This window comes from Microcebus murinus, chromosome 7, assembly GCF_040939455.1.
Source record: "Microcebus murinus isolate Inina chromosome 7, M.murinus_Inina_mat1.0, whole genome shotgun sequence".
In the NCBI taxonomy this organism is placed as follows: Eukaryota; Metazoa; Chordata; class Mammalia; order Primates; family Cheirogaleidae; genus Microcebus; species Microcebus murinus.
In genome coordinates, this window is record NC_134110.1 from 80,097,270 (window position 1) to 80,241,448 (window position 144,179).

General features: G+C 36.1%; 1 protein-coding gene across 2 annotated transcripts; it reads right to left on the minus strand.

Moving 5' to 3' along the window:
* Positions 1-3,964: 3,964 nt before the first annotated feature.
* Positions 3,965-90,133, minus strand: PKIA (cAMP-dependent protein kinase inhibitor alpha). 2 transcript variants are annotated; one of them, XM_076005205.1, is made up of 4 exons: positions 89,956-90,133; positions 35,054-35,181; positions 11,503-11,680; positions 3,965-7,528 (listed from the first exon to the last, which is right to left on the minus strand). In XM_076005205.1, exons 3-4 carry the CDS (start codon positions 11,651-11,653, stop codon positions 7,449-7,451), a joined length of 231 nt encoding a protein of 76 aa, XP_075861320.1. In that variant the 5' UTR covers positions 11,654-11,680; positions 35,054-35,181; positions 89,956-90,133; the 3' UTR covers positions 3,965-7,448. The 2 variants fall into 2 exon arrangements, with proteins under 2 accessions (XP_075861320.1, XP_012595481.1); XM_012740027.2 differs by lacking the exons at positions 35,054-35,181; positions 89,956-90,133 and adding an exon at positions 16,276-16,373.
* Between the last annotated feature and the right edge of the window lie 54,046 nt (positions 90,134-144,179).

Below are 144,179 nucleotides of genomic sequence, written 5' to 3' on the forward strand. Positions count from 1 at the left end.
GGTATAAAGAAATGTGCTTCTTAGTCCCTTTCTATTATTTTTTCTTTTTTTCCTATGAATTCCTTCCATTGAGGTTTATCCTATCTTATCAGAACTCCCATTCCTTTTAGGCTATTAGAGTATATGTCTATAAAGCATATTCTTAGAAACTCCAGTGAAACCTGTTCAAGACCTGCAAAAGCCTTCCTGGAGATCTTCCTCCTCTGACTGATGTGTTGCTAAGACCAAGAGAGTAAGATACAACCTCCTTCTTTTGCCTAATCTTAATTCCAGCAAACTAAAGAGAATTTGTGCTACATGTTGCCTTCACCAGGGTTATTATTTAGCTGGATGGTTAACCCTAATTTGCTCATTTATTTCTCTGTTTTATTGGACATCTCATCTCTGTAAATCATATCAAATGTCTCTGTGTGTGTATGTGCAGCATGCAGTTTGAAGCTTAAAAATCGTTACTCTTGTATAAACTAGAAAAAAAGGTGATGCAAATCAAGTTTTTATCTTCTACAATGTGGTGCAGTTTCAACCATCAACTTTTTATCTGAATTGCAGTTTTCCCTAATTGATCTATGTTTAAATTCTGTCTCTTAACTATATTGTGAACTTCAGGAGGGCAGACATCATTCTTTATAAAGATTTATGTTTATAATGTCTAATAAATAATGTCTAATTAACAATGAGGATACAAAGATGAATAAAAGAGGGCCAATGCCCTCAAAGAACTTACACTCTAATTGGAAAAATATGCATGTAAACAAATAGCTACAGATACAGTGAGATGCATTTGCAGATAAAGTATTAGGGAACAAAGAGCATGGAACAGCTAATTTCCTAGAGTAGGACTTGGAATGGGATGTAAATCAGAAAGGCTCTAAATAAAAGGATGCAATGGGGCACAGTCTGAAAGGATTAATGAGAATTTTCCAAAAAGCATAAAGAAGAACATTTTAGGAACAGGAAAAAAAGCTAACACAGAGCAAGGAGTTATACAAAAATAAAATGTGATACTTGTACAGAAAAGTTTTGTCTGGCTAAAGTCAAGCATTTTTTAAATCAGGGAGTGAAATGATCAGATTTATATATTAGAAAAATACATCTGATTGCAAGATGGTTAGGAAGAATGCTGGATGAGGCAGGTCCAAGTGAGCAGGCCAATGCATTACATTGGATCAGTGATGATTTAAAGGGTTGGAGTGCAGACAAAAAAAGTGGATAGTTTCAACAAGTAGTGAAGAATTAGAATTGATGGACTAAAAAATAAAAAAAAACAAACTAGAAGAACAGAAAAGAGTTAAAATAACTATTAGGATGTTGATTTAAGGTTGCTGGAAAACTGGTGCTACCATCGTATGAGACTTGTAGCACGTGAAGAAAAACAGGTTTGGGAATAAGATCATACACTGGATTTAGTGTTGCAATGTTGAATTTTAAGATGTTTTTGGGAAATCCTTCTTCGACCATACAATAGGTAATAAGAAATGACTTCTGGGGTAGAGATAAAGATATAAGATTCACCATGATAAATATGGTTTACTGTGTGGGAGTGGAAGAGGCCACCTGGAGAGAGATCAGAGAAGAAGAATAAGAATGGAATCCTGGGGAACCACAGTATTTAGTGGAGATGCAGAGAAAGAGAAACTAGTCAAGGAAAATGAGGTGTTAGTTGTCAGGGAGAAAAGAGTAATAAATAAAATAACTAAACAAAAACATCTAAAAAAAAGGAAGACGAATGAAACATTTCAAAAAATATTTAATGGTGTACCACATTAAATACTATCAGGTAAGCTAATAAAACACATCAACTATCTATAAAATGTGGCAAGTGGGGTAGATATATTTGTTTAGGACTAAGACAGAGAAGCACAGTGGGACTAGGGTTTTGCTTGTACATGGCCACTGTTAAGAGGAACTAGTGATACTCTCATCCCAGAATACAATGGAACAAAGAACTCTACAACAACACATGATAGTCTTGCCCATCTCTGAATATCCAGGCTTTGGGTTAGTGCCCAGATATGTGACAATTACCACTAAAAAGAAATGAGAACTGTAAGACGTGAGGATGTAGCAAGCAAACGTGACGGGGAGATTGTGGCCATAAAAGAATGCCATATACATACATTATGGAAGTGCTATCCTAGAGAGAAACTTGGCTTTCTCTTGGGACATGTGGATTCAGTCCTGAAGACTTTAGTATGCAGCTCTACTCTGTCTGCAATCAATAATATACCAATTAATACCAATTGACAATATAAAAACATATAATATAAAAAGATTAAATTTGATTTTAGGTGAATCTTGAGTCCTCTGAATCATCACCACCTTTGTAGTTTCCACATTGGCTGGGGATTCAGTGACAATTACTGAGAGTGCAAGAGTTACTAATGATGTCATTGATAATGAGAAATACTTAACTAGAAGTTGAATTGCAAGAGGATAAGAAATAAGGAGAAGCATTAAAACAGGCAGTATAGATTACTATTTAGAGAACATAAGTTGTGAAGGAAACAGGAACTTGAAAACTTGAGAACATTTGTGGAAAAGAGTAAAATTAATAAAGGAAAAAAAGAATAATTAATAGACCTTTTCTGTTAAGGTTAGGAGAAAATTATTTAGAAACATCGGAAGAAGAAATAAGTCTTAGCCAGGACGTGGGCAGCTTCTTCGGTCCCCAGGGACACGGAAAGAGAGCTGTGCAGCCTTTAATGTCTGCACTGAGTCTGCAGACAATGAGTAAGCATTGTTATACACTTTTTAGAGTCATCTAGAAAACAAGTAAAAAGAAGGGAGATGGTTTGATTGATTGATTTATTGGGCAGAGATGGCAGAAAGACAAGAAAGGAAGAAATTGAGAGCACCGTGGAGAAAGATGAACCATGGATTCCAGACTAGGAGGGAGGTTGCTGAGGAAACGACCATCTTGATATAACTGGAAAGGAGATGTAGACAGTTAGTGGGTTATAGTCAGATAGTTTTGTTAATTTTGACTTTACTATGAGAGATGGCAAGGATCCAAAATCCCAACAACCCAAACTAGGCAGATACAAGAAATATAAAAGAAGAGACATGAGAGGCTCTATGACTTGTTTCACTGGCCAACATTCTGTTTGTTCCAAGTGCTTATGTAGTGTTTTATCCTTGTGAACTGAATAACAGGAACTTAAAATTTATTTACATTCCCTCTTGCCTTTGACTGAACACCTTGCCTGGACTCAGGCTGAGTTTGATGCCTACTTTCCCCTAAGTCCCACCTTGGTCTCCGCATGGTCTTCACTGCTTGGATGTAATAAAAATAATAGGACAAAATGAGAGCAGTGCCAAGATTAAAAGTCAAGCTCTCTTTGCTCCTTTATCCCAAAATGTTATTCTTAACACAGTAAAATCATTGGTGTCTGTGAAGACTGCATTTTATCTCTGACTCATTTGAAAGTTTTGTAGTGGAGTGGGCAGGGTGGGTGCATCAGAAAGCCTTGAACTTCTAGATCAATGGTTCTCACATGGTGGGGGTGCGGGTGGGAAGGGAAAAGATAACAAAGCCCTGCAGGGAATTATTTCAAGGGAAAGAGAGTGTTTGTGAAAGTATTTACATGCATGTGGGTAGAGGGTGGGTGTTATAAAAACTTTTGGGGGATTCTGATACACATTTCTTTCTCCTGATTGAAAATCTCTTCCCTGCAGATGAGCAAGGGAAGAGATGAGATAGGCATGATGCTAAAATTTAAGATCTAGGCTGTGGGATGGTTTTGGTGGATGAAAACGTCAAAAAAGTAGCTACAATGAGAGGTAAAGTAGAGCAGAGTGGAGGTGAGTGTTACTGGAGTGAAGTCCAGGGCAAAGTGAAGCTGGAGTGCTGGGTGGGTCCACCGAAGGTTGGCTGAGGCTTTGGATTTCTGCTGTATCACCCACACCACTTTCTCCAGCACCAACTACACAGTGTATGTGCAATAAATACTCTTCATAGACTGTGTACATTTCAGAAAAATGTGTTACTTTTAATACCAATTATGTGAGCATGCAACATTGCTAAATACAAAAGTCATACAAGCTCACAAATGACTTCAGAGACTGCCACTCTTGCAATTAAAGCATAATTTAGGGACTAATAAGACATCATAAATCATAGATCCTTTCCTATTTTCACTTGATGACTATACATTTTTCTCTCTACTACTACAGAGTTCACTCAGAAGCTTTGCTGCCTGGCAGTTACATTTCTTCACCCATTATTGTTTCTCCAAAGAGAAACTGCAATATTGTTCATCTCCTAACATGGCGCGTTGCCACTGTGTCTGAGTGAGACTCAAGTATAGGGCATTTACAGCGGCCTGTTCTGGAAGTATCACCTAAGAATTGGATTGCAATGTCTGTTACCTACTGGAAAAATATTTCTGTGAATTTATGATAACAAAATGATGGCATAGGATGCTTACAATTGACAAAAGATAAACTTGACAATTTCACGCTTGTTGCAAATGAGTCAAGAAACTGAAATCTTAATGTTTCTATGCAATTAAACAAAATAAGTAGCATGAAACATAAAAAAAATATGAATCATGCTAAGTTTACAGACCATATGCCAGAAAAATATCTTCTGGGACAAATACTCCTCTCCTCCAGTAAGTTATAATTGAATTTCTTTTTTAAGAAAACTACTACATTTTTTTATGATCTAGTTTCATCTATGTTATTACCCATATAGGCAACCTTGAGAAAGGCAATTTCCTTTTCTGGGATTCAGTTTCTTTCTCTAAAATATTGAGGCTGAACAAATCCATTTCTAGAAGTTCCCTTACAGTTAGTTCTGCAATTGGCTTTAATTTTATGATATGCACAGTAGAAAGCTCCTTGGAGACAAACAAACATAAGTGCAAATCCTAAATTCATTACTTATTAGCTTTTTAATCTTGGAAAAGTTATGCCGTTTTGGGTGCTGATTTCATAATCTGTAAAATGGTATAAAGATACCACTCTAATTGAATTGTTTGAGGATTGAATGGTAGAATATGTGCTATGAGGTGATTAGCACAGGGGTAGTTGGTTAATAGGCATCCAGTGTCCATTATCAAACCAAGTCTTGGATTTCCTACCCTTTCCTTCTCTCCTTAAACATTCAGATCCATTCATATTATTGATTTACAAATAAAAGTTATTACAGTAAAATTTGAAAGAACTGTGACCTCTTGAAAAGCAAAATTTATAAGATGTGGACATTTTGGGAAGTCCACATCCTATATTCCACAAGCGATTCCCAGCTTGGGAATGCCTCTCGGTTTGAATATAGCAGACAAGGTAGCAGTAAGAGGCCAAACTAAACCAAAAGCTCCATATGACTTTGTAATTTAGCACTATTTACATATTCAAAGACAAGCATGGTACCACATGCATTAATAATAGTGTATCACATATGAATATAAACCCCCACATATACTCAGCACTGGTTCTAAACTTTACAAAATCACATAAAATCAGTTTAGAATTCCACAACTTTAGGAAAGAAGAGAGCTTTAGATTCACACGAAAGCTAAGAAGATAGTAAATGAGGATACTGAAAACTGATCACAGGGGTTGGATGTTTAAAAACAGACTACCAGGGATTCACCTAAAATAGCCCCAGGGACCTCTTTTATACTTGTGAATCTACTAATGGGTGATTTGTTTGAATTTTAACTGGAGATTTTGACCCCTGATGGCTCAGATAGAAAGAAGCACTCCAAAATCTAATATTTCCTCTTTCTGTTCTCGGAAAGACTCACATGGTTAACATTTTCTTCTAGTAATATCTCATTGAGGGCTAAATGAGACCCATGCCCTTATCCCGGTCAGTTGAAAAGTTTTGTAAAGGGAGATGTGAGCAGACTTACCTTTCATCCAATATGGAATTATTAATACAAAGAAGGGCTTACTTAGTTCCTGGTATAACCACATAGATTGCCTGTTGAAATTCTGGCTCTACTTATTTCACCCGGGACTCTATCAAAGCCCTCAAGGACAGCTAAGTGGGCTCTTTATTGTAGAGACTTCCTGTTGTCCGCTATTTGTCCAGTAATTCATGAACCACTGGCATATTACTGGTTCCTTATTTATTACCACTGACAAATGATTTCATAATACTGACCGGAGGGATTACACAACTCACAAAAACTTTCCATATAAAGAACCATGATGTCAAAACACAGCAGAGGCCATCAAACACCATATTAATGAGGATTTTGTGAGCTTCTAATGATGATAATTATTGTATCAGAATGCAATTCACACTAATTATTAGTAAAAGTTTACAAACATTAAAAAATGCATAATAACATTTAGATCTCATAGGGCTGAAAATAGACATGAAAAACACAACACAAGGGCTTTACTTTTGTGATTGGTGTCCACATGATTGCAAGGTGATCACTATCTCCATCTTTTCAGCCTGAAAAATACCTCCTGGGAAGGTATGCTGCCCTCCAAATTTAAATAGTAGCATATAGCATTGTGAGAAATTTGATTCCATAACACAAAATATTTCCAGTTCTTAGTATTATCTTGGCTTTTCTTTTTTACCTTCCTAATTCTCCAAAATTCTCATAATTAAAAACAAAAATATTAGTTGGGAGAAGTTGTCCACTTGGGAATAAAACAAAATTGACAGACTGAATTCTGGTCTGTGCAGACACCAAACAGACCGAATTCAGGTAATATTCACATTAATGGACATTTTCGAATGGCTGTATAATAAAGCAAAGAAGTCTTGATGAATTTGTTAGACTTCATTCGTCAACATATAGTGATCGATGGGAAAGATTATATTTAAGAAGTGTGTTCTATCTTGTGTACACCACACACTATGGAAAATTAAAAACAAGACAGCCCTTTTAAAAATGAGTGGTATAAAAATTCACAGTAATGTACATCATTTTTGTTTTTCGTAAGCAATCCGAGAAGGGGGGCAGTGCTGAGCATCTATATTGTACAATACAAAACAGTGTAAATAACACAGCAGCAACACACAGGTACACAAAGCTAAAAACAGTGCTTTCTGGATGGTTCTTTTACTGGGTGAATACTTGAGCCAGAGATATTTAAACTCTGGGGTTCAACCAACCCTCCGCAATTAGACACAATTAAATCCTCTGACATTGTGAGGGCCAGATGCTACAGGAAGAATCATCATCTAGGTCAGTGCTACTCTCTACAAGCATTTCATCATATGGTCATGTGAAAGGATCCAAACAAAAATGACATCCAAGCACAGGCCACATGATTTCAACCATTGCTAATGACAGAGGTAGAGAAAAGTCTGTCTGTAGCCACAGCCTCTGCCCCCATTTTTAACATAACGGGCAGGTTCCTGCGATGCAGCACAGCCATTTTCCTTTCCCCCTTTTCACTCATGGAAACAAAAGCATTCCAGCCACGCCTGGAGATTTGAGACATCATCAGGTGTTGTTGAAGGTCAAGGTGGGATGTTAGCTTTCAGATTTTGCTGCTTCTCCCTGGGCTTCCCCACTTTGTTCTGTCGAACTCCGCTGTGCATCTTCTTCACCTTCTTTGAAAGAAAATGGAAAAAAAGATAAAGGCAAAATAAAACTATTGCTTATATTTATCAACCCTCAGTATATTATATTGGAAACTTTAGAAATACTTAGGGAGCCTGAAATCTTCATAGAGACAAGAGTATTTTCTTGGTGGTCAGTTCAACATCAAGAAAATTGCTCAAGGTGGCTCATGCCTGTAATCCTAGCATTCTGGGAGGATGAGGCGGGTGGATTGGTCAAGGTCAGGAGTTCGAAACCAGCCTGAGCAAGAGCGAGATCCCGTCTCTACTAAAAATAGAAAGAAATTAATTGGCCAACTAAAAATACATAGAAAAAATTAGCCGGGCATGGTGGTGCATGCCTGTAGTCCCAGCTACTTGGGAGGCTGAGGCAGGAGGATCGCTCGAGCCCAGGAGTTTGAGGTTGCTGTGAGCTAGGCTGATGCCACGGCACTCTAGCTGGACAACAGAGTGAGGCTCTGCCGAAAAGAAAAAGAAAAAGAAAAAGAAAAGGAAAGGAAAGGAAAGGAAAGGAAAGGAAAGGAAAGGAAAGGAAAGGAAAGGAAAGGAAAGGAAAGGAAAAAGGAAAGGAAAGGAAAGGAAAAAGGAAAGGAAAGGAAAGGAAAGGAAAGGAAAGGAAAGGAAAGGAAAGGAAGGAAAGGAAAGGAAAGGAAAGGAAAGGAAAGGAAAGGAAAGGAAGAAAAGAAAGGAAAGGAAAGGAAAGAAAAGAAAAGGAAAGGAAAGAAAAGAAAAGAAAAGAAAAGAAAAGAAAAGAAAAGAAAAGAAAAGAAAAGAAAAGAAAAGAAAAGAGAAGAAAAGAAAAAATTGCTTAAGTTTCCAAGGGCTGGCTAATTCCATGAACTTGGGACAGCATGGCTCAAAACCAAAACAGTGTTAGAATTTTCAGAATGGTTAATTATCAGCTGTGTTTTCAATAAATAGCTAGGAAATCTCATGGCCAGGTCATGCCACTTATATTCAGTTTTCACAGGTTCCAGGAATCAGAAATGTCTTAAGAAATCACAAGTTGAAGCGTTTTTACCTTGTTATGCATATTTTATTTGAAGAAATATTTTAAAATTGCATTTTTCACTCAAGTACTTTTTAAAGCACTTGAGGATAACCCAGCTGATTTCTCAGAGATATAAAAGCAATAGTGGAAGATGAAAGGACATTATATCAGCTGGTTAGTCCCTTGGCAAGTAGTTATAATGGACTCTGGCTTGCTCTTACAGAACAAATGTATAATTTCAACAAAACTACCCTCACAACTGCACACTTAGCAGCAATCTTAGCCAGTGACATAACAGACACTGAAACTGAACAATGCTTTCACCTCATAATAGGTCACTTTATATGAGTACAAGCTGTAGCTACTCCTTGAGTCAAAGATCCTGAGATCTGCACATGTTATTTGGTTACTATGTAGCCCATTAGGATTGGTGGACAAAATATTTTGGGGTGTTGCAATAATATAAATCATATTAAAATTTTCTAAGAGGTTACTATAATTAAATGGAGGAAGGTAAGCGGGTTGGACCATTCTTTGGATCATAATGTTGAAAGACAGTTTATCTTTCACTCTGAAGTACATACAAAACATCTCAATATTCCAATGATATTCAGTCTTTAGAGAAAATAAAAGTAGTCCTTCCACATAAAAATCACATTCTGTTCTAAAGAGGTATGAAGTGTAAGACCAAGCATTATGTGTCATTTTCATACACTATTTTCATTATCAAAGTAATGAACTGGCTCCCATGATGTGTGGATGGCCTGAATCCGAGATGTGTAGATTAGCATGCAACAGGAACTTAAAAAATAGGAGAAGCTCTTGGTAACCAAATGAATGAAGTCAAACTAGGACAGATGTAAGACAGTAGAGTATTTAAGGATGAAAGTGACTGCATAAATACAAGATGAAGAACTTGACTCCCATGGGGCTTGGGACTTTCTAGGTGTCTTGGGGACACTTCTGAGGCCTTCGTATTATGCTGCAAACATAGACCTATGGCTAAATAGATGCATGGTGAACGTGGGGCAGAAATGTTGTTTAGTATAAATTAAAATCAAGCTGAACCACTCAGAAATTACAAATTCTCAGCTATGTTTAATTTGGCATTATACTTTTGTCATTTTTTATATTTTAGGCTTTTATATTATTGTACAGTTTTTATCTTTAGTTCTTTGTACTTAGAAAAATAAAATCACTGCTCTTTATATTTTACCGAGTTCTGGACTTTATGATTTCAAGAGAAACAGAAAATTTTGCAAGGGCTTACTGAATTGCAATTAACACACAGAAATGTTTTGAGAAGACATTTGAAAGTATAAAGATATTTGAATTATTTTAAATTATTTAATCATATACTAATATAAAATATATAATAATTTTATTTAATATAGTGATTCATATAAAATGTCAGCTTGCTATCTAAGTTATTTATAATAATTTAGTATGTTTTCTTGTATAAGAAAGGTCTTGGACCTAACAATTCTCAATTTCAGGGAAAACAGAAAAATTAAATTACACTAAGAATAAAAAATGTCCTATATAAAGGGTGGATAAAATTAATGCAGATTATTTAAAATACAATATTAATGCAAAAAATATAAAACTATAAATCTTATGAAAGAAATTAGCGAATTCTCAAATACTATAGAAAAAGTGTATTTACCCATCCCACGTTACCAAATTGGAATGATTCTCTATGTAGTCTTTCTTGGAGCTGCTTTGGGAAGTAACTACTGGTAGTAATAATACAAAAACATTAAAACCTAAAATATACATAGGTCTCTGTATTCCAAAGTAGTGATGTTGAAGTTTTATTATTATTCTGAACTTAAAAAGACCAATCTATGACCTATGGATCTTTAGACATTGAATCCAATGCTGTTCTTATGTATTTAGTTCCAGGTAACACTACTGAGCTGTTTCATTAGTATATACATACTCTGACTCAGTTTTCCAATAGTCTGAAAGCTTTGCCATAAAAATTCTAATAGTGAAGCCATTGAATGGTTGTAGGTCAGAAATTACATATATAGTATGATGGTTCCTTAATCATGAATTCTTTTTACCTTTAAAGGTTATTTTTGCCCAAGTCTTCTCAGGAAAATATATTCAACTTTGATATTTACAAAAGCTACAGGACTTGTTCTAACATTCAGAAGTAAGGCTGTCAAGTATTTTAATATGTAAACTTATTTTTCATTAGTAGTTGGACTCCTTAAGTAAAAATTCAAGGCCCAGCTAAAAGACAAATTTTTCATAAACTTATTCTATGATGAAAGGGAAAACTAGAGGAACCTTTTACCTAAAACTTACTTACATAACAGACTATTTTACTTCCATTCTCAAAAAAAATTCCATTCCATCCTGGAGACCCTTTTCTTCTGAAACAGTTCTTAGAATTGAGCTCCATTACACTCATCTGTGAATCTTGTTAAATATTTATCAAATGGTAGAGGTGGCCAATATTGTCAAGGGTAGGAGCTCCACCTTTGCTAAATATTCTACATAAGCAATTTCAGAGCTTTTATAGAGATTAGGATTTAAAAAACCCACCATTTGTATTATTGATTGCATTAATAAAATCAGATTAAGGACTCTGCATTCGAATGGGAAATCATGTAAAGAGAAGTCATTGAAAAGAGAGTAAGAGTGACTAAGAGATTAGCCCTACCTAGCGAAGGGTCCTCAAACTTTTTAAACAGGAGGCCAGTTGACTGTCCCTCAGACTGTTGGAGAGTGCGCATTGTGGGCCTGGGATGAGTTGGCTGCTAAGCAGGACAGGCAGTGGCGGCAAAAACACCTGGCGGGCCAGTTAAATGAGGACGCCTGGTCCTAGACTTTTGTCTTGCCCTAGACTGTTTATAACTCTATCTGTTTATTTTCAACGGTGGCTTTTCATGCCTTAATCCTACTTAGTGAAATGCTGCAAATCAGTCCATCTTCATAGGAAGATGTTTGCCAAATGACTCACCTGTCTTGTTGATATCAAGACCTGCTAATTTCAAGGCTAATTCATTGCTGTTGCCACTTGCAGAGGAAACCAGGATATCATGTATTGCATTTCTTCTACCGGTTCTTCCCGAAGCAATAAAATCTGCATATGTAGTTTCCACATCAGTCATTGCTAACAAATATCCACATAGCAGGGACTACAAAAGAGAGACAAATAAATAGGTAAATGTAACAGTAGTCAATGGTAAACATTTAACAGACTTGTTAAACTACTGGCCTACCACATGAATGTGAAACAATTGTCTTGTTCACATGCTCACAAAGCAAGTAGTGCTTTTTCTTGTGCTAAGTATTTAGATTAAAGGTCATGGAACCTTTTCTGTGCAGGGCCTGAGAGTAAATATTTAGGCTTTGTAGTCATATGATCTCTATTCCAACTACTCAATTTTGTCCTTATAGTATAAATGCAACAATACATCAAAAAAATGTAATAAAATTTATTTACAAAAATAGGCAGTGGGCTAGATTTGGCCTACATGCCATCATTTGTTGATACCTGGTTTAAATTATAAAATTCTCTTTCTCTACTACCATTTTAGTCAGTCTTCAACTCTGGAGAAAAGAACTTGAAATCAGGTTGAGGGGGATGTTGAATGAAAGTGGTCCATCCTAGGGGGTAAGCAGTGAGTGAGCAAATTGTCTGTAGAAGAGGTTAAGAATATTAATGAAATTGACCAAAATCCAGTTTGTTTTTTGTTATCACCACATACCAGCAATTCTAAACATTGTCAGTCATTAAATACTGTTTCCAGCCCAGGAGGACCTCTCCTTCTGGTCCTCTTGGTAAGTCATTGCTTGAGAAGAATAACGACCTCTCTTGATTGAATCTTTCAAATAAAATTTCAAAAGGTGTAAAAAAATAATGATCACTCAAAACCATCTTATTTCTAAAATCCTGAATTTGGAAATTCCCTCCTTTTTTTTTTCCTCTTGTACTCAGTGAATGAATTCTTCACGCTGATCCTATCTTTAATTCTTTTAACCACTTTTATTTTAGTTTCCTTTAAGTGTCGTCCTACAGGCAGTCCTACGTGAATCAGTTGCCTACCACTTTCTGTAGCTTTTTCTTAGCATCAAGGCATCCCTTGCATCTAACTGTGTCACCTCACTACTGGGAAAACACCACAGTATACTTTCTCTGATCTTACCACTGAGTGGCTGAACGTTACCAGAAAAAGTCACAAAATCATGCCAACTGGCTCAAGCAGAAATTTCTGGCTCTATTATTAGTATACACTTGGAGTTGCTCAGAGATTCTTTTGTTCACCTCTAGTTGGCTCTTCCTTATGTTTTTCTCTGTGGGAAGGATTCCAAACCCTTTTTGGTCTACACACCAAACACCACCTGCCTTAGGAGATGACTCTGCATTTTTCTTTTCCGAGAAGATATAAGACAAAAAAAATTCTTCCTTTCCTAAACACCATTTCTTTGTATAACCACTATGCCTTTTTTTTTTTTTTTTTTCTTCTGGATGAATTGGCCTCCTTCTTTTTAAGGCATTTATTGCTTAAAGTTTCTTCTATCTCTAATGCCATCATCCACTTTGCATTAACATGACATACCATGTTGGAGCACAGTTTTATTTCTCTCCCTCGATATTCATATTTAATCACTTGCCAGGTCATGTTGGGTTTTGTTTAATGTAACTCATATTTATTCCCTATAAAACAGGAAAAGCTCTTACGAGGACTATTGCTGAGTTCTTCTAGCCCCTAAATTTCTCCATGTCCTAATCTATCCAAAATGCTGCTATCACAGTCACCTTTTTACTTTTCTTAGAGGCCTTCAAAGCCGGTCTCACAGCCCATGAAACACATTATGAGTTATTTTTAGCATTTCTTTTAAAGCTTTTCATGCCCTGGAAAGGATTCCCTTTTTGCTGTTTCAATTGCAACCACTTGTTCTTATACTTGGTATGTTGTAGAATAATGCACAATATTTTTCCAGAGCTTCTATGCTGGTACATTTGCTCAAGCCTATTATTCCAGTTAGAATGCCTTTTCCCTGACAAACTTGCTTGTTAAAATGGATTTAGCCCTCAAAACTCAGCCAAACACCATCTTCTTTCTCACGTCTTTTCCCTATCTCATCAGCTAGCAATTCATGGGTTTGATCTGTGCTTGCACAGGGCACTTAAATTCTAAGTAGCATTATGGTTACCTCTGCTTCTAGACAGATTACAGGTTCCGACAGGACAAGAACTGAATTTTGTTAATATTTTAATCACAAACAATTCCAAGCAGAGTCCCTTACACACATGGTCAGTGTTATATAAAAGTATGTTGAATAGAACTGACTAATGAGGGAGAAATGTATTAATCACTTGTCGTAAATATCCAGAGAAAAACTTCCCTGTTTCCTGATTATACTAAATTACCAAATACTAAAAATGTGTCTACTTCAATCTACAAGTTTTTAACAGGTAAAGAACCTGAGGATCAGATAATTCAAGCGATCTGCTTATCTTCACATAGTTAATTAAGTGCCTAGAACTTAAGTATGCAAAGTTCCAACCCACTCTTTCTACTTTATCAAGCTGCCTGTCTGTAAGTTGGAGTTTAGATAAAGTTTTTGACCTTAGAGGAATTTAGTGCTATTAGTTGTAAGGATATTTTCATTATCTGCACCATCATTAAGCAACATAGTATCCAGTTTCTATGTTATTTTAAAGGTTTAGAATTATACATCTATATCAACCTAGCAAATATACCTTATACATGTTTAAGAGGAAGTGGAGTTATAGGAATAAGCTCTTTTCACTTAGTCTCTGTTTATGGCTTTTCAAAACATAGGCTTTTATAAAAGCACAACTGTTATTATTTCTCATTTGGTAATAATGCCATGAAGTAAGAAAAATATCCTCATTTTTCAAATGAAGAAAATAAGCCTTAGAGATTTTAAGTGACTACTAAATCATACGTAGAAACATGACTTATACCCACCTCTGTGGGTTTTGTGTAGAAGGCATTGCATTTTGCACTAGAGATCCTTGCTTTTTGCCATTATCATTTTTTGACACAGACTGTCATAATGATACATGTGCTTGTGGGAGTTTATATCTAATTCACTTTGTTGATAATAGTTTTAAGGAAATTTGAAATATCAAGAATAAAACAGAGAAAGGTGGTTGCATTTTCTGTGGAAGATATGAATTAAAGGAAGGTTGACTGTGTTCTGATTTATTTGGGAATGTTAAATGATTCTGGTGAAAATCCTACTTATATGAGGGGAGCTAACAGCTTATTGTGAATTTGCATTTAGTGCACTCCTAAGTAATGAGCACATAGAGAAAAAAAGCAGAGTTATGAAAGATATATGTTGCACTAATTTTTAAAATGTTCATGTATAACTTTCATTTGGTTTGCATGAAAGACAATACAGACAATGGTGACAATAGCTTATTCCTGTAAAGTTACCCTTCCCTTAAGCATTGTGAAATATATTTATTAGATTAATGCACATCCAGTTTAAATGAACATTGAAACTAAGTACTGGGAATCCAATTACAGTAGCCATTATAATTATTATTATTGCAAGTAGCATTTTGTTTTTTATTATGTTTTCTTTCTCCAGACAATAGATTGCTTTTCCAATAAAAGAACAATAGCTGACAAATAGCACACACTAAATATGTGAATGAAGGAATATAATTGCATTTTAAATAAAATATATAGATTCTGCATACTTTATATTTTTCTTTCTCCATAATTATACTTCTTTTAGTGAATTCTCACCGACTAAAAGTTATTTAGTTATTTTTACATACATGGTGGCTATGTACGTGTGTGTGTGTGTGTGTGTGTGTATGTTCCAATAAAACATTTAGACACAGGTCTTCTATTGAATGCTACAACTACAAGAGATCTGGAAACACCTTTTACATAAAATATACCTGTATCTTAGAGAATGCATAGTTCTGCTTTGAAATTCTAGAAAACAGTCACCAAAAAATTGTCTAACAGATATTCATGAAGAAAATAACAAAATTCCAAAAAAGTAAAATACATAGCAGTTAGAAGTTTAATAAAGTAGCTGTTGGCACATAGTCTGACCTTATAAAAATAAACTTATCAGAAAAAGAAATCTGGAAAATTTACCAAAAGTTGACTTTAATTCTTCACTAGTTTGTTGTTTATAGTGCTATACCTGGAATTTTCTAGACATGACAAAATGATAGTTTTGGTTACAGACAAGGTAATATAGTTTTTTAATACAAAAGATCCAATTATACTAATAGTCAAAGTCTGATGGGAGAAGGAAAGAAAAAAAAGACATTTTATTATTTAAATACTGAACTATTTAAACTTAGATTAAATTTTAAAGCATAAATCTCCAAAACTGACATCTAAAAATTCAGTGAAAAACCACTTGAAGCTCTGACTCGAGGGGGGAGGGGGACCATGGGCAATATCCATAACCTTAACATTTGTACCCCCATAATATGCTGAAATAAAAAAAAAAAGAAAAAAGCTTGCTCTTTCATTTCTTTATTAGAAGAGCCTAACTTTCTCACTCTTTGACACAGCTGCAGTATATTGCTGCTCTAAGAATTTTTCCTCTGTCTAATGGATTTCTAAACTGAGATTCATTGGCCTTTTCCTTGCTTATGTCCTTTACCTTTTTAAAATATCATATACACAAATTACTTGAGAGAATAAACCAGAAAGTTTTACTGTGGTAGTATTTACAGATTTAGATAGATTTCAAGAGGCTACGGAAAGTAAGTACTTACGTCTCCTTTATCAAACAAACTGAAGCGTTCCACATGGATGTATCCTAGAAGAAGTTGGGTCTATGAAGCTGCTAAAATGATTTTTATAGTGACATTGAGTCATGAGCCAAATGGTGACTGGATAACATGCTAATTTTACTCCTGTAAATGGGACACATGAAATGAGACTCACAGACTTGGAAGAAAGAATGGAGAGAATGCCATCAGCACGCACAGGAGACTTCTCTCTGACATGCATGGTATGATTTCTTTTAAGTTTAAAAAAGTAAGAAAGAAAGTGAAAAAAAATTCTTCCTGCCCCACTGTTATAGATACAATCATGTAACTTCTCAACTGTTACTTTATGAAATCATGGAATGTATGTTAAAAGTCCTTAAGTAGTTTACTATATGTTTAGTGCTGGGTCTATGTTAGTGTTTCTGAATTGTTTTGGTCTCAGGTGTCTATTACAGTCTCAAAAATTATGAAGAACCTCAGTGAGCTCTCATTCACATGGGATAAATCTACCAATATTTACCATATGAGAAATTAAAAAACTCAAAAAAATTAAATATTTATTAATTCATTTAAAATACTAATAATAAACCCATTACATACTTACATAAATGTTTTTAATGAAAATGAAATATATTTTCCAAAGCAAAAATAAAATATTGACAGGAATAGCATTGTTTTACATTTGCAACTCTCGCACTTAATTTTGCAAATGTCTGGCTTAATGAAAGACATCTGGTTCCTCATATTTGCTTCTGCATTCAATCTGTCTCAATATGTTGTTTTAGTTGAAGTGCATGAAGAAAATCTGGCCCTACACAGATTTTTTTTTAAGCTGGAAAAGTGAGGAGAATTTTAATTCTTTTTTCGGAGAATTGTGGATTTTTTTTTCAATGTGGAGCCTAAAACCTATCAATATGTTTTCTGTGTTCTTGTTTTATTAAAATCCCCATTGTCTTTCTTGCACTTTGAAAGGGGCTTTTGCTCATGCATATAGTTTTTGTTACTATCAGGCATTGGTCATTTGGAAAATATTTGTACACTGGGTTATGTACATTTTCCAAATGGTGGCATATTTTATTATACCATATCACATTTGTTAGCTACACTACCTCATCAGAAAAGTCTTTAAGACTTGGGAAGCTGACAAATTCACAGGGGCAGAATACGTTTTTGAAAATTACAATTTTTGTTTGAAAGCTTCAATTTTTATCATTGGCAAGAGAAACTGTGGGAATTTGCTTCCCTAGAAGTGACAAGCTCACTTTGTTCATTTTCAAGAAAATCTCTGCCAGATGTCCAAGTTTGAATAACCACAGTTTTCCCATTAATTTGTTCTTTCAAATAAAAATGGAGATCCATGAAAAAAGTGTCTGGTTCAGCTCTCGACCCAAACAGTTGTACAAGTGCCATACTTGAGACAATCATGTGTTTTGGTACACAGCAGAAGTGCTATGGAGACTTCCCATTTCATTACACAGAATATTAAAAAGACATTTACTCAAGGGTTGAGATTCAACAAAATTAGTATTTTTGTTACTGTTTAATCAAGTACATTTTTATGTAAATCTGGCATTTTAAAATAGTGAGTGTGTGGTGGTGAATGATATATGGATTTCTGGGAGAGTTCAGTGGCCCCGACTTGCTATGTGTAAAGGTGACAGTGATTTCCCCATCATGCTTTTGGACTGATTAGTGCAAATGTCAGAGTATTTTTTTTATATGGGCACATTTTCATACTGTTTTTGTAAATTCATAACTTGTTCAACTGTATCATTACTTAATTTCTTCTCTGAAACTTCCTTTAGTCCAGACTCAAATACTTCCCTCCCATATCATTTAATAAATTAAAACTTTAAAATGAGAAATATTAGCCTGCAGATATTAATAAAGCCATAGCACTATCTTTCTTTAAGAAATATTTTCCCTGTCTATTTGGGCAAAAAGTGACCTCAAAGCTACTCATAAATCCCTTTCCTCATTTCTGGTTTACCCCTTGACCATTGCTAACAACAGCAATTTCTTTCTTTCTTTCTTTTCTTTCTTTTTTCTTTCTTTCTTTCTTTCTTTCTTTCTTTCTTTCTTTCTTTCTTTCTTTCTTTCTTTCTTTCTTTCTTTCTTTCTTTCTTTCTTTCTTCTTCTTCTTCTTTCTTTCTTTCTTTCTTTCTTTCTTTCTTTCTTTCTTTCTTTCTTTCTTTCTTTCTTTCTCTCTCTCTCTTTCTTTCTCTTTCTTTCTTTCTTTTGTTCGTTCTTTCGTTCTCTTTCTTTCTTCTCTTTCTTTCTCTCTCGCTCTTCTTTCTTCTCTTTCTTTCTCTCTCGCTCTTCTTTCTTTCTTTCTTTCTTTCTTTCTTTCTTTCTTTCTTTCTTTCTTTCTTTCTTTCTTTCTTTCTTTCTTTCTTTCTTTCTTTCTTTCTTTCTTTCTTTCTTTCTTTCTTTCTTTCTTTCTCTATGCTCCTTAAATTTTCTTTACATCTTGTTTTCTCAATTCTCCATAGAAAATCTTGCCTAACAACTTTATAAAGATGATCAAGGTCATCTGACAGAAAATTCTTCAACTCCTCTTTCTTTATCCTCATATCAAAAGTTATCCATCTCTCTTTTCAAGAGTCCTTTTGCCCAACATTAATATCTGACTGGTGTTCTTGATTGTATCTTTTCTCCCATTATTATTCTTTCAATTCTGCTTGGTGCTGCTGGAGTCTTTTGTTCGCTCCAGCTACTTCTCCATTGCCTATAAAATTGCTTACATCTTCCCTGTTATGATATCTTTCCTCTTTTAACTTCATATGCTCTTTAAAACACTCATATCCTTTTCTTTCATTTACCCCCAAACTTATAGGGAAAAATGGTGAGTACTAATTTCTCCTGCTTCTTCTTTATTTTAAATCATTTTATTTTAAATTTTCTTTGTAATTTGACTTACAAATCTATCAGTTTACTAGGATTGTGTTCTTAACCAAAAATTACTACAGATTAATCACCAAGTTCACTAGCCTTTTCGCAATAGTCATCTATATCAAATTGCATACAGCATTGTGATTTTTTCTCCTTGAGATGTTCCTCTCCCTTGACTACCACAATCACTGTGCTATTTGGTTCCCACATACTCTTGTACTTCTTGCTCTTTCCCCTATTTACTTCTTATCTTTATTCTCTTTATTGTTCTTCATGCTGTGTTGGTAATTCCACTTACCCTAATAATGCCTAATATCACCTGTAAATTGATGACACTCAAGTCTATAATTTTGGGACCTGATATTTTTCTCAAGTATCACTAGAACATTTTTACTGCCTGTTGAGTATTCCACTATGGATGTATTTAAAATATTAAATTAGGCTTATTCAAAATGCAATTTCTTGCTCTCTGCATCTTCACCTCTGTTTCCAAATCTATTCATTCTCTCAATTATTTTGTTTATATTACCACTATTTTCTCAGGGACCTATGATAGAAGTCTCAGAATTTTCCTTAATTACTCTCTCTCACTAATTCCCACGTCCAATCATTTCTCAAATCTCAGTATTTAATTTCATATCTATCCAGTGTTTCTGAAATATTCTTCATTTCCATTCTTCTGGCCACTACCTTCATTATCTCTTTTTGAACTATTGCAATTGTAGGCTAACTACTCACACTTCTCTAAGCCTATTCTACTCCAATTCACCCTTTATACTGTCACCAGAATTAACTTTACAAAATATATATAGTATTCAAAAATCTTCAGTGGCTCCTGGGAAACTACAATATATAGTTCAATTTTTTTTTTTTTTGCATGGCTCTTAAGAGTTTGGGGCCAACCTACTTACTAGCCTCTTTTCTCACAACATCACTCCTATGCATACATACTAAGGTCTGATTACAGAGGCACATGTAATAGCCTTGATGTGTCCCTGTTGGTTTTCTCATGCTGTTTTCTCAACCTGGAATGCTCTTCTCTCTAATCAATACAACAAAAATCATTCTCATCTTTCAAGTCTACCTTATAAGTTATACTTCCTTTCAGATAGGATAAATAACTTTATTGTAGTGTTTATTTAATTCTATATTATGCAGGAATTAATTATTTTCATGTTGATCTCTCTCTCTTGAGATCTGGGTCTTTGATTTTTGAATCCCTCACAACGCTTGGCAAAGAATTTTGTATGTTATTCTTTGAACCAAAAGAAGTATTTTGTAGATTGTTCTTGATCATCTTACTCAAGATCCTTATTGGTTAAATAACTTTGTCATGGTTATGCAGTTATCCAAAGTAAAACTATGCTAAGAAAGTGGGTTTCCTTATTCTTACCTGTTCATTTTTCTGTCCAGTAAAAGACATTTTTATCAATTTAAGGAGACAAACTGTCATCATTTCCTCCAGAACATTTTCTCTTCTTTATATTTCCAATTATAACAGAGAATTAAAAAAAAAATAACAGCAGCAACAGAAAGCACTCTAGAATTTCTAGTAATCTATCCTATTTTCACATTATTGATGGCTTCCTCTTTTAAGTTTTTTTAAATCAAATATATATGACTAAAGTAGCAAATTAATGCATGGAATAATTTGTTCTGTCCTCTTGTTAAGGCTTTTTACATCATTTATTAAATATTTTAAAGAGTTTATAAATCCTTTATGAGCTAATCTTTGCAACACCCCTGCTGAGACAGTCAATTAGCTGAAGAAGTACTTCTGGTTGGCAAGTGACAAGTAATATTACTTGCACATTACAAATGAAGAAACTAAAGAAGAGAGAGGTTAATTGACTTGACCAATGTCTTACACAGTCAGTGGCAGTACTGATATCAAAATGGCGATCAGGGTTTATTCACATCAAAATCACAGAAGCATTACGAGCCTGGGGCTGGTAGCATTCTTTGTTACATAATACTTTCCCCATTCTTTGTCTTATCTATCTTCTCCTTTGCTGGCTCTGTATGAGTCTGAGGTGGAAAAATATTTTAAAAAGCTATACCCTCTCATTAAACTATGATTTTTCCCTATGTTAAATACTTAGATTTTCAAAGGATGTTAGAACATTTCTTCTCAAAATAATAATAATAAACACACATGTCTTCTCAAAATAACTCACATTAACTTTTCCATCTTTAAAATCACAACAATGGGTCCAGTCAAGTTCAGTAATATTTTCTGGTCTGTTCCAAGGCATAACAATGACCATAGGAATAACAAAACAGCTATAGTTTACCAGTGCTTGACAAATAATAACAATAACAAAAATATCAAGTATGTCCAGATACGATCCTAACTGTATGTGGATTATATAACTTAAATTTCTTAACTCTATCAAAATGATATTCTCATTATTTCAGTTTTAAAGATGAAATAATAAAGGTTTAGAAACCTTATATCATGAAACTAGTAGGTGATTTAACTATTTAAACAAGTAACCATGTCTCAGGATTTGTTTTTTCACCATACTAAACTCAATTTCACATTCTGTTAACAGTTTGCCATCAATATTTCTTTTTAAATATGTAAGCAGTTCACCTTCTGTTTTGAGACATTACTTTGTAGGGTGATATTCTATTGACATATCTGGCTTTTTAATATTATCATCTGATACACAGAATATTAAGTAACACCACCGTCTCTCTCTTGATTTCTATATTTGTTCTACAAACATTTCCTATTTCAACTCCCACATATCTGGTTATTATCTAATTACCCAGGTGATGGTGCCTTACTGTCAGGGCAGCTTAGCTTTGTGATAGCAAAAGCACATTCCCCAGGGACTATGAGTTTGAGAAGGACCTACAAAAATATTCGACACCTAAAAAAAGATTCCAAAATATTTAAAAAATGCAAAATTGAGATTAAAGGCATGTTTAATAAATATTATTAAAACTAATATTATAATTCCTCAAATACAATTTCACTCAGCTCTCATATAGTTAATTACATATAAATTATATGGAATATGTGATTTGGGTACATTTTAATATATTTGATAAAATGTAGTGTGGAACTTCCAAAATTACAATTGTCCAGGACTAAGGAAGGCTTAAAAAATACCCTGTCCGCAGTGAACTAGAAGTGACTTTGAGGTTGAGGCAGAGGTGCTAGGTCCTGAAAATAAAAGAGCAGGGGTACAGTGGAGAGGGCTGTCTGGCAGAATCATAGAGCAAAGAATTAGTGATTTCTTGAATGGGAAGCATGAAGGTAGAAGACCCTAGGATGAGAATCTTGGAAATGCTTCTAGATAAGACATTTAAATTAAATTCAGTGATCTTTTCCTTTCTGAATGAGTGAAAATGCATTAATTAAAAACACACATTTCATACACATGTTAATATCTTCTCTTCTGCAAGCAAGTATTTTCTGTACTGCATCTAAACAGCTATTCCCATTGAGATGGTGCTTAAACACTCCAATAAGCCTCTTTTCAGCCAAAAAGAAAAACAGTAGCTATGACTATGTTTCAACATATTTTAAATATATGCATAATCATTGCCAGTTTATCCTCTTTGCAGATGCTAGTTTCCTATTTAGCATTTATTATCTCCCTTAACTACTGATGTCATGGCTCAGTATTATAATCAATGCTTTTCACTTTTATTATGTGTCTCAATGTTAGAATTTTTGTGAATCTTTTCACTAATGGAATGCTCTTCAGTATAACATTCAATATTCATCTTTTCTGCCATTATTATATTTTATTTAAAGATTTTCCATATATTTCCTATAAATAGGATTTTCAAATCTTTCAGGCTTTTTTAAGTCAGTAGAACAGGTTCCAGAGAGAAAGGAGGATGCTGAAGAACAGAAATATGAATCAAATAAATTTAAATGTGAATAAGAAGGTATTGATTTGGCCATGAAGCAATATATTCATATATATAATATATAGTGGATATAAAAATCAATGAGATGAGATAATCCACGGAACAAAATATTGTAAAATATGAATCAAAAGGTCATAAAATCACTTTATTAATAAAATAGGAAAATCTTTATAATGTAAGAAGATAAATAATAAGTGCATTTATTTTGGCCAAGAGATAAATTGTTATCTGGAAAATCATGACATTTTGTATATTATCAAAATTACTATCAATATTGAGCAACTCTACTATTGACTCTATTATCAGTACTAGAAATTATCATTATGACTATCTCATTACCAGGAACATTCAAGAAACTATTTAAAATGCTAAATATTAGTTTTAACAAATACAACACAACCTATCTGATGAAGACACTGCAATAAGCTGAGAAATTAAAAGATCTCAAAATCTTTTATTTGACTACAATATAAACTACTTCAAATTTCTATTTCTCTGGTTTCCCTTCCAAAATTCAGAAAAGGGTTTTATGTGCAGTGTAGGCTACAAGGTAAATACTTAAAAAATAAAAAATTCTTGAATTCATTACCTCGTGGCACAAATTAGAATTTCTTTGGTACTTACATAACTAGAATATTTTTATTTAAGCATTAAGAATTAGAATTAGTAATGTCTTTATGTAATTACCAAAATATTTTGTGTTAACCAAACTCATTTGATTGATAATTAGAAGACCTGGTGCTTAAAGCATATCTTCTAGGCTTTCATTAATGCATGTCACTTCTTAATTCACTCCAACTTTTAATAATTTTTTCACGTAACCAAAGACTCTATAAACACATAGAATAATCACTGTCCAAATGACTCAGAATAAAACAGGTTTCAGATAAGAAATTGAGCCATGCTTGGTTATCCTTCCATCTAAGGGCTTCATCTGAAGATAGTTGTTCAACCTGGCTGTATGTACAAATCATCTAGGGTGACTTTAACTTACCAATGGCTGGTCCTGCTATCAAATTTGATTTTAGTCTACATGATAATTTTTGAATTGAGAGCTTTACTGCATTGGTTTCAAAGGCAACACATTAGTTAGCAATATTTGATAGCAAGTTACACATGTATGTGCATACATACACACAAAATTCCCAGTGCTTTTAAAAATTGTGGGACAAGGTTAATCATAATTACGGAGTTTAAGTGTCATTTATCAGTTTATTAAAGTGCAGATTAGCAAGGAAAAACTAAAGACAAATCTTTTTATTTGTTAAAATATACATATTATGGAAATCTTTAGGAAATTAATATGAAATGATAAAACACAAAAATCTTGCTGCTTTGTTTACTCTCTAGTCTGCAAGGATCCAAACAACAGAAGTTACCATGGAATTTAAACTAAGAAAAGTTATATTGTATGAGGTCTAGTCAAACATTGTCTAACCTGCCATTAATTTTCTTAAACAAATTCAATTTCTGTTTTCTCTCTCTCCATCTCCAGATTTAAGATATGCCAACTCTATTCTCCACCTCATCGTCTCCAGCTCTTATCTCCTAAATGTGTTTCTGTACTTATTGTTAGTCAGTAGTGCAACTATAAAAGACTATAAATGCAGGCAGAGTCATTTAAAGAAGGAAGGAAAATGCTCTTACAGATTTTTAACATAGAAATAGCATTTTAAAAGTGAGTTACAAAAAAGCAAAATTTAAAATATTTGTTACAGCTAAAGTTTGCAGGTAATTCCATCATTATCATCCCTCTTAAAGAAGCAAGACGGATGAACCATATAGAGGGAATGTGGTGTTGAGGGTAATGAAAATAAGCAGCTATTGCAATCTATTCTATACCACATTCAGTTAATTTCGAAGACAGGGATTTGAGTATCGTAATTATTACAGTACTAGTTTGCCATTTGACGCTGGAATTCAAATGCCTTCAAATATTTCCCTGGACTTCAAAAATCTCTCTGGACTTCAGTTTTCATGCCCCCAAAATGTGGGTTCCCAGACTAAAGAAATATTTCAAATCTTTTCTAGGTCTAAAAGTCACTGATCTTAGTTAAGTCTGTATGCCCTTTATAAAGGCCAAGTTTTCACCAAAGATAACATTCTTCTGAAAAGCCTTTGAAGTAAGGAAAAGCTATATTTAGAAAGTCCATTTCAGTGTCCCTGGGTGTTCTCAAGTCTTGCTGTTATTTATAACCAGGGGTAGGCCAATAGGACAACACATTTGCTTTAACTAATAAGTGCCCAGGTTTCTGAGAGTTAAGGAGAGTTTTTCATTATTCTAAATGTTGATTTAAGAAATTGTTGAAAACAAGAATTTTCTGAATTTATTAACTGAATCGCCCAGCTGTTACATGACCCTGACATGTAACATGATTTAAAGGTTGCATTTCTATTTGGGTATACAGTTGTCACACTGCTGTTTTATCATAGACCTCTTACAGAATAAACATATGCAACTGTTTTGAGTTCCTGAGTATGAATGTTCCTTGTGGTTTGTTTTTCTCATAAATTTCATGCCAATTTATCCCAAGTTGAATGCAGATAGAAATTTATAAAATCTCGAAGAACATCTTTTCATTCTTTCTTTCTTTGTTGATTTTAATACAGAGCATGTCATCAATTTCACAGACATTTGATGGAGTAAAAAAGCAAAAGAAAACAAAAACATCATTAAAAAAAAACCCAAAGCCTCAAATAGAAAATGAGGTATTGTCTGAATTATATGATGTTAGTAAGGGAGATCAGCACAAGCATACTACAAGCCGACGATCCTTGTAAACAGCTTTTATCTATACTAGCTACCTGAAGAAAGATGATCTGATTCAAGGATCTTTTGTCTTTTGTCCATAATTTTTAAACAATGTCCAACTTACATAATATTTTAAATTACTGTAAAAAGAACTTGTTTCTCAAGCCATTTGAGAGTAAGTTGCAAACACAATGCACTGTCAACTCCAAATACTTTAGGTTTTCCTAAAATTATCATCTAAATATAACCATGAAAATGAGAAACTTAATACTGACACATTGCTATAATACTATCTAATCTTCAAAATTTTTTGAGTTTTGTCAATTATCTCAATAGTGTCCTTCATAACAAAAGGATTATTCCAGAATCACATGCTATACTTTGTCCTGTCTTTTAGTTTCTTTTAACTGGAAATAACTGGAAATAAGTATTCCACTTATTTTTCTTACTCTTCTCTTGAATTTCATGGCCTTGAAATTTTAAAGATTATAGACCACCAGGTATTTTGTAGGATTTAGCTGTCTGTATTTGTCTAATGATTAAATTCAGAATATGTGTTCTTTGGCAGGAATATCACAGTAGGGAAGGTCTTTTCTTCTCACTGCATCCTATCAACAGACAATTTTGGCAAACTTTTCATTTGTGGGATACTAATTTTATTTATTTGATTAAGAGGTGCCACCCAGTCTTCTCCACTGTGTAGTTATTTTTTTCTTCTTCATCATTAATAAGTTTTATGGTGAGATAATTTGTCTTCATCAAACTTATAATTTATTCCACTTATTTATGTCAACATGAACTCATAGACTACTATTTTATTAACTAAAGTATAATCTGTTTTTATCATTATTTATTTTGAGGCTCAGATTGTTCAAAATTTGCACAGTAGAAACCCCTTCAATTTGGCTATTATGTCCTTTGACATTTCCCCATTATTCTTTGATATCTTTCTTACTTCCTGGATCAATAATATGCTCCAGGGTCATCTTATACTTTCTCTGCTTGAGCTCTAGAATCAGCCATTTCTCCAAAATTCTCTGGTTCCTCTAATTGGAGAATTATATTTAGAAATCTGTTGATTTCTAAGTGTGCTCATTGCTATCAGGGAGTAGCTGCCCCAGACCTTTTGCAATAGGCAGAACTATGGGATTTATGTTTATATACATAAACATTTTACACATATGTGTAAAATGTATGTTCATGCACATTTATACAGTGATATACACATATACATTACATCTATGTTTATTTCAATATCTGTCTCTATATATAGAAAACTATGCATTCACTTTAGTATCTCCTGCTTTCATCCAACACCACAGAGTTCATTCTAGTTTTTGCCTTCTTTCTACTTAAATTCCCCTCTCAGATAATGAGAAACACTAATTACCATTATCTTTAATATCCTTACTTTATTAGATCAATCTCCCTGTATATAAACACACTCTTTTTGCTGCCGCCCTTCCATCCACTATAATGTTCCCCCACCTTCCATAGACTATGACTATTTGTGCTGAGTGGTTGCTGTGGCCACTTCCCCTTGTGAATACTCTTCTCACTCCAGTAACATTTCAACACCCTGCTTCAGGCTCCTCTATGCAGTCACTCTCCTTTCCCTTCTTGGGGTCTGACAGTCAATGCCAAACCACTGTGGTCCCCTGTATGCCCATCCTCCACTTGTGGACAAAGGTTTCCTTGACCTCATCTAATGGCTTTTGGACTAAATTATTCAAGAAGGGAAGAGAAGAGAATGAGGAAATGGAAGTGGAAACAGATGATGAGAAAAGTATCTTTCATTTTTCTAAACAATAATTAAGGAGGTTATTTATTTAGAAATTCAAAGACATTACGAAGTGTCAGCTGAAAAAGTGAACCTATATTACATATTCTTTATACATCTATCTATAACCTCTATATCTTTATATCTATGAAACACATGCACATATAATTTTATAGCAACAAAAATATATGTAACAAAAATTATGATATTTACCTAAATATTTTCATACCCTGAAACTTAAAAAATATATAGTGCAATTTGGCTGTTCACTATTAGTTCATTTTTATAAAAGAGTGCTTAGGATATTGTCCATAGTGGTCCTAATTAGAACCCCTTCCTCTTTTGTCACTCAGGTTTTATATCATCTGTTGATTCTCAATTGCATGCCATTGGTGATTTACACCAGCCAATGTTTGGTCTCTCTTCCATCTGAACAAATATATTAGGGTGGTATCTCTCAAAGAGTTGCCTAAAAACCATTTGCAACAGAATCACCTGAGGTACTTGTCAACAGGCAGGTCCCTTGGCTGTGTGCTGATTTCCTGTTCAGAATCTCTGTGAGTGGTAATGGGTATCTGGAACTCACCAAAGGTGATTCTTATGCATTAAATATTGAAACCTTGGTGCAATTCACAAGTGTACAATCCCTCAAAGTTCACTGTTTAAAACACATAGGTTCCATCAACTATAATTCTTTTGTTTAACTCTATGAGCTCACATTTGTCATTTAATAAACTTGCAAATTGCTAGATTTGTGAATAGCCTACAAAGTAATATGTATCTATCTTTTGCAAGATCTCTTCTACCAAATGCCTCTACAAAATGAAATGTAAATGACTTCTGAGATCTTGCTTGGAGGAATCTTACAGATCTTCCAGGCTTTAAAGAATAGCAAGTGCAAAGATACCAATGCTGGAAAAGCCTTTTAGGGAAAGAAAAATCCTGGAGGTGAGTGAATGATGGGGAATAGTGGTGGTAAATGAGTTTGGAGAGTAAGGCAGGAGACAATAGAAAGAAGTTTAATTTTTATGCTAAGAGCAATGGGAACCAGAGTTTTGCACAATTATATTAACTGGTTTAAGTTTCTTTAGAAGCTATTCTGGCTATGGTGCTGTTTACAAACTAAAAGGACTGGGCAAAAGAGGAAGGAGGGAGATCCTGTGTTGCATTCGCAATGACAGCATGGAGTAGGGTGAAGATGGTGAGAGGCAGAGGGAATCAGTATAGACTTCGAGGTTAGAGCTGGCAAGAATTTCTGACAGAATGGATGTGGGAATTATGGGAAAGTGAGAGTTTAAGTATGAATCCAAAGTTTTTGGTCTGAGAAAATGGATGAGTTGTGGAGCTGAAAAACAAAACAAAACAAAACAAAAAACCACTGGAGTGAAAGTGATGGATAAAAGTAAAATACTTAGTTTAATTTGATAACTTTAAAAGGTTTATGATGCATAGAGTGGAGATATTTAGTGGGGAACTGGAATTATGAGTCTGGAGTTTGGGTGAGTTGTTGGTCAGGGCTAGAAGTATGAATTTGGGAGTCATAATCATCTTCCTATTGAAGCAATGGGGCTAGAATAAAACTCAGTGAGTGTAGACAGAAAACTGAAGAGAGCCAGGAATGAGCTTTAGGGTACTCTAACATTAGACATTGAGGGATGGAGGCATCACCACTGGAGAGTAGGAAAGAATTCCAGTGATAAAGGAAGAATGATACGAGAGTATGGTATCCTAAAAGCCAAGGAAACAAAGCATTTTGGGGCATCACAAAAGCTCATTTGCCGAAGTTTCTTGCATTAATGATGACTTAAAATTTGATATTCTAAAAAAAAAAACTTTAGCAGACAAAAGAGAGAATAATTTTCTATCAAACACCATAAGTGTTTGATTACAGTGGCATGGGGAATGGAAACATTGTGAAAAAGGAATTAAGAATTTAGGTAACATACCATATTATGTCTCTTTAAGAAACAAGCATACAATGCTTAGACATAGAAGAATGATTACAGTTTAAAACCAAATTCAGGGGGAGAAAAGGGAAATATCTGATTCTTTGCATATTTTTAATAGATTTCAAAACATTTCTAGGTTTCAAACTTGACATATTTGAAAAAAAATTTTATAAATGATCAAAACAATTTAAGAATAAGAATAAAGCTTACATATAAAATGACTAACTTGAATTCACATAGATTGTTTTTATGGGTAAAGTCTAGGACTCAGGTTTTCTGATTACTGAGTATTATTTTTTACTGTAATACACTGTCTTAAACATCTTTCAATCATCCATAAGATGCCTGAAAGAAAGGGCTTGTCAGTGATATCTTAAATGTTTTACAAAATTCTAAGTAAAGTTAGGAGAAATAAATCTCATGAGGATTAAATTACAGAAAGAGCTTATAAGATGGGGAAAATGTAAGAGATGCATTTCCACATGAACTTATATGAGATTTTTGGAGAAAACAATCAAAACTGTACCCATAAATGTTATATTAGCTTAATGAAATGAAGACAACCATCATGGGACTAGTAGATAATTTTGAATATGAATTTTTGAATATGAAGACTGATACCGATTAACATATAATTACAATAAAGGCCAAATAAGGTAAAAAACCAAGAGCTTCTTTATCCAATCACAACACATCAGGATAAGGAGACCTCTTGATAATTTGGTACGTGCCATTTTAAGACAATGAACCTTACTCCAAGTGAATATTTACTTGAAGAAATTGTTCAGGTATAATATAAATATGATTTAAGAAATTCATGAGTAGCAAAAAGCTATGTCGGATTATTTTTTAAAAAATTAGAAATGACTGGATTAAGTAATTTTTCTTTCTCACGATAGAATAATTGTTATCAAACAATCTCATTCTGCTACTGTCAAAGACAAAATCCTGAGACTGCATAGCTTGATAGTCAACAATCTAGAGTTATGGAGTCTATCTATTAGCCATGTGTGGCTATGGAGAACTTAAAATGTGGGCTAGTGTGACTCAGGGACTGAAATTTAAATTTTATTTAATTTACATTTAAATGTTTTTTAAAAAGCATGTGGCTAATGGCCACAATATTAGACTGCACTGAGAACATTCCCATTATCACAGAAAGTTTTATGAAACAGAGCTGACCTACAACAATTTAAAAACTTTTCAATTTACTCCTCTCTGCTGAGAAAATTCACTCTTATTAATAAGTAATCTTAGCAAGATGGCGGCTATAAGCTCAAGATGCAAAAAAACTATTGCGTTTCTATAAACCAGCCATCAAAGAGAGAGCTTGAGAGTCATTTAAAATAGAAAAAAGTTACCTGCAAATAAATGTAAATAAAGATATGCAAAACATTTATGGAGAAAACTATATTGAAAGATATTAAAGAAATCCTAAATAAATGGAGAGATATACCTTGTTTATAGATAGGAAGACTCACCATAATGATATAAATGCTCCTTAACTTCATTTACACATTAAATACAATTTCAATCAAAATACTTAACAGGTTTCTGTGGAACTGTTAATTCTATAATGTATATGAACAGGCAAATGCTCAAGAATAGCTTAGACAGTCTTAGAGAATGTAATGTAGAAGGATTTGCTCATCAGATATGAAAGATATTATAAAGTTTTATTACTTAAGACAGAATCATATTGTTTCAGGATAGTCAAATAGACTCATGGAACAAAATAAAGACATAGAAATTGACCATAACATATTTGGAAATCTGGTAAATCACAGAGAAGTCACTGCAGATTACTGAGACGAAGGTGAATTATTTAATAAATGGTCTTGAGAAACTTAATTATTCACAGGAAAAAAAGAGAAATTGGATCACATATGCAAATTAGTTCTAAAAGGATTAATGGTTTGAACAGAAAATAAACAAAAATACACTACACCTTCTAGAAGACAATTTACAGTGGTATCTAAATAATATCAAACAAGGAAGGGGCATTTTAAATAATATAAAAAAGCACTGAATAAAAGACAAATTTGATTTAATTAAAATTAGGATGTGCTATCATAGGAGACCAGTAAAAAACTGAGAAGACAAGCAAAACCTGGGAAAAGTTATTTGCATTATATACAGTTGATAGAGGACTATTAATCTGATTATATTTTTAAAACAATGAGAAGTAAATATGAAAAAGATGAAGAGAAAAATGAACAAAAGATGTTTTCTGGAATTTCTCAGAATAGGAAACATAGGGACTATTAAAAAAAAATGGAAAGATTTTCAGTCTATGGTAATTAGAGAAATGCAAATAAAAACTATTATGGACTTAACTGTGTTCCCCCAAATCTATATGTTAAAGCATCAGCACTCAATGTGATTGGAGATAGGACCTTTAAAGAGGTAACTTACGTCAAATAAGGTCATAAGTCTGGGACCCTAATTAAATGTGACTGTAGTCCCTATAAGAAGAAGAGACACCACAGTTGCGTGCACACAGAGCAAGGGCCACAAGAAGAGGAAGGCAGCTGCCTGCAAGTCAACGAGAGAGGCCTCAGAAGAAACTAAATCAGCAAACACCTACCTTGACTGCTAGCCTCCAAAACTGTGTAAAAATACATTTCTGTTGTTTAAACCACAAAGCCTGTGGTATTTTGTTATTGTGGCCTTGGCAAACTAACACAAAGAAAAATTGACGTTTTTATACCAACTAGATTGGCCAATCTAACTAGAAAGGCTGTAGAGAAATAGGACTGCAGCTTAATTCAATACCACTGGAAAACATTTTGGCATTATCTTCTAAAGATTAATATTCAAACTACCAATGACCTAGAAGTTCTACTCTTAGTTATGTATGTTGAGATAAATCTTGCACGTGTACCAGGAGACATTAAAATAAATGTTCACGTAGTGTTGTTTACAAAAGATCCAAAACACCCCAAATATCACCAACAAGATAATAAACAAATTTTTTATATTTACATAACATGATATCATATAGTGATAAAAATGAACAAGCACTAGTTAAACAAAATTGATAAATCTTAGAAGCACAATGTCGAGTGAAAAAAAGCAAGCACAGAAGGTTATGTAAAGTATGCCAATTTTATAAGACTCAAAAAACAAGCAAAGTCATATATATAGTAAAAAAATATATAAATATTAAGTGAATGGAAAATATAAAACCAAGAGCAGAGTTACTTTTTTGGTGTCAGCACAAAGGAAGAACCAGGGGAGAGTATAAAGAAAGATTCAGCAGTTGTTGACTCTAGTTCCTAGTGTTGGTGGTGTGTTTGTGTGAGTTTATTTTATTGTATTTCATAACTTATATACATTTGCACATATTATTTTACATGTATCAAATATTATATGATAACATTTTGAAGTAAAAATCTTCTAGATGGCAAATATAGACATTACTTATAGAGATGAAGGTTCACTCCATAAAAGCATATGTATTTATTTATAAATATTTTATACTTAGACACCTTTCAGCTATGAAATTCTTCCCTGCTCGTATGAAGACATTATGTTCCATAATGAAGTCTCCTACTTTGGGACAATTTTCTATCTTTATTTATGTGACACTATTGCTTTGGCTGTCTAGAAATTTTAAAAACAACTGATAGCTATATCTCTTGTTCCCAAGAGAATGAAGAAAAAGAACAGGGTGTGGGAGGCAATCTCATAGGTTACTGATAAAATACATACAAATACAAAAATGGTACATAGTTAATACCCCATCTAGCAACTGAGAATTATCATTGTAAGCATATATGAATAACTGATAAAAAGAATAAAATAATCAAATATGACTAAATTTTCTCTTATTTTGAAATAAGTTCCAGGGTGCTATTCTAGATCATTAATTCACCTTTACATTTGGGACTGTGTGTGTTTTGGTTTTGTGATAACTGGATTATGATACATTTTACATTTCATTCTTTAATGAAATGGCTTTTGTTTTCCTTTGGGAAGGCAGAAGATAGCAACGGCACAATATAGAAAAATAGCTGCCGCAGTACTATGATTATGCTACCTGTTGAAACATATAAATAACACTTTTAGCAGCTCGTGATTCTGAAATTGTCTTTAACTGTGTCACTATAAAAATGTTCTAGCAAATATATTTTGTGGTAAGGTAACTATAGCCAATAACAATGTATTATATATTTCAGGATAGCTAGAAGAGAGAATTTGAATTCTATCACCCCAAAGAAATGATAAATGTTTAAAGTGATGGATATGCTAATTATCCTGATTTATCAATGTATACAGGCATTGACACGTTACACTGTACTCCATAAATATGTAAAATTACTACGTCTATTATACATTTTTTTTAAAAAAAACAAACACCGTTTGTAATTAATATAGTAAAGAAGCTTGTCAGAAGGATTTTCTACCCATTCCCAAGACATTGAATAGTAAGTCTAAGGAAGGTACTATGCCTAAATGTAAAGGATAATATGAATATTGTTAAAAATCAATCTCAAAACTAACTAAATTGTCAGCTACATCAGCAGTCTGAGATCCAGGCTTTCATGTCATGGATACTCCCATCACAGACGTTGGCAAATATGGGGTCTGTGTTGGTCTTAAAATTATCCTTAGAAGCATGGGGGGCTCATTCATTCATTCGACAAATTCTATTGCTCACATTCCATGTGTCAGTTACAGCACTGGATCCTGAGACTATAGGAGTTAACACACAAGGCAATGCAAATATAACACCTTTATTATCATATTGACTTTTCTTCATTTATTTATCCATCTGTCATTCAACACATGTCTTCATTCTGAGTGCTGTGCTAAACACTGAGTATACTGCAGATGAGAAGACTAGCCCCTCATTTTGATGTTACTACTGTCTTTTTCTTGTCTTACCAAAAAATGGAATGTCCCTTGGCCTCAAGTTTGATCTCAGATTGCAATGTAAAGAAAACTGTCAATAGGATTCTGACATACATAGATAAATGAAAACAGAGCCCCTCTCTCATATACTCCATTCTTCTCCCCTCCAACTACCTACATGCATTCATTTTGATTGTGCCAAGACCAAGACCAGATGTGTTACAACAAGAACCAAGCTGACTTCCTCAACCCACAGACTGGGGCTATTCCTCACTTAGAACACTTGATTCCATCATGGCCCTTAATTCAACAAGCAACCAGAGAGTCATGGTGACACACTATGAAAATGATTTGTCTTAAAAGAACACAGCAAAGGGGTTAATCTGCAGCTCCACATACCTAACCTCCTGGGATTAAACCACAGGCATGGAGATCACTAAGTGTACTTAGTAACAATGAGCTAAAAATGGAAAAAAGCATCATGCTGTTATTGTATTCGTTTCCCTCCAAGGAATTATCTGACAAACACCACAACCTCCAAGGGAATTGTGAACAGCTTCCTTGTAGGGTAGGTTATATTCCCATCTTTTAAAAATAGTCTTATATCCAGTTATCAGCACACATAATTCAAGTTGATTGAATGAAATTTAGTGTTCTTACCTGATTGGAAACCTTCTTGTCCTTAATTCATTGGCTATACTGGATTTCTTTTTTATTAGAGGACTCTCAGATTTCTACCAGAAATCGCCTCTTTGGGGGAAACCAGGCCTTCCCAGAAAATCAGGAAACTGCAATAGAGACAGCAAGAGAAAGGGAAATTATCTGTACACATAGATTAAACATTTTTTAAAGTTTAAAGTAAATGTTCAAGCATATACCTTCTAAATAGTATAATAACTTAAGAGAATTTCATTATTTATAAGTTTGAAGTCTCACAAAGTAAACACAGGACCAGAGTACAGGTTGCATTTTGTGGCCTTCAAGCCAAGCAAAGACTTCAAAAAAGGCCCAGTTACCCTTTTTTAATTAAGACACAAACAGAGGGCAAAAAAGGCAAATTCTCTAAGTCTTTTTCTTTAAAATTCATGTTTGTCTTTCAGGCATCACCTAGACTTTTCTTCAGTCTTCATCTTCAGGAAGTCAATTTGACTAAACTTAATTCTTCATTAAGTTAAACATAGAGACTTGAAGGATATTTTACCAAGATCTTCAATGTCTTTTCAAGCTTTGTCACTCACAAAAGTCTTCGGGTGTGTGTAGCTCTTTTTGTGATGGGGTGGCGGGGAGAGAATCAATCTGTTGACTGCTAATCAGTCATTTAGCAAGAAAGACATTAAGGTAAAAAGAAGCAATGAAGTTCTGAGTTTATGACTCTAAAACAATAATAGCAGTTTTCTGAGTGACTGAGAGAGCAGTCTCCTCAAATTATAGATATATCTGTTACAGACCATCTGTCCATAAATTCCATGTCAACATTAATGGACAACAAGTGACGCCATCTCTCCTTCCCTTAACTGGTTGGCCACTCTCATAGATATTATTTCACTCTTTCTGGTCATGTTCTTTTCCATCTGCTTGAAAATATCAAGATATGGGAAGATGACACATACTTTGGAACCTGTACCAGTGATGTCCCTGTAAGGAGCACAGGACTGTTAAGAGACTAGAAATACTTTGGGATTGTCTATAGTTGAGTCCCCCAGAAGCAGGGCCTGAGATAAGACTGTGAATGTAAGTTGTTCCTGGGAGGTGATTTCAGGAAACTCAAGAGTAGAGTGGGGAATCGGGAGTAGAGGCATGGAAGAAAGCCAATGGAGCCACATTCCTGAATAGGTTACATCTGTGGGGAACTGTTGTTAGCCCTTCAGAGGAGTTTTGTGAGACGCCGAACAACATATCTCAAGAGTTATCCCCGTCAATGAGTGAGAAAGCTGAAGTACTCATATCCCAAACCACCCTTATAATTGGTTGAAAGCTACACTCAGATATATTATCTTGTGCACAGTTCTGGCCTGTCCAAAAATAGATATTTTCAAGTGGTAGCACGGTTCTGTCAGTATGCACTGGAATGGTGAGTGTTAGGGAGAGGTGAATGGGACATTTGATACAGTGGCAGTCGGGTATTAATGATTAGCTTGTTAGTCCACATGGATAACCTTACTAATATAATATGGGTTGGTGGTTTACCTTTGAGGTATTTAAGTATCAGTAATAATTTCCTCTATTAAATCAAATCAAGGGTCATAAGTCCCTAATCTCATGGGACTCAAAACCATCAGTGTCTTTGATAGAGTTCTAGTAAAAAAAAAGAGAGAGAGAGAAAAAATTAATATTCTATGTGCTCTACTCATTCACTCATTCATTCAACAAACATTTACTGAACACTTAATGTATGTTAGGGAATAAGCTAGACACCAGTGTAACCATTATTAAAATCATTATCTTACCATTTAGAATTTACTCTATCGGGGCATTCAGGTAAGTAAATTCATGATTATGGTACAAATTATCACCGAATGCTATGAGCGGACACAGGCAGGACCTTAATTCATGCTGTGGGCCAGTAGTAAGGGAAGAATATTAGTAGGCCTTCCTATAGAAAGCAGTTCTGGAGATGGATATATAATGTGAAAGAGAGGTAAATATTTGATGCAAAAAGAAAAATTAATAGTGGAAAGAAAAAGAATGGTTAAGGAAGAGAACAGAAAGAAGTTTCATATACAACTGGTATAAAGAGTGCTCAGAGGGGTGTCAAGAAAGAAGACAATGGGAAGGATGGTAACAGCAGGATAATAAATGGTTCATGTATGGGTGCTAAGGATGTAGGATCCAATCCTAAGATGGGAAGCCACTGAATGATTTTAACTAGAAAATTGAACTTAGAAGAGAAGAGAGAAAAGTTAATTTGTATAACATGATCAAGTGTTTGTTTATTGTCTGTTTTAGAAAGTCACTTTAGAAATAGTGGGGATGGATTGTTGGAGAAGAGTGGTTGCAATCTCAGATGCAGAAAGATTAGCAGTCCATTAATATAAGTCAAACAACAAATTGGATATAAAATTTATGACTGGGAGTTCTTTTCTTTCAGTACTTGAAAAATGTACCAATACTTCTGGCCTCCCTAACTTCAGGTCAGAAATCTATTGTCATTTGATTTGGTGTTTCTCTATGTAAGTAATGCACTGTTTCTCTGTCTGCTTTGCAGACATTTTTCCTTTTTCTTTATTTTTCAGAAGCTTAATTATGATGTGTCTTGGCATGGATATCTTTTTGTTCATTCTATTTGGGGATTGCTCAGGTTCTTGTATCTGCAGATAGATATTTTTTCCAAACTTGGAAACTGTTTAGTCCTTATTTCTTCAAATACTTTTCAGCCTCATTCATTTTCTCTTTTAATTCCTGGACTTTGATGATATGGACACTAGAGCTTTTTTTTTTCTTATCATTCCTCAGGTTGCTGAGACCCTCTTCACTTCACTCCCTCAATAAGTCTGTTTTTCTCTCTGTTTTTCAGATTAGTAAATTCTATTGATCTGTCCTCAAGTTCATTGATCCTACACTTTGTCATCTCCACCATACTCCTGAGCCTGTTCAATGTGGTTTTTATTTTAGTCATTGTATTTTTCAGTTCTAGCATTTCCACTTTTTTTATAACTTCCATTTTATTGCTTATACTTTCTATTTTTTCATTTATTTAAGGAAATACATAATTGCTTATGAAACATGTATGTGATAGTTTATTTAAAAGCAGACAATTCTAGCAGCTGATTTATCTTAGTGTTAGTGTATGGTGTCTTTTATCATCATTTTGTGATTTCCTAGTTCTTGGTATGATGAGTAATTTTCAATTGTACTCTGAAAAGTATGAGTGCTATATGACTCTGGGTCCTATCTTGTCTTATTATTTTTTAACAGGAAGTTCTCCTAAGTTGAGGTGTAGCAGCATGAGGGCTGGCTGGATGGTAGTATACAGCTTTCCACTTGGCCCTGCTGAAACCACACCAGCACGTGGGGCCCTGACTCACATTGCATTACTGCAGAGAGATGGGGTAGAAGTTTAGCCCTCCCTTTGGGCTTGCTGACACCTTCCCAAAGAAAATGGGACAACTCATATCATGTCATTACCTTTGCATGGGAGTGGAAGCTCAGCTCCCTAATAGGCCCCCTGACACCAGGGGAGGGGGAGGGAAGTGTCAACTGTCTTTCTTCACACCATTAATTCCATCATGTTGATGTTAGGTATGGGTAGAGGCTCAGATCCCTACTGGGCCTCATGGATACCAGATTTGGGGGGAAAGTGGAATTCCTACTAGCTCCAGCTTACAATATCCTGATATTAATGTCAAGCATAGGTGGAGACTAAGCTCCCCCCACATGACTGTGTGGGGGGAGCCCAGTGGTAACTAGCCCTGTCTGGCACCACCTCCTTGTGCCTCCTTTCTGATGGGTGGGAGTGGAGGCTCAGCTAAGCCCTGAACCACAATGAAACAATCAGAGTGCTGTCTGTTAGTGAAGGGCAGGAGTAGAATGGTGTGGAAGATCAACTCCTTACTTGGTCCTACTGAAACCAAAGGCATAGGGCAGGCATCCTCAAACTATGGCCCACAGGCCACATGTGGGTGTTTTTGCCCATTTGTTTTTTTACTTCAAAATAAGATATGTGCAGTGTACATAGGAATCTTTTCATAGTTTTTTTTAAACTATAGTCCAGCCCTCCAACGGTCTGAGGGACAGTGAACTGGCCCCCTGTTTAAAAAGTTTGAGGACCCCTGGCAGAAAGGATGGATGCAATTTTTCCATTACTGTTTGGCTGGTGTAGTGTATGTTTTGCCCAAAAGGTTTTCTGTTGTTAGCAACCCTTTTCCATATACTTTGACTAGGAAGTACAGGTTTTCCTTGGAGCTTTTTGTGTCTGTGTCTGTTAGTGGTTATAGATTGGAGGTGCCTATAATGCCCTGTTTGAGATATATGGGAGGCAATAAAGAAATGGGAACTCATTGCCATGTCATTTCTCCAGTCTCAACGTCCTTAGTAAGTCTGGCTTCTAATTTTTACCTTTCAGTGTTTCTTGTGCTTGTTTGTTGTGTTGACTTCAAGGGTTTTAGTTGTAAATGAGAGAACCTAGGAGAAGCAGGGCTACTCTATCTTGTCGGAACCAGAAGTCTGGAGATTTATTGATGTTACAAAGCTCTGCTGGCTGTAAACTGAAGTTTGATGATATGCACCATGCCCTTTAGAAATGATCCTGTCAGACAATATGGCTTCCCAAGGGTTAACAAAGTTATTACAATTTAATTGTCACATTTTTAAAAGTCAAGTGGAGTTGAAATTGGCAGATGAGCAAGGGAATAAAGCTAGAATGATTCATGAGGTAATGGATTAGAGTTGGAGACCTCAATGTAAACTCATGCTTAGCTTAATATAGACACATGGCTACATATAGAAATATTTATAGCTATATATTTATGCATTGTTACTACACATGCATGTACCTCTTTGCTAAGTCAGCTGAGAAGACCTAGAAACAATGACACTTGAGTAACAATGAAGACACCCAACCTTCAGATCTTGTTGTCTAATACTACTCTCCAAAAAAAAAGGAACAAGAACTTCCTAGAGAAATGACTAATTCTAAGATGGTGACAAAAAAAATAAATAAATAAATAAATAAAAGATGAACGTAGCCCGTCTTGTAGTGTCAGAAATTAAGGAAGTGATTAAAAGAATAAACCCACATTGATTGAGTCTTGTCATAGTACAGGAGCCAAATGGAAGAGTTTGTAATGGTTTAGGTGGAACAAATTGAGCAACAAAATAAATAAAGTGATATATAACCCACAGTATAAGATAAAAATCCAGGAGTTTTCACTGATATAAATAAATGATTAAATGATTAAATAAATAAATAAATGATTAAATAAATATGGAGGGAAAATACAAAAGTCTCCATTGCAGAAAAATTCCAAATATCTTATGTAGCTACTCTACCCTAAGGAGTGGGAGCATAGCTTCCTACTTCTTAGTTTTTGGCTGAACAAAGTGACTTCATTCCACAGTACAGTCTGGAAAGAAAAACCTGATAACCACTACCTCAGCCAGGTGATCAATGTTATCATCAGCAATCATAAGTCATATTGATAGTATGTTCCCTTGATGTGATGTGACAAAATGGCTCCTTACTTCAGTGGTCTTCCTACTTAAAACATACCCTCCCAATGTTGGGAAAAGCTTCAGACAGATTCCAATATTGGGGCATCCTACAAAACACCTGACCAATATCATTCAAAACTGTCTAGGTCTTCAAAAATAAGAAAAGTACGAGAAATTGTTACAATCAAGACAAGCCTGAAAAGACATGACTACTAAATATAATGCAGTATCCTGATGGAATCCTGAAATACGCAAAAAAATTAGGTGAAAACCTAGGAAATCTGACTAAAGTATGGACTTTAGTTAATTATAATTAATATTTGTTCATTAATTGTAACAAACGTAACATACTAATAGAGGTTGTTAATAATAGAGGAAAATGAGTATAGTGTTTATGGGAAATCTCTGTACCATCTTCTCAATTTTTCTGAAAAATGAAAACTGTCCTAAACATAAACTATTAAAAAAGTCAAGTGTTTTCTTCTTTTATGATTATGTTTTTGTATTCTCTGTTGAACATTTAAATTTGCTTTATCCCACTCATATTTATGTTGAAGAAAAAAACTAAATGACTCTAAAAGGGTTGGCAACTTCAGTTCAATAAGTAATAATTCTTGGTATCAACTTTTTGGAAGAACCCACGGAATAAATCAAAGCAAACTATCTTTAAATGCTGAATTTCTTCTCAGTGTTTAATTTTTTATATGATTAATGCTTGCCACGGGCATGATTCCACTTCAGAGGGCAGCGATTATCATAAACATTGATTGTAGGCAATGTCTAATGTTCTGTGAAATATTAATGCAACATGCTGTCATAATTAAGCTAATGTATTTTATGTTTTCAATGTGATGTGTGGTTATTTCAGTCTATAAAACCTTTAATTTTATACCTTTCCTACCCGCTTTTTCCAAAAACTCACAAGGAAATGATACTATAGGATGGCATGTTCATCAATTTAAATTGGAGGCTCACTTTGTTGGCACCCGTGGTTGCCAATGATACTGACAGGTATATTACTTTTAAAATTACCTTCCATGGCTAAATCTGATCTCCACAGGGGAAACCTTTAACATCTGACATATAGCTTTGTAGCCAGACTTAACAAAACATTCCACCCAGATGTGCAATAGAATGTAGAAAAGGCCATTTCTCTCTCTGCCCTTTGCTACTCAAAGGTTACTCACCATCTTACATTTTATCAGCCAACTGAGACATGTTCCACAAATTTGGACTATATTTGTAGCTCAGCATTCTATATGACTAATTTCACATTATTTTTATTGATACCAAATATGGAAATCATCAGGGAATTTTATGCTAAACTTTTAAAAATAATGAAAACATATTATTCAACACATTTTTCCTTTGTGTTTTTAAAATGGAGCAATTCTTCCAAGGCTGGACCTGACCATATTTTTTAATATGGGCAGTTTTCTCATCTCTTCTACCATATCAATTTTCTCAAAAGTGGCATTTAATTATTCATTCATTTATTTACTTATTAATTAACCTTTATTGAACATCTATGTAGGGCAAATACAAAAGGCAAAAAACTGATCTGCCTCTTTGAATAATGAGCCCAATTAACTGCTGATAACAGGTGTTATTAAATTTATCAGAAACTGCATTTCCTATGGGGACTCCCAGACTCAAGAAAAACCAAGACCTAAATAATAATTTAAAAAGTGATAAAATTAATAACCATATATTGAATGCCTGCTTTGTACCTGTATAAAAAAACAAATCTATAAATATTATATTGGATAATCCTCAAAACAACTCTAATTATTTTAAGGGTGTGTGTGTGTGTAAAAGAGAGAGAGTGAGAAACTGAGACACCGAGACTCTTACTCTTCTGAGAAATGTCAAGAGTCCTTCCAAGTATCCATTAACCAATAATTTAGGAGATTCTAACTATGCATCATATGGCTGAGTATTAAGAATCTCTCAGTTTTGAACTAAGAAATCAAAAGCCTTCTAGAAGTGAGTCCAAATTTTACACTTACATAAAATCCTTATAACAGAAGGCCAAGTTATAATTCAATAAGTGAAGAGTTCTTAAAGTGTTACATGTGTTCATATTAGCACAGTTTCATAATGTGGATAGTAGGGAACTTAAGAAATTGGCAGATATACCTGCAGATCATTTGTTACTGTTTTGTAAAGGGTAAGATAAATGAATAAAAATAAAAATAATGGCAAATAATGGCTAGCAATTCAAGGCAGTTTGCTTAATCTCCACTCCAGGAAAAATACAAAAAAAAAAATCTTGAAATGATTTTTAAAAAGCACTTAAAAGTTCATATGGTCTTTTTCTACCAAATAACTTGGAAGTATGGTTAAGTTTATTTGAAAGGATTAGATGTCACATGGTATAATAATCAGAAAGTCTTTACAAAGCCGGTAGGGAAAAAAATTCTTTAATATGCCTCTTAAAAAGCAAAATTATAAAGAGCACCATATTAAAAACATTTTGAAACCAAAAGAAAAATTGCCATTACTGTTACAGAGTTTTTTAAGGTTTCATTTTGGTTTCGTTTTTAATAAATATCCATATGTTTACATAGTTGCACAAGGTAGACAATGTTGAAATCAGGTTTCTTCATTAAGCATTATTCTATTTTGCTGCAAAATCCTGTAATTACAATTTTAATGACTGTGTAATTTCCTACTAAGTGAATAATATCTGTTTTACTAAATTATTTTCCTACTGTTGACAATTAAAGTTTATTCCAATTTTTGGTTATCATAAATGACGGGACAATGAACACCTTTATTTATATAATATTTTTCTAAATATCAATTATTTGTTAGAGTAAATTTCCAGAATGAAAATTAATGTCTAAAAAGCTATGAACACTTTTATCTTACTAGACATTGCCAAATTACTTATCAAGTGATCAAAGCAAATGAGATTGTGAAGAACGTTGCCAACATAAGATATTATGATACATAATTGTTGATTTTGCTAAATTAATAAACTAGAACCTCATGTTCCATTTCTTTGAATTTTTTGATAACTACTGAGGTTGAACATCATATACTTAAAATATTAATTGTATTTTCTCTTGTCTTTTCTCACTCCTTTTTGCCTCTTCATTACTTATACCTAGGCCGCTGGGGGATAATCATGTGACAGGGAAAATTCATATTCCAGTAAAGTAATGATCACCAACCTGAAATGGACTTTCAAGACTGGAAATATTGCTCTAGCTTGCCGGTAAGTTCTTTCTCATTTTACTTAAGACTATTTTTTTTAAAAACTAAACTTTCTCCACTCTTCTCAAATTTCCCTCTGTGCTCTCTACTTCCCTCTCTCAGCCGATGTGTTGCCTCATATCTCATTAAGAAAAGAGAAGCCGGTAAATGGCCCACGGTCAAATCCATTTAAGACTTAACGCTAAAAGGCCATTTGCACTGCACGTGGTGGGCAGTCCACTTGCTCTCATCTTATCAAGGGCTTTACAGCACTGCCACCTACTCCTTATGAATTATTCCCAGCAAAATTCACACATAGTCTAGACTAGTAATTCCTACTGAAAATGTTAAAAAGTATACATGCCATGTGAAACCCTCCCTTGGTCCTCACATATCTTCTTCACCTAATTCACAGCTAAGCTTCTCAAAATTATCTTTCTATATTGTTTCTACTTCCTTATGCCTGTCTATCTACTTTCATCTGGCTTCCCCAACTCCATCCCCTTTGCCCAGTGCTCTGCACCTCACATATGAAGGTAATCAGTGATCTCCACATCACCATGGCCAATGGATAGATTTTGTCCTCATATTTCTAGACTTTTCCCTTCTTTACAAGAGAAAATAAAAATTCCCCAGAATTTGTTTTTATGCTTCTATTCTTTTATGCCTTCATAATCATCTACCTTGGTATATTTTATTGGCTCCTGTTCTTTAATCTGATTCTAAAAATTTTATTCATTTATGTTCAATAGCATATACAACTGTGTAAAAGATAATACTCAATATTTAGGTGTCATAATAATAATACTAGTAGCAGGAGTCAAGACTTCTATAATGCTGGCCAGGTGCCAGACAGTATTCTAAGAGCTTTATATATGTTCATGTGTTTCTCCTCCTCATAAACATTATGCATCTTTTATTATTTCCATATTACAGATAAGAAAACTGAGGCGTTGGGAGGTTAATTACAATTTATTGAAGGTCATATGATCAGTAATTGGTAATGCCCCTGGTGGAGTTAATGCTAAATTTTAGAGTAGGCAAGTTAAATAATGTCTCACATGCCTTAAAGTGAGCAAAATTTAATTAATTACTTGGAAAGCACCAGAAAACAATGAAACATTTTGGATTGCATCTGAACTACTAAGTCATATGTTAATAACTATGTGTGATTGATTTTAATTGAATGGAAATATTTTTCTCATTATACTATTTTTCAAAAGAGAAATATTCTTGTTACAGTGTTTACCATTTTTTTGTTGTTGTTCTTTCACAGAAACCAGAAATCCTTTTCCCCAAAGCCAGCCATAAAACCTAAAAAGATTACTCTAACCTTCCCTCCACTTTTCTGTAGAAAGACTAGCCATAAAGAAATGATCTGACCTATGTTGTCTGACTGTAGGTCATAAACCTCCCATTCCAGAGAGGGTCTTGCCCCACACCCAGAAGCATGGAATGTATGCACAGAGGTTAAGAACCCAGTCAAACAGGCCTTGCTTGGTTTCTTCGCTCAGTCTATTAGCAGTAGAAATCATATTTCTATATGGCTGTCTATACTTTATTAAACCTAGGCTTAAAAATAGATAATTTCCCCTATATCTTTGGGTCTTTGTTTTGAAGACTCCTGTGTATACATGTTAAATAAACCTATATGCCTTTTCTTCAATTCATCTGCCTTATGCAAGGTGATTTTTTAGCAAACCTTCAGGGGGCCACAGGGAATTTTCCATACATGCACCATCTTTTGCTACATTAATTTATACATTAACCTTATAGGATAGATGCATTTATTATCCCATTTTCCAGATGAGAAATCTGATGCTTTTCAAAGGTTTAGGTGGTTTTACCAAGGCTACACAGCTAGTCAGGGATGTAGGCAGTCTTTGGGCTCAGAGAAGATTTTATATCAGTGCCAACCATTCTGCTCAACTGACTGCAAGGACCCTACTTGAGAAGTTCAACATTAAACACATATGGTTACATCTGACCCTAAGACTGCTTAGGCACAAACTGTGTTTGAAAGGGAAAGGCCTGGGTTTATGTGAGATGCGCTTAAAGCAGAGAAGATGGTGAGGGAGGATCACAAAAATATGCTTTCTGTACTAAGATGCAACAGAAGAAAAAAAAATTAGCCCAAGGCAGTGCGGCAGGCTAACTACATGATGTTGAGGAGCAAGAAGTAGTATTTCTTTTTTGTCTTATAATTGTTAAATTTTATCTACTTTATAATATCAGAAACCAATAACAGTATAATGGACAGTTTGTTCACATCTTAGCTTGTATCCTGGTATTTAATATATGTGGAGTGTATAGTACAACACTGGCACCTGAATGTAGTTAAATGAATTTTCATTTTTCTTTAGCCTTAAAGCAAGCGACTGTTCTGATATGTATAATTTAGGAATGCTTTCAGAGAAAATATTTAAAAGCCCATTATCTCAGAGGAAAGCAATTTTGCAAAAGATCTACCAGCAGAAGCAAGTCCAACCACAGCGATCATTTACTGAGATTTGTACTGATATACCATCTCTCGCATTGTTAATTTATGCATTTTTCTGAAAGAAGGCTCACAGAGTTCATCAGTTCTCAAAGAGATAAAGACCCACACTGATAAGGTAGAAAGAGTTTTGCTCTGGAATTACATCAGTTTAGGTTTTGCTATTTACTAGAATTAGGTAACATTCTTAATCTTCCTGAGCCTGTTTTCTATCTACCAATAGAGACAACACTATCTATCATGAGAGGGATGTGGTTAAATTAAATGACATAGATAGAATTCCAGACTATCCTGTTAGAACATGCCTACTAAATGTTAAGTGATCCACAAATACTCTTTTTCCTTGAGATGGATGAAACCTGTTCTCATGTTCTTCTTGGTTTTTCTCAGCCAATTGGTCTAAATATCAAGGCCATAATTCAAAACTATGCATGTTCCTGCACAGTCCATCTGCTTTTCTAATGTATTCCCCTTGATAAACAAAGTCTCAATATTAGTAATATTCATCGCTTCAGCTATTATCATACATATGCTTAAGATATTTCAATGTGACATAATCATTCCTTGAAGGAATGGCAAAGCTGGCTTTGTCAAAGACTTCAATGAGATATCAATATACCTTATTCAGAATTAACTTTCTAAGAAGAGGAGAGCAATGATTCAAAATGTGGCTAGGAAAAAACATTTTCTTTTTGTACAAGTGTTATTGTCATTTGTTCTGCTTGGGGAAAAAAAGACAGCTTATAGTTAGGCTTATTTACATTTAATGATTAATTTAAAAGAAAGTATCATATACACTTAGAATAACAAATAAATCAGTTTTCTTTAAACAGTAATGCAGATTTACAAATGTCCTTTTATAAAAGTGCCAGAAAGAATTATTGTTTTGCCTGCAAGTTCCCAGACTCTGCTGTAGTTTTAAAGGCTAATAACTCTCAAATTTAAATATCATCAGTGTTCCAGATGTGGCAATCAGGAAATTATTTTTGTACTAGCTGCTTTAACAAAAGGCTTGCAAATACAATGAATGAATAGTCAAGGTCAAAATGATGTCAAACTTGTGAGAAAGCAGTACATATAGAATTACAAATCATCTTTCGAGAGTAATTGTAATATTCCTTTGGAAACATTTATGTGATTTAGTCTTATTTAAATGGAGGACACAGAGTCAGATGATGTAGATAATCACTTTGGTACTACGATACTACCAAAAATCTTTATGTGATAACATATGTGATAGAAATGAGTATGATTTTAAAGGAAGAATGAATCAAGTGAATTAAGATTTAACTTATACCTTGGTATAAAGAGATCAGATTATGTTTTCTTGCCTAGATTTACAATAACTACAGATAAAAGGAGCTATGTTTTTGTTGTTGCTGCTTGTTTATTTTGGCAGAATGTAAAACAGTGAACAAGGGAGTGAGTATTTGTGGACTTGGGAAAGGTGCTCCGTGGCCTCTGCAAATATCACACAGACGTTTAGCTCAGATTTGAACGAGAACTTGAGATCCATAATTTCAACATCTGCATAGCAATCATGTTCAAACAGGAAAAGAGGAATAGATATCAGTTTATTTTTTTCCAAACTACACGAAGAAACTGCCCTTCATTTTTCACCAAAACCTCAGCTTTCAGGTTATCAGAGTCCACAGTCTTAACTAAGCAACACACCTCTTACACTATTGCTACCTTCTTGTTATAAAGAGTTTCTCAGTCTCCCCACCATTGCCTACCCTTCTCTCTTTAATGTCTTGGTCAAAACTCAACCATCAGCCAGGAACCTCTTTCTGTTTCATTGCTGGTACCTGATCATGTTGATATTTTTATTACCTTAGCTATTTTATAGGGCAGGTAGGATATTTGTCAGATATAATTTTTACCAATCCTCAGTTCCTAACAGAGTACAGATATTCAGTAACTTCTGACTAGCATTATTATTATATAATTTACATTAAAACGAATCTGTGCTGCTTCAGATATTGCTTAATGATTCTATGTTTCTTTCACATACCTGTGTTTTTTGTCCCCACTAGGGTACAGGAAATAATGAATGTCTAATTATCTACAATGACAGGTAGTGCAGAGTATAGCATTAGTGGGGATCAAGACTGAAACAGACCTGGGTTTGAATTCCACCTGCCGCTTACCTGGACCTCTCTATGCCTCAGTCTCCTAGGACATAATAGATATTTCAGGGACATTGTAAAGATTATAAGTAATTAAAATAGCATTTGAATTCAAAAGAGACATTTGTTACCTGACTCAATGTAAATTACTAGATATTAATAATAATTTGATTTTTGTTTTGAGAATCTGACAACAGCCCTGCATCCCTTTGCTAAAAACCAACAAACAGCTGTACACAGCACTTTGCATGTAATTTCAGGTCTTTGCTACTCTGAAACTAATCAGAGCATATATTTGGTGCACACAACTCAGAAAACTTGTCACACGTGAAGGAACTGTAGTTCTTTGTGAAATACAGACTACCATCCTAGAGAAGGGCAAGCAACATTTGGATGTGGTCAAAATTTGGGTCAAAACTATGTGCTTCCATAATGGTGTCTTCACTAGGTTTGAACGGGATAGAAATTCCTGACATGACTGTCCCATCACAGGCATGAATACCTGCCAGACAACCTGTAGTTGAAGAGCCTCAGTCACTTGCCTATAAAATAGGTATGTTAATATCATTGTGGCAAGAGCATTATGAATATTAAGTAAGAGAACATAAACTCCCCTAGCACCTGACAGCCAAGTAATTAATCTTTCAGCTCTTCATTTTCTTTTTCCTTTTTTCTTCACTTATTTCCTTCCCTGCCCTGAGTTCTCCTTCTTGCTTCATGTCCCACAGTTCTGAATTCATGGTAATATTTTACTCAGATAATCTCATATAACTTGTAACATAATAAACAAAGAAAGCCTAATATATTATTGAGTTAACAGTGCCATTGTTACTTTGTTTTGATAACCTGATTTGTCTAGGTGGTTAACTATTTGATCCTCCTTTACTACTCATTGCTCTTAACCATGGGCATAAATTGGGTGCATATTATGTAAAGTCCCTGAAAAATTACCTGTAGTACTATTTGGGATTCTTTATATACGTTACAGCTTTTCTAAAACTAGCTCTTATTATTTCTACTCCTTCCTGTTTCAATAACCTCAAAACATGGTTTCTAAATAGTAGTTATTCTAATTAGCATTCCACTTATTCTTGCTTGCTTTTTGCCTGATTAGAACAAGTATTACCTGACTCCAAAGCTACCGAGATGGGCTTTCTGAATATGAGGAAAGCTGGGAAGAAAAAAAAGATTGAGTAGGGGAAGATATTCACATATAGAATTCATGGAAATTTTGGCAGTAGCAAAACTAGTGAAATTAGAGTGAATCAATTAGTATTGAGGAAAATTTTGTCAAGTGTTGTCCTTAATTGGCCAATGAGAGTAATTAGGCTCACAAACAACAGAAACCAGAGGGTGGCAAATCTATTGTTCCTGCCAGCTTCTTCTGCTTGTTATTAAAGCAATTCTTTCCCAGTTTATGAAACAACACAAATTTAGTGTTCAAATTGAAATGTTATCAACATAAGATACAGAGATATGTGAAGCCTATTATAATATCTCCATAAATATGGTTTTAAATTTCCCACAGTAAAAATTATTCATGAGAAGTGTAAAATTCAAGCAAAGTGTTAAACCTCAAAAATTAAAAAGGATTGCTGACTATGTCTTGGCACAATTCTTTGTTTGTAGACTATGTTAGAGCTGGTCTTTTTTTTGATTAACAGCCACGGTAGTGTAGAGAAAGCTTGTACTCATAATTCATAATCATCAGGCAAATCAAGGAGCTGACTTGCTTAGAATTAGTAAATGCTTTTTTTTCCTGGCTTCTTACAAAAGAACAGAACATCTGATAAGAAAAACAGAATCCCATTTTTGTTAAAAAATAATAGCAAACAATGGAATGTTAGAACATTAATTTCATACTTTCCATGTAAAATGATCTAGAACTACTAAATAATAGCCCACGTAAATAACAAGGGAGTTTTCTTTTGCTGCCTGATTCTGTTAAAAGAAAAATGCATCCATATTCAGAAGTCATTTTCAAAGCAAATGTTCTTTTGGTAACTGAATAAACATAATGGATAGTAAGATCAGTTTGTTTTAATTTACATAACTGCTAAACATAAAATAATAAAAGTCAGAGTGTTTTCACTTTTTAAAGTTTATATATGAGACAAAACAAACTGAGCTTTCTATCATTTTTTTTTTTTCAACTACTGCTAAAACTCTTAACTGACAGTATTACCTGTTTGCATTCTTTCAGAACAAACCCCTTTGCCTACCAGGGCCATAAAAAAATGGCCTTGGGAGAACTTTCCAGTTAAGTAATTGCTATTGATTTGACACGGAAAATGTCAGGCGCTTGGAGGCCGCGTCTTGCAGTCTCCCTAACGCTCCGCATCTCCGGGGGCCAGTGCTGCGCCCCAGTTGGAGGGCATGATCCTGGGGTCCGGCCATGTGCCACTGCCTGCTAACGGCCACCTGCACTACCTATGTTGGCTGTCCAGGCCCCTGCTGGGTGGGCTGCCTGCTCCTGTCATCCAGCCTCACTGCTTGCGTGATCCTGATTGGCTAATTTTAAAATCCCACTGTTGCTGATTGGATGTTAAAGCTTGATGCTGATTGGATGTTAAAGCTTGTAGTTGATTGGACGCTTTTTGAGTCCTACCAAGGGTATAAAAGCAGGAGGAGACCAAGGCAGAGGGTCAGAAGATCAGAAGATGAGGAGAGAGTTTTAACACTTGCTGTGCTGAGCCTGCTGGCTGAATAAAGGCTGTTCTCTGACTCTTCTTGTGCCGCTGGGTTCTTTCCCTGGTCAAGAGCTGTAACACTAGCTGTACACATTGCCGCAACAGATTCATTCCTGAATATGACCCAATATAGCAATAAAATGATGTTGAAGTTATAGTTTCTTCTCAGTGCATTTATAACTTTAGCGGGTTTAACTGTCTTTTCCTAGATGACCAAGTGGTTTCTAGGCAAATACACATGACACATGTGCATGTGCACACACACACACACACACACACACACCTTCTTAACATTCACTTTCCTTTTATAATTCTCCACTGAATTTTCCTTGCCATTCATCAACACCAAGTCTACTTTATCCAACTCCTTTTGTTGTTGTCTTGTTTGGGTTCAGAAAACAGGGAGTGATTTAATGTTCTCTTTAGTAAACCTACCTTCTATTTATGAGATAAAAAGAAATTATTTTTGTTTTTGTTTGCTGGTATCTTGAGCCTTTTATACAACTATTTTCTCCAACTGTATGGTTTGCAGGACTAGTCTTATAACTGTAATAAGCAGAAAAGTTCCACTGCCTAAAAATGTCTTCCCACCTACTAACTGACACTTATCAGACTCTCATCCCTTTGTCTGAGAACATCATCCCTTTAGCCTATTTCCTTCCCATTGAAATTCAAATATCTGTACTTTAAGATCTTAGTCATTTTTACCTCAGCCTGAATGATCCAAAAGCAAGTTTTGATGTGGAGGAGGGAAGAGAACTTGAGGGCATAGGATTCCTGCAGAGGGTATTAGGTAAGAGAGAGGATTCAGTAATTAATAGACTCAAAGGAAAAAAAAAACTCGGAAAGTGGAGCTTGTTGAAATTTCAGCAAAATCACAGTTTTGCCTGGGGTCTAATTAGTTAGAAAAGAAGGTTCTGAGGGTGACTGCTATTTCTTTGTAAAAGTTTGCCTGAAAGGCATAACATATAAGTGCTTTGCAGCCCTGCACATTATAGAATGTATACTACGATTCAAACACTTCAAGGAACACAGGTTTCCACTGGCCTCAGTCATGCACGATTTTGTAGCCCTAACCACTTTGCACATCAGAAACTGGATTGTAGAAATCTTGTTCTTCTTACTCTAAATTTTGCATTTGTCCAATTTGAATTTTTTTTTAACTAGGCTCTTCAAAAACACCACAATAGCAATAAAAACAAAACAAAAATAAAAATAGAAAAAAGAAAAAAAGCACAAAAAAAAACAAAAAAGACCAAAAAAAGCCCACTAGAAAAAAGAAACTAAAATTATTGAGAAGAATGTAACATTTAATACTGCAATATATGATGTGCAATTTACTAACTTTTCCTAAGTATATCTTGATGTATTCCATAGTCTAAAATTTATATTAGATACAACTATAATCTGATTCTGGTTTCAACCACAAAAGCCTCTTTTAGAAAGGTGGTGAAATCCTTTGCTACAAAAAGAAAAAATCTCTGCTTTACACCACTGTTGATGTATTAGTGTTATCCACATTCCCAGCAGGTTATTTTTCATCCTGGTAAGCTTCTGGCAAAACCATTTCCTTAAATCATGGATAAAATACAAATTGCAGAGAATTCTCTGTTTCTAATCATAATTTTTAAAACTTCAACTGAAAGTGCAAAGGCTTCATCAATGATTCCTGTAGCTTGCTCTTTTCTTAAGCCTACTTGCTTCTTAGGTTAATATTAAGTTCCTAGATTTAAATATCTGTGGTTTCCCTCTAATATGTTCTCCGTTAAAACTTTTCTCTTCCTTTAGAATCCTTAGGAGAGGAAGTGGCATTTGGGTGGAAGAGAAGAGTGTCTTCTCCCTATTTAGCTGTCAGGACTTTAAGGTACATCCTGAGTTACACAGTCAAAGACTTGGCCTGGGAGCAACTAGTGGGGTTAAAAAACCACTTTTCTACTTCTTTGCTATTAAAATATTCCCACCAATTTCTCTGTGTATTAACAATGATAAGAAGAACTATGGGTATGGCTCATGGTTCTGCTTTTCTGACTCATGATCTTAGACGTGTTGTTTCCACATCTTTAGAAATGCACTCAATGGCTGGGCACCAGTTTTGTTTGCTGATGTTGGTTCCCAACAGTTCAATGTCATGGGCATCTCTTCAAGCTATTTCTTTGCTAACTATACAGAGTATTTCTTTCCCTTCCTCCCCACCCCGGTGTTCTGCTGCCCATTTAAACTTAACATTTGAAAACAGTCCACTGGGTTTGTTTTTTTGGTGCACTGGCTACTCTCCAAGATTTTGTTGTTGATCTTGTCTGACGGTTTAACGATGACCTTTTGGTGATGTTATAAAACTTCTCAAGGAAAGGAAAACAGATGTGCTTATTTAATCCTCTTCTAAAGACTGTTTGGAAAATCCAGTTGTTCTAAAACACAGTGGCTTGATATAAAGGGCTGCGGTGTATCACATCTGCACCTGCATGTTTTCAGCTTTTAGGGACTAAAAATCAGCACTGCGATATATAATTGGACATAAAGAAAAACCAAAAAGAAGCCAGTAATGAAATTTTTATTCCTGATACTCAAAGGATATTGGTGAACCGGCCTGCAATTTCTAGTATTTACACAGAGACAGGGGCCAAATAGGCAATTCACTAAAACAGCCAACTCCTTCATGAGAGAAAAAAATGAGGGCACTACTTAGAGTTGATGGATGTTGACTCAAAAGTATTCAATATGGAAAAGATCTTGGAAGTCTCGTTTTATAGATGAGGAATATGAGGTCTGGAGTGGTTAAGTGACTTATCAAAGCCAGAGACAGGACTAGGCTCAGAGTTGGAGCTCTCTGCCTCCCCAGCCAGGACCCTGAGCTTACTTTTGACTGAACTTTTTGGATGTTTATGCATTACATTAAGAAAGCCCATATGCTCCATTATTATTAAAAGAAACAAGATGGTGCCTGCATGGGTATCACAGTATAAAGCCAGCCCATTCAGTCAAGCCAGTCAAAAAACAGTCAATCTAGTAGGTATTCTTAAAGAGACAATGCTTTGTAGGCTTTTTGTTTTTTTAATTGGTAATGGGAGTTAGAGCAATAGATAATGTGTGTGTTACGTATGAAATTATATGTTATTCAAACTAAAAAGAATACAATTTTTGAGTTTTTTTTGGATCGTCTAATTATATGCAATGACATCAAAATAGAACCCTTGTAAGGTTATCAAATATTTGGTAGCATTTATTCATTTTTGTAAGAATCTTTTCTTTATATATCGCTATGGTTTTAAAGGTAATTAATAGGAAAGAACAGAGACATTATGTATTGTTCAGCTAACTTTGATAAATAATTTTTTAAGTGCCCTAAATTATGTAAAGATTAAAAGTGCCATTGTTCTGTCTATTCTATAGAAATCTGTTCATGTTTAGTTATAAAATAAGACTCAGAGAACAGTTCTTAGGTTAAAAAACTCATTCTCCACATGGTATATTGTCTTTTCACTAAGAATTAGTTCAAAAACTTGCCTTTTTAAGGTTTCAATTATTTTTCACCATTGTTCCCATCCATGTTCCTGTTAAGAGTGCCTAATTCTGTTGCTAAGCAACCTTGCAGTCTTGTTGGGGCATGATGATGAACTAATGATTACTTTAAATATGGCTATTTAGAGATGGCCCCTTTAAGAATATCCTGATAATTTTGTCTAAGAGGCTGTACAGGGTTCTTCATTTCAACTCATAGTTCTGTACGAATATAAATGATAGAATGGTTTCCAGAAGAATTGCAACAGTGGAAAAGCACTGGAAAAGCACTAAGTCTTACTTCCTCCCAGTATGATTTTTTTGTTTGTTTTTGGAAAAGGATAAAATCAGTCAAATGACAAGTCAAGGCTTTCAAAGAATTGTGAGGAAGATAATATTTCTTTTACTGAGTACATTATACTACTTTTTCTTCACCCCAAATTATTTTTTAATTGAGGTAAAATATACTATATAATTTACAACGTTTTCTGTTTTTAAGTATACAGTTCATTGGTAATAAATATATTTACATGTATATTTTTTCTCCTTCATCTCCTCTTCCAATTACCCTTCCTGGCCTCTGGTAACCACCATTCTACTTTCCATCTTCATGAGATCCACTTTTTCAGCTCCCACATATGAGTGAGAATGTCTGGTGTTTGTCTTTTTGTGCTTGTCTTAATGGCCTCCAGTTCCATCCATGTTGCTGCAAGTGACTGGATTGTGTTCATTTTTATGGCTGAATAACATTCCATCGTGTACATGTATCATATTTTCTTTATTCATTCGCCTGTTGATGGGCACTTAAGTTGATTCCATATTTTGGCTATTGTGATAGTGCTGCAATAAACATCTGAGTGCAATTGATATAGTGAGTGTCTTTCTTTTGAATATATGCCCAGTAGTGAAAATAATGTATCATACGGTTTTTCTATCTGTAATTTTTTGAGCAATCTTCATACTGATCTCCATAGTGGCAGTACTAATTTACATTCTCGCCATCAGTGTACAAGGGTTTCTTTTTCTCCACATCCTTGCCAGCATCTATTATTGCCTGTTCTCACCCCAAATTCTTGAGAAAAAATGTCAAGTCATATTATTTTGAAAACTAAGTTCCATATCAGCCAACACAGGTATTTGAATTTAATGGGGCTTTCAGATCAAACTAAATTGTTAATTGAATTCTCTCCACCCTGCGTGCTCTGGTCCCAGATAGAACTCCTCAGTTTAGTAATACCCTCCCTTAAACAGTTTGTCTAAACAGACTGCACCAGTGGCCTTAATATTTCTTGTCTTGGTATACAGGCATGTATACGGGAACTACTAACACCACCCCAGCACATAAAGGGAGTTAACAAATAGTGTTCTTAATGTACATATGAAAATAAAAAAAGATTATTTCCTTAAATGATGTTTTCAGCAATAATATTATTGAATCAAAGAAATTAAGAGATATTTTAAATTACTAAAGAATCACAGAGCATGTTCTAAGTACAAGAGAAGAGCCCCACTAATTTCCATCCCCAATGACCATCCAACTCAGAATTGCTGATGGTTCTGCCAAGAGGCAAATTTTCCTTGTATTGACACCCCCTTCAAAGTTTTAGAAGGTACCCCCCAAACATTACCTGTTTTCTTTATAACTGTCCTTGTTTCTAGCATTTCTAGATATATCTAATACTGTATAGTTTTTATTTCTATTTGGGGGATGATCCTTTCTCAGGGGTATCATATAATATGTAAAGTTAGAGTTCTGATTATTTTTTCCATTCTTCTAAAATTTAAACAATTACAATTTAAGGCAGCTATGTTTAATGGTTTTATGACTTGGGGCCATAAAAGTGAGAATGAGTGTAGCTGCAAGGCTACTCTAAGTCAGTTTCTTCACTTACAGAGTGTGTAATGCTTTCCTCCCAGATCAAGGATTAAATTAGATATTCTAACACAGTGTCTACTATATAGCACACAGTAAACATGAGCCTCCTTTCCTAGATTCACTGGGTGTTGTCCCTTTTAGTCTAGGCTTTACTGGAAAAGTTCATACCTCTAGGACTGCATGCACTCTGACCATATTCCCTTACAGCCTTCATTTTATCAAACTAAAGGCTCTCTATTCTTTTGTAATCTCCACACTAGTATTCTCACATTCTTATTTCCTATCTTATTCTCTAAAATCTTTACAATTCAGTTTAGTTTAAGAAGCATTAATTGAGTTACTATGAGGCAAGGGGCATTACAAAACCCCGAGGTTACAAATGTAAACAAAATCCTTGCCCTCGTGAAGTTCATAATCTAATATCAAAAGTAACAAACAGATGCAAAATTGCAGCTCAACCAGATAAATTCTGTGATATTGGCAATCCCGTGCCTACATGGGAATACATAAATAAAAAAAATCTAAATCAGATTAGAGAAGATGAGTAATCAGGGGGGCTTTTGTCTTCTTAGACTTTTGTCTAGAGTTGGCAATCACATCAGTACCTGTGTTCCAGGTTTGGACTGACCAAGACAGCCTTAAAGTTACTCCTCTCAGCCCGACTAACTTCAGGCAAGTTTCCTCCTTCCTGGACTATAAGCCCCACCTCCCTTTTTCTAGATTATTTACTTTAAAAAACTTATGATTATAAATTCTGTCTCTGGCCCTTTGGGTTGTAAATATTCTATAACCCAGGAATGTCTTTCTCACAGACCTGTATCTTTTTGAATTATAATCATCAAGAAGATAGCATTCCTATTTCCCAATCTGTATGGGAGGACAGGAGCCTAACTTGCAAACAAAGATACCTAATCACATTAACAATCTCACCACCAATGTCTTCCAGCACTTTGCCACTAGCTCACCCAAGTCCTTAAAGCTCTCTTGTTTTTGTTTCAGCTGAGTTGAGTTCAGTCTTTTTCTCTTATTGAAATACTCTTGAATAAATCTTCCCTTGCCCTTTGCATTCTGTCCTTGGATAGGATGCATCTAGGTGAGATGAGAAACTGATTTTTGCCTAATGTTCTACTCCATGATGCCAAACATTTGGTCAACCCTTGTAAATGCCGATGGCAATAAGCCCATCCTGTTGATGTTTAGAGGGAACTATTTACAATGGCTCTAAACTCTTTCACTAGCAATAGATGAAACCTCAAAGTTCGTCATCATTTTCTAATTGCAACTAGCATAATTTTTTCAAAAATATATTTCTTTACATTTATACACAAAATGTGCCTTCGTTTCAGTGAGACTCCGAGTAGGCTAAAGTATTCACTCTTCCTAATAGCTTGATGCTTATATTTTTGGTAATTTCCGTGATTTAAAGGTTCAGAATCATGACTAAATTTGGGAACAATTTATCATGTCCATCATTTATAAATTACTCAATAAGGACTCTCTTTGCTGTACTTTCCATGAAGCTCATTACAGGATCAACTCAGGCATCTGGCTTCATGTGTGGTCTAGATTGAAAGAGGATTTCAGGTAATTGATGGTTTTATCCAGAACTCTGAATTCTAAGATTTGAAGGAAATTTCTAAAATTATAAATGACCTTCAAGAAAGACCACATAGTAAACTTTTCTAAAGATTGCTGTAAAAGTTAAACTTAGATTTGATTTTAGTTCTAAGTTAAATAAAAATATGTCCTCCATTCTGACACTTTTTTTCATTATAAAATTTATAAAACCAGATTTTTTTGCCTTTTAATGTACACATATGCTGTACTGGCTTTTTCTCTCCCCCCAAATTTCACTAACTTACATCATATATGCCATGCCATACAACACATAGCACCTTAGAATTAAGGATATATGGAAGAATGACTGATTATCTCCTCATGCTACATGGAAATTATTACTTAGAACTTCTTTGGATAGTTTTTAAAAGATGCCAGTCATCTAAATCACAAAAACACCCATATACATACACCCTTACACACCCTTCTTTCTTGGGAATAGACTTATATTGGTGGAAATAAGTAATAAAATTCATGTGTTAATATTATGTAATTATAATTTAAGACATGGTGGAAATGTAGTTTTAATGTCAAAACATATACATTTTTCAAATATAGTGGAGAGTTATATAACCATCTTATAATGCATACTTTTGCCCATTAAATGAGGCTTAGAATATACTTTACTATGAGTTGAGTATGGTAGTATTATATTTTATGAGTATACCTTTGCTTTCATCATCTACTGTGGATGCAAAGTCTTTGGTCAGAAATATATCCCCTGCATGATATCAGTATCATTATTGGAAAGTGCAATATTCTTTTAACATACAATTCAATATGAAATGGCTGAGACATTTTCAGCAAAAGAAGGTAGTTATATATATTTGACTTCTCTTGGCAGGCCTATTTCTCTCCAGTAATTACCCAATCTCTACATAGACATTATAATTCAATGTTCTTAAGGAAATCAAACTTTTCTTGCTCTTTAATTCTTTGTTCCCACAAAATACTTGTCAAACACATAGCTATTAGCTACATATGAAGTGGATGTATACATCAAAATTACTTCACGGGCCGGGCGCTGTGGCTCACGCCTGTAATCCTAGCTCTTGGGAGGCCGAGGCGGGCGGATTGCTCAAGGTCAGGAGTTCAAAACCAGCCTGAGCGAGACCCCGTCTCTACTATAAATAGAAAGAAATTAATTGGCCAACTGATATATATATAAAAAAAAAAAAAATTAGCCGGGCATGGTGGCGCATGCCTGTAGTCCCAGCTACCCGGGAGGCTGAGGCAGAAGGATCACTGGAGCCCAGGAGTTTGAGGTTGCTGTGAGCTAGGCTGACGCCACGGCACTCACTCTAGCCCGGGCAACAAAGTGAGACTCTGTCTCAAAAAAAAAAAAAAAAAAAAAAATTACTTCACACGCCCACTTAACCAAAGTAAGTAAGCGACCCAGAATCCAAAACAAATCAGTTTAAGAGCTAGGAATGCAAAAATTCTATAATACACTAGATTCCAATGAGCTACAGTTTTATTAACTTTATATCACTCTGCAAGCTCAGATTGGGTCTTTATGTTGAGTTTCTTTAATTGACAAATGGTTAAGAACATACTTCAAATGCAATTACACTGAGACATGATAGGAAATGTAATAGGAATATAGGCTGTGAGTGTGTGTATGTGTGTGTGTGTGTATTACTCATATATCTCCTGGCTGTTTTCCATTAAAGAAATAATTTCAACTTCATAATGAGGTTATTAATATACTACATATTTCTGGTAGTAAGTTCTTATCTGTTGAATGCATTGCAAGTTATATATGTGCAAATCCCTTTTAACTTGAGATATATTTTTAGAAATAATACTGTTACCATAATATTTTAAGAAATGTCAGTTAATTCATACTATTTATCTCAATATCCTTGTGAGATAACTATGAAGACATTTTATTAATATTTTAGCGAGTGTTAGTATTTTAGAAAAGAAATAGACTTATAGAGGTACTTCTGGTTCAAATTGTGCACTCAAAGAATTCTGAAGTTAAATAAATTGGACAAAGTATCTTGCTATTTATGTAGGTTAAAGAAACTAAGACAACCTTCATTCTTTCATCACATTTTAGCTGTATTTGGCTTCATCTGAAAACTTCATCAGGCGGTTTACTAATATTTGAAGGTAGAGAATTTCTACCGTCTGTCTGAATTTTGAAAGAGTGACTAGGATAGAGTTATATAAATCAAATTAGTGCCAACAACATCCCATCCAGTCACTCGAAGTCACTTTCCTAATTAAATTTCAAGGTTATTAATTACTCAACTTATGATTTTAAATTTAGAAAGCCTTAAATTAGCCACACGTTTTCTTATGACTCAAGGCAAGAGGGATTTTACAGAATGATTTTAGTAGATTAATATTTTCTTTAATTGTAACATAAGTGGTTAAGATACATATAAATTTATTATAGACAAGTCATATATTTTCAATGGAAAAAAGTTCTCTTCTGTGCTCCCTATGGCAATTTGTATGCAAAAATATTGGGCAACTCTATTTTTCTTTTCTGATTCAAAACAGTATGAGTGATGATTAATGGTATGATTAACTAGACAGTAAGCTTCTCAAACATTTTTTAACCCATTAGAACAGTCTTTCCTACGAAATAGCAACTCAGGAAGTAATTGTTGGATGAATGAGCGCATAGATTTCATTCACACTATCATAATGCTTGAATTCTTATTTAAGAATCTGAGATTTAGTTTTGTTCATTGTAAAAAGGAAAATAGAATTCAATGCTTACATCTGATTTATAACATGACCTCTGTCTGCAGTAGCTGGTTAAAAAGACTAGTTTTACTGGTGGTTTCAAAAAATAATAAACCAATTGGGTTAAAAGAATCAAAACATTTACAGTATACATTTAATTGGTTTGAAAGCTGAGTGAACAGGAATTATTTGTTAATAACAATCGACCACCAGTTTCAATGGTGAGGCCTGAACTGCATGGGTTTCAGGTGAGTCCCACACCTCACTGAATTTTATTTAGCTCACTTCATAGTGCCTTCCTGTGCTGGGACACAGCGCTTATTTTGAGGTAATAGATTTAACTGTTTTCCTTTACATTGAAAGCCAGTGTCACAATTTTGAATGATACTTTGGATATATTGCTATATATGATAAATCCAGATCCATATAATTTTACCTCCAACTGAAAAAAAAAAAATGCCAATTAGATTTTCCCCCTTAGATGGAATTACTAACAGTCTCTTTCTACTTAACTATAGGACTTAACCTATATCTAGGCTGCCTATTTGAGCAAGACACCAAAGTGTCACCACTGGAGTGTGCCATCAGAGAAGCAGATTTTCCAAGGCAAAGCAGATTTTGCAAGTGGTTTTCAGAGAAACTAATCATGGTTTCAGCATGATCACAAAATTAGCAGTTTTAATGCCTTAGTTGCTATGTTAGAAAAAGCCATGGACTTCATTCACTGTTTAAAGAGAGCCACTGTATGACTAGTGGGCTGGGCCAGATTTTGTAAGCTGTAGCAAACCTGGGCTCATGAAATAATCTAAGGGACATTCTTGATCTAAACTCAAACAAAAATGGGATTAAATACATAAATCCTTCCAGGAAGTTTGAACACTGACAAGATCTGTCACTTAGGATAGCAATTCAGCTTAACAAATGAGGCAAATGGGACTGATGAAATTTGCCCTTTCCATGGGAGAAGACACGATGATTTCTATTGATGCTATCAGTATTTCCACAAGCTTCTGTTTCCAGTAGGTTATATATAGCATCACAGAAGAACACTAAAAACACATAATTGAGTGTTCATAAAGAATCAGAAAAATATATTCACTCTCTCTTGACAAAGAGAACTTTTTTTAATAACAATTATCATTATAGGATTATAATATTAACTATTAAATATATAATTTTTATATGCAGGGAAGACAGGTATCATATCAGTATTATGCCAATAAAAGCTAATCAGTACACAAAACATGCTAATTCTATACTAGGGACTCTAACTTATGATCTTGAGGTTATGGCAGTTTATCTCAATTTTCCAGCAAAACTATTTATCAAACTTACTGTATATTATCCCACACTATATCAGAACTATTTCAAAAGGGATCTTGTTAGTCATCTCCATTAAAAAAAAATCCAAGCCATTCCTTTTCTATGAAATTTTTGGTGGTTGCTATGACAATGGTATTTCTATCTCAGCACACAATTCATATCCTTCAGCTCTTACCCAAAGTAACCTGGTTCTGCTTGCTAGGTGTCATCTTCTAAGATTCCAAAAGATATTCCCAATATTCTCTCCAAACAGGGATTGGAAAAACAATAGCATTACTAAATGCTAAATTGAAACAAAAATCATTTCTATTGTAAGGGCCCTAATATAGCTATTTTCATTTTTTAAAATCTTTTCTTTTGACAATAATGCTTATTTTTATATAGTCACAATTATAGCAAACATGTCGTTTTGCTTTTTTCACCACTCTTTCCATTAGTGAAAGCATTTTTCCATATATTACATTTTGGGAGACTAATGTTAATGAATATACAACATTTAGTAGTTATAATCCATATTTATTTAGTTTATATTCACTTTTTTCCTTATTATAAAGAAATTCATAAGTAAAATTTTTATGAATGTATATTTTTTTCTTCTAGGACTTGTTTCTTCGGGATGCTTTAATCAATCAGAGTGAGACGGGGTTATGGTAGGTTTGGCCTGGACAGTATTTATAAAAACGTAAATCTGAACGTGTTTAGGTAAGGTGTAGTTTGTGCCCTTTGTTGCCTTCTCCATGCCACACCTCACATTTACATTACCTGCCTGACCCTTGAAAACGTTGGAGATTTTGATTTCTGGATTACTAGATCAAAGGTATAAATATTTTTATGACTTTCAATAACTATTACCAATAAACTCTTCAAAACCAGCTATACCAATATTTCAATATCACCAACATTCATTCATTTGAGTGTTTTCCACGTCCTACATGCAATATGGGCACTGGGGACACAATGACCAAATAAGGCAATAACCAGGGAGTTACAATTCCATGTGCTGTAACAGGATTCTGCCAAGAGAACCCATGAGAAAGTCATTACATGGGGAAGAGGTGGCAGGGAGGGAAAGGGGTGAAGTATGAAGAAAGGAAAGAAATCCAGGCAAAGAGAGCACCACATGCAATTGCCTAGAGAATACAGTGCAAGGAACATTCAAGAAATTTTATGTATTACGAGAACATATAATATGAGGTTAAATGTGGACAGATGAGGCTGTAGATGTAAGCTGGAATGAGATCATGAAGGTACTTGTTTGTCACAGAGTAGAATATATTATGTACCCATTTTATAACAACATAGCCATCAGTAAGTGTCATTTAATAATTTTTGTTTAATTTATTAGCTGCATAAGCATATCATAGTAGAGTGGCTTTAACATGCATCACATCTGAGGAAATCAAATTCTTGGCATAGTCCACAGCATGAAAGGTGGCACAGAGATCAGAAAACTGGCCGGTGCTTGAGAGGAGACTTGTGCAGTCTGACAGCTCCACAGACCTTTGGCCAGGGGAAGGGGAGGTGCCAGAGCTGCAGCAGTGGGTTGGAACAGCAGAAATGCCTGGAGTGACAGGCTAAGGAGAATACTTTGGATGTATTCAATAAGCAAAAAAATTCCATAGTAATTTTAGAGGAAATAAAGTCACAATGAAGAGGAACACTGATTCCCTTAATTAAAGCATAATTCAGAGTAACCTGATTTCAGCTCTGGAAAACAATCTCCAGGTAGGTGACGGAGGAAGACTGCACCCAGTAGAGCTATTCTCATTTTGATTATCTTTGGCATCACCAGACAAAACAAAAACATCTTGCTTTATTTCACTAGAGTAAAATCGCTTCTTGGCCTTTTGGCTAACTAAGATCAAGTGTATTTCACTTCAGGAACATAACATAGCTGAAACATTAAAAGAATTTATGAAGAAATAAGAGAGAATGATAGGGAAACACAAAGTGTGAGAAATATATAAACTGTCTGTTTTTATAAACAACTAGCTTATTTTTTATAGAACAATGCTAGCCTGGAGGCCCTGGAACTCTAGGTTGCACTCCAAGTATCTGTTAGCTCTGTGAAATGATATGTAAAATACTGTCTGTCTTTGTACAGGCTATGTATTAACTGTACAATGGAATGATGACCTCTTTCAATAGATAGAAAAGAAACTTTTACAACTGTCTATTAATGCAAGTCAAAGGCACAGGATGGGGCAATTCAGCAGAAGCAATACTTCAAGGCATTGAAACAATTTGATTAGGGTGCACGGCTCTCTGGGTTGCATTATTCAAGAGTAAAGTTTAGAATATCTGAAACAAGTGTTCTTACCTCAGGGTTCAAAACACGGAGTTCTTAGAATTCCTTTGAAATGATACTGAAAATTGTGTGCACGTGTGATGTGTGTGTATATATTTTCTGAGAGAGCATTAAAAAGTTCATGAGCATTGCCTTCTTTTAATTCTATGGGACATCCTCATGGCACTTCTGCGCTGGGTATGCCCATCTTTGAAGGAGGTCTAGCTTTTGAAATCTTGGGCATAAGTCAGCAGGTAGTGACAGCCCTGTTGGAACAGCCCAACACTGCATGTTCACTAAGATTAACAGATGAACAAGAGACAGGGAGTAGGCAAGACACTGTTGTAAAAGTTGAGATGAAAAGAAATAGAAAGTAAACTATGATCTTATGACTGGGAATACAAACGAGGATATAGGCAGGAAAGACATCTTGGTATTTGATACATACCATAGCATTTTTTACCACGTTGTCATTCAGTGTTTGGAAAACTAATTTTGAAAAAATAAAAGTCACTATTTGAGGAGAAAAAATGGAACCAAATAGTCAATCAGTGCCTGGTGAATAGTAGGGCTATAACTAATACTGGAAAGAAGCAGATTTGTATGGTAGAACTACAGATTTTAGTATTAACGATATTAATTTGCAGAACAGACAGTATTTGGACTTTTAGATTCCTGATATGTACAATACTTTATTTTCTGGTCATCTCAGACAAGTTCATTTTTCCTTTGATTATTGTTGCAGTGGAGTTTTGGAAGTTTAATTTGGGGATGTGGATGATAAATGAGATTATGGGATAGAGGAAGGTGTTGAAACTACAAAAATAATAGGAAGCTTGGTGAACTGTAGTTAACTTTTTTCAGAAAACTATATATGGACATGGATCCTAGGATAAACAAGAGTGGCCTGAACAGAAGGAGAACCGCTATAACTCCCTGACATTAATTCAAACCAGAGCAGAGCAGTATGGTGGTAGAAGGAGAAACAGAAAGTACCACCAAGGTATGGAGCGGCCCGGTTCTTTTCACGCTCTTAAAAAGAAAGTTAAGGCTGGAGAGATGGTAGAGGGAATTTGAAAAAATCCAAATTTCAACTGAGCTGAAGAAGTCAGAAAATGTGAAGAAGAAAGAAGGTTGTATAGTTTATTTGTTAGAAGCACGGAAGTTAGGGTTAATAACAACCAGTGTTAAAATCTGATTGTGTCATTCATTAGTTATCACTTAAGAAATTCTGGAAGAATCACTTAAGAAAACCAGAAGAAATATGAACTACAGTGCACAGTAAGTCAATGTTGAAGAAGGTGATATATTTATTGGATGTATAATTCAACTGGTGTTTTGCAATGCTTTAAGAAAAGTTCACATTATTTGAAATTTCTGAAGTAATCAGAAAGCTTGAATAAAAGACAGGTCATGTGTAACAAGGATGTGCTCTTGTTTAATTCAACAGTTAGAGAAATAGTAGAGTTCAATGGAAATGTTTTTCTGCCAAACTTTTCCATCTGGTGGCTTTTGTGAATATGGGAGCTTCATTTCCTTCAAACAGGGGTTAACTTCTTTCAAGGGGGCTTAGTTTCATGATTAAAAGCATGAGGTCGAAACTTTGGGTCTGAATCCCAGACCTGCCACTGGCTAACTGTGCAATTTCTGACAATTTACTTATTATACATTCTCTAAGTCTCCGTATCTTTATTTGTAAAATGTGGATAACACTTGTGAGGGTTCATTAACACTGATAACCAGCAATTGGTATAAATTTAAGTGCTCAATAAATTGTGGCTAAGAATATTATTTGTTTATTAGGAGGAATTTGGAGAGTAGACAATGAGAGTAGACGGATTCCTAGGAGAAATGCAGAGATGTTGAATGTGGGCTGAATTAAATTAAAATAAATAGTTGCAAGATGGTAACCACTGTTTCAGAAATTTTAAAATTATCCCATAAATACATACAATTATTGCTTTTCAATTAAAGACAAAATAATAAAATTTGCAAATGAATTTTAAAAAAAGAATGTAACAACTGAAAGAGGTCCCCTCACTTCTCTGTCTCACTGCAAGAAAAAGAGGAATCGTTAATAAGAAACAGAGCAGGGGTTGAAACTGGTGAATTCTAATTGCTTTATTTCTTGGCTTTTAATTTAATATAATTTTATTTCTTTGAGGAAGGGCACAATCTCTCTTGTGCCCTTGTCCCAGGATTTTCCCTTCTCTCTTGCCTTTAATCTGTCCCAAGTTGCTTGGCCCTGTGGACATTTGAAGAGTGGAAGCATGTTTGAAGCTTTATACACAAAAACAGAAGCAGCTAAATACAACCATCCAAGAGAGATGTGGGTATACATTTATGCCTATTTGTAGGTCTATTTTGGACAATGTCTCTCGAGAAGTCCACAAAAGCTTGGCAGATAGAGTTCTTACCTCCCCCTTACCCGCCCCCGACACTTGCTAGCTCCCAGTGCAAGACAACCTACTGACACCCTCAGGGGCCTAACACTATTATTTCTCACTTTGCTCCTAGCATCAGAGCTCCCAAATAAGTGATTTGCACTCTTTCATTCCCTTATTCATTCTCCCCATGCATCTCCCACAATCAAGCTTCTGATTCACATTCTTTTTTGCTTCATTCTCTTCTCTGATGTAATGGCAAAAATAAAGTGAACTTGCCTCACTCCTCTTTGCTCTTGACCCCAATGAACTATGAGACTGCAAAATATTTTTTTCTATCTCTTTTTTCTAGTAATCCATCCTTTAGGGTATGAAATCCTACAATTTTTAAAACAAAATTGCCGTCTCATAATATATGGAATATATATTAATAGATGCAGTTTGAGAAATCTTCACATTTTAATTGAATCCTCACTAATTACTTCTAATATGTAAGGATTTCCCTAATTAATTTTAACCCTTTAAATTTAAGCCCTATGAGTAATAAATATTTTTGTCTTTGTGGGCTACGAAATGTCTCTATCACATATTTCTTCATTTATTTTCTTACAATCTTTAATAAATATAAAAGTGATTTTTAGCTAAGAACAGATTTGGCCTGTGGATTATAGTTTGTTCACTGCTACTTTAAAATAAAAAAAACCTCTCAGTTAAAGAAAAACAAAACAGAACTCAATAATCAGTATTGATGTCAGATATTCAACATCTTAATGAAGTGAGAGACACAAGAAGTACTATGGAAAGAATATACTTATCCGTTCCCAAGAAATCTGAGGAACAGAGGTAATTTGAGTCAGATTGCTTATGTATACATTAGATAAATTCTTATCTGCTCGTTCATTCCTCTGTCTCTCTCTCTCTCTTTTTTTCCTACACAACTGCAATTTCCTGAAGATGATTCCTTCCTTGCATTGAGACAGGGTTCTCATTTTTACCTTAGATTTTATAAAATGACAACAGAATTACTGTACTCACTTTCTCAATCTCTTATCATGTTTTGCTTTCATCTTTGACACGGCACAAATGTTACTGTTCAGAAAATTATTTCTCTTGCCTGTTAATTGGCTCTCATCAGCCTCCTCTTCCACATGTTCTGTGCCACATCTAATTAACTCAAATTACTCACAGTTGATTTCCAAGCCTACCATATACCACTCGAGCCTCTCGTTACTTACCTTATTTCTCTGCACTTTTTTGGTCTACAATTTTTGCTTTAGATTTCTCATATTTAAAAAGTCCCCTTGTAATAGCAGGCATAATTCCCTCAGAGAAGTGGGAGAAACAGATGCTATACCTTCCTGCCAAGGCAACCGTTCTCTTTTCACAATGCCCAGTCATGTTTTTCTGGGTTCTGTGCAGGACGGGTGAATATCATCTTAACACATGCAAGACCAAGCCATACATACTACTGTAATGTCTCTGAATTCTGCTTGCCTCCCAGGCTATAAGCTTTAAAACAAGCTTTGACTCTTGATCACCTCTCTCCCCTACAGCAATAGTTTCAAGACTAATCATACAGTAAACTTAATACGTTACCCCAGCACATGCCAAGTGATGCCAGATGAGGTAAAGCCCAGAAATAGGGTTTCTGAAAAGTTTTATCATGATCTACCGCCATACACCCGGGAGACACCTGACACTTCGTCAGTAGTAGGAGCTTAATACGGCAGTGGTTTTCTTCCTGGCAGCTTAGGCGCCAGAACCACTGTTACATGAACCCAAAATAAGTCTGAATGCCTCTCTCCTTTTCTTTGTTTGAGAATTGTTCTAGTTAGTCTTGAAACTTTGACTTTATTCATCTTTAAACTGGTTACCGTCCTAAGTGCCCATGCTCTTGACTTTCAGGAACACTCCGGCTTACTCTCATATTCCTCAGGATAATTTTAGAAGTTTAGAGCAATGAAGAGTAGTTTACCATGAGAAGAAAATATAGGGTGGGTTGTTGTTCATTTGTTCAACATCTATAAATAGTTGTCACATGTTGGGCATTGTGCTTTTGATGCCAGAAATAGGGAACATTCCCTGCCTTCAAGTTGTCCATAGTAAAACCAGGGATGAGTTTCAGCAAAATAGAATAGGGTTAAGGACCAGTCTAGGGTGCTGGGGTGGGAAGAGGATACAGAGAAAGAGTAAGTTTATCATGAAATACTTTGGGAGAACAGGACACCTGATTCATGTTTTGAGGAAAATGTTGGAGGGTGAATGACAACATAAAGTTTCAGAAGTGAACCTTCTTCGCAGAGACAACAGCATGCTTTAAAGCAGGAAGACATAAAAAGCAATGGTGGTTCTAAAGAACAGCCCATAGATAAGCAGAAGACCTATTTGAGCCAGTAGCACAAAAGATGCATGCTGGGTAGCAATCAAAATTTGCAATGCATAATCTACTATAAGGATGCTGTCACCTTTATTTCTTTCATTCTACAAGTCTTTACTGAGTGGCTCCTACTGTTGTAGGTAGGTCCTGCAATAAAAAAATAATAAAAAGCCAAAGACACTACTCTCACGGAATTTGCATTATCACTGATGGGGGCAGAAAATAAACCAACTCAAAAATGTATTGATTGCCAGAAGACAAAACTATACAGAGAAAAATATATCAAGTATATCTGAGTGTGTGCAAGAGTAAACATGTGCACCTGCATGTGCAAAAATTATTATTCTTTATTTCATCATATTATGGGGGTACAAATATTGTTAAGGTTACATATATTAGGCAAAGATATAAAATGTAACCAAAAATTGTTCTTTTTACAGAATGATCGAGATCTCACTGATAAGGCGACATTTGACCAGAGACTTGAAGGTAGTTTTACCACATTTATTATAATATCCTCTATTGTGTTGTCTTTGCACGCATATGAAATTGTAAGTGCAAGGGTCTTGGCATAGAAGACTGCTGAGTGTGCTGAAAGCATCACAAGGGGCCTGATGTTCTCTGTGTGGAGACAGTGAGAAGAGTCATGGATAAAATCAGAGAGCTGGTGGTGGTGGACAGGGAGTAGATTAGACAAGGCCTGTTAAACGGTTTCTTTGAGGACTTGTTCCCTTGAGACTCCTAACCTCTTAGAGTCAAGGAAATGTTTAGCCTCAGGCAATAGAGAGCAGGTATTTGATAATTTTAGTCAGTTAAGCTTCAAAGTCTAAAATCTTTATGGAAAGAGATTTTGCTAAAATGTTATAGCTTTCTTTTACTATATCAGAGTAATAGATGTAGAAGTCCAAAGAGTTTTCCACTCAGGGAAAAGTAGCATCAGGGTATGCCATGAAAGAAGGAAGTTATGAGTCAGAAGCTTAAAAGAAATTAAACCTTCTTAATCTGTGGAATTTGGGGAAGAGCTGGTACAGAAATATATATTAAAAAAAAAAAAAGAAAGAAGGGGTTGATAGACCCTTTAACTCCTGAATGACTGAACACCAAGACTCTGAGCTCTAGTAAGTCCCTGGAAGCATGTACCCTGACACTGCTTGGAGAATGAGGGTTAAAGTTAGAGACTCAGAAGCATTACCTGAAAGACCCATTCATATTTGGGAGCTGGATAAGATACTAGGATTAGAATATATATATTAATATATATATATATGCACATATATATATATATATATAAAACGTGTATGAGTGTATATGTTTTCTAGCACCCAGATAACTTACAGATTAAATAAAAACATATTTTCTCTCTACAGTAGAGTTTTAATGTGTTTTGTGATCCTGTTGCAGTAGCAAGATATATAAATATTTCTTGGTAAATACATGCAATATTCCAGGTCAACAAAAATTCTCATATATGTTTTTCCAAAGTTAAAAACCATGAAACACAGTTTTTTGAGAAAATATAATTGAGTAATAATTTTTATTCAATTGTTCTTGCTACTTTCCTTGGGTTTTTCCATTTCCAAATTAGATGCATTTACTACCTGTCCTCAGGCTAGTGATAGTTTTATATTTGTGCCTTTCCGTACTATGAGCCATCACTAATGATCAAGGATAATAACTAGAGCTGGATTGTCTACCTGCATCAGACCTCTCTCCTTTTTCTTTCGAAGCAATGTATCTTCACTGCCTCCGGAGACTCTAACCAGAGAACAAATAGTATTCCTGTGTTATTTTAGTAGCCTTTCATTGTCCCTGAGGCAGATATACGTCTCTCACAAAGTATAGTTACCCTGTTTTTCTCCTGTTATTATTACTTTTGTTTGGAATTGCTTTTTTTCTTTATAAATAATTAATAGTAGGTAAGAAGCAGGTATCATTTGGCAGTCATATTACATATTTATAAATATTAATAGAAAAACAGATACCCTTAATTTTAAATAGCAATACATCAAGTTATTTCTGATGTTAAAAATAACACTACCAATCTTACCTTAGCAATCTCCACAGAGTTTTGTGTTTTTGTTTCTGTCTTGTTTATGAATAACAGAGAAGGGAAATTATCATTATTATTTGAAGCTGAGCAAGACTCCAGCAGAGGGAGGTTGTAAGGTTCAACTGTGAACCTAAGCTTGAGTGGGAAGGTGAGGATTATTTATGCTGCCCTAGGACAATCACTCACTGAGAGGAGAACCATTTACAGTCACTCCCTGACAGCACCCAGGGTGGCTGGGTGGGGTGGGGGGGATTGGTTTCAGGACACCCTATTCCAAAATCCACGGATACTAAAATCCACAAACACTCAACTCTAATGTACTTTAAATCATCTCTAAATTATTTATAATACTTAATTCAGTATAAATGCTATGTAAATAGTTGTTACACTGTATTTTTTATTTATATTTTTTAATTGTTATAGTTATTGTATATATTTTTTTTTCCTTGACTATTTTTGACCCACAATATGAGCCAGGGATATGGAGGGACAACCATAATTTTAATGGGCTTCCTGGGCAACGGTGACGATTGTCACAACAACTTAGCCTGGTGAACAAGATTAGAGGCTGGCCTTAGCACTCCAAAGCTCTTCCATCCTTCTCCCCATATTGTTTTCCTTCAGCAGTGGTTAGTCAAATGTGAACTTCTGGCCAGCAAACAAAAACATTTCCTTGGAACTTGCTAGAAATTTAAGGCCTGAGTTCCACCCTTGACCTACTGAATCAGTTACTCCGAGGTGTACCCCGACCTTAAAACTTGAGACCCACTGCTTCCCTCTTGGCCTGGGAGAAAAACAGAGAGAAAAAAAGAAGAAAAAATATGCCCAGGAGATTATGCTAGAAAGTAAATTCAAATAGTTTTTTATATCGGGTATTTATTGTGGATAACTGAAAAGCAACCACAAATTAAAACATATGGTTACTTTAAAATCTCTTTAGAAAAAAATCAATCTTATGTCATGGCAGTTCTCCTATACTTTGGTCTTTCACTTGATAGATCATTTCCTCATGAGGATGACTAACAGTAATTCAACACAAAATGCTCTTTATAGTTAAACAGCACTTTCTGTCCCAAGGCGTCAAAATGCTTGACAAGCAGTCAAAACGAAGCTAATTTTTTTCAATCTATGGAAGTAAATAGCCCATGTCCACCATCACTGCTGTTTACTGGTGGTTTCTTGGCAGAGAAAGCTAAAGTGCCTCGGCTATGTCTGCAGGAAATCAATGACTGAAGGAGAAAATATCATTCATTTTGGTTCCCATGGCGCTGTATCTGATGAATCAACCACTGACTTCTGTTTATTACATCTCAATGATAGATAATGACACTCATCAAGGCAAATCCCAAAGAACTTTCTTATGCTTTCTTTGATTGAATCTGATTTTTGAAAGATCGTATGTCCCAATCTACATTTAATTATGATACGAATGCTGCTTAACTCTCTGTTATTTCTGGATGCCACTTGAAGAATAAGAAACAGAGAGGCTCACTACCTTGGGGGCCTTTGAGGGCCAAGTCTGTGCCTTAATAACCTTTGACTCCTAGATGACCAGCACTATCTGCAACAGCATATGTGTTCGGTAACTATTTCTTGGATGTATGGTGCATAAACGAGTTGAGATATTTTTAGAGTTGGAAGCAAACTGTCGTGGAGCAGGAAGAGAAACAGTAGTTCTAAAAAAAAAAAAGTGCTCAATTTTCAAAACCTAGTGCTGAATTGAATGAAAATAACAACTTGACCTTGTCCCCTTTCACTGCAGATGATGTTGCAACACTAACATATGCTCAGGGCACTGGTGGCTCACACCTGTAATCCTAGCACTCTGGGAGGCCAAGGCGGGTGGATTGCTCAAGGTCAGGAGTTTGAAACCAGCCTGAGCAGGAGTGAGACCCCCACCTCTACTATAAATAGAAAGAAATTAATTGGCCAACTAGTATATATAGAAAAAATTAGCCGGGCATGGTGGCGAATGCCTGTAGTCCCAGCTACTTGGGAGGCTGAGGCAGGAGGATCGCTTGAGCCCAGGAGTTTGAGGTTGCTGTGAGCTAGGCTGACGCCATGGCACTCTCTAGTCTGGGCAACAAAGCGAGACTCTTGTCTCAAAAAAAAACCCAAAACAACAAAAAACACTAACATATACTAACCAATCAAAACAAGAGTTTCAGAATTAGAATTTGCTTATATTTTTGATCTGGGGAGTTCTCTCACCTGTCTTTTCTTATGATAGAATTTGGAACTGCAATTTCAGAAGTGTGAAATAAAACTGATGGGCATCTATTAGAATTTCCATCAATGAAATAACCTAATTTCCATAATGCTGAAGGTTAGTTTCTCAAAATATTAACATTACTACCTGTTGTAAGTAAAAGCATCCTATCTTTATTAAGTAAGATACTATAAAGTTGGATAATTATTGTCAGTGATTTTTTGGCTTGGTTGAAAAAAACAAAAAGTTGCTTGTTTTAAATAATACAAAGTTCAACTAAAGTGAACATCACTAATCTTGTAAAGCTTCCTGTGTTAGATTTTTTCTATCTCCAAAATGCCAAATATGCATATTAAACTGAGATTTCTTTGCATATTATTTCTATTTTCTGTGTGAATTTTAAGTGTACTTTCATAACAATCTTATTTGAAAATTAGAGTGTAGATTGTTTACCATTCTGTTTAACATATTATTGTCAGCACCTAGTACAGTGAATGACTAGTACATAACAAATACATAATAAAAATTCTAAATTATCTTGATTAAATCCATCTCTATCCTAGTTTTAAGCACTTGAAGACAGAAATAAGTTCAAATTGCACAGAAACTTTTGAATAATCCAGATTAAATGTTAACATAAGAACAAATTATCTGTTGATTCGGATATGGAAAACCTTTGAGATTTAGAATTACTTCCTGATAACCCTGAATTCAGAGGTATGGCAAAGACTTATGTAGAGCATGTTACTATTTTCTGAGTATATGTACAAAGAAAGATGTTGGGAGAAAGCATGTAAGATTTGCTGTGTTCCGAATATTTGACTCATCTGCATGGAACCAGTAGGTGGAAGACAGAAAAGTTCACTATTGTGCAGGATTAAGCCCACCTTGGTGCATGGGAGTGGAAGAGATAAGAGAGTAAGGTCCAGGTGTTAAGAATACTCACTGCACTTGCTCTCGTAGGAGCAGGCACTAAGCAAGAAAGAATATGGGAACCATTGTTTTGTACCTTTAAACACACAGGGACTCTATGCAATAGTAAAATATGGCTCAGTGACCGTTCAGCTACATCTGACCAATCAGAATAATTCTTTCTTTCACGGTGGAGTAGCTATGATGGGAATGGACAGAGGTGGGCCTGGGGTGGGACGAAAGCACTTCCCTTCTGCTCAAAACTCTAAATTTACTTCAATTTTTCTATAATTTAAGCCTAATTTAAACCCTTATAAAGATGTGTGGATTTTTTTAAAAAGGTAGGTACTAAAACTAAATAAGATGAAAGTGCTGAGGGTGAAAAAATACCTGATAATAATTTTAAGAAAAGGGAGGACTACTGCTCTGAAAATTACCAAAACTGTTACTGTTCCAAACATGAGACTGCTATAGTATTTTAATTATTGCTATAATGAAATAGAAAGTCACTTGCTGTCTCCATCTGTTAATATTACCAGAGACTTCACTTGAGAAAATTTTAAAGTATTTATGCTGTTGAAATCTCTACAAGCCCCTAACTGAACTTTATTATGAATTATAGCACACAGTATCAACAAACTGGCAGGATTTTGACACCTCTCCTGCCTCCTTCCCTCCTTCCCTTTCTTTTCACAGGGCAAATAAATGGGCACGTAACAAATAGTAGGGAACAAAACCCTTATATTCATTACAGGAGTTGGGAATGTGGACTCTCACAGTAACAGACCGTCTGGTTTTTAACTCTTATCTCTGTGCTTTACTAGCTGCCAGACTGTTGATAATTTACTCAATCATTCTGTGCCTCAGTTAACTCACCTGTAAAACAGGTAATAATAATGCCTATCTCTTAGGATGATTGTGCAAGGGAATCCATTGTGTTTTAAAGCAGTGTTTAGCACAGAGTAATAAGCACAGTAAGTACCATGTTATTTTTCACTTCTCCAAATAGGCAAAACATTTCCATTTGGATCCATAGTCTCAAAATCTAATGATCATGATCACAGATGTGAATAGCTCATTGGCTAAATGGAGAAAAAAATGCTACAGTAATTATTTCTTTAGTATCTCATTTTTTTAAACTGAAAACCAGAATAATTCCTGGCATTATCTGTTATCAATAAACAGTCCCATATTGTTTTAGAAGATTCTGAATATTTGGAAAGAAGAAAACTAAGAAATAGTAGAAAACAAACTTTGATTTTGCTAATCCCAAGTAGAAAGATGAAATTAATGATGATATATATAAAAACTCTGCAGAAAATTCATACAGAAAGAACCTCAAGTACTTACAGCATCCTTGAAATTCAAATGACAGCAAATGACTAATTCTTAAATCAAGAACCCTTCACTAAAATTAAAAATATAAATGCATTCTTTTTCTTGCTTTCTTGTAGGAGGTGAAAGAGTACTCAGTAGGTGTCAGACTATTTTAAAAACCGGGTTATAGTGGTGATATTTCAGAAGTATTGAAAAACTAAGGCAGATCTCATAAATGACCTGTTTTAAATAATATTATGTTTAATAGAATCTTAATAAGAATGCATTAAAATTGTCCAATATAGCTATAAGGGAGAATTTTCTATGAATTTCAGTTATTTTTTTAAATGATAGATCATATGGCTGTATGTCACAATTAGAGGTTGCAAATTATATAAATAATGGTCTAGTATGGAGCAAAAATTACTACTTAAATTAGATCTAGTAAATGTGTATGTCTGAGTGTGTGTGTAATAAATAAAATGATATGATTTCATGAATGTCGGCAGTAGGTCAACTCAAACTACATTGGCATAGCATTTAACTCAGGTAAGCCACCAACAATGTCAATGTTTGTTTTTTAAGCAATGCAAACTTTTAAGCAGGAGGTATGGTGTACTTAGGAGAGGTGGTTGATAGAAACAAAGATACACAAACTGGGATGTGGTGAAAATAAGAAGTTTAATTAAACATAAGAACCTATTTAACATGTCCATCTTTGAGGTGATGAAAGTAATCCCTATAGATTTTTCTGGTTCAGGCTCCAGTGAGATTTGTAGATGAATTGTAAGTAGAAGCAAACCCAGGCCAATTTCCATTTTTGTTCTTACCTCTTAAACATGTTTAGTCCCTAGAGCATAGAGGAAAGTACTAGATTGGCCATGTCATGAAACAAGCTTGAATTCTGGCCCTATCACTTAATAACCATGTATACTGCTTAAGTGGGCAAATTACTAAACATCATCAGTTTTAATTTTCCTGTCTGCAAAATAAGGATAATTCTCATTCTGTCAACTTTAGAAAGTTGGTTTAGTCCAATGAAAGAATGGATATTAAAAATGCTTTGAGAATTATATGATGTTTTTAAAATATAACATTATTATTATTATGGGATAAGGGAAAACTCATCTTCCTCTACTATATTCAGTATCAATTTCTTACAGAAATCTATATAAAAACTGAACATTTTAGCAATACTCTTAGCAATGCTTAGATGTTAACAAATACATCTAAACATGTAAACTTCTTTTCAAACAGCTCTAAAAGTAATATATACAAACTGAATGAATTTGTAAATACAAAATGAGATCACACTGAGTACTTCTTGATTTAACCATTGATAACTGATTTTAAAATTTTAAATTTTCTTTGAATTTTTTCCTCTATGTGATATTCAAAACCAAGTTGTGAATATGCATCACATATTTTTTAACATTCTGCTCATTTCACTTAACATTTTACTAAAAGGAAGTTTTAATTTATTTGTTTCTATATCTTTCCTACTCTAAGAATCTTATAACACTTTAGAGTAAAGCCAACTCCATGAGCTACTGTGTAAATGAATAAATTTTAGTAAAAATAACCTAAGTAAACATGTTAGAAATTCATATATCTTAAAGGATATCCCTATATTTTTGTGCATTTGGTAATTTAAATGTTTTATAGACTATTCTGATGTTTATATTCAATTAAATACCATGTACACATTTTAATTAGTATTTTTAAAATATGTTAAATAAGACTGATCCACTTGAAAGCTGACATAAAAACTTCAGGAAACTTTCTTTAACTTAAGTGAGGTGGTAGATATAAAAGCACAATAGAAATAAAGATCACATGAGTTTAAACAAAATTCTGATTAAATACTATAGAATGGTTGTCTACTCCATATTTTATTAATATTTGGTAAGAGGCATATTATAGAGAATGATTAAGTATTACTAGTTATCTGTCAATTGTTTTATTAAAATCACATTTATGTGATACAATGAATTTGGAAATATGAAGTATCAGGTATATTTCATTGCCCAAGGTTGCCTGCCAATTGGCAAATCATTTAATAGACTATGTTCTAAGACATATCATTTTGTTAATATCCATATTCATGAGATATACCTTACTATGTGATTAACAGAGGAAAAAAAACTCTAAACCAGGGCTACTTTTGTCTTTATAATACATTAATTAGAGACATTATTAGAAACCAGAACAGTAACTGCAATAATCTTCAAATTAATTTTAACCTTAAAGTCATAGTGATTTCAAATGAGGTTAGTATATTTACATAATAAATTAAAATTTCTAAACTAGTATTACAATTAATGTTGAGGTTATATGAAATATGTAAAATTTTAATAAATTAATAAAATGAACATAGTCGAGAAATGTCATAAATATTTGTGTTCCAGAAATAATCTAGAGGGAATTGCTGGTAGTGTAAGTTAATACACAATGAAATATATTACTTTACAAAGCATTCCAGTATACACACGTCAATAAGATTCTGTCATTAATGTTAAGAGAGATGTATTTCAGAGTTAATTTTAGAAATATCACTTTTATTGTATTTATATCTTCTAATTGACAGTTTTGGCCTTTAAGCATTTTTAAATCATAGAGCTAATGAGTTAAAAAGCAGAAGGAAACCCAACAATCCAACTCATGGCGTTTGTTAAAATAAGCCTCTGCCGAAAAGTGTTATGAAACTAAGTTGAAATGAAGCAGAACCAAAAATAGACATCGTTAATCAACTAATGGCTATTTTAAAAAATCTAGTTAATAGTATACTACTTGGGTTAGGGTGGTGAGAAAGTCTGAAATAAATGCCAGAACAAGTTTGATTGTCTTACTGTACTTGAAAAAATTATAGTGTATTTGGTCCACATACAACCTTGGGGCTCTGTAACTGCCACTCTCAGGTTTCTAGCTTTACTATGAGAAAGCATATTGTTAGGTGTAAGTGTAGAAAAACAACTGAAATGTCCCTCAGTGCCAACACTTTTCTTCCTCCCTTTCTCTACTCATTCTTCAAAATAAAAAGGTCTAAATACATAACAAACAGATCTGATGATTCCTGAGGGACAAGTCACTATTCTGAAAAACTCGATTGAAATGGGAACCTTCCAAATTAGGATTTTGTGAAGCACTGGAGAATCATGGCATGAAACACAGATTATACAAGAGAATTTCTTATGCATTGGACTATGTATTTCTCAAAGCAGGAAAGCTAATGGAAGGCCAAAGAACTTACAGATAAAAAAATAATCAAATGAAACAGGTTCACCACTTTACAAGCTGAAAGGCAACTTTGCCACTGTTCTCACATAACTGTAAAATAGATATATGTTCTAAGACATATCATTTTGTCAATATCCATATTCATGAGATATACCTTAGTATGTGATTAACAGAGGAAAAAAAACTGGTAAGGTCTACTTTAGAAACATTTAAATAAATATATATTTATTTTAAAATTAATATATAACCAATATAGCAATCTGCAATAGGTGAATACATATTTACATTCATACACTAAATAATCACTTTGAAATCTTAGCACTATTTTTTTAACTTCAAAAAATAAACTGGCAGTGAAAAAATTTTTCTTTGCAAAATGGTTAAGAAACAAAGATTCTTAAAATATTTTTCCAAGCACTTGTCTGTTCATTTTAAATGAAATTCAACTTTAAAGTAATGAAATATTGGAAATAGAAGAAAAATGCTAATGAATACATACATATGCACACTCACATACATATTCAAATAAATAACTGGTTAAATATAATTTATAATGCATGTAAAATACATCAATTTATTTGTAATATGTGTATATATGTAGGTACACATATATTTAATGCATATAATTTCCAGTGTTTGCAACATCTCATCTTAGAATCAGAGTATGCCCAAAATCTACCCCTCTCAAGCCTTTGGTGAACAGCTAATGAATTCAATATTCAAACTGGAATTAATAATATTGGCTTGAAAATTTAAGACAAAGTTACTTATACTAAAGATTTACACTCTTTACAGGAAAGAGTGGTTATTCTAGTTACAGGTATACATGAAAAGACTCTACCAATCGCAATAAATTATTGCAAATTTGGCTGGAGTTTTTAATTATCACAAAATTCTCCCTTGTGAACAACATATTGTGACTTACATATTAAACATAAGATCCTAGGCAGTTTTTGTACTTGTTTCCTTAAACCCAAATGGCCCATATCAATAATAGAAAGCCATATAAGAAATAAAAACTTAAAATTATGTGCTTTTCAACCCCAAAGAAAATTGTCAGCAAACTATAAAGCATGCCTGTTTCCTAAAAATGCAGCTTTTATAGGCTGGTGTTTCTGGCAATAGTTTTCACAGTAAACGAGGCTCTATTTTTTATTTTAGTTTAAAGGTGTTGCTATGGATCAAATATAATCAGTGGCATTTAGTAATAAACAAGTCTCTGAATAATAATGCTTACATGGTCTCTGTAAATTCTCTAGATTTCAATAAAATAGAAGCGTATCACAGACCAACAAGAGTCCTTAACATATAACGTACAATGGAGGTACAAGTTAATTTTCCTTTTTGGACAACTTAATAATATGAAACTTTTCTAATAGCCACATATTAAAAAAAGAAATCTATCTGAGTATTAACCAGATAATTAGCTGGATCTTCAAAGGCTTTTGCCATTTCTATTTTATATAGCATTTTGCTTCTGAAGTCAACATCTTTATTTAATATCCTTAATATCATTTCTGATAATGAGTCAGTGAAAAAAAAGTGATTAGACATATGGTACAATTCAGAAAAAAAAAGGTGCAGAATTAATAGCCAATTGACTTTTCCCAGGTCATCCAATGAACTACTTGAAGAGTCAAAAATAGAAGCTAAGTCTAAGTCCCACAGCCACTGCCAGAAAGTAGCCTGACAACCTTGCATTTGTGGTGGCCTCAGCCTCTCCTGACATTAACATTACCCATATTGAGACAGCTTCCAGTGAGATTTGGAGTCATTTTAAGGCGAAGTTTAATCTATGTGGGCAGAGGTAGAAAAAATAGTTCATTAGCATTTGGGAAAAGATGTGGTAATGAGGTCTGCTTATAAAATGTCCATGAGAATACAAGGGATAAAAATGAAAACCATTTATTAACCTTTACTATGTATATTTTACATACCACACTAAGTTTATTTTTATATCATCTTCTTCTTTAATCCTCACAACTACTCTATGATTTTCCTATTTTAAATATCAGGTAACAACTCATAGAGGAGAGGTTAAGTAACTTACATAAGTCACATTGCTAGTAAATGGTAGAGATGGTATTCAAAGCCCAATTCATTTCTTGAAGGACATGATCTAAACATAAATGTAGCCAAACTGTCTCAAAATAGATAAATGAAAATTAAAAATAAACAGACGAAGAGAAGTGATTTGAATACTTCAAAGATAATGTTTAGAGTTTTTGATTGATCTTGAAAATTACCAAAAGTTGCCTGAGAGCTCTAAGAATAAAATTATTATCAATCTGATCAAAAACATTAACTTTATAATCAGACACTATGAGATCAACCTAACTGCTTTGCTTTTATAACACTGTAATGCCATTTTATTTCATTTTCCATTTTGAAGGGAAAATTTAAACATTTAAGTAAACATTTGTTTAACTTTGCCTAAACAAGTTAGTGATTTTTTTTTTTCTGAAAAGATGACCAAGATGCCAACGTTCATCACCTTATTTAATGGACTGTTTAGTGTCAAATCATGTCAGTGTCAGATTTGAATTCTGTGGTGAAATAATGACTTTATGAAGTCCCATGAAGATGTGACAGCCAGGTTGGCTATCTCAAACCTGCATATAGGTGGAATGAGTTTCAATTGACTGTGATTCTACTTTCTTTATAGTTGTGTTCTTCACAATAAATGAGATTGAAAAGGACATGGAGATAAAAGAAGCACTGACTAATATTTTATTATTATTATTATAATCTGTGTCTTACATTTTGAGTTTTCTAAAAGTCCAAATCTGTTGTAGTTGAAGAAAGGGGAACATCATATGTTTTCCTGCCCTGGGTAATTGGCCTATGGTCGGTTGGGTTGAGTGTCTTTAACTGCTTACTAGATAAATCCCAAACTAAAATATGAATTACCTCTAATTTCCATCTCATAAAAGTCCAGAGAGATGAGCATATGTTGGGAAAAGAAACAGGGGAAAAAGTAATCCCATCCACAATTCACTGCTACCATGTCTACAAAAGTAATCACAAAGTACTTGTGTATAGTATCAATTATTTTGTATTAGGAGGGCAGCTTTAAAAAATAAATGGTATTAATTCACTTAGTTGTTCAATGAATATCTTGTAAATGCCTATACTAAAGCCAAGTACTATACTGACTACTTGAGTTGCAAAAATTTCTATGGTCTTGATATTTTAGCTATGAAATAATAACAATTTACATTTATGCTTACCATAGGATATGCTGCAGATAAACTCCCTAGAAATCTTAATTTTTATAAAATTTATCAAATGCTACTTTCTCATGACTTGCTTTGCAATCCTGAGTCATTCATTCTCTGATATGCAGAAGATGAAAGAAATGTAGTTTAGATTTCTCTTCTACAGGACCACCAGCTGTATCTTAGCTAACTTTTACCAATGACAATTTTCAATAGGTATATTTTTCCTCCCCTAAAACCCTTCTGTACTGATTATTAGGTGATTCTAATAAATAGGGTATGTAATAGTTAAGAACATCAGTCCTATTTTATCTCAGCTTGACTCACTGCAGGAAAGCATAATTGGATGCAGTTTCCCCAAGAACAAATCACTTCCTTGAGACTCAAATGAGAGATTAACTTGGATGACAATAACTTGTTCCAATTTATTTTTGAGGGTAGTTGTTTTAAAAAGTGCTAAAATAGTCTTTTCAGAATGAATCCTTAAAAATGCATTCTTCTCCAGTAAGCATATCTTATAATTAGAAACTCATATATATAATGTTACTTTTCTAAAATTTTGATATATCACCACAGTTACCCTTTAAATTGGCTGGTTTTTAAATCTGCATTTGTCTTTGGGTGAGTTTGACAGATTATTCTCAGTGATTTCATTGGATGCCTACCAATTCAGATTCAATGTTATTTCTGCAAGTCCTAGCAAAATTAAGTTTTTGTCCTGGCCATTTTCCACTACATTTCAATTATCAGAGAACATGAGTGTGAGATATCATGGAGAGGAATATAAGAAATGGCACTAAAGATATTGCTGACTTTTCTATGTTTGTTCAGTCATATTCTGCAATATATAACTGAGGAAAGCAGTAGGTTGTGCTGCTGCTACCACTGCAATGACCAAAAATCTAATGCCTTTACCCTTTGGTCTCACAGCCATTGCAGTGCATTATTTAAGAAAGCGTGGTCATGTTGCTTCATCCTTGTCCTTTAAGCATGTTAATGTCTAATTCAAGTAAAACATGATGTAATCTCCAACAAGCCTCTGGTTTCTCCTCTCTTGGATAATGCAATCAAGATGGTTTTCTGCTGAGGAGAGTTGTTAAAAGTCTTGCCAATTCTGTTTCCCCTTCACATATTCCAAATATTCTGTAGTTTACCTTAAAGAAGACACTCTCATGACTGGACTCTATTCTATTTCAGGATAAATTTTAAAAGATTCTTTAAAGAGAAACTAAAAAGACAACAACATAAAAGATTTACCATAATAATGCAGGTAGGTAAGTTTGAACTAAAAAAATAGATCAAATAGATCAAATTTTAGATTAAGTTTTATACAAATGACCTAGTATTGGAGCTTAAGAAAAAAAAATGAAATTAGCTGTAGATGTTTTCCACAGTGTTGTCATAAGCCTTGACTGACATCTGTGATCCACTCTGTAATAGTTGGAAATAAGGAGTACGATTGAGAGACTTAAACTCTTATAGTACTTATGTATATTAACAGTATTTTTTTCTCCATGAAAAAAAAGTAAGAATATTTCCTTGCTCAGATCATGTTAAATGGATTTCCTTATATTACTTGCATTCATTTTAAGAGTTTGAGATGGTTCTAGAACATATAGAAGTACTCTCTGTTGAAGGTTATAATCTTTACATTCAATGTACATATTCAAATCCTAAATGAGCATAATTTTTGACTCAATACTACTCCATACCACTCCAAGCATTCTTCCATCAAAGGTAAAAGCACCAACATATAAAGACATGCACTGCTATGTCCATTACCACATAGCTTGAAATCAAAAAACAATTCGTAACTCAAATGTATGTCAATGGGTTTTGACTGAATAAGTTGTGGCACACTTACATTTCACATTACTAGGCAACTATTAAAGATAACATGGTAGTGTTATATGCTAGACATCTTTAATGTAAAGATGTAAAGACAATGTACTGAAAGTGTTATGCAACAAAAAAAATTACTATATGTGACATATACATAGAATGAAATAGTATTCAGAATTAAAAAAGAATGAAATTCTGATGTATGCTACAATAGGGATGGACTTTGAAAACATACTAAGTGAAAGAATGCAGACACAAAAGGACAAATATTGTGTGATTCCACTTGTATGAAGTACCTAGAATAGGCAAATTTATACACAGAGAAAGTATTAGAATAGAGTTTGCCAGGGCTGAGGGAATGAATGGCATTGTTTAATGAGCATAGAGTTTCTGTTTGGAATAATGAGAAAATTCTGAAAATGGATTGTGGTGAAGGTTGCCAAACATTGTGCATGTACTACCGAATACCAGTGCATTGTACACTTAAAAATGGTTAAATGGTAAATTGTGTTATATATATCTTAGCATAAAAAATGTTAAATTATAAAATCTGCTATAAAATAAAGTACAAATTTACATCATATTGGGCATATTATGAAGTTCCCACCAAATTTCACTTTGTTTAGAAGTTTACATAGTTATTATCATATTTGGGTACAAAAAGGGTATTTTGGGAAACATAAAGTAACAACTTAAGTTGTCCTCTAAAGTTTTCTCTCTCCATCTGTTTTTTCTAGATTAATGTTGTTCACACCTCTTTGAATGCTAGCATCAGCAGGAACCACGCAAGTTAGTACCAGCCCCCTTAAGTTTCAGCTAAGAATTTTAATGCATTTTTATGCATCTAAGATGAGATGTAGCTCACTTAGGCTGGCAATTGGCTTAAAACTTAGGAGGGATGAACATAACTTGTCGTTCTTTCTTTAACTTGGCAAAAGCAAATGTATTACTACAGACAGCATTACCAGAAAGAAATAGTAACTCTGAGGTTCATATAAGTCCATCTTAAGAGAAATGAATTTATTTATTTTTTTTGAGACAGAGTCTCGCTTTGTTGCCCAGGCTAGATTGAGTGCCATGGCATCAGCCTAGCTCATAGCAGCCTCAAATTCCTGGGCTCAAGCAATCCTCCTGCTTCAGCCTCCCAACAAGCTGGGACTACAGGCATGCACCACCATGCCCGGCTGATTTTTTCTATATATATTAGTTGGCCAATTAATTTCTTTCTATTTATAGTAGAGATGGGATCTCACTCTTGCTCAGGCTGGTTTCGAACTCCTGACCTTGAGCAAAGTGCCCGCCTTGGCCTCCCACAGTGCTAGGATTACAGGTATGAGCCACTGTGCCCAGCCGAGAGAAATGAATTTAAATCAAAGTAGACTACACCAGTCAACTGTTGGCAATGTTTTCTTGTTTTTTTTTTTTTTTTTTTACATGTTTGGTAGTACAGTACTCTAAGTCCAACAACTGTTTATTTTTTGTAAGCGTGGTATTGAATAGAAAACCCTAAATAAATCATTTGGAATGTACAACATTCGGAGCTCCCTCTGGGATGCCTTTTCCATGAATCAAGGTTCTTTGAGTCACTATTCTCACTGGCACTTGTTTCCTGGTCATTTTAGCTATCTTTGTGTCAGTGCTAGTGAAGAGTTCCCATTTCAGGTCCTTATATTGTTTAGGGAGAACAACAGAAAGACAACCTCATAGTGAATACAAGAAATGTATGGGCTAATAAAGGCCACACATATTGTCAAAGTGAGTCCCAATAGATGATCTTTAATCATTTGCTAAGGAGAGCTTTAGTGGATCCATAAACACCTGGATTTGTATGCAAAATCATATATGTGTATGTACTTGCAGAGAGAATGCACAGACTTTACTGAATTATCAAAGGATTTATACCCAAATTTTGAAAAGTACTGGAAAGATTAATCACAAAACAATTTTAAACTACTCTGATGGCTCTGAACTTATGTTTTCATAAGACTTCCCTTCACTATGTTACAGTTCAAAGAGCAGGATGGTAATGTGGAAAGAACCTCTTGCTATTTAGGTGACATCTCTGAGCCTCAGTTTTCTCAAGGTAAAATTAGCATACAGTAGAAGCATTAAATGAGATACCACAGATGAAAGTCCCTAGCAGGGTGCCTTGAAACAAGATAAGGGCTCATAAATCTAAGGTGCCTTCCCCTGCTTAGACTGCAAGCACATTGAAAGCAGGTACAATGTCTTCTTTAAGGTTTTGTTTTGCTATGCTTATCATGCTTTCATTATATAAGAGCTAATAAACATTTAAGAGCATGTAATCTCAAAATATCTTTTGTAAATTATTATTATCTGAATGTACTATCACTGTATTTACTATTATATAAGGATTTAAAAACAACTAAATTAGTACTTGCACATACAATGAGAGGCTAACTTGACTGGTGGAGATGGGTAGGCAAATAGATTTATGCCCCTGGAAAACAACTCATTTCTTCACTAAAATCAAATTGCTGAACACCTACCACTGCATATATGTAGCTAGGCACTATACTATGAGCTGCAGGTAACAAAAAGTTGTCAGTCCCAGACCTCGCTCTCAAGAGCTATTTGAGAAGAGCAGCCAAAGCATGTTCACATGAAAAGATAAACCAAGACAGAAAGTGCTAAAGTGATTTAGATAAGAGAAAAAGCACATCTGGTGGGGAAGGAAGGTGGGTATGGGGAAGGCTTCATGGAAGAGGCAGTGTCTGATGTAAGCAAGGTTTTAACACTCAGCAGGATGGGCCAAAGGCATAAACAAAGACATACAGGCATTCTAGCATTGGGCACTAATTGGAAATACAGACCACTTGGTTTAGGCTGAGTGTGAGGTACTTTAAGGGCATTATTGAGAAAGTAGACTAAGAGGTATCACAGGGCCTGATACATACGACTTATTAATAATACTTTTTAAATACAAACATTTAATCAAATGAAAAGCACTTATAAATAAAGACATAATAAACTGTGTTAAATATTACAGAAATCTGGCAATTAAGAGGTCACCAGCAACTTTCAAAATAGGACTTTTTTATACCCATTGTCAGTGGAGTCCCTGGTTGAAAAGAAATAGACATTTCTTTTTCAGTCTTATTATTCTTACTTTTTTTTCTTTTCCATTTTTCAAAATCTTAAGATAAGGCTATTTCAATTACAGCTAATGGCAGTAACGCAGCGCCAGAAAATGCTCTTTTGTTATGAGAGGGCAAGTTTGACTCCTCGATTTGTACTCTAAGATGCTGATAACACCGCCCGCCACACAATGTTTTTAATGTGATTAGCAAGCAAAAAATTGACTTCAATTCTTTCTTGTCAAACCTACAAAAGTGTCTGCAGTTCATTTAGCATCTAATCATGTACATCCTTCCATTTTTTTCACACCTCTGTCATTTCTGAACACCAGCCAGTTAATTTTTCCTTTCCCTGGGGAACATTCAAAGAAAAGGAAATAAAGTCAGTTTCAGACATGAAATCATACATATATTTCTGCTTTAGGTTCTGATTTTAGAAACTTCCCTTAAATTTGTTGAAACATAACATGGTACAAATTCAGAAATCCCTTAATCAGTTGCATTAAAATGAAAATTAAAATTTCCAACTTGTTTTCTTAATTTCCAATGAGGTTTCTCCAACTCTAGTCTGTAACTTAGTGGATTAATCTCACCTGTAAAATCACTGGCAGGTATTATTAGGCAGCACCAGTCCCCTGATCCTGACCCTATTTCTTGCCAAAGACTTTAGTTTATTCAGAAACCAAATGATAAACACTTTCAATTCCTAACTCCTCTTAGGATATTCTCATGCACTGCTCTTCAACAGAAAGATGACTCTTAACATTACAGAAAATGTTATTGTACATCTAAGATCAATGCACTGATCTGTATATATGTATCTTAGACTAATTTATTAAAAAGAATGATTTTATTAATATTTCATTACTTATTTTTCAGAATCATGATTTATATGGTTAAGTATTTTAATATTAGGAAAGAAAGGTGGTAGAATAAAGGGTTTTGTTGTTGATCATGTTCTTTGTTACCTCTTCTAGTTGGTGTGCCTGAGTCAAAATTCTAGAATCTTGAAATTTTAATATCTCAAACCAAAATCATGCTCAACATGTAATAATAACAACCACCACAAACAAACAAAAAAAAATTGTTTGTGAATTAATTGGTTGTGAGGTATTTAAGATCCCAAGGGACAGTTCCTGGAATGGGCCACTTTATAGGGGGCTTTGCCCACCCCTCTGCTCCCTCTGCCTCATATACTGAAGGTGGACACAAAGAAACTAATTCAAATATTTGGGATTTTTTTTTTTGCAAGTTAAGCCTAGAGCTATAGCATTCAAATATTTCTAAAATGTATTTTATGAAAAGGAAATCTGTAATCAGAAAAGCAATAATAATACATGATAGAATTAACATAATTTTTCCGAACCAGCATCTTTGTTTAAAAACAATATTGAAAAACAAAGGTAAGCACAGATAATTTTTTTAGCTATAAATCTGCCCCCCCTTTCATTTATCTTTTACTTTAATTTGCTAAAATAAAATTACATGGCTGTTGAGTCAGACTGTCTCTCTAATTTCAAGTTGAAAGATAACATCTCCTTTTAAATAGAATATTGGCACACAGACACCCCACAATCTGGCTTATTGCAACTGCTCTCTGTTGGTGAAGTGGCATATTTGCAATCCCCATAACAGCCATCTTAACCATTTCACAGCATATTATCAAATGTACATCTCTAGGTGGCAACAAGAATAGGCACTAGAGCTCAGTCGCATGGGGCCTGGGGGGGAAACCCTAGGACAAGCGGTAGGGACCTGTCAATGGGGACACAAACTTGAAGATGCTCAAATAACCTGAGGCTTAGATTGGGCAGCTCCATTGGCTTTCTGACTGCCTATGGGGAAAGCCTCTCTGGAAACTCTACTGAGGTTACTGGGGAATCCTAGGGCAAACAGACTGCTTGCTTTGGGGGGAGGACTTACCCCAAACCCTAACAGCTAGTTTTCTCAAAACCAAGCTGGACGAAAAGAGCTTCAGACAAAAACTGCATATCTTGGGATTTACATTTTTACTTCCACCTATGTCTATGCATGGGGAACATCCCTCGCACCTCAGTATATTCTGTTTGTCCTCTCAAGCCTTCTGGTAGCCACAGCGACTACAGAAGGGACTTATGGGAAACCATAATGGTAGTGGGCTAAAAGCAGGCTATTTCATTCCATGCAATCGAGGAAAGGACACAGGTAATAGTATATAGACAGAATACCAAATACGAAATCCTATGTGAGGCAATGCCCTTCCTGGGTCCTTGACAAAATCAGTCATGGAACCCAGGTAGTGGATAAGAGCTGACAAGAGTTGGCCTGTGAATGGGCACCACATCTCTGAAAAGGATCAATGAAATGATTGACAGAGAACATGGTAAATGGAGGGAGAAGCTATGTCAAGTGCTGCTCAACCCGAGCTGAACTACAAGAGATAAGTTTCTCCTCCACATAGAGACTCTTTCTACAGGTTCAACATTGAAGCAGGTGTTTTGACATTGAGATGTGCACAGCCCCATTCTGGTCACTGGAAAGGGAGAAAACCCCGAGGACGACAGAAAGAGAGGGAAGATTTTTGATTGCTTCCTAGACAGCTCGCTCCAAATCCAGAAAACAACCAAGTGAAGGAAGGCAGGAGGCGGAAAGGTAAAAGAGCAACTCGAAATTATTTCACATTTTTGGACCCTCTTCACTGTCTAAAAGCGAACCCGGCACTGAAATGGTCGATCGTCTTCAAAAGAGTACAGAGGCTGAACGCCTCCTTTGTTTGCCCGGTAACGCCGCTCCTCCAGTCTCCTGCACTTGGCCGATTAGCATTGCCACCGCAGCCGGGGCTCCTTTTCTCGATCGCGGAATGCCGCAGGGTTATCCCCTTCTCCCTCCTGCACCGCAAACCCCCTCATCAGCCGAGCCGCAAGCCCCGCGCCGCGCGGCCGCGGCTAACAATAGCCGGGCTGCTTACCTTCCCCGGACCGAGTCGGCGCGCGTCCCGGCGCCCGTGCCCCGGGCCGCAGTCCCGCCGCGCCGGCCGAGTGCGCGGTCGCTCAGCTCGCGCCGGCCCCCGCCCCACCTGCCAGCCGCAGCTGCCGCTCCCGCCGCGGAGCTCGGGCCGCATGAAGTCATCCCCCGCCCGGGCCGGATCGCCGCATTCCGCGCAGCCGCGGGGGGAGCAGCGCCGCTCCCGGCCGCGGGGAAGGGCGCCGGGACGCCGCGCCCGACGGTCCTGCCCCACAGGGCTGGACGTTTGTTTTCTATTTTGTGTTTTTACAGATGCAGCGCCTCTGGATAGCGGACGGAGGGAGAAGAGCAAGAGAGACTTCCTCTGCAGAGCGCGCTTCCTCCAGGCGCTCCCCTGTCACTCCGGCTGCATGGGCAGCTCCAGTCGGCTCCGTGGGTTTCCCACCCTCTCCCTCTTCCTTATCAGCTTTGTTCGTGTCGCCGAACGGGAGAGCTGGGATTGTCTTTCAAGATGAACGTTTAAACACCCCGAAAATATTTTTAATTGATAATCGATCTTTCTAAGCCCCTTGTTGTAGCACGCTCCAACACACACACACACACACACACACACACACACACACACACACACACACACACAGCCCAAACCACTCGCAATTATGAAAGCTGGGACCTTTCGCCCTCTCGCCTACGTAATAGAACGGGAATCTCCCAAAGGAGTGGAGAAGTGGGGCAGACCAGAGGAAGCGCTCAAGGAAACAGAGCGGGGTCACCCCCAGATTTTGTTGCTGTTTAGTGATGCACTAGTAGACAGACGTTCCCTCCAAAACCCCTTCCTCCCAGTTTTTCTCCTTCGCGACCCCTACCCTCCCTGCAGCCTAATTGGACAGACTGCTCCGGGTGACAGCTATTAATTAACATTTGGAAATTAAGAAGCAGAACCCACGTTAATAGATAGCTCTATCTTCTTCCCCAAGAATTCATCAGAATTTGCCCAGGGAATGGAAATAAGCATATACGCATATAGCCCTTTCTTTACCTCTTTAAAGCCACACCAGCTATTAACAAGGTTTTGTGTGTGTGTGTGTGTGTGTGTGTCTTCCTCTCTCTCTCTTCCTTTTCATTTGTCTCTTTCCCAAATTACTGCCCTTATCAGCAGTTTGCTTGTTGAATGTTAAAGGAAAAATGGGCCTAGAATTTGCTCTCTTGGCAGCTGAGACACGGTTTCTTTGCCAATTGTTGAGTCATTTCCAAGTAGGGAGGTTCGGTGACACTAGGGCTCTGTGAGGATGGAGTTTCCTCTTTTGACATGCCTTGCTCTTGGAATTGCCCACCACTAGGGCCCGGCCAGCTTTACACTGTGCATTTGTCTGGCAACCTAAACAAGAAAATGCAATTGCGCAAGGCCAGGGAAGCACCTTTGTTTCCCTCTGTTTATCAATTCCTAAATTGGACAGCAGTGTAGCCAACAGTGTTCCAACAAAACTCAGCATTCTTGGTCCCAGAACATATAATCTTTGAAAGCTAAAACAATTTAGTTCATCTCTCCAAGCCTCACTTTTATAAAATTAGGCCATTAACCTTACCGCAGAGCAGGGAATTCCTAATCTGTATCAAAGGGGTATATGAATAGAATTCAGCAGTGTTGGATTTGGATGGGAAAATTCCATTTTTCATTTTATTAAACTCTCACTGAAATTTAGCATGTCCTTTAAACATAAATGTAGGCAGCATACCATAAGAATGTTAGCAGTGCCTATGACTTTGTCACCAATAGAAACCACAGATAATTCTCTATTGTAGTCTTTGTAGATATTTCAAAATATCACTACTCTCATGTTGTAATCAAATCATCACTACATTTCTGTTTTATTTAATAGACTATATTTTTGAATGGTTTTGATTTAAAGAAAAATTGAGGAAATAATAAGAGTTCCCATATATCCCACTCCCAGTTTCCTGTATTAACATCTTACATTAATATGACACCGTGGTTATAATTAATTAACCAATATTATCATTTACTAAAGTCTATACTTTATTTAGAATTCTGTGGTTTTTACCCAAGGTCCTTAATTCTGTTTCAGGCTCCCATCCAAGATAGCACATTACATTTAATTGTCATGTCTCCTTAGGCTCCTCTTGACTGTGATATTTCTCAGATTTTTCTTGTTTTTGATATCTTGACAGTTTTGAGGAGTAGAGGTTGAGTATTTTGTAGGATGCCACAGTATGACAATTTGTCTGAAGTTTTTCTCATGATAAGAGAAGGATTGTAAGTTACTGGTAGGACAACCACAGAGGTAAAGTGCCATTTTCACCATCAAATCAAGGTTATATAACTTATCAATGTGATTTATGACAGTTGATGTTGACCTTGATCACCTGGCTAAGGCAGTTTTTGCCAGGTTTCTCCACTATAAAGTTATTGTCCATCCCTCCCATATTGTGCTTGTTGAAAGCAAGTCACTACATGAAATACAATCTAAGGAGTGGTGAAGTCAAGCTTTATCTTTTTTTTTATATATATTTCTTTTTTTTTTAATTTTGGCATATTATGACAGAGTATGTACATAAGTATTTGGAATTCTTCTGCACAGGAGATCTATTCTCCATTAAAATCTAATTATTTATTTATATGGATATTTATTTTATACGTAAGTAATAATCCATTACTACACTATTTTTTCCCTGCCTTGGCCATGGTAGCTCTTTTAGTTGGTCCCTGTGCTCCTTTCACATGCCCCCTTTGACGGGTGAGTATGTTTGTGTGTGTGTGCATGTGTTTTTAATAATTCCTTACTTTCTGGGGTTACAAGAGGCTCCACTCTTCTTTCATATTTTTCTTCTCCCAGTCCTAGAATGAGCCATTTCTTCAAGGAGCCCTAGTTCCCTTTATTGGAGAAGTGGAAAGGAAACCAAGATCCTGGCTCTAAACATGGTTGTTGCTGATGTGTGTGGCTTTGTTTAGGCCTTCTCAACTAAGAGAGTGAAGAAATATATGCGTATACTCACCCATGTATATACATATATCAATAAATATTTTGGATGTAACCATCTTTATCTATATTAAGCTAATATAAGTACATTCTGATGTCTGCAACTTTAATCCATTAACACATAGATCATTCTAGCCTCCTCCCCCTCCGGGGGTCTCTAATAGTGAGAAACTTGGCTTCCACCATCCACTGTTTATTTACTTAATTGTTCAATTCCAGTATACATGTATGTCAGTATCAAAATTGTTAAGCCATTCTTCAACATCACAATTTTTAAGTACAGTAGTTAATAGAACCCTCCTATATTTTATAATATTTAATGAATTTAAATGCCTATATATTTGTATAACATGCACTTTGTTTTAAATATTTTGATGCCTATATTTTAAAATTGGTGATTAAGTTTTTTGCAGTTATAGATATTATATTTTATGCATTTAAAAGTATATTTTGAGAATAGTTACATGGGTTGCTCTAGATTGTCAAAGGGGTCCATGGCAAAAAAATAGTTAGGATCCTAACCACAGATAACTATTGTGAGGATATAACGAGAGGATGCGAAATTGCTGACATTAAAAATAAGTGTTATTCTTGACCACTTGGGCAGGCTCCCATCTCATTTGAAAGTTTTAAATAGCTTGAAAGAGAGAACATGCTCAGCCTTAATAATATATAATTTAGTTGAAAGATCTATTAGGTATCAAGTGCTGGAAATAAAAGTCCATATAAAATAAAGGGGTGGGGGGGTTGATGAGAAGGTGAAGGGAATCAGAACACTGAGATGACTCTGAAGGTCAGAGGTTTTGTATTTAAGCAGACTTGGGTTTAGAGCCTTACACTCACAGCCTGTCTTCTTTCTGAAGCCAGAACAATGCCATCCCATAGGCTCATCCCTAGGACAAGATGCTTGATCTTTTCCTTCAATTTGTCTGATGCAGTGGGGATGTAATTGTGGTGACTTAGGACTGTCCCAGAATGTGTTTTCTTGTCCTCCCCAGTATAGTTTCTATTCTGTGAAGCCAGATTCACTGAAGGTATATAAACAGTTTCTCCTGATTAATATAGATTCTCATGTAGCAAAGTACTCTTGCCAGGTGCTTTTTATTCATGGAAGGGAATCAGTCTGTTGATGATGCAAGGAAAAGACAGACGTTTAAGACATCAGATGGCAGGGTTTAACTGCGTCAGATACTATAGCATGGTAAGAGGCACCGGGAAACTGGAACCAAAAAGAAAAACAATGGGAAATGTCTTATGTCAACATATGAGGTTTCAATCTTTTTTCTTTGAACTTGGCATACACTCATATGTCAGATAATTTAATTTAATGAGTAGAGTTGGGTGAAAAAAAATCATTATTTTTTTATACTATAATTTTTCATTGCACAATCTTCTTTAAAACTTTGGATCTTGACATTGAGGTCTACAATGCTTTGTTTCTGATATGTAATGATATCAAGAGTCTCAGCAAGGGAAAATGTGAAACCAGAGCCAGAGACCCTGTGTGTCTGGAGCTGTCAGCATTTAGAACCACTCCTTTGGGTTAAGGGAATCTTTCCAGAAGGGGCTCATTTAAATGCAAATACACTATCTGGAGGGGGTAACCGAATATCTCATTCACAGCCATTAACAATTTGGCAGAGATTAGTTTCTCAGATTTATTATTGGGAGCAGTTGTCAGGGTGATTTGGCTCCAGCATCTGTCACCCATCCACTGCCAGGTCTCCTGCTCCCTTCACTCCATGGGGTCTGCCTAAAGTTGGGGACTTGGTTTACTAGGAAAGAAGTGGGCACTTAGTGTATGACAATCAATACTGTTTTACATAATTTAGAGTTACTAGAAAGGGTTGGAGGAGAATTTCCATGGTAATAGTACTTTTTTTGGTGGTCGCTGCTAGGCTTGGGTTGGTTAATTATGTTCTACAGAAGCCTTTTTGACAAAATATCTACTCTCTTGATGAGGTCAAAAAGTATATCATGTAATTTACATGCAAATATTAATTCAGGAATAGCAAGGCTAGTGATAAAAATAGAGTTGCATTCAAGTACTTACAGCTAGACTAAGAATTTTCTGTATTAATATGAAAGTACTAATACAGGGTACACAATACTATTCATTTATTTGAAGATTTATGTTAGACATTGAAGAATTTCCGCTGATATAACAGAAATAAGACAATGAAAGAAGGGGAAGTGACTATAAACAGAACAGAAACTGTTTCTTGAGACATTACTAAGAATTCACCTTGTTTTTAATGGTAGGGAGTTGACATATAATTCCTGATCTATATAATACAGCTAGTATGCTATAACTGGGACTCTATATTTGATTGTGAAATGTCTATTTGCTTAAGTGAAATGCTCAGTAAGTGGCATATGATACATTCACTAGTGTGGTGTAAGTAATTCTCAAACTTTTTTTTTTTAAGAAAAATCATCATTAGGAAGTCATAAGACAATCTACTTAGGCAATGCTGCACATTTTTTTCATCTAACATCTTTTTTTTGTGTGTGTGTGTGAGACAGGGTTACACCCTGTTGCCCAGGCTACTAGAGTGTAGTAGTTTCATCATAACTCAGTGCAGCCTCAAACTCCTGGGCTCAAGTGATCCTACTGCCTCAGCATCCTGAGTAGCAGGGACTATAATCCCATGCTACCACACCCGGCTAATTTTTCTATTTTTTATAGTAATGGGGTCTCACTCTTGTCCAGGCTGGTCTCAAACTCCTGGTGTCAAGCAATCCTCCTGCCTCAGTCGCCCAAAGTGCTAGGATTACAGGCATGAGCCATCATACCTGGTCCATCTAATGTATTTTTAAGAATATGACGAAACTGATAAAACCTCCCTTTGAAGCAGACAAAAACATACACTGGGGAAGAGAATCCTTATTCAATGAATGGTGCTGGGAAAACTGGATAGCCACATGTAGAAGACTGAAACAAGACCCACACCTTTCACCTCTCACAAAAATCAACTCACGCTGGGTAACAGACTTGAACCTTAGGTGTGATACTATTAGAATTCTAGAGGAAAATGTTGGAAATACTCTTCTAGACATTGGCCTAGGCAAAGAATTTATGAAGAAGACCCCAAAGGCAATCACAACAGCAACAAAAATAAACAAATGGGACCTGATCAAATTAAAAAGCTTCTGCACAGCAAAGAAACTGTCAAGAGAGCAAACAGATAACCCACAGAATAGGAGAAATTTTTTGCAAGCTACACATCTGATAAAGGGCTGATAACTAGAATCTATTTAGAACTCAGGAAAATCAGCAAGAAAAAAATCAAACAACCCTATCTAAAAATGGGCAAAGGACATGAACAGAAACTTCTCAAAAGAAGACAGAATGGCCAACAAACACATGAAAAAATGCTCAACATCTCTAATCATCAGGGAAATGCAAATCAAAACCACAATGAAATATCACTTAACTCCAGTGAGAATGGCCTTTATCAAAAAGTCCCCAAACAACAAATACTGGCGTGGATGTGGAGAGAGAGAGGAACATTCCTACATTGCTGGTGGGACTTCAAACTAGTTCAACCTCTGTAGAAAGCAATATGGAGATACCGTAAAGCGATACAAGTAGATCTACCATTTGATCCAGCAATCCTACTACTGGGCATCTACCCAAAAGAACAAAGGACAATCTACAAAAAAGACACCTGCACTTGAATGTTTATAGCAGCACAATTCACAATTGCAAAGCTGTGGAAACAACCCAAGTGCCCATCAATACATGAGTGTATTAATAAAATGTGGTATATGTATACCATGGAGTACTATTCAGCTCTAAGAAACAATGGTGATCTAGCACCTCTTGTATTTTCCTGGCTAAAGCTGGAACCCATTCTATTAAGTGAAGTATCCCAAGAATGGAAAAATAAGCACCACATATACTCACCGGCAAATCGGTATTAACTGATCAACACCTAAGTGGACATATAGGAGTAACATTTATCGGGTGTTGGGAGGGTGGGAGGGGGGAGGAGGGGATGGGTATATACAACCACAATGAGTAAGATGTGCAACATTTGGGGGATGGACAAGCTTGAAGCTCTTACTCAAGGGGGGGGCATGGGCAATATATGTAACCTTAACACTTGTACCCCCATAATACGCTAAAATAAAAAGAAATAAATAAATAAAAAGAAAGTATACTTTAATGCAAACCTTTCTATTATAATGAATAGATTATTAAATAATATTTATAAAGAACTATATCTCCATCATTCTTCATTCTTTATAAATAAAAAAGAAATATTCAATTTTTTATTAAATCCAGTTTAGGCTAATAAAAAAGTAAATTTGAGTTTGATTAAAAAATAAGTTTCAATGACCTGTGTTCATCGGACAAATTTGTATTCCTTCAGCAGACATGTATGAAGTACATACATCTGTATGTATTAGTACTGCTATTCTAATTACCAGGGTTACACAAGTGAGCAAATAAATCTCTTCTTTGTGAATCTCATGTTTAAGTAGGAGACAACCAGTAAATATGACATGTTGGTGAAAAGGGTCACTAAAGAGCAGAGTAAGGGGCAAGTATGGGGGCAGTTGTATAAGGTGGTCTGGGGACATTTGGGCAGAGATTTGGAGGTAGTGTAAGAACAAGGAATATGAACACATTGAAGAAGTTCAGCATATGCAAGTAAGTGGGCATATAATTTATGTGTTTCAGAAACTGGAGGGTTAGTTTGTTTGTAGGGAAATGATCAAACAGGGAAATTGTTAAAATATTTGGTTAGAAAGGTAGGTGAGTGAAAGTTCATTTAGGGGCTTTTAGGTAGCAGATTTGCTAGGTAGATAGTAGGGCCTCTGGCTCTCCCGGAGACAGGGTGGTGAGGGGCATGGGGGCTTTGGGATGGGGAAACAGTGCGTTGCTTCAGATAACAGTAGCAGAAGGGGAAGGAGTATACTGCTAATCAGAACTCAGCACGCTAAATACAAAAGCATCTAGGGATTCCCAAAAGAAGAAATTCCTAGAAAGCTAAGCAGTGGTATGGTCTGGAAGGTGACCAAAAGTAACCTCTGGGTAATTATCATGTCATTAGCATAAATCTGCATTGTAGTCTCACACTCCCCAATGGGCTTTCAGAGAGCCTCATGGGAAATCCACATGTATAGTAAGACTCAGGTTATATAACTAACAGCTGTCCATCAAGGTGAGGTGTGAGCCATGGCTGCAAGGAAGGGTCCAACCCATACAACATAAAATAAAACTTCATTTAATAGTCAGTGCCTTCTGTAGCAACAGGAGTCCATTTGCTGTCTGTGGTGAATGCATCTTGCTTTTGCTAAATAAACTTTGCCTTTTGCTTGCTTTGCTATTAGTGAGTCTTGTCATTATTTGGCAAAAGCGCACTGAGAACCAAGGGTAGTTCATGAACCTGACAAATTTGGGGGAATTAGGACTTTATTTTTGGAATTGCTAAATTTGTGATCCTGATCAGATCTTGGAGATGTGGAGTCACTAACTGTGTATACTGGTCTGAAATTCAGGCGAGAGATATCATGGCTGAAGATGAAAATTTGTGAATCACTATGGTAGACCAGAAGAAATCTCTTTGGAAGTAAGTGTACACAGAGGACAGATGATGTTGAAGGACTGAGCTATGGGACACTCCAGAGGATCCAGCAGAGGTTATGAAGAAGTGAGTAGGGAGATAGGAAGAGTTGTCCCAGAAGCAAAGTAGAAAAGGTGTTGGAAGAGGGAGTGTTTAATGCTCCTATGCTACTGGTGTTGTAGGTTGAGAAAGATGAGAATTGATAATTTAGTATAGGATTTGGCAACACAGAGATAACTAATTACCTTAATAAGAACAGTTTCTTGTAGAGAGCATAGAAAATATAGTTGTCAAAGGAAAAGAAGCCAAACTCTAAAATAATTTAAAGAAGTTTATTCTGAGCCAAGTTTGAGGACCATGGCCTGGAGCCACACCCAGGAAGCCTTGGGCAAAGGGACTTGCTGTGGTTACAGTTTGGTTTTATACATTTCTGGGAGATGGGAATTACGCATAAAATTGTAAATCAGTACATGGAAGGCGTACATTGGTTTGGCCCCAAAAGGTGGAATATCTCAAAGGGGATTGGTTACAGGTTATAGGTGGGTATAAAGACTCTTTGATTTGTAATTGGTTAAAGAAATGAAGTTTTGTCTAAAGGCTTAGAATGTTTTAAATTAAGATAAGGAAGTCTGTTAATCAGAGACAAGCCACCAGCCAGATACCCAGACTCAAGTGATTTGTTATGTAAATTGAGGACCTGCAGATTTGTCTTGCATAGCCTTAGCCTGTTAATGAGTTACTAAGAGTATCTAGAGAATGAAGGGGGTTGTGATGAGGCATGTCTGACTTCCCTTCTCATGGCCAGCAACTCAGTTTTAGGGGATCTCCTGGGCCAAGAGGGAGTCCATTCAGTCAGCTGCGGAGGTTTAAGATTTTATTTTAGTTCACATAGTAAATGGAAGGAAGGGAAGTGGAAAAAATAAAGACAGGTATCTTTTTTTTTTTTTGAGACAGAGTCTCACTTTGTTGCCCAGGCTACAGTGAGTGCCATGGCGTCAGCCTAGCTCACAGCAACCTCAAACTCCTGGGCTCAAGCGATCCTACTGCCTCAGCCTCCCAAGTAGCTGGGACTACAGGCATGTGCCACCATGCCCAGCTAATTCTTTCTATATATATATTACTTGGCCAATTAATTTCTTTCTATTTATAGTAGAGACGGGGTCTCGCTCTTGCTCAGGCTGGTTTCCAACTCCTGACCTTGAGCAATCTGCCCGCCTTGGGCTCCCAGAGTGCTAGGATTACAGGCGTGAGCCACCGCGCCCGGCCTAAGACAGGTATCTTTTGAGTAGTTTTGCTATAAAATGGAGCAGGGCAATAGGGCAATAATTAGAACGTGATGTGGGACTGGAAAAACCAATTTTTTTTCTTTGAGAGGACATCTTTGTACGATGATAGAAACATCTAGTATAGAAGAAGTATTTCATGATTGCAGGAAAGAAGAGAAACTGTAGCAGAGAAGTCCTTGAGTAGCCAAACAAGAAGGGATCCAGTAAGGGGTAGAGGATTTGGCCTTATATCAGAGGACAAACATTTCTTCTCCCAAAGAAGGTAGAAGGTAAAGCATGATGTTTGCGGCTCTTGGAATTTCTGTTCTGATCCCTGTATTCCCTGTGAAATAAGAAACAGCTGAGAATTTAGAGAGTGAAAGAGATATTAGAGATGCAAAGAAAGAGAAGTTTTGAAAAAGTTGCCCAAAAAGAAGAAAAGGAGAATTGGTTAGCACTGACTTTCCTAACAAGTATGAAGAGTTCGCTTAGAGTTAATGATTATGAATTTAAATGAGACCATTTAGCAAGATTGCTGGGTTTTCTCCAGCCCTGTTTAGCTGCTTGGCACAGGTGCTGAGCTTGTATAGGGTTCTGATTCACTAGGGTTGGCATTTTGTACAGCCAGCACAACTGAGGGTGACGGCCAAGGTAGCTCAGGGTAAATATGGCAGAGTGATTCTAATATGGACCGAGGACTCTGATCTGGGTAAGCAGGGAACCGAGGAATTAGGCTGTGATCACTAGTCTTACATTTGATTTTAGCTTTATGTTGGATCAAAAGGGCTGAAAACCCTGACATATAATGGTATGTTAAGAGCAAGCGGGACCAGAACCCCTCATAGTTCACTCTGTTATATAGGAATTCTCCATCTTTCTTATAGGTGGATTTCTCTTTGTAATTTCTTGATGCTTAAATCAATATTATCTTAGGTGAAGTATGCATTTTGTATAGTCTTTCAATAAATGTATTCTACAAAACTACTTTTGAGTTCTAAAGCTGTCAGAATAGAAATAGTGATCGCAGAACTTGCAGTGGTTGTATGTGCTTTAATGATCTCTAAAGAGACATTTACATGACTTTGTTACACCTGACTCCAACTTTCGGATGTCTGTACTTCCTCCAGCATTGAAAATAGAAATAAAATGTAAAAATTAAACAAACATCTTATCTTCAAAGAGCTATACTAACGTTGTTTTCTTTCTAATATGGGCCTAATGTCATTACTGACTCTCCTTTCACTTGTTTTTCCAACGAATCTAGTTTATTTATTGCTAATTTTCCCTCCGTTGTGCATATGTAGCATGTTTGCCGCCTTGTGGATGATTCTGGAACTGTCAGCATGAATTTTTTTATTGTTTTTAGTAGGAAAAAAGGAAGTGCAGATATTGTGGTAAATGGGAATTATTTTTAAAGAAATATGAGACTGAAAAAATGGATTAAAATCACTGGGAATTTACCCCTCTTCTGTTAGTTTTCAAATTTAAGATTATGTTAAGGACCACACTAACTGAATTTGGAAGATGATACTCAAAGTTAAGTTTTTGACATTATTTTAAAATATGAAAATGCAAAATTACAAAAGAGGGCTAGTCTCACCCTTATTTAAAATTTAAAACCATTAATGTTTGAAATTTTACTTATAAGAATATGAAGGCTTTCTTTACATTAGTTTGAGGTTATAGAAATACAAATACAGGGGAGCCAGCCATTGATCAATCTTCACTTGCTAAGGGCTGCATATGGAATTATACAAATTATGAGAAAGCTCATTCTTGATATTGTATATATGTCAATGAGTCTGACCTTTCATTAAGATTTTTCTGTACGATATTAGACAAATAACTTTAATGTGTTTCACTAAGCATTTATGACTTGGCATCTACAGAGCAAGAAGTATCATACAAATCATCCCTTCTTTGTTCACTATTTCATTCACACACACAGAAAAATCTATTGAGCATTTACTATATTTTTCTCACTGTTTTAGGTTCTAGTAATAGGAATAAGACCCAATTTCCTCAAAAGAGTTACAAAGTGATATGGAGATATAAATTGCAATAAAATGCTATAGATTTCGCTGAAAAAGTTTGCACACGGTACAAATGCAAGCAAAAAAACCCTCAAGTTCTTTCTAGAGTTCAGGAAGGCTTCACAGAAGAGAGGACCTGAGCTGTCCTGGAAGATCTTTAAACAGATGAGGAGTGAGAACCGAGAGTGAGAAGGCAAAGGCAGTTTAGCCTTAGAAATCAGATGTACACAGATGTAATCTTGTAGTTTATTTGCCCATTCTAAGGACACCTGCTGGTAATGTCAACATCATTATCATCATGTGTTCAATGAGTGAATAAATACTTATTAACATATATTCAAATAAGGTTCTAATATGTAGTATCTAAATGTTTTCTATCATCCACCTTAAGAGTTCGGTATTATAATTATTCTCATTTTACATATAAGAAAATGAAAACTTAGGTTAAGTTACTTGCTCAAAACTAGGTGTTATACTTTCAACTTCATGGTATGAACCTTTACACCTTGCTGGCTAGAATGATTTGCCCATAGTAAGACCTCAAATATTGGTTGACAGGTACAATTATTTCAATAAAAAGGTAAAACAAAGTAGTCTACTTTGATGTTTATGATACAGGTTGGTGAATATGCTTCAGCACCCATGCATGAATGATAAAGATGAGAAATACTCAAAGAATAGAGAAAAATTTTGTATTATATCAAGAAAAAAGAATCCTTTCAAATGTCTAACTTCTTAGTTCATACACAGACAGGATATTATACATGTATTACAGTTAGGCAGCATCAGTGTAGCATTCCCCTCTCTTCTGCAACAAGTTAATGTTATAGGTTCATAGAAAGAAAATTCACATTACCTGTACACTATAAATAAGTGTGTACTACTATAACTCTTTAAGAATGAAATGCTTTGGGAATTTTTCATTTTACTTATCAGTTGGTATATATAAATCATATTAGGTGAAGAATTATTGGCTGATTGAAAATTTTATGTTTGAATTTTCTACATACAACAGTAAAAAACCCCTTCCAGGTTTAAAATACTACATTGACAATTTAGTTATTATACTAAAAGGATGCTCAGTGCCATAAAGTGTTTGAAATCTAAAATATGTGAGAAATAGCTAAAGGGACTTGGAGAAAATGAGATGAGACAAGTCTAGGAAGAAACTAAGTGACATCTCTAAAATATGTCAGAAGTTGTTCTCTGGGGGAAAAATTAGGCTGTTTCAAACTGAATACTTTAGACCAATGAGCAAGGTTCAAGTTGATTAAAAACAATAAAAATGTTAACAATTAGAACCTTTCAACAATAAACAGACTGCATAGTATTGTGCACTTTCTAGTCTCTAAATGTTTTGGCATAGATTGAAGCTAAGAGCTTCAAAAAATAAATTTTAAAAGCCTGTATAGTCAGAAAAGCCTATGGTTCTATGGTTTTCTAACTCCTCATAAGTTTGTGTAGTTCATGCATTTCACTCATCATGATGATTATATGATGTCTTGAAAAGGCCATTCAGAATTGATCATTTCCTGCACCACACATTATGAATGTTAGGATTGAACTTTCATAATTTTTTTTTGAGACAGGGTTCACTGTGTCACCCAGGATGGAGTGCAGTGGCATGACCCCAGCTTACTGCAACCTTGAACTCCTGGGCTCAAGTGATCCTCCTGCCTCAGCCTCCCAAGTAGCTAGGACCACAGGCACACACAACCACGCCTGGATAATTTAAAAATTTTTTTGTAGAGAGGGGCTCTCTATGTTACCCAGGCTGGTCTTGAATTCCTCAATTGCTCGCCCCTTCTTGACCTCCTAAAGCTCTGGGATTACAGGTGTGAGCCACCATGCCCAGCTGATATTTTGTAAATTTTACTTTTCCCATTGAGGCCCAAAACAAGATGCTTTCCTTCATAAGGAAATTAAAAGAGGCTCAGAAATTTCCAAACTAAGTTTTTATTAAACTGTAATGTCAGGTTTAATTTACGAAAAACTTCAAACCTAGTAGCATGAGTTCCTATACAGCTTTTATCCAGCTTCTTTCAGATGTTAACATTTTACATAACCATAGTCAATTATTGGAAGCAGGAAATTTACATTGACAAAATACTATTAACTAATTAACAGACCATATTCAAATATTGCCTATTGTGTCTTGGTCTAGGTTCAAATCCAGGATCCTTTATTACAGGTATTTACCATGTCTCCTTATACTCCTCAAAACTAGAATAGTTCCTCAGCCTTTCATGACCTTGAGTTTATGGAGAATCCTAGCTAGTTATTCTGTAAACTGCTTTCAATTTGGGTTTGTTTGACATCTTCTCATGGTTAGACTGCGGTGATGTGTTACTTGACAGGAACACCACAGGAGTGACATCATGCCCTTCTCCATGTGCCACATTAGGGAGTACAAGAAATTCAAATGTCTCATTGCTGAGTGATATTAACTTTGATGACTTGGTTACAGTGATAGCTGCGAAATGTCTATGCTGAAAAGCAGTTTTTGAGGACATAATTTGAGATTGCTCAAATATTCTATTTCTTGTTTCATTTTCCCACACTAATTTAGCATCCACCCAACATTTACTGTGGTGTTTCACAAATAGTCATTTTCCATTTCCATCATGTCTTAATTATAATTTAACAGTAAGGAAATGCTGTTCCTTCCCATTTATATATATATCAACATTAACTTATAGATATTTGTTTTATACTATGAGTTAAAATCCGTTACTATTATTAATTTCTCTGTTGTTCAGATTCTTCCAGATTTGGTTGTTGATACTCCTTCATGCTGTCTCCTGGGTTTTTTTCTACATGGCCATACACTTTTCTGAGTAGTACCTTACTATATGGCACCACAAAATATTCTAGACCTGTCTTTTACTTTCCCTATTCTGGCCCCGAATCAATTATTTCTTCAAAAAGTTCTGGTTCCTTCATCAGTCAAACTTGACTAACTCATGGAATTTTCCAGAGGATGAAAGAATCCAGAATTTTTTTCAGTTCACTTGCTTAACAATTAAAATTCATTTTATTATTATTCAATATCAATGACATATTTCAATAGTAAATTTAATCAGGTATTCCAAAACTGCATTTTAATCATGTAAATAAAATATTTTTGTCATTTAATGAGAAATTAGGAAAGGAATAGATAAAAAAATATGTAATATTTCATAAAACACTTTTCTTCTTATAGTATTTTCACCTAGGAAGGGCACTTGAGTATTCTTATTTTTTGTTCTAACATGAGTATTCTTAGATTTTTCATCACATTTATAACATTCTTTTCAACTTAGCTCCTGAGGTTTTATTTTACTTTATTTTGCAAAAAAATAATGCAAATGAATAAATGAGCAAACAAAAAAAAAATTCTGGTTCCTTGAATTAAATAATAGTATTTACAAATCAGAGTCTTGGCATGAGGTGTATTCATTGCTTCCCAAGCTACCCCACATTCCTTTCTGCAGACAGAGTTAAGAGCATGCTTATGAATACACAAATGCAAATATCTGTCTATTTTTATATCTATCTCTGTGTTTATGTGTATGTATATGTGTAGATATGTATGTATATCTATATGGATATCTATCTATAAAATCATGGGTTCAAACTGATACCTCAATTCCAACCCAACACATAGGTTGCTTTTACCTTTTCTCACCTTTTCTTTATTGTAATTCCTTTCTTTAACAGTAAGAAACCTGATTCTTCTCATTATCCACAATCTATTTACATATTTGCTCAGTCCTAGAATATATAATACATAAAAGCTTAAGAATTGTGAAAAAAATGTTTAACAAGTCCAATATTTGTGTATAGTTCTTTTTGCCTTTAGTCTTACAGTATGTGTAAGGTCAAAAGTATATGCTTGTAATCCTAGCACTTTGGGAGGCTGAGGCAGAAAGATTGCATGGGACTAGAAGTTTGAGACCAGTTTGAGGAAGAGCAAGGCCCTACCTCTACAAAAAATAGAAAAATTAACTGGGCGTGCTGACACTCATCTGTAGTCTCAGTTGCTTGGGAGGTGAGGCAGGAGGATTGCTTGAGGCCGGGGGTTTGAGGCTGCAGAGAACTATGATTACCCACAGCACTCTAGGCAGGGCAACAGAGTGAGACCTTACACCCCGCCCCCTCCCCCTAAAAAAGTGTGTGGTTAAAACGCTTTCCCAAAGTCTTAGGTTAGTTTTCTTCTACTTCCTTCAGTGTAATTTAATTATTTGTTTCCAATAAAATTAAGTTCATTTGTTACTGTTTTTTTCCCCCATTTTGAGATCTTTCCAAATCCTGCTTGATTTTGATTACTTATTTGGACATGTAAAAATTTTCTATGGTTATAACATCAGAATTATAGAAAAAGTTATAGTCATAGAAATGTCATTTCTTCTCACCCCTTCTACACCATTCCCATTCTGCCTTTCTTTCTGCTTGGCTTCCCTCTACTTCCTGCAGATAATCAATTGCACTAGTTTCTGGTTTAACCTTTCTGCATTTCCTTTTGCACAAGAATGAGCAGATGCATGTACATTTTCTTATATTCCCTTCTTTGTTACATGAAAGATAGCATACTTACAGATATGCTTTTGTACTTTGCCTTTAAGGTAGTGAAATCACTCTATATCAACTATTAGAGATCCTACAAATCTTTATTCGCTCAATGAATGGCACCATGATCCATATAAATGCAAAGCAAAACCTAAGAATAATACATGATTCCTTACTTTTCCTTCATTTTCACACAGAATTCATCTATGAGTCCTCTAGATTTGTGGTCTCCCCAACCCTGGGCACTGGATCTGCAGCCTGTTAGGAACTGGACTGAGCATAACTACCTGAGCTCCCCACAACCCTCCTCCACGGAAAAATCATCTTCCATGAAACTTAGGAATAGGGTGGCACACCAGGAGGTGAGCCAGCAGGCAGAATGAGTGAGCAAGTGAAGCTTTAACTGTATTTACAGCTGCCCTCTATAGCTCGCATCACCGCCTGAACTCTACCTCCTCCCCACACAACCCCCTCCACCCTCCTTGGAAAAATCGTCTTCGGTGAAACCGGTCCCTGGTGCCTAAAAGGTTGGGAGCTGCTGCTCTAGAATTTATCTCCAAACATATACACATATAAATGTGTACATATATTCCTGTTTTTATATATATATTCCTATTTCTCTTCATTTTTCCTATTCATGGTGGCAATAAATATTAAGAAATCTTACTCTATGCCATCATTTATCCTATGCTCTACCTGAAAAACCTCCTACCTAGTATTCCACACAAATCTGATAATTTCAACTATCTTCTCTGATAATTTCAACTATTTAATGGCTTTTCACTTACATATAAAGTAAAATAAAAATCCTTACCCTTTTAGATTTCTAGCCCCTAGAAATCTGCCCAACTGCATCTTGTGAGTGTTTGCTCCACACAGTTTATTTCCTTCACAGCAGCATTTGTAAATAATAAAATGTAGATTTTTATTGATACATAGTAGTTGTTCATATTTTAGGTGTACATATGACATTTGGATACCTGTATTTAATGTGTATTAATAAAATAGGGCAATTGGGATATTTATCACAAACATTTATGTTTTCTTTGTGTTGGGAACGTTACACTTTTTCTCTTCTAGCTATCTGGATGTATATAATAAATTAATATTGACTATAATTTTTGTACTGTACTAGTCTAATACTAGGGCATTTGCTTCCATCTTGGAGTATTTTTGTACCCCTTAACCAACTTCCCTTCATTTCTCCCTCCTCTCTTCCTTTCCCAGCTTCTGGTAACCATCATTCTACTTTGTCCCTCCATGAGATCTACATTTTAGCTACCATATATGAGTGAGAATATGTGATATTTGTCTGTGCTTAGCCTATTTCACTTAACATAATGACCTCCAGTGTCATCAATGTTGCTGCAATTGACAAGATTTAATTCTTTTGTGATGGCTGGATAATATTCCACTGTGTGTATATACTACATTTTCTTTATCAGTTCAGCTATTGATGGACATGTAGGTTGATTCCATATCTTGGCTATTGTGAATAGTGCTGCAATAAACATGTGAATGCAGATAACTCTTTAATATACTGATTTCCTTTCTTATGGATACATACCCAGCAGTGGGATTGCTGGATCATATGGTGGTAGTTCTATTTTTAGTTTTGGAGGAAACTCCATACTGTTTTCCACAGTGGCTGTACTGCTTTACATTCCCACCAACTAAAATGTAGATTAACAGATACTTTTTTTGTATCAGAATTTAGGAAAAGTTAAAAAAAATGGTAACAGAGAAAACTGATATGATAAGTTTTCTGAACTGTTCACTAACTCGAGTGGGAAATGACATCATGTATCTTTTGTTTTTCACAATTTGTTTTTAAATGAGCTCAAGCTCCTATTTGTCAGATTACTATATATACCAATATTCCCCTCCAATGGAAACCTCTTCTGAATGATTCTAAAATTCAGGCTGTTCAAGAGGGTCAGTCCAACATTTACTCAAGTGTGGTAAGCATGGACTCTGATTAGTTCCTTCCTGTCACTGCTTCTTGATGCCACATTTGGTAGCTGCAGATAAATGGTCTTATCCACTGATTAGATGATGCTGACCCACTGTTGATCCACATCTTTGTGTGCCACATTGAGCTTCCAGGTTATTAATTATCCCGTATTCAATGACCTAGATTTATTGATCTCCTAGCATTGTAATTTTTAATGCTTAGGTCATTTATTCCCACAGATAACCACTGTTTATGGTTCAGCCAACCTCAGAAATCTCAGATCTCTAGGCATTTACTCCTGTGGATCAAGATCCACTGACTATTTTCTTCCCCTGGATCTATACCACCAGTAGTTGGAAAAATTTATTTTTCAACATTTGAAACACAATTTCCAGAGGGCTTCTAACTGGATCATACCTAGAAGTTATTAAAATTATTTTAACATAATTTTTTAAAAAATTACATCTAATCATATCAAAAAATTGGGTAAGATTATATTATGTACTTATATTATTAACATTATGTTAATAAGTCAACTTAAAACATATTTGGATATTATTTAATTTTAATTGCCCTGCACTAATATATGTCCTAGATTCACTATTATGAATAAAAACCTGTTAGTGAAACTGTCAAATGAGTTGTCAAAACATTTTTATTTATTGCCGTTCAGTGAAGTCCTAAGAAGTCTTTCTGATGTAGTGAGGAATCAACATTTTATACTATTTAAGAACTAATTTTGTAGCTATTCTTTCTCTTTATTATAGACTAACTTCTTACATTTACTTTTTAAAGTCCAAAGTTTGAATGAGGCAAACTATCCTTTGGGCTGAAAAAGCATAAAGAAGCTCAGTGCTGACAAGAGGAAGAATGCAAAGAATAGGGAAAGCAGGTTTCCTTCCTCTTTCAAAGGAGGGGCGATATGTCAGAACTTTCCTCAGAGAAACTGAAGCGTGCCTTTCTTGAGAGATTTGAAAGGAAGAGATGCTCTACATTCAAATATCTAGAGTATATCTTCCATTTAAAAATGGACCCAGCTAATCATCTAGAGAAAAAGAAGAGGGTAAAATAGTTGTGAACAAGTCCTTTCTGTGGTGTTAAATGAAACTAATTAAGGAATCCCATGTATCTAATGAGTTTGAGAATTCCCTGTGGAAAAACTAGTCTGTCCTAGAGTAGAGAGACCAAGTGGGTTATTTGTATTGAATATAGCAGTAGTACTAACTGCCTACATCATATATATTTAAGGGTCTTGTTCAAAGTCTGTTATAATTTTTAATTATATGTGTAATTATATAAATGCAATATACAGTTAAATATGTATATAATGTCAACAAGGAATCTTACCCATAGTTCTTTGAGTAGGTTCCCTGTAGTGGCATATTTTCTTCTCTTTTTTAAATACTGATGATAGTTATTTTTAAATTTTAATTGACATAAAAAATTTAATTATGAATATCACAATATTCTTGAGTTACATAGAAGAATAGTAGAAAATCAGAATTTAAGATGATTGCTCATTGACTTTCATAATAAAATAATTAACATTGCATATTACTAAAATTTCTATTTTCTAAATATTAACTGGGTTCCTGTGACATGTAACTAAATTATATTAATGATATAATTTTAAGAATTAAAATGTGATGTCCTTTCCCATTATTAGCAAATATTTGTTTTAAAAAATGTCTCTGTAAGCAATCATTTACTTTAGATATGTGGATCTTTTGAAATTATATTTTGAGTAAATAGTGCCGTTAGGCTTGAAGATTGACCTATTTTTCACTAATCTTATTAATAATACTGTTTTTTCCCTAATCATCCCCATTATGGTGAAAAGCAATGACTCTTTTTATTATTTTTAAGGAGACATGTAGAAAGTTTCCATGGGATTGATGGACATTCTCTGAAATACAAGCAGCCTAAAGACCTGTTTCACAGAAAGCATTTCTTATCACTGTCACTCAAGGTCACTTCATTACCAAAGTCATTAGTAAGTTCTCAGAACTCATTTTCCAAGCTGTTATGAGTATTTGACTCAGTCTCTCTGTGTGCATTTGCTACCTGTGGGTGGCTTCAATGCCTCCACCCTCTCTTGGTTTTCCTCTGACTTCACTAATCATTTAATCTGGGTCTCCAGTGTTGGATAATCCTCTTCTTCTGGACATTAGACCTCTTCTCTTTACCCAGAGGCCCTGCCCTATGCAATCCATATGGTGTCCTGGAAAGTTGGTGATAATTTGTTATGCTGTGATAAAATTGTGTCTATAACTATTGCTTCCCACATTTAAAAGGGCAGCAACGGTCAGACCTCACTCTTATTTCCTTATATGGAAGGAAATATTCAGAATATTGTTGAATTGTTGCTTTCAATAAGTTCTTAGGAGAGAGATGAACTCAGGCTAGAGTTAGCCAACCTGCAAACAAAGTGGAAGGGAATACTGCTTTGATAAAAGGAGGGCTATCTGCTGCCAGCCTATAATATAAACTGATCGAGAGTGTAGCGTAGGACCACACAGAGTGCAAAAATCCAACTATTTTCCTATCCAAAATGGAAGCTGTTACAAGTCATGGCTGGAAAGCAGTAGCCTTTGCAGAAAATATGAGTGTGGCTTCAAGTCTTATTCAAGCATCTTTCTTTAAAAGTTAAGGCAAGACAACAGGGGCCAGTCCAGCAGTAAACAGTAAACATCAGATTAATTATAATATTTTACCACATGTATCAGTCATCTTCTATGAACTCCCTCATTTCCTCTTAAATTCATCTCTGATTCTACTCTGTGCTACATTGAAAATTTCTTTGCAAGATTTGATTCACTTTGCCTGATGGTACCTGTCCACAAACAAAACTATTAGCTATCTATCCATATCTACCTGTATATCTGTATCTACATCTATCTATATCTATATCTATTAGAGGAATTGGCTCACATGATTATGGTGTCTGAGAACTCTTGCATTCTGCTTTCTGCAAGCTGGAAAACTATAAAAGCTGGTGGTGCAACTCAGTTTGAGTCTGAGGGCTTGAGAACCAGGAGCACCAGTGTTTGAGGGCAGGAGAAGATGGATGTCCCAGCTCAAGCAGAATTGAATTCACCTTCCTCCACCTTTTTGTTTAATTCAGGCCCTCAAAGGATTAGATGGTGTCTACCCACACTGTGAGGGCCTTCTTCTTTACTGGGTCTACTAATTTGAATGCTAATCTTTTCCAGAAACGCCTTCATAGATCCACCTATAAATAATGTTTTACTATCTGTCTGGGGAGCCATTAGCTTAGTCAACATATAAAATTAAAAATCACATGCCCAACCTCAAAGCCTGTACTTTGTATTTATATCTTCCTACCCTGAGCTATTCTTTTTGGAATAGGGCCCTCAGAGAAGCTTCTGCAACACTGGTGTCTCAGGGAAATTGAGGTGAGCCTCAACTAATGGAAAGTGTGAGGCAATGGCAGAATGCTCTTCGTGCACCTCATGCTCAAAAGTTTTGAGAAGTATTTCATGAGCCTGTTCAGAAACTCTCATATAAAACCAGTCATCTGCAATGTTGACGCTATTAAAACTACTTTTCTCCCTTTCCTATTCAGTTTCCAATCCCACATGCCTGCACCTTGCAAACAGACTCCCAAAGAAACTATTTGCACACAAGAAACATCTTGAGCTCTGTATTGTGTGTAGTGGAGACCTAGGCTAAAACGCCACTCAAAATTGTATTTTCAGAGGGCATTAAGAGAGTTGAGATAGAGAGGAAAGAGCATAACACAGAGGTCAATACCAGTGTTTTGAGGCTGAAAAACTTTTGGCTAGATGAGAACTTTGGTGGTGGTAACTCATGCATGAAGTTAACTGGAAATGAATCTCAACTCTGCCAAGTTTCTGAGGCTTGCTTTGCCAAAGAACCTTCAAGTCGGACTTAAAACAATGTCTGGTCCCTAAACTTGCACAAGTGGTAAGTGGCCTGTAAAATCCCCTAATACCATTCTTTGTAAAGTGTATGTCAAATATGACTATGGAGGATAATAGACAAAAAGTTTTTTCTGAGAACTAGAAGCTTCCAGGTTGGCTAATAAAGGAATTGATTCTACTTACAGAGAAGAGCATGTTTTCTATTGCTGGTCAGAGGGATGTGAAAATTTGCTATGGAAATTTTCTGAATGTGAGCTCTAATTGTATATTTATTTTGGAAGTAGATAACTTTAATTTATAGATTACTTATCCATGAACAGCTACATTAAATTACTAAAGGCTCCTGGATTTCTTGTTGGATGCACTAATGTGATGGGGCTTGTTGTCTCTCTTAGTAAGAGAGTGAAAATGTTCCTAATTGTACAAAGAAGGAGGACCATTGATATTTGAATGATGAAAGTGCTAGCTGAGACTAATAGTTTTCTGCACTTACCTGTTATTAACATAATACTTATGTTACAGAAAAGTGATTCTCAATGCTGGGAATCACTTGGAGTCCAAGTGGGTCCTTGTCTTTGCACACGAAAGAATTCAGGAGTGAGCAGACAGTGTAAAGTGAAAGCGAAATTTATTCAGAAAGTATGGAAAGTCTACTCCGCAGACAGAGTACAGGCTGGTTCTCCCTGTAGGAGACAATCACCCCCATGATTCCTTTAGCCCCTTCATTTAAGCAACAGCTTAATTACAGGCTAAACAAGGGGAGGAATATTCATGTTATTCTTGGGAAGGGTTGGTGTTTTATGGGATTAGGGTGATGCTCTCCTTTTGGCTAAATATGACCAAACAGGAAGTGTCATGGTGTCAGGTGCATGATGGAAGTGGGAGATTTCCTTAGAAAATTTTATGGCAATGAAGTACATAATGTAAGGTAAGCTATAAAAGCTGTAAGGTCAAGAGATGCTCAATTTCTCCACCATTTTGGTTCTAACCTGTTGGAACTTGTCCTGCCTCCATCTTGTTTTGATCAGGGTAGTCTGAAAGTTTGCTTTGAGACTTCCTGACTCAGTGAAATAATGCCTGCACAATTAAGCAATGCCTGAAACAATGCTTAAAGCAATGCCCAAAGTAATGACCAAAGCAATGTCCAGAGCAATGCCTGCCGGTTCCCCATCTCACCCATTTCACTTACCCATTCCACTTTAATGATTTGTTTAATCCCCTTCTTTCTTCTGTAAGTTTGGTGAGGGGCCATGTCTGTCTTGTTTAATCTTTAATTTCCAATACCTAGTACTGTTTCCAGCACGTAGGAGGTACTCAATAAATATTATGGAATAATTGAGCGTTTGCTAAAAAAATAAATTACACTTTTCTTGTTGATAGTTTTCACATATATATGCATATGTGTAATGTATGTGTGTTTATACTTATATATTTTTTTATATTTCCCACTGGCACACTGGTACAAAAGGAGGGAGCAGCGGGTCTTTCTTATTTGCTTGCCCAGATGTAGGGCAGAACAGGAAGAGGAAGTGGTTGGTTTTTAAAGCTGTTGGCAATCAAATATCAAAAATAGAGTCAAAATCTTTATTACATGCACTTATATTTATAATTATCGTAATATCTATCTGTTTCCCTCAATTGACCCAAGGCACTACAAGGTCAAATACCATTTCTCTGTTTATTTCTGAATATCGAACACCAATTATAGTGAATGTCATAGAGTAGATCCTCAATAATTTCAAGTAAATGAATGAATCACTTATTTAATAGTGAAGATACACACATTCTAATAGCCAAAAATGTTCTAAAGCAATTTTAGAGAGAATATTTGGAGGGTAATTAATAGGGAAACTCCATGACAAGTGAAGCTTCTTATTACCAAAAAAGAATTGGGTATGAATACATGAAAAATGTACCTACAGGTCATATAAATATATACACACACATATAAATGTGTGTATATGTGTGTGTGTGTGTATATATATATATACACACATTTATAAGTGTGTATGTGTGTGTGTGTGTATATATATATATACACACACACAGAGAGAGAGAGAGAGAGAGAGCGTGAGAGAGGCGTGTGTGTGCATAGTAGTCCCCCCCTTAAGTGGAAAATTCTAGAAATAAACAATTCATAAGTTTTAAATTGTGTGCTGTTCAGAGTAGTGTGATAAAATCGTGTGACATCTCACCCCCTCCTACCTGAGACATGAATCATCTCTGTCTAGCATAGTCACTTAAAAACCCTCCTGGTTATGAGAGCAACTGTCCTGATAGCACAGTGTTTGTGATCAAGTTAACCTTATTTTATGTAATAATGGCCCCAAAGTGCAAGAGTAGTGATGCTGGCAATTTGGACATGCCAAAGAGAAGCTGTAAAGCACTTCCCTTAACTACAAAGGTAAATGTTCTCATCTTAATGAGAAAAGAAAAAAAAAGTTGTATACTGAGGCTGTTAAGACTACAATAAGAATGAATCTTCCATCCATGAAATTGTGAGGAAGGAAAAATAAACTTGTGCATCATTATACATAGGCTCTGATACTATCCACAGTCTCAGGCATCTGATGGAGTTCTTGGAATGTATCCTTTGAAGATGAGAGGAACTCTTTTGTGCATAATAGAGCTTTTTATGAGGGGGAGAAGGAAGCCCAGAAAAGGTATGCTGACCTGGGAACTGGGAAACTTGAGGTCTGATTCCACTTCTGTCACTAATTAGTTGGAAAGTCCTTAACCATGTCATTTAATTTCTTGGCTACTGTTTACTCATTTATGAAATGAAAGAGTTGTGATTAATGATCTCTAAAATGTCTTGAAATTCTCAATTCCTACGAATTTGTCTGGCTCTTGGGTTTTTACCCTCACTTACAATGGAAGAAGTGGAAGAACCTTGAGCTATTTAGGTCTAGTAAAAACGTTTTACTGCATTTAGGTATAAGTGGTTCTTATCACTGATCCGTGTTGAGGCTGCCTCATGGGGCAGAGAGGTTGCAATGATTTATGAACTTATCCTGTCCAGGTAGATTTATTACTGCAGGTTTTATTGATCTTCTTCAATTCAGCAAACCTGCTAAACTCGGTTATTGCCCACTCAGAATTGGATAAACTAAAAAACTCAGGTTGAAAACAGAGACTAAAAGGAATACAAAATTAGAATGAATAGGCCTACATGGAAAAGAGACAATCTTGATGAAAAAGATCACATTTCAAAATTCTTGAAACATTAAAACATCTTTTGAAATTGAATATATGTGTGTATATATATATTCAATATATATACATATATTAGGTATACACACACGTGTGTGCACACATATAAACTATAAAATATAGCTCAACGAAATTTCACAGAATATTATCAGGACCTTAGAAATTTCTGTCATATTCCCTTCTAGTCACTACTTTTCCCAAAAGAGCACTAACATTCTGGCCAGTACATCCATATTGAAGACCAGTTTACCTCTATCAATATAGCCTTAAATTATTCATTTCTTTAAGAAAAAATGGCATACTTAGCAGGTCTTAACACAACTTTACTTTTTTTTGAAATGTGAATCTACTTCCCAGATTTACCTTAATGACTTTGTGTTTTATTATGTTTCTCATCCATATAATCTTACTATTACACCATGTTATGTACAAAGCATACTACCAGCTTTCTCACTCACATTTATAGCCAAGTGGCAGTTATACAATTTGAGAACCCACATCAATGGAGCAAATTTTTGAGATCTGCCTCCAGATTCCAGTACCTATGAGCACCCTCTGGTCACTGGTGTATTTTCTAAGGACTTACAGTCAAAATTAAAATATAGTCTGGGGATTTTCCATAATAATCTTGATTTGATTGTTCTAATTTATTTAATTCATCTTATTGAGATAGTACAGCTTAAATGAGGCACGGCCAGTAATTTTTGATGTTACATACATATTACCAAATAGTAAATCAGAGCCCTGACACTGGCCATAGATAGATAAAAAAAATCCAAAGATAAAGGTTCAGCAGGGTGCTATCATGAGGGCCCTTTGAAGCAGTGAGATACAGAAGTGAGGCAATGCTTGGGAATGAGGCAATCATTGTTATTCTGAAAAAGAGAATGTGGACAAAGAATATGGATTGAAAAAGCAAGAAAAACAAAGTTCACCTCTGGTTCAGTTTATCTATGGTCAATCACAGTGTTTACTGACCTTAAAACTCAATAGCACATACAACAGATTCATAGAGATAATCCCCTGCAGAGTAAATACAAACCACTGACACAGTAAACAAGAATGAGATTTCACAGAATTATTGCAGGGCTTTTCTTTTTGTCTGTTCTAAGGTTTTCCAATTGTCTCGATGATTGGAATTCACAGTTACTGCATATGTTGAGTACACATAAAATGTGTGTGTGGAATGCATTAAAGGAAAAGGAGAAACAGTGAGGAACAAACAGGCAGGAAGTGAGAGAAATGAGATGCGGTGATGCTGGCAATAGAGCCAGTAGGAAAACAAGGAAATAGGGAAAGAAAGCTGAATGACTAATACTGTCAAATAAAAAGGTGCAAACACACTGAAAATAAAGAAATTTAGATGTTCTTTGTGTACCATTCCCAGGAGAAGGAAGTGCTCAAGTTTGAAATTACAGCAATCCTACGTAGGTAGTGGGAAGTAGTTTGTGACCTACCCGTGACCGTACTTCTCAGCTTTTAGAAGGAGGACTATGTTAAAAGTGTGGGCCATTTAAATGTCACTTTTATATTAATCCAACAAAAGGTTGTTCTTATGAGTAAAACTTGGCTACATATGTCAAAGTATACATTTGAATGGCAATCAGGCAAAGTATAATAGGATGATGATATGTTCATAGGTGTTCCTCACTAAATGGCAGGGAGGCAGATTGTATTGGCTGTGGACCCTTTCTCTTCCTCAGTAGAATATTATTTTTGTTCAACTGACAGTAGGCCGTGTGCTTTGGTACGTTTCCTCAGCCCTTGGAGTGAAGCTCTATTAGTCTTAGCCAACTGTAATGATTCTGTTTTCTCCAGAGAGTAATAAAATATCTTTGAAACCAAATTCAAATAGGTTTTGATTTTGAAAAGATCACTCAAGTACAACATGCAAAACTAATCGGAATGAAGCAAAAGTGGATGTGGGGAGAAAAGTTAAGGGGCTGCTGCAGTGAAAAATGTGTGTAGCTTCAATTAGAGTAAGAGTAGTGAAAATAGATAAGCGTGGATTTGGGAGTAAACTGGAGGTACAATTATCAAGACTGCTATGGGGTATGACATGGACTGAGATTTCACAGATGCTCCTAGATTTTTGGCTTATGGAATAATGGTTATGGGGAGTTAATGTAATAGGAAATTGTGGAAGCAGATTGTGTTTGGGGGTTTACAATGCCAGAGATGAACATTTGGGAATTGTCAGTACAAACAGGATAACTGAAATAATGAGGTTGACTGAAATCATATGGGAGAAAGGCTACAGCATAAGATTATGGCCTAGAACTAAGCCCTGAGGTCCAATATTTATTAAATATAAATAAATATAAATAAATCAGGGATATTCTAATATTGGACTCAATTGTTTCTAAAGGCAATAACTGTTAAGAGGAATTATACTGACGAGATAACACTGTTAAATTAATAAGAATTGATACTGATAAGGCTTGAAGTTTAAGATCATCAGAAATGGAAACAAATCTCAAATACCTCTTACAGCAATTTTATTAGTTTGCTTAAAACCTAACAATATGATGTGGGAAGTTCATTTGTGTGGTCTTGAAGTAAAAACAAGTTGGTATTTTTAGGGGATGATACTTTGAATTGGCAAAGTATGCCAGTTATAACAGTTCTTTTCTTGGTGATATAAATATTTACTATTTTGATTTCCTTGACAACTTATTACATATGTAAAGGAAATGAAACTAGAATTTCACTATGCATTGGGTATTTTACATATTTATTTAGTACTTAAATCTATGAAGTAACTTATGCTCTTTGTGCCTCAGTTTCCTAATATATAAAATTGGGCTAATAATACCATTAGGTTATTCTGAGAATTAAATAATTTAGCACATGTAAAGACATTGGAAGAATTATTAATGCATAATAAATACTCAAAAATTATGAAAGTCATGATGAGGATGATCATGATGATGCAATTAGTACTGATATCTTCCTTTCATAGATAAGGAGGTCTGTGAGTGTGAAACATCCAAAGCCACATACCTCTGAAATAATAGCACTAGAATTTGAACCCAGGCCAAGCTAATTCTAAGTCTTTGCTTTTTCTAATTATTATGGACTGAATGTATCTTTCCCTCCAAAATTCATATATTGAAGCCCTAACACCTAGTGGGATGGTATTTGGAGATGGGCCCTTTGGGAAGTAATTAGGGTTAAATGAGGTCATGGCGGGCAGGCCCTCATGGTGAGATTTGTGCCCTTATAAAAAGAGACACCAGAGAACTTGTTATTTCTCTTTTCACACAAAGAACCACGGAAAGGCCATTTGAGCACATAGGGAAGGGAGAAGGCAGCCATCTGCAAGCCAGGAGGAGATCCTGCATTAGACTCCAACCAAGTTTGCACCCTGATCTTGGACTTGTAGTCTCCAGGTTATGAGAAAATAGATTTCTGTTGTTTAAGCCACCCAGTCTATGGCATTTTGTCATGGCAGTCCAATAAGATTAATACACCCACATTCCAAACTGCCTTTCCATTTCATTGCTTGAGCTGTTATCAAGAAACTTGGTGCAATCCTTGAAGGCTAAATAAAGCTTTGGCAAATAAAAGGTGGTTTGGTTTGGGGATACAGGGCAGGATGATAATAAGGGTAGGGGAAATGTGAGTGGAAAAGATCAGTGTCATGATTATTACAGCCTACATGGAGGACTTCCAATAGCTTTGGTTTGCCAACAATAAGTAATTTATCTTAATTTAATTTAATTTAGTTGATAATTAAACCCTAAGATATGCCTGCTATACTTCTACTTGCCATAGATAATATAGAAAAACAATATCTTCCTTTTCTCTAATACATTTGTATAATTATATAGCAATATGAAGAAGTATGAGTGCTGTAAGAGTTCATAAAAAAGAGTTACGCATCAATGTTAAAATGGGAAATTAAAATTTAATGTAGGAGATGCTACTTGAGCTGAATCCCAAAGAAAGAAAAAATGGCATAATGGCATTAAATAGAAGTGGTTTCTTGGGTTAAAAGTAAATGAAGACCATCCATGGAGTTTTACTTTGGAAAAAAATTACTAATGTTGTGTTTAAGCTATCTTTAGGAAGTCATATAAAATGAAATACATTCTTGTTAATCTGTCCCTTAAAAAGGAAGTTAAAATAAATGGTTTTAAATTGCAATTGGTATATGGCTGGCTTGCTTTTAATATGATGTCCAGAGGCAAATTGTATCTGGTAAGACCTTTAGATTCCAGAATTACTCTTTTCTTAAAGGGGCAAGCAGTTAGAGTTATCTATCTAGTGACATTAAGGACTAAACTTAATGAGCTTAATATGTTCTGTTTTTTCATTAACATTGAATATAGTGGTAGGCATTGCTCTTTTTCTAATTTTATATAGATATATATTTAAATTTTTTTTTATTTCAGCATACTACAGGGGTACGAATGTTTAGGTTATATATATTTTCTTTGCCCCATCCGAGTCAAAGCTTCAAGTATGTCTATCCCCCAGATGATGCACACCTAATGGGAAAATTGTTAGTTAACATATTAATATATATTAATGTTATATAAATAAAAATATAGAAAATTATATATTTTATATATATATTTTGACTTTTAGTTGTTACAATGTCTGATGAATATTATTCAGTTTAAAATTTATCATCATTACATTTATTTTTTTTCCTTTTTTATTTTATTATTATTATTATTATTTTGGATAGCCACATGTAGAAAACTGAAAGAGGATCCGTACCTTTCACCTCTAACAAACATCAACACACAGTGGAAAACAAACTTAAATCTAAGGCATGAAAGTATAAGAATTATAGAAGAAAATGGGAAAACTTTTATAGACATTGGCCTAGGCGAAGTATTTATGAAGAAGACCCCAAAGGCAATCACAGCAAGAACAAATGTAAATAAATGGGATTTGATCAAATTAAAAAGCTTCTGCAAAGTCAAGGAACCTATCGCAAGAGCAAACAGACAACCTACCTCCCAACCTAATGGGAGTAAATATTCACATGCTACACATCTCATAAAGGGATGATAACTAGAATCTATATAGAACTCAGGAAAAATCACTAAGAAAAAAATCAAACAACCCCATTAAAAAGTGGGCAAAGGACATGAACAGAAACTTTTCAAAAGAAAACAGCCTAATGGCCAACAAACATATGAAAAAATGCTCAACATCTCTAATCATCAGGAAAATGCAAATCAAAACCACAATGAGATATCACTTAAGTCAAGGGAGAATGGCTTTTATTAAAAAGTCCCCCAAAATAAATGTTGGTGTGGATGCGGAGAGATAGGAACACTCAGACACTGCTGGTGGGACTGCAAACTAGTACAGCCTCTGTGGAAAGCAATGTGAAGATACCTCAAAGAGATACAAGTAAAACTATCATTTGATCCAGCAATCTCATTACTGGGCATCTATCCAAAGGAAAAAAAGGGATTCTATAAAAAAGACACCTGCACTCGAATATTTATAGCAGCAAAATTCACAATTGCAAAGATGTGGAAACAATCCAAGTGCCCATCAATCCATGAGTGGATTAATAAAATGTGGCATATGTATACCATAGAGTTCTACTCAGCCACAAAAAACAATGGCGATCTAGCACCCCTTGTATTATCCTAGATAGAGCTGGAACCCATTCTACTAAGTGAAGTATCACAAGAATGGAAAAACAAGCACCACAGGTACTCGCCATCAAATTGGTATTAACTGATCAGCACTTATGTGCATATATAGTAGTAACATTCATCGGGTGTTGGGCAGGTGGGAGGGGGTGGAGGGGATGGGTATATTCACACCTAATGGGTGCGGTGCACACTGTTTGGGGGATGGACATGCTTGAAACTCTGACTCCGGTGAGGCAAAGGCAATGTAAGTAACCTAAACACTTTTATCCTTGTAATATGCTGAAATATAAAAAATAAATGCAAATCAAAACTACAATGAAATATCATTTCACCCCATTTAAAATGACATTTATAAAAAAAAATAGGCGATAATGAATGCTGGAGAGGATGTGGTGAAAGGAGAACCCTCATACACTGTTGATAGGAATGTAAATAAGTGAAACCCCTATGGAAAACAGTACAGAGGTTCCTCAAAAAACTAAAAATATCATATCACTCAGCAATCACTGTTGGGTATATGTGCAAAGGAGGGGAATTCAGTATATCAAAAAGATATCTTCATTCTCATGTTTACTGCAGCACTATTTACAGTAGCCAAGATTTGGAATCAATCTAAATGTTCATCAGTGGATGATTGAATAAAGAAATTATGGTACATATACAAAGTGGAATATTATATAGCCACAAAAGAATGAAATCCTGTCATTTGCAACAACCTGGATGGAACTGAAGAACATTATGTTAAGTGACATAAGCCAGACACAGAAAGACACATCTTGCATGTTTTCACTCCAATGTGGAAACTAAATATTAAAAACAATTGACCACATGGAGACAGACAGTGGAATAAATGATGGTTACCAGAGGTTGGCAAGGGTAGTGAGGCAGAGAGGATAAAGTGGGGATGATTAATGGGTGCAAAAATATAGTTAGACAGGATGAATAATATTTGCTAGCTATAATTAACAATATGTTAGGGTATAGTTTAAAATAATTATAAAAGTGGAATTAGAATGTTAACACAAAAAAATGTTAAATGTCTGAGATAATCAATACCTCAATTACCCTGATTTTATTAATTCACATTGTATGCCTGTATCAAAACATTGCATATAACCTATAAAAATATGCCACTATTATGAACCCATAACAAATTTTTTTTGAAGTTTTTTAAAAAAAGGAAATTTAGTCATTCATATGGGTATTGTTTTGTAGCCCTAACCAGTTTTAAGAAATATCTGTCATCTTGTGGGTTTTCAGTAAGTGTTATTACCTTTTGGTTAACTTAATGACTTCTTAGTTCATTTGTATCCTTGTTGCTTTGGAAAATCCTGGAACTATATTCTGCACTTGTCCATACAGTCAAGTTCCCCAACAAAAACCATGTCAAATGCTGTTGCATCTAGAAGAGCAATTAAGGACAGAGTATTGGGGGGTTGTGCATTTTTCCTTTATAGAGGTGACTGGAAATAGATCCTTTCCTTTTTACAGATGATCATTTTGTCAAACAATGTGGTAAGAAACAATCAGAAAAAATACTATGTATATCACTCTGGAAGTTATTATTTCAGGCTAAATATACTGGGACCTTTGATCCTGCCCTGTCCCATCACCAAAAATTCAATTTGTCAGTGTTAAGCTCATTATCTCTTTTGTCTCTGCTTCTCTGTTCTTTTCCCACCCCACCCTTTTTTCTGCCTGATTTTATGTCTTTTGATAGCACTACTTAAAACCTTATGAAAATTTACTGTCTCTTATCTGTACTTTCTCTTTTTCTGAATTTGCAAGAATTGGACTTTGATTGACAAAAGCAGCCTATTGTGTAAATAAATCAGTATTTGTGGGTTGATATTATCTAGGTGGTCTCTCTGCATTAAGATTTTGAGTTGGATGAAAAGTTTTAATTTGTATTTTCTTTCTTTGTTTCTTGTCTGTTTTTTTTTGTTGTTGTTGTTGTTTGTTTGTTTGTTTGTGAGACAGAATCTTGCCTTGATGCCTGGGCCAGAGTGCTGTGGTATCAGCCTAGCTCACAGCAACCTCAAATTCCTGAGCTCAAGCGATCCTACTGCCTCAGCCTCCCAGGTAGCTGGGACTACAGGCATGTACCACCACAGCCAGCTAATTTTTTAATTTTAATAGAGACTGGGGGTCTCGCTCTTGCTCAGGGTGGTCTCAAACTCCACAGCTCAAGTAATCCTCCCACCTTGGCCTCCCAAGTGCTAGGATTACAGGCATGAGCCACCACACCCAACTGTAAAGTCTTAATAATACCTAATCAATATACTATTTGGTTAAAGTAAATTTCTTAATAACTATTCATGGAGTATTGCAGTTTGGAAACACAGATGTTACACTTAATATTCACATGATTCACTCTATTATTTATTCAGCAATCATGTGCAAGTATGTTTCTGTTTATATTTTGTTAACAACTGGTTTTGAAAACTCACTGTCATCTCATTCTCTAACAATGTGTGTATTGTCAAGACACTGCATTCATGCTCTTACAATGCTCACATTGTAAACACTGCATTTTTGCATATTATTACTGTTTAGAGCTTCTACTTTGACACTCACTTGTACTGAAAATGAAAAAGTGATTTTAGCATAGTTTTAGATACATGATCAATACACAAGCAATGAGTAATTAGATATTAAAGTTTTAAAATGTAGCATCATTTGAAAGAGCATGATAAATATAAAATACTTAAAGATGCATTTGACAAAATATATGCAATAATTTTATACTAAAAACTATAGCATATTGCTAAGATAAATGAAAGAGGACATAAATAAATTGAGAGATGTATTATACCATGTTAATGGACAGAAAGACACAGTATAGTTAATATGTCCATTCTACCAAAATTGATCTATAGATTTAACTTGATCCCAATAAAAATCCCAGCAGGCATTGTTTCCCTAGAAATTGACAAGCAGATCTTAAAGTGTATGTAGGAATGCAAAAGACTTAGCATAGTAAAAGGATCTTTGTAAAGAAGAACAAAATTAAAGGGCTTATATCTTCTTATTTCAAGGCCTATGAAGTTACAACAATCAAAGCAGGGTACAGCATCAAGTTAGATAAATAGAATTTGTTGAACAAAATAGATTCCAAAAATAGAACCACACATATATGGCCAATTGGTATTTGACAGAGTTGCAAGGGCAATTCTGTGGAGAAAGGATAATCTTTTCCAAAAAATGGTGCTTCACCAAATGTATGCAGTGAACTTTGATCGCTAACTCACACTGTATGCTAAAAATAACTCTAAATTGGTGATACATGTAAATATAAACCCTAAACCTATAAAACTAACAAAACCAAATAGAGGAGAAATTGACCTTAGGCAAAGACTTCTCAGATAAGACACCAAAATCATGATCCATAAAAGAAAAAAAAAGATATAAATTGGACTTCTTCAATATTAAGAATTTTTTTTTGTTGTTGAGACAGAGTCTTGCTTTGTTGCCCAGGCTAGAGTGAGTGCCGTGGCATCAGCCTAGCTCACAGCAACCTCAAACTCCTGGGCTCAAGCAATCCCGAGTAGCTGGGACTACAGGCATGCGCCACCATGCCCGGCTAATTTTTTCTATATATATTAGTTGGCCAATTAATTTCTTTCTATTTATAGTAGAGATGGGGTCTTACTCTTGCTCTTGCTCAGAATGGTTTCCAACTCCTGACCTTGAGCAATCCACCCACCTCGGCCTCCCAGAGTGCTAGGATTACAGGCGTGAGCCACTGCGCCCGGCCAATATTAAGAAATTTTACTCTTTAGAAGATACTGTCAATAACATGAAAAGACCACCCACAACCTAGAAAATATTTGCAAATTTTATATATGATATATTTATAAAATAATGGCTTTTATTACATATATATGATATATATATTCTCATTCTTCACTGTAATTAAATTCTATAATGTTATGTTGCTATGAACACTGAATTAGTGAATAGTAAGCCATCCCCCTAGGAGAAATATAGAGGTAGGTTCCTGTCAGCCTCTGGTCCCAATATCTTTATCAACTGATAAATACAAAACTTGTATCTATTTCTCTTAAAAATACCTTATTTAATATATATTGTTAATGAACTCTTGGACAACAGCACTGTAAGTAATAGCTAAACAAAGCTCATCTAACACATATTTTCTCTTTAAAAGTATAAAGGAAAATATATATGTATAGGCAACAGATTTTTTAGGCCAAACTAAGATGACTGCTACAGTGTTCCCTCCCTGGCCCAGCACACACCCTGCTCCCCTTAGCTGGCCTTCCCCGAAGCATGAGTCACCATACTCATGTAACCAAGGTGTTATCTCCTATGCAAGCCCATCTGATCATACTTTCCCATGGCATGTTGCCACTATTATTTAGTGCCATATATAAGCACTCATCATGTTCTTGGCCATGCTTTTGGCCATTGCTGTATCCTCCCCACCACAATAAAGAGCATGCTTCACCTGCCTGCTGCCGCTTGCCTTTTCTTCTAATTTTCAAAGCCTGTGCACAAGCACTTGCTGGCCATAGAGCATCCTCCTCACACTTGGTGTAGTCTGGCAGGATCCGGAGGGGTAAGTGTCCCCTCCACTCCAGCAGGGGAGGACATGTGGCCTCCTATGGGCTTGTGACAGCCAGTTGCAGCGGTTCTCATGCCGTGGGCCCCTGCCACAGGGTGGGAGCAGGTGGAATGTACCTCTGCCGACTTGGAAAGGGACTTGTAGGCCTTGGAGGAGTCGCTGCAGCCTGGGGAGCGAGAAGCGGCTGGTCGGGTGGGCTGGCTCTTCCTTACAGCTCTCCGGGAACAGCATAAGGACACCCGGTGGTAGGAAGTCCAGGTAAGGGAGTTACAAGAGACAGAGGAAAATTTAGAAGTTGAAGAAAGAGTTAACAAGCAGTCGAACCTTGGACACTGATGAAACTGCAAGTATGCGGGAGACTGAGGGGGGCTTCTGTCGAGAGCCCTCATGGTGGTAAAACAGAGAAAGGAGCATGCGCAAACCATACCCCCCTCCCCTCTCTGCGTGGTGGTACAGGGCGCACCTACAATAATGGCGCATCTCTCTCACTCTGCACACACCCCTGTGGAGCTGTGGGAGTTGGGGAAACAGTGCAGACAACATCCTGGGGAGACTGTGCCTGCCTGGTTGTTGCGCTTATGGGATGAAGGGATGGGCAGCATCCTGTGCTCCCCAAGGGAGACAGAGCAATTGGCCTCCATAACTACACATCCTTCCCTGAGGCAGAGGCTACAAACAAGTGGTCGCCATGCTGAGGGCGACCACTCCTTGCTTGAATGGCTTATGGCTGCTGCCCATACAGTATGGCATGATGCTGGAGAACTACCCGAAACCGTAAATAACTGGACTTGATACACAGACTTAATTCACATTCTTTGGGAGTTGGGAATGCACCAAGCCATTTTTACAGTAGATAACTGGTGGGGGTGAAGAGAAGGCTTCACTACATGCATGTGTGACCTAATTTTAGCCACAGCATCCCTGGGTTGTTTGGCTCGCTGGCAGCTGTGCTCACTCCCTATGTGGGGAAGCAGATACATGAGGTCACCACTGCCATGGTGGCTCTGGGAGATGCCAAAGAGCAGAAAAGGGGGAAGGAATGAGTACGTATGTGACAAGGGCCCAAGAAGGGCTCACGAGCTCAGGGCCCCCTGCAGAACAAGGTAGTACAAGGGGCCTAGAAGGTGTCTCGAATCCAGATGTGGCTAAACCTCCTACTAGCAGGAGTAGATAAAGAGAAAGTAGATGAACAGCCTAATGAGGTCATGCTGGCTTTGTGGAATCAGCTGGGGAGCTGAGACGCCTGCCAAAGAGACCTACAACGTGCAGTTGCAATATTTTATGGTTGAACCCCCCCCCCCTTTTTTTCTTTTTTTGGAGACAGAGTGAGACTCTGTTGCCCAGGCTAAAGTGCCATGGCATCAGCCTAGCTCACAGCAACCTCAAACTCCGGGGCTCAAGCAATCCTCCTGTCTCAGCCTTCCAAGTAGGTGGGACTACAGGCATGTGCCACCATGCCTGGCTAATTTTTTTCATATATTTTTAGTTGGCCAATTAATTTCTTTCTATTTTTAGTAGAGACAGCATCTCGATCTTACTCAGGCTGGTTTCAAACACCTGACCTTGAGCGATCCACCCGTCTTGGCCTCTCAAAGTGCTAGGATTACAGGCGTGAGCCACTGCGCCCGGGCTAAACCCCCCTCTTTGATACAGACTAGGAGTTAGGCCAAGGCACTGAGTAAGAGGGGACCCTGGATGACTGGAGACTGCATGTGGAACTTGCTATTCATTGATCCCCTGCTAATGTGCAGCAGGTTTTCACTTTGGTGGACACGAGAGCTTACTGCTCTCTAATCTATGGAAACCCTGAGCAATTTACTGGACAGACAGCCTAAATAAATGGCTATGGTGGGCAAACTGTCAAAGTTAAGCAAGTGACTATTCCATTGGGGATAGGGCATTGGGCCCCTAGGCTTTATACTGTGTCCCCTGTGAAGGAATATATTCTGGGTGTTGACATTCTGCATGGTTTAACCCTAACCACCACCATGGATGAGTTCCACCTCCGAGTTAGGGTTGTGAAGCTGGTGGTGCATGGCCACTCCCATCATCCACCACAGGTTCTGCCCACACCTTGTTATGTGGTATGCACTCAACAGTATTGTTTGCCCCGGGGGTGGGGGGGGCACAAAGAAATTCCACAAACCATAGTAGCTGGAAAAGGTCAGCATAGTGCGCCCTGTTCATAGTCCCTTCAACTCTCCTGTTTGGCTGGTTAAGAAACTGGATGGAACTTGAAGAATGACAGAAAATTACGAGGAGGTGAGTAAAGTAACTCCCCCATGGCATGCCACAGTGCCATCTATACTGGATCTGATGGATCAATTGACTTTGGTGCTTGGACAGTACCACTGTGTAGTGGACCTGGTCAATGCCTTTTTCTCCATAGACATAGCAATGGACAGTCAAGACCAGTTTGCCTTCATGTGGGAAGGAACAACAATGGATATTTGTGGTGTTACCACAAGGTTACCTCCACGGCCCAACCATATGTCATGGTTTGGTGGCACAGGATTTGGCCACATGGAGTGGGCCATCCTCAGTGTTTCTGTTTCATCATATTGATAATATGATGTTATCCTCTGATTCCTTTACAGATCTATAAGAAGCCACTGCCAGTCTTTGAACCTCACTGGAACAATGGGGTTGGGTGGTGAATGACTCCAAGGTCCAGGGACCTGGCTTGTTGGTCAAATTCTTGGGTGTTGTCTGGTTGAGTAATAGAAAAACAATTCCTGAGGCAGTTATAGATAAAATTCAAACCTTCCCCCAACCCACTGTGGTGAAACAGTTACAAATGTTTATGGGGATTTTGGGGTATTGGCATATATTCATTTCCCACTTGGCCCAACTCTTGTGGCCATTGCATTCATTGTGCAGAAAGGGGGTACAGGAGGACTGGTCCCCAGAGGCACAGGCCTCCTTTTTGGCAGCCAAGAGGGCTATTGCACAGGCCCAGATGCTGTAAGTAGTAAACCACTCACAGCCTTTTGACCTTGATGTGACAGTTGACTCAAGCGGGATGGACTGGGGTTTGCGGCATCGCTAGCATAAGCAGTGGATCCCTATTGGGTTTCGGTCTCATACTTGGAAGGGCCCCCAAGAATGCTATTCCTTGGTAGAAAAGCAACTGGTGGCTGTGTATGCTGCTCTTCAGGCCTGTGAAGCTATACAGTCTAAGGCGCTAGTGTGCACCACATACCCCATAGCAGGATGGGCGATGTCATGGATAACCAGCCCACTATCAGGGGTAACCCAGATGCCCACTCTGGCAAAGTGGGAAGCTTAGTCCAGTAGACAGCAGTGGCCATACAGTTGTATCATGATGAAATTTGGTTTGAAACGGGGCAGGAGCCGAGCAGCCAATGGGCTGAATTGTGTGCCATGTGGATTGTAGTTGTGCACGAGCTGTCCCCTTTGCTTGTCTGCATTGATAGCTGGGCCATGTTTAAGGGCCTCACTGTCTGGGGACCTACATGGAAAGCCCAAGGTTGGCTAGTAGGACATCACCCAGTATGAGGACAGACAATGTGAGAAGACTTGCTGCAGCAAGGATACTAGAAAGAGTTCTGGGTGTTTCATGTTTCAGGACATAGACCTCTAGTCAGCCTTGGCAGTGATGAGGCTGACACCCCTGCAAGAGTGTAATGGATCAGGTCACCCTTGTCAGCTGACAAAGCCCTGTGGTTATGCCATCGTCTGGGCCATGCTAGTGTAAAGACTATGGCTCAAGTGAATCAGAAGTGGAATCTACACATACCTGTGGCAGATTTATGGATGGTTTGTTGTCAATATCGGGTATGTGCGCAACAGTATCCACATTGTAGCCATCTCTCCACCGTTCCTGGACATGTCTGATGGGGAGACCATCCTTTAGAGAGATGGCAGGTTGACTATGTTGGTGTCCTGCCTTGGTCTAACATGGCAGTGTATGCCTTCACAGCAGTTAATACCTCTACTAGCCTGCTTTTTGTCTAGCCAGTGGCCCAGGCTGACCAAACATCCATCATTAAGGCATTGGAACATTTAACTGCTCTATTTGGGTGACCCCTCACTATAGAAAGTGATTGGGGTGGTCATTTTATGGGACATGAAGTCCAACAGTATCCACGCCAAATGGATATTGAGTGGATAGCCCATGTGTCCTACCGGCCTCAGGCCGCTGGCATCATAGAGCAATACAATGGTTTGTTGAAGGGGAAGCTAAAAAGTAGAAATTTTCCCCCATCTCTCTGGCACTGGACAGGGAGGTTGGATCAGGATGCTCAGGTGCTGAATAAACAGCCCCAAAAGAGTAGGTATGCCCCCTTAGATTGTTTAACCTACAAGCACACTACTCCCCTCTGAGTGGCTGATGTCACCAAGGGCCCGATTATGTGACCCAAGGTAACTAAGGATGGAACTATTCTGCTTCCGGCTCCAACTCCCCTCAAGGAAGGAGAGAAAAAAACCTTGACATGGTCACAGATTATAATGGGCCCTGAATCCCAGTGGATTGGTCTGTTAGCCCCATGGGGGGATGGGTTACAATACCTCTCCACCATGCTCACCTCTGAGCAGCAATAAGTGACAGTCATGGCAGGCCACCATGGAAAGGGCACCCTCCTCATGGATATACCTTAGTTCTTGTCCTTTGGGTAATTCCCCAGGTTCCCCTTGTCTTGGCACCTGAAACTGCCAAACCCATTATGGGTGAGACTGTGTGGTACCAGCGCCCAGGACAAAAGGCAATTCCAGCCACAATCTTGTCTCAGGATGGACAGGTAGCCTGTGTGCTGCCTGAAAGGCATGAGTGACCCTTAGTGGTCCCCCTGTCTGCTCTTTCTCACTGACCAGAATAATCCAGGCTAACGGCATTGCCTCCTGGGATCACACAGTCAAGTCATGAATTTTCTCACTGCTGGGTCTGCATGGAGTTCCTGGTGGAAACGTTCTGCGGCCTGCCCTGGAGCATCGGTCCTACTTCTCTGCAGAACTGGACTTTCCTGGCCACATGGGGTCCCCAGGACACCCACTAAGACCATGTTCGCAGGGTAGTAGAGAAATACCTGCAACGGACTCCAAGCCCACATCCCACTTTGAGATACGCTGTTTGGGACGGTGGAGGTTGTCTATTAGGGGAACAAGTAGAACTGTGCCAAGTGGCCCCCCTATATACAGATCCGCAACGAGACCGAGGAGCTGGAAAAGCAGTGAGGTGAGGTCAACAGAGAGAAGAACTCCCAGCTGAAGAAGAGGATCGAGGAGCTGGAGGCAGAACTCTGAGAAAAGGAGACAAGAGTTGAAAGATCTCCGCAAACAAAGTGAAATCATACTTCAGCTCATGTCAGAGTGTGAATATGTCTCTGAGAAGCTAGAGGCTGCGGAGAGAGGCAACCAAAACCTGGAAGACAAAGTGCTGTTGTCTGAAGACGGACATGGAGGAGAGTAAATACTGGCGGCGCCACCTGAAGGTGGAGCTGAAGAGCTTCCTGGATGACCTGCATGCCTTCTGCCATGGCCTCTCTAAGCTGGGCGCCGACAGCTAACGTCATCAATGAGTTCCGCGTGTGCGTGAGACATGCTGGGACTGGGACGTCCTTCTGTCTGTGCAGGCACAGTTTGCAGTGTTTCCGGGCCAGCTGTGCCGCCCACTGCTCCTCTCTGGAGCAGAGAGCTCCTTTCGCTTCTCCGCCTCGTGAGGCTGTGGACACCTTGAAGGTTCTGACTCAGGAATCCAGAACTAGGTCTACTTTAACCATTTATGCAGTCAGGGCAGGGATGTTTATATCTTTCCTAAGGGCTGTTGCAACCATATGAACCGAAAAAAGTATTTTCTGATCCAAATACCAATATTCTTCACACCAGGCCACACGGCCACATGGCTCCTTTTATCGAATGGCATTCAGAAAGTATTGGAATGTCCACCAAGACCAGTCCCAGGGGCACAGAGGGATCAATGTCTCTCTCAGTAAATACGGAGATGCTTTAAAAGAACCCTATGGTAGCGTCTCAGCCAGAGAAAGAGAACAAGCTGCTGGTGGGTGTGTTTCTGGCGTGGGAACCGCCTGCATCCACCATACCGGCCAGTTCATATGGGTGCGACAATGTTCCTTTTCTTGGTTTTAATTTCTGAGCAGATGATTGCACTGTGAGAACAGCATTCAGTGAGGGGCCTGGCACAAAGTAGGTGCTTAATAAGTATTTGTTCAGTTAAACATTTAAAAAGTATACACACACACACACACACACAGTACAAGGAATGGAATTGAAAAACGGCATTGTGGGATGGAGCCACCCCAAATTTTTGGTTATTCGGAATAATAACGCCCCCCACTGGTGGAGTGGAAAACCTTTGGTGGGAACTGTGCCCACCAACAGAGTGCCCTCAGGATTTTTGTGGGTATGTGGAAGACATGGGTGACTTTATCTTCCCACTCTTTGGACAGGAAGATGCACATATGAATGGCCATACATCCCAGGGAAGTTCCTCCCCACCTTTACTGAGAAGCCACATAACTGGGATGCCGTGTTCTCATATTAGCATGGGGTAAAACAGACTCAATGGTGGTTTTACCCAGTAGCCATCCTTTTTCCTGCGAGTAGAGCAATTAAGGTAGAAATAGAAGTGAATGTCCTAGCAGAGCATACTGCTTGGGCCCTGAATCAAACCCAGCAGACCTTGGCCCTCCTGATGGATGAGGTCACTCAAATGAGAAAGGTAGTTTTGCAGAACTCCATGGTCCTTGATCTCACTGCAGCTCAAGAAGGCACATGCGCAGCCATACACACTGAGATGTTGTGTATAGATACCTGATCACCAGGAGGATATCTCCTCTGCATTGAAGGAAGTTGATGGTGAGGTACAGGCCGTCCAACAGTTAACTGGAGATTCACTACAACAATGATAGGAATGTCTCTTGTCCTCCTGGCATTGGATCCTTTAAGTCTTAGGAGCTACTGGCTGTGGTCTGGTAATACTGTGTTGTTCCCTTTATTGTTGTTGTGGCCTTTGTGCCCAAGGGGCCTCTCTATGGGCCTGTGTGTGTGTCCTCTGTGAAACCTATTACCTAGGTGGTGGAATGTAAGGGAAAATACATTTGTATAGGCAACAGGTTTCCTAGGCCAAAGAAAGATGACTGCCACAATGATTTTTCCAGCCCGCCCCCCAACCCAGCTGGCCTTCTGGAGAGGTGTGAATCATCATACTCATGTAACCAAGGTGTTATCTCTTAGGTGAACTCATGTGATCACACTTTCCCATGGCATGTTGCCACTATTGTTCAGAGCCACATATAAGTGCTTGCCATGTTCTCGGCCATGCTTTTTGCCACTGCTGTATACACCCACACAATGATAAAGAGCATGTCTTACCTGCCTGCTGCTACTCACCTTTCCTTGTAATTTCCGAAGCCTGCGCCAAAGCACAGGCTAGCCACAGAGCATCCTCCTCACAAGGACACGTCACAGCCCTCATGCATTTAGGAACATTAGACGGCACTTGAGCACCATGGCATGTTTAAAAAGCAAAATCACCAAGAAAAAACACAAGAAATGTAAAAAGAAAAGAAAGTGACATTAAATAGATCTTAAAAAGGATATTTGTTTACAGTATAAAAGTTGTATCGAGAAGGCGGAATATTGCTTTGCTCTGTGTCAAATGGGAAGATAAATGAATGACGAAGATGTATATAATTTCCTTCCTTCTACCAAGTTTGGGTTTAGTTTGTTCTTGTCTTTCTAGTTGTGTTAGATCGTTTATTAGAAATTTCCTCTTTTTTTGATATAGGCATTTATTACTATAAACTTCTCTCTTAGATCTGCTTTTGCTGTGTCTCATAGGTTTTAAGCATGACATATTTTCATTTTCATTTGTCTCTAAGAAATTTTTATTTGCCCTTTTAATTTCTTCATTGACCCACTGGTTGTTTAGGAACAAGTTCTTTAATTTCCATATGTTAGTAACATTTTTAAAGTTTTTCTTATTGTTGATTTCTAGTTTTATGCGATTGTGGTCAGAAAAAATACTTTATATGATTGCTATCCTATTAAATTTGTTAACACTTGTTATGTTATAGGATTTTATGTTATAGGATTTATCATGGAGAATGTTCCATGTGCAATTGAGAAGAGTGTGTATTTTGCAGCTGGAATGGATGGAATGTTCTGTAAATGCCTTTTAGATCCATTTGGTTTATGGTACAGTTTAAGTTTAACATTTCTTTGATGATTTTTGGTCTAGATGATCTGTTTATTATTGATAGTAGGCTGCTGAAGTCTTCTATAATTATTGTACAGCAGTCTATACCTTATTGTTATGAAGTCTAATAATATTTGCTTTTTATATCTGGGTGCCTCAAAGTTGAGTGCATATATATTCAAAATTGTTATATTTTCTTGTTGAATTGATTCTTTTATCACTATAGAATAATCTTCTGTGTCTCTTTTTACAGCTTTTGACTTAAAAACTATTTTATCTGATACAAGTATGGATACTCCTGCTTGCTTTTGGTTTCTATTTGCATGGAATATCTTTTTCCATACTTTTACTTTTAGTCTATGTCTGTCTTTAACGGTGATATGAGTCTCTGGTAGACTGCAAATAGATGAGTCTTTTAAAAAATATATTCATTTACTCTATATCTTCTAATTGGAGAATTTAATCCATTTATGTTGAAGGTTATTACTTATAGATAAAAACATACCCTGCCATTTTTTTAGTTATTTCTGGTTGTTTTATAGGTCCTTTGTTTCTTTCTTGTTTGTTAGCTCTGTGGTTTGGTGGTTTTCTTTGTGCTAAGCTTTGTTTCTCTTCTCTTTCTCAGTTGTATATATACTACATTTTTTTTCTTTGTGGTTTCCATGGTGAAAACATAAAAAGTCTTGATATAATAGACAATTTTAAGGTTATTTTTTCTGGTGTTCTTTTCTTTGTAATTTCAAAGTTTTAGGGAGTATAAATATTTTTGGTTACATGGATCACTTTTATAATGTTTCAATCATGATTATAAGTATGCCCATTACCTAGATAGTGTTCACTGTAAACATTGGTAGGTTTTCATTCGTCCCCTTCTCCCCTCCCACCACTTGATTTCTGTTACATTTTACTTCCTTGTAGGAACATGTAAGCTCATCAGTTAGTCCAAATTTAATAGTGAGTGCATGTGGTGTTTTTTTTCTATTCTTTAGATATTTCACTTAGGATAATGGTCTCCAGTTCCATTCAAATTGTTGCAAAAGCCATAAATCGTCCTTCTTCATGGCTGAGTATTATTACATGGTATACATATACCACATTTTGTTAATCCACTCATGAATTGATGGGCACTTGGGTTGATTCCACATCTTTGCAATTGTGAATTGGGCTGCAATAAACATTCAAGTGCAGGTGTCTTTTTGATAAAAATACTTCTTTTCCTTTGGGTAAATACCCAGTAGTGGGATTGATGGATCAAATGGCCAATAAAGATATGAAAAATATTCAACATCACTAATCATTAGGGAAATGCAAATTCAAACCACAATGAGATACCACCTTCCCCCTGTTAAAATGGCTTTTATTAAGAAGTCCAAAAATAATAGATGCTGGCATGGATGCAGAGAGAAAGGAACGCTTCTACACTCCTGGTGGGTCTACAAATTAGTATAACCCCTATGGAAAACAGTATGGAGATACATCAAGGAGCTAAAAGGCAATTTTAAGTTGATATCATCTTAACTTTGTTCACATAAAACTATTGTAGAGATTTTCCTTCCCCTCCACAATTTGTATTTTTGTTGCCCTAATTTACTTCTTTACCTATTATGTGTTCCATAGGCACTAATTATAGCTGTTGTACTTTTTTTTTTTTTTTTTTTGCAAAAAGATCAATTTAATTGGGAAGACAGAAAAATACAAAACAAAATAAAATTATGGAGTTAGGACAGTTCTTGTGATTATATTTCTCGGTCCTTCATTTAGGACCTTCCTTTCAAGATCCTCTAACACAATAGTTCTCAATCAGGGGTAGTTTTGCCTTCCAGAGAATGTTTTGCAATGTCGAGATTTTTGTTGTCACTCTGGGACAGGGGATGAAAGTTCTAGTGGCAACTATTAGATAGAGGCCAGGGATGCTGCTAAACATCAACAATGCAGCAGACAGCCCCCACCCCATCCCCAGCAAAGAATTATCTCATCCAAATTGTCCATAGCTTGAGAAACCCCACCTAGCTTCACAAACCCTACCCAGCTTTTAAATGCTCTTTGTAAAATGTGGAATTCAGGTAAAAAAACAAAAACAAAAACAAAATAAAACAAATAAAAAAAACTCCCACAAAATTCCAAATGTGATCTGACCAATTTGAATACAGTACAACCTTTATATTGCTTAATCTATGCTTCACACTTGAATTAATTAGTGTAAAATAAAATAAAACAATTTTAATAGCCATTCACAGTGTTGGCTCATATAGAACTTGGAGTCAGCTAAAACCACTATGTTGATCAATTTTTCCCATATAAATTTTTCATTAGTTTTAACCTATAGCTCTGGCCTACTGAGAACTTTTTTTTTATTATTATTATTTCATATTATGGGGGTACAGATATTGTTAGGGTTACATATCTTGCCCCTGCCTCCTCTCCCCCACCCCGCTATGCCAGAGCTTCTAGCGTGTCCAGCCTCCAGGTGGTGCACACTGAACCCACTGTGTAAGTACATAACCTCCCCCTCCTCCCCCCTTCCCCTTGCCCACTTCCAGATTACAGATTTTTTTTCAGACATTTTGTTTACAATGTATATCTTTACCTCTCCCTAAAAAGTGATAGAGGTAATCTCTTCCCCCCCAACAATGCTCGCCACTTCCTTAAGATGTGGGTCTCCGCCCCCCCAAATCCCTGTTGAACACTACCGTTTTATGAGCACCATAGTTTTAGTCAGTCAGTACCAATTTGATGGCGGGTAGATGTGTAGCCCATTTTCCAGATCTTGTGTCGTCTCACTTTGTATTACAGGTTTAATGGGATATTACTCACTCCTAAGAAACGATGGTGAGCTAGCTGTTGTACTTTTTGATCATTTTGTCTTTTAACCTTCATACTAGAGGCTTGAGAGATTTACAAAGCACCACTATAGCACTGGGATTATCTAAGTATGTATATAAATTTTCTTATACTGGTGAGTTCTATATTTTCACATGTTTTCATAATAGTGATTATTGCCCCTTTGTTTCCAGTTATACCACTCCCTTAAATATTTCTGGTAGGCTTAGTCTAGTGGTGAATTTCCTTAGATTTTGTTTGCCTAGGAAGGTCTTTACTTCTCCCTCATTTCTAAAGGATAGCCTTGGTGGGTATGGAATTCTTGGTGAACATTTTTGTTTCTTTTAGTACTTTGATTATATTATCCTATTCTCTTCTGGACCTCTAGCTTTTTGATGAAAAAAATCTGCAGTATTCTCTTCTATCTTGCTGAGTTTTCTTAATGTCATTATTTTGAATTCCTTTTTCAGGCATTTCATAAATGTCCTTTTCTTTGTGATATGTTACTGGACACTTATTGTGTTCCTTTGATAGTGTCATGTTTCCTTGATTTTTCATGTGTCTTGTGTTCCTACGTTGATATCTGTGCATCTAGTGGAATAGCTGCTTTTCTCAATTTTATGGAGTACTTTTTATAGGAAGAGACTTTTTTCTGTACATGGGTCCTAAGGTATTGATTGAATAGGGTGCATTAGCTTTGTTTCTGGGTGTACTCCATAGAATAGTCTCTGTGAAGTTTCTTAAAATGTAATTATCATCAGCAATGTCTGCCATTGTCTCAGTGACCGAGGCTATGGGAGTTTGTAATGGCAGTGTTGCGATTTTTCTGGGGGTGCCAGGTTAGTTGTCAGGGTGCACACATTCAGGCATGGAGGGCTGACAGTCTGTTCAATCAGCTATCTGGCAAGGCAGTAGCTACCATTGTCTGGCTCTTGGGCCAGGTTCACGTGCTTATGAGTGAGGTTGGTAGGGTGCTGTTCATTCTAGGAAGTGGGACGATCCCCAGAAAGGCTGTTGAGTCATGTGTGGGCAAGCATGGGCATAGCAGAACCAAGCAGACTTGCAGTGGTCTGTCCATAAGAATGGGGCTTCCATGGGACTGGCTGTTAAATGGATATGGGCATGCATGGGCTCGATGAGCTGACCTCTGTGTGATGCAGGTGCCTGTGGGCAAGGCAGCTATCTGGCTGTTTGGGGACTTCCCCATTGTGTAGTTACACCTGTTTTCTGGGGAAGTAGTGTGCTGTGTGGGTTTGGATGCTGAGGTCTCAGTCATTCTGTTTGGCCTAGGATCTGGGTAGCCAAGGTTGTAGTGCTGCAGGCACCCATGGGAATGTGATGGAATGAGGATGGGGCCTCAGAGATGGAGAAAATACATTCCTATTGGCCCCAAGGGCAGGGTACATCCTAGTACTTGGTCTGTTTTCAAAATAACACTAAACCATAGCAGCTTAGGTTGCAGGGGTAAAGATTGCTCAAGATGGGTTCCTACCCTGAAGCAATGTGGCTGCATGAACTTCTAGCTATTCTCCAAACCAGATTTGGGGCCCGTGAGGACTAGGGAACTCTCCTAAAGCAAGGGTTGCTGGTGTTTGTGGTGACAATGGGGACCACTAGTGATGTCCTGTTTATCTTTTCCCATAAGAAGAAATCGGTTGACTCAAGACCAATCTTGGTGGAGGAGATGGTGTGGCAGAGTCAGGATGCCTTGCTTCCCTCTGTGTGGTGCCCTTCTGGGCTTCCATACACCAGAGATTTTGCCCTTCTCCTGGTGTGCTCCAGGGGACTTCTTCAGCCACTCTAGTTGAAATATAGTTGTTTTATTCATTGTTTTTGTCCCGTTTTGTGGAGCAAGCGCCAAGTAACTCTAGTCAGCCATTTTGCTGACATCCTCCAGATAATTATGTGAATGTGGGCTTCCAATGAGAAATTTTTTTATTTTTTCTGCAAGGGATCATATCAAAGTACTAACATAGAACTGGTTTACATTAATTTCTTGATAGGTGGTTTACGTGGATATTACAGATCTTGCTCAAATCGCAGCAGTGTAAATTTAAATACCAAACCTGAGTTTGTGAGAACAAGGCCTGTGCTTACCAAGTACTAAAGGAGACTTTTAAAAAAATTTCTATGAGTCTTCTATGCGAATGAAGGCAAATAGCTTTTATTTTTCATTATTTTGCCGATGGGAAAGACTTTTGTGAGTCATGGCTTTGTGTGAGGCTCTCACTTCAATTTCTCACCTTGTTTGGGGCCAAATACTGTTCTTATGCCTAAGGAATAACCAAACAAAAGCCTCTATATCAGGAATCAGTAAACTATGGCCCATGAACTGGTTTCAGGCCACATATTGTTTCTGTAAATAAAATTTTATTGGAACACAACCACCCCCATTCATCAATGTATTGTCTATGGCTACTTTTTTGCTGCAACAGAGTTGAGTACTTGTGACAGATGCAACTAGCTAGCTAGATGAAATATTTACTGTCTGGCTATTTTGAGAGAATTCACCAACTCCATTCTAGGTCACGGTGATAAGGAAACTTGAGCTTATAAGCAAATATACTTTCTGGGCACCTTTATTCTTTAGGTTAGGCTCTTTATCACAGAATTATTTTTCTTTTCTATATCTTAATATTTACCTGTTCCATTTATTCTAGTGTGGGTCTGCTCATAGGAAATTTTCTGAGTTTTGAAATTATCTTTGAAAATATATTTGCCTGGAAACATCTTTCTTTCACTTTTGGTCTTAAAAGACAGTTTTGGTAGATACAGAATTCAAATTTGGCTGTTATTTTCTTTCAGCACTTTGATTAGATACTTCTGTTATCTTCTAGTTTCCATTATTGTTGCTAAAAAGTCATCTATAAATGGCATTGCTGCTCCTTTAAAGGTAAAATGTCATTGTTCCTTCCCCCGAGCCCCACGCTGTGGTTGTGCTTTAGTTTTCAGCTGTTTATCACAGTGTGCCTAGACATGTGGTTTTCTTTGATTTATTTTGCATGGGATGCATTTAAAGCCTGTGGTTTGCTATTATTAATTAGTTTTGGAAACTTTTTAGTCCATTTTTAGCCAATATTCGTACATGCGTTATTCTGTTCCATTCTCATTTTCTTCTCTCCTTCTAAAAAATTACATTTATTTTTATTTAGTTTTCTTTTCAGCTATGTCTAATCTGTGGTAAGCCCATTTTTTTGATTTCTGTTTTTATGTTTTTCAGTTCTAGATTTTTATTTTAACATACTTTCTAGTTCTTTGTCAAAATTCTCATTTTTAAATATTTCTTTGACCATATTAAAAATAGCGATTGTAAAGTCCATTTCTGATAGATCCTTCATCTGGATCACTTGTATGTTTCTTTCTGTTGTCTGGGTTTTTTAGTTATCAAGGATGTGTGATTGTTTCTTTGTGTACTTGGTAATTTTTATGTTCTGATTATTACATATCAAAAATGATTAGAAAAATGCATGGCTTAATATGGTGTATCTTCCTCTAGAGAGGATTTATGTTTGTTTTTGGCAGGCAGCTACGGTATTAGGAATACTCATTTACATTAATGAATTGTAATTTAGAGGATTAAAATTGGCCTTCAATCTACTTTTGAAATGAATAATTTCTGGTTAGTTATTACTTGTAGACCAAATCAAACCTTGGGTGGGTTATCTGAATGCCCCCTACTTGGTGCCCCTCAATACCAGTTTTGATTTTCACTAGCACTGCAAGGTTAAAATTCTATGTGCAGCTTCTCAGGCTGTTAGCCGCCTTTTGTAGAATCCACACATGGTCCTAGAGAAAAATTAGTCCCAAACACCAGGTTAAATTCCCTGGGTTTATGTTTCCTCCTGATTCTTGGTGCAATATTTCCTTGATGATTTAGCTACTTTTAATGGCTCTGGGTTTTCTAACTAATTGATTTGCATTTCTTAGTCTGGCATTTGTGAAAAAACATGTTGAACTATGTAACAGATGCTGCAATGTGCCAGCCAGATTCCTTTTCAGGAATAAAGCATCGATTCCAGATGTGCTGGGAGATGATGGCTCACAGCTGAATCTTTCTCTGGAAATGGCTCTTGACTATGGCAGCTGCCTTACCCTGAGGTACTGCTCATTACCGGGGACAATGTAAATCAAATGACAGGTTGATGCGAGGATAGAAAGCCTCAGCCACTGTGCCTCAATTCGGGACTTCTCTAAAGGGTTCAGCTCCAGGACTAGAGATTCAAATGGGACATCTGTTGGAACTGCTCATCAGTCCAATTTCTTACTTTGCTCAATTCTACTTCCCTGATTCCCTTATAGGTGTTTCAGAGAATACCCCTCAATTAATCTCCTGAATGCAAATCTCAAGAGTTCTGGTGTTAATTTCCTAGGAAACAAATTTGTGAGAGTCTGTTTATGTTGCTTTTACTATAATCATCAATCATTTCTTTTTTATTATATATATATGTATATATTTTATTTTATTTTGTATTTTTTTGAGACAAGTCTTGCTCTGTTGTTCTGGCTAGAGTGCAGCGGCATCACCATAGCTCACTGTAACCTCAAACTCCTGGGCTCAAGAGATCTTCCTCCTGCCTCAGTCTCCTGAGTGGCTGGAACTACAGGTGCTCACCACCATGCCTAGCTAATTTTTTCTATTTTTAATAGAGATGGGTCTCACTCTTGCTCAGGCAAACTCTTGAGCTCCAGCAATCCTCCTGCCTTGGCCTCCCAGAATGTTAGGATTACAGGCATGAGCCACCGTGCAAAGCCTCTTTTTTGTTATATTCAGTTCATTTGGAGAGAGAGAAAGTTAATGATGAGGGAAGAAGCAGAACATCTGGGAGAAGTAATGTACTTTGGCTACGGCAGTGGCAATTAAGATATATTGTGCTGGGAAAACTGGATAGCCACCTGTAGAAGGCTAAAACAGGACCCACACCTTTCACCTCTCACAAAAACCAACTCACGCTGGATAACAGACTTAAACCTAAGATATGAAACTACTAGAACTCTAGAGGAAAAAGTTGGAAACACTCTCCTAGACATCGGCCTGGGCAAAGAGTTTATGAAGAAGTCCCCAAAGGCAATCACAGCAGCAACAAAAATAAATAAATGGGACATGATCAAACTACAAAGCTTCTGCACAGCCAAAGAAATAGTCATGAAAGTAAACAGACAACCTACAGAATGGGAGAAAATTTTTGCATCCTATGCATCCGATAAGGGACTGATAACTAGAATATACTTAGAACTCACGAAAATTAGGAAGAAAAAATCAAATAACCCCATTAAAAAGTGGGCAAAGGACTTGAACAGAAATTTTTCTAAAGAAGACAGAAGAATGGCCAACAAACATATGAAGAAATGCTCAACATCTCTAATCATCAGGGAAATGCAAATCAAAACCACAATGAGATATCACTTAACCCCAGTGAGAATGGCCTTTATCAAAAAATCTCCAAACAATAAATGCTGGCGTGGTTGCGGAGAGAGAGGAACACTCCTACACTGCTGGTGGGACTGCAAACTAGTTCAACCTCTGTGGAAAGCAATATGGAGATACCTTAAAGCGATACAAGTGAATCTACCCTTTGATCCAGCAATCCCATTGCTGGGCATCTACCCAAATGATCCAGTGACACTCTACAAAAAAGACACCTGCACTCGAATGTTTATAGCAGCACAATTCATAATTGCAAGGCTGTGGAAACAGCCCAAGTGCCCATCAATCAAAGAATGGATTAATAAAATGTGGTATATGTACACCATGGAGTACTATTCAGCTCTAAGAAACAATGGTGATATAGCACACCTTATATTTTCCTGGTTAGAGCTGGAACCCATACTACTAAGTGAAGTATCCCAAGAATGGAAAAACAAGCACCAGATATATTCTCCAGCAAACTGGTATTAACTGAGTAGCACCTAAGTGGACACATAGGTGCTACAGTAATAGGGTATTGGGCAGGTGGGAGGGGGGAGGGGGGCGGGTATATACATACATAGTGAGTGAGATGTGCACCATCTGGGGGATGGTCATGATGGAGACTCAGACTTTTGGGGGGAGGGGGGGAAATGGGCATTTATTGAAACCTTAAAATCTGTACCCCCATAATATGCCAAAATAAAAAAAAAAAAAAAAAAAAAAAAAAAAAAGATATATTGTGTTCGTCTTTTGTCTGAGGGGGAACATCTTTGCTTTTTATTTCATATTCACAGATGAGCAGGAGGTTTGCTTTATAACTTTTTAAAAATTGAATGATTGGGAATTCATTTTTATTCAGAAAAATTAACAAACTACTGTCAAGCTGAGTCCCTGAAACATTTTTTCTTCTAGATTTCTACTTCTTTTTTGTAATGCTGCCATATCTTCATTTCTTTCTTTCTTTTTAAATTTTCAACGTCCCTTTGCCAGCCACTCTGTCATGGGGAACATGTTTCAGAAATTCTTCCATGGCTGGTCTACATCACTAGAGCTCACTGTGCTAAGTTAATTCAAGTAATAACCCAGAGGTTTTCAGTCTGACGTACAGCTTAAACAGCAAGCGAGCTGAGATGCCTTATGTGTTTCCCATTTCTTAAGTATGCTCTTCTGCTCAAATGGTGGTTGAAGTAATTACGGGTAGTGCCTTCTAGGTCTGTGGCTTCCAGCTTCACACAGGTCTGTCCTTTGAGTAAATCCTGCAGCGAATTGCTCACATTCTTGGTGTCCTCTCTACTGTATTTGGCAGCTGTTATTCACAGGTTGTAGTACAGGGTTAAGATTGTCTTTTCCTTCAAAAAAAAGTTTCTTGTCTCTTTTTATTTGTTGTTGTTTTTAGTTGGCACAAAATAAAAGAATGAAACCATCTTTCCTCAGACATCTTTGTGTGGAAGTCTACAAGATTTCAGTAATCATTTTATTAATGAGGGAACAGACATATGATATATTTGTATCTATTTATTTGAACTGGGTAGGAGTGTATTATTCTTGTATTTAGATTCATTGCTTGCTTTACTAATCTATAATTTCCCTTTCATTGTAATAGATAGAATGCTTCCACTTCAGAATTAGACTTGGGTTACCATTTTTAGATTTTGGATTTGGAAGTGAATAAGCATCTGTCCAACATATTGATGTCAGTGACTTAATTATTTTGAAGATATTCAGGCACGTTTTTAAGCACATTTAGTCAAGTGTAAACTCCTTCATTGGGACTTCAAATCAAATTTATTTTATTTTTTATAGCTTGGATTTTTTTATTAAATTAGAAATCAGATTGTGAAAACTCTGAATTGTGCTCAAATTTATTCTTCAGAGAGTTGTGCAATTTGGTATGATATTTCAAATTATGGAAAAATATACTTTAATTTCAGATAAAGATTTATATAATTAATGGTATTCTTACAAGTAAAACACACATAATTTATTCATGTTTGTGTGTTAAAATTTTAGATCATTGTCAATATTAAGCCCAGCCTTGAACTCTAAACAGATCAAGTATAAGATTTGCTTTTAGGAGATTTGCCTGGACTTTAAGTACATTTGGCCAGAAGTGTAGC

Coding starts and splice junctions, on each gene's coding strand:
- PKIA (XM_076005205.1), bottom strand. CDS start 11,653: ATGACTGATGTGGAAACTACATATGCAGATTTTATTGCTTCGGGAAGA. Junction 7,529..11,502: donor TCTTGATATCAACAAGACAG/GTGAGTCATTTG, acceptor TTTCTTTCAAAG/AAGGTGAAGAAGATGCACAG.